Here is a 129,069-nt window from a genome sequence, read left to right on the forward strand (position 1 = left end):
AAAGAGATGTGCATAAACATTCAAATAGTAGATGTGTAATAATACACATAGGAAAGTGAATAGGCATTCAAAGTTACTATTTTAAAAAATTGTTAAAGTGAAAAATATGTATATAGAGAATATAGATATTGAGAAGTGATTACTAAAAAAATTGTATAATTGTTATATAAATACAAGAAAGCAAATAGGCATTCAAAGACACTCTTGAAGAATTTGTATAATTGTTGTGTTTTATAATATGACAATTTAAGCGACAAAAAATAATAAAAATTATTTTGTTTTATATATGAAAAGATTTTTGCTTAAATATAATAAATGACATTAATTTACATTGAAACATCTAAATATAATAATTCACTTTCAAAGCTTTTTTTTTCCTTCACATCATCTCTTTTATGGTTTTTTTGGGTTTAACAAAAATCCTTCAAATAGGAGACAATCTCCTTTTAAGAGTTTGACACATCAAATATGTAGATATATCCTCTTAACTTGAGTTTTCTACATTCGTAAGAGTTAGAATTCAAATTCTGATTACTTGGTTAAGTAACACAAATCTCTCAACACTCATGCTAATCCAAGTTGGTATCTCTTTCATAATTTTAAAAATATGTTTTTAGAATCCAATTTATTATTATAAAAAATTAAGTTATTTTCTTTTATTAACACTCTAATTAAGTTATGTTTATTTATTTTAGTTCAAATTTATTTATATGGTTTGAAGTTACACCAATTAAAATAAATTCTTTTATGGATAATTGATAATATAGAATGAAATGATAATATAGAAGATATTATAAGATAAGTTGTTTTAAAACATGTCATTCATAGAATAAATGAATAAGGTTTTAAGACAAGAATATATTATTTAAATAAAATATTTTAGAGCAAATATTTTAATCAAAGACAAGAATATATTATTTAAATAAATATTTTAAACACACATTAAATATGAATGACTAATTTATAAGATAACATTTTTAAAAGTTTTTTCTTTGATAAAAATATTTTTAGACATTTTTTAAAAAAGGATTTTAGGATTTTTTTTAAACTTATTATTTAGTTTATTTATAAAATAAATTTTAATATTTTAAATAAATGATTAATAATTAAATATAATATAAATTATTCACATAAATTTTAAATATATAACTATATAATTTATATATATATATATATATTTAAATATAAGATTTATTTATTATTATCAATTTGAATTATATATAATAAATTTAACATGTTTAATATATAATTTAGTTATTAATTATAATTATCAAATTTATATATTAGATTTGAGCTGTGTAATATATAATTTAAAGTACAATTTAACATAAAAATAAAAGTGATAAGTTAAAATTGATAAGAGATGAGAACTATTCTTAAAAATATTTTAAAAATAATTATAAAAAAGTATTATTTATTTTTGATAATGGGAGATAAAATCTAAAAGTATTATGATTTATTCTATTTCTAATTTACAGGATAGATAATAGATAGTATATATTTTGTTGCCCGAGAATAATTTTAAAATATCATCGAACAAAAACAGTGAGGGCTGTGAGGCTTTTTAGTTTTAGCTGGAATGCCGGAGGTGCTTCTCTCATCGTCAGTCATCGTTAGGTTGGTCGACCGAGTGCTATGCTAATGCTATGCAGGGGACTCTGCAAACATCACTAGAGAAGAGATAAGGCTCAAATCGAAGAGTATATAAGCTCTATCCTTTTTTACAATGAAATTATGGAATCAATTACTATTATGTTTTATATCCGTTCTCTCATTTATTCTGTGTAATATAGCAATCTATGATTTTGATTCATCTTTTCCGTCGCGCTTCTGCTTTTTTTGTTGGTCTATACATTGACCGATAGGTTTTGTACTGAGTTTATTAGGGTTTGTATTTAGTTTGTGCATATGCTGTCAGGTATAAGAGTTACCAAACCATAACCAACCCAATTCTTACTTTTATTTTTGAATTTAATTTTGTGATTACCTATCGCGGTCATTTATATAACCTTCGTGTATCTCTCTTCTTTTCGTCAATACTTTTGAGTTGAGCTGTTTCACTCTGGTTTTTTAATAGTCCCTTTGGCTTCTTTCCCTTTCAGGGGAATTTTGTTAGGATGATTTAATATTGACAAGAAGAATAATAACGGCAAACAACACACATGGATACCGGCGGCAATTCTTTACCATCTGCACCTGACGGGGTGAAGAGAAAGGTGTGCTATTTCTATGATCCAGAGGTTGGGAATTACTATTATGGGCAAGGTCACCCAATGAAGCCACATCGTATACGGATGACACATGCTCTTCTAGCCCATTATGGACTGCTTCAGCACATGCAAGTCCATAAGCCATTTCCTGCTAGAGACAGGGACCTTTGTCGTTTTCACGCTGATGATTATGTTGCATTCCTTCGGAGCATAACTCCTGAAACACAGCAGGATCATCTGAGGCAACTCAAACGCTTTAATGTTGGTGAAGATTGTCCTGTTTTTGATGGCCTCTACTCTTTCTGCCAAACTTATGCTGGGGGTTCAGTTGGGGGTGCTGTCAAGTTAAATCATGACCAATGTGATATTGCTGTCAACTGGGCTGGTGGGTTGCATCATGCCAAGAAGTGTGAGGCTTCTGGATTTTGCTATGTTAATGATATAGTCCTCGCAATCTTAGAACTTCTTAAACAGCATGAGGTTTGTGTAATGTATTTTCTTTTGATTTCCTTTTTTTGTCCTGCTTTAGATGTATATTGATTTTATGGAAATGTCTGCATTTTTTATACTTGATACATCCTTTAGGATTTTTGTAGGGAATAGCTCAAATTTGTAGGCTATAAGAATCTTTTATATCATTATATGAGATTCACTTCTTGTAGATCCTCCTGGAATTGTTTCAACATCAATGCTAAATATAATTCGACACGAACCCCTTATAAGTTCTCAAAAAAAGCTACTGCTCACTTGGGAAGCTTTGGTTTTAAACTTCCAACATCAGGGGTGCTGTGCCTAGTATTAGAAAATGGGTTTGGGCCTAACTAAACCTTATAAAACCAACTTGTACTGATGGAAATTGATTAGAGGAGGGACTGCCACTTGCCCATGGTGGTTGGTGGAACCCTAGTAAGCGAAATTAGGTTTAGGTTTTTCGGTCCATTGTTGGGGGTGCGAGGGTGAGTGTTAAACCCTAGTATGAGAGAGAAACGATGCTGGGATTGATGGGGAACTTGAGGAAGATTGTGGAAATTTTTTTAGAAAGGACCATAGGAAAGGGTTCTCCTCTTGTGTGTTGTTGGTGCTGTGGATAAATAATGTGTGGCTCTTTTTAATGATCTAGGATAAGTAAGGCTTGGATTTTTTCCAATACACCTCCTTACACCTAGCATTAATGGGCTTGGTGCGTGTATCAATGGTGGGTGACTTTTTTAAAATGGATCTAGATAGCCCTGATACCATCTTAAGAAGGTGAATTAAGAGCCTAATCCAACCTTACAAAACTTGTTCTTTGAGCAATAAGGGAATATTGCATAGCATGGTATTAGTGTATAAAATCAAAACAAAAAGGGGATATTTGTTTGATAGCCTTTTTTACTTTTTGCATTCTGTTACATCTTCAGAATATTCCGGGGACACCTGTCCAAACACCTGTCCTTTATTTTCTCTTTGTTGTTGCTTTTACAGCTGCTACTTTTACAGCTATATTACTTTTTTATTTTCTCTCTGCTGTTGCTTTTACTGCTGTAGTACTGAGGGGTTTCCTATATATATTTTGAACCCGTGTATTCATTTGTAGTGTAATGAAATGAAGTTCCTCTTTACATTTTTATCTCTTTCTACTTTTATCTAATATGGTATCAAGAGCCTTTGATCCTCCAGAACCCTAATTTTTCTTCTTCATCTCCTCTATGGCAACGTCAAATAATCTTTCTTCTTTTTCACAATTTTTCTCCAACTCCATAGCTGAAAAACTTGATGATTCAAACTATCTTCACTGGAGGTAGTAGATTGAATCGGTCATCAAGTCCCACAAACTTCAATGGTTTGTGGTTAATCCCCAAATTCCACCTAGGTATTTGACAAATGCTGACTGATTCAGATACAGTTAATCCAACATGTGAAACCTGGGAAGTCCAGGACCAAATGCTCCTCACATGGCTGCAATCGACGCTCTCGAAGACCATCCTTTCACGTGTCATTGGCTCAGTTCATTCTTATCAGGTGTGGGACAAAGTTCATGAGTATTTTAACACTCAAACTAAAGCACGAGCACATCAGCTCCGCATTGATTTGCGTTCTACCACTCTTGATGGTAAATCCATCCGTGAATTTTTTACTCAAATAAAAAACATTGCTGATGAACTTGCTGGAGTTGGAAGTCCTGTGTCACTTGAAGAATATGTTGATGCTGTTCTTGAAGGTCTGCCACAAGAATATGCACCTGTGGTCTCTGTTATTGAAAGTAAGTTCATCACCCCTCCTATTGCTGAAGTGGAAGCTCTTCTCCTTGCCCATGAGTCAAGAGCTAATAGGTTCCGTAAGCAATCTTTCTCTCCTTCTATTAATTACACTCGAGGTTATTCTCGTGGGGGTGTTAGTAGTGGATCTTTTAGAGATCGAGGTGGTGGTAACAGTGGACGTCGCGGTGGTAGAGGTTCTGGAAGAGGCCGTGGTAGTCAATTTGCAAATTTTCAGTGTCAGATTTGCTTCAAGTATGGACATACCGTCAATATTTGCTTCTATAGAGCTGATGTCAATTATCAACCTGGAGACTCCCTTGTCCCTTATGATCCTACCACACTGCAACCTGTGCTGGTCACCTCTTCATCAAACATTAAAGCCTCCAATACTTGGGTGAATCCTAATCAGAAACAACTCAGCCAAGATGCTAATGCCAATGCCACACCAAGTGCTATGATTGCTAATACCTCTTCTCAAGGAGCTACTAATTCTACATGGATCCCTGATTCTGGTGCTTTGTTCCATGTTACTGGTGAGCCTCAGAACATCCATCAGCTAGAGCATTTTGATGGTCTAGACCAAATCTTCATAGGAAATGGTCAAGGTTTGCAAATCAATGGTTCTAGTTCTTCCTCCTTTTTATCTCCTATTAACTCCCAATTTAGTTTTCAGCTGAATAATCTTCTTCATGTTCCCCTTATCACCAAAAATCTGTTGAGCGTAAGTAAATTTGCTAAAGACAATAGTGTCTTCTTTGAGTTTCATGTTGATCATTGTTTTGTCAAATCTCAGGAAACCAATGAGGTTCTTCTTCAAGGTATTGTTGGTGCTGATGGGCTTTATTCTTTTCCAAATTTAAAGCTCCAAAGTCCCTTAGTGTTGGTCTCTCCTTAGGTTGAAATGTCCTCCCAGTTTGCTGTCTCCCCTACTATTACTGCAGTTTTAGATAATACCAATGTAAATAAAAATTCTGATGTATCTAGTTCTTCCACTATGTGGCATACTAGGCTAGGTCATCCTAATTTTCATGTTCTTAAGCTTGTTCTTACTCAGTGTAACCTTCTTCCATCAAATACATATGTTGCTGAATTTTGCTCATCTTGTTGTGTAGGAAAGTCTCATAGACTTCCTTCTTCTGCCTCTAAAGCTGTATATTCTGCCCCCTTGGATTTAATTTTCATTGATTTGTGGGGACCATCACATATTAAATCCTTTTCTGGATATATTTACTATGTTTCCTTCATTGATGCTTTCTCTAAATACACTTGGATATATTCCTTAAAGTCAAAATGTGAAACTTTCTCTGTTTTTCAACAATTTAAGGCTATGGCTGAACTTCAATTCAACACCAAAATTAAAAGTGTTCAATCTGATTGGGGAGGGGAATACAGAACTTTTACTACATTTCTTGCCACAAATGGAATAGAACATAGATTGATTTGTCCCCACGCACATCATCAAAATGGTGTGGTTGAAAGGAAACATAGGCATATTGTTGAAATTGGCTTTACTCTTCTTCATCATGCCTCCTTACCTCTGCAATTTTGGGATTTTGCTTTTACCAATGCAGTTTATCTTATCAATAGATTGCCAACTGCAACATTAAATTTTAATGTTCCTTTCACTGTTTTATTCAATAAATCACCTGATTACAAATTCTTAAGAACATTTGGTTGTGCTTGTTTTCCCTTCTTAAGACCATATGACTTCATTTCAGATCCCAGGAGTGTGTTTTTCTGGGATACTCAAACTCTCACAAAGGTTATAAATGCCTACCCTCTTCTGCAGAATTTACTTTTCAAAAGATGTTATTTTTAATGAACATAGGTTTCCTTACTTAGATCTGTTTCAGCCAAGTCCTACTCAAAATGTCTCTCCATGTCAATACTTCACTCTCAATCCGGATTTGTCTCCTCCTTGCACTAATTCTCCCGTTTTCTCACAGCAGCCTCCTCTGTCTTCTCAAGACAGTGATCCAGGTGTCTCAAACAGTCCCACAGTGTCCTCTTCACATAATGTGTCTCCTTCATCTAATGAGTCTTCCTCACATAATGTATCTTCTCCTGCCTCTTCCACTGACACAGATAATGTTCCTAGAACCATTAATAATCATCCCATAAAAACCCGTTCTAAATTTGGATTTCATAATCCTCGGCTACATCCATCCTTATTCTTGGCTCATAGTGAACCTAAAAATGTTAAGCAAGCTCTAGCTGATCCTAATTGGTTCTCTGCTATGCAGCAATAATACACTGCCTTAATACACAATCATACTTGGGATTTAGTTTCCCTGCCATCTGACAGAAAAGCAGTGGGATGTAAATGGGTTTTCAGAGTCAAGGAACATGCTGATGGCTCTATAGATAAGCTTAAAGCTCGGCTGGTTGCAAAAGGTTTTCATCAAGTGCATGGCTTTGATTTTCATGAGACATTTTCTCTTGTTATTAAACCCATAACTATTCGAATCATTATCACTCTTGCTCTTACCTATAACTGGGAATTATTTCAGTTGGATGTGAATAATGCCTTTCTTAATGGCACTTTAGAAGAAACTATTTACATGGTTCAGCCCCCTGGTTTTGAAGCTGAAAATAAAAATCTGGTCTGCAAGCTCAACAAGGCACTATATGGCTTGAAAGAAGCCCCTAGACAGTGGTTTGACAAACTAAAATTGACTCTTACTCAATTTGGTTTTCAAGCTAGTAAATGTGATCCATCTCTGTTTTAGTACAAACATCAAGCTCATACCATCTTTATTCTGGTTTATGTGGATGACATCATTATTACTGGCAGCTCTTCTTCCCTTATCCAACAGATTACCAATCAACTTGACTCCATATTTTCTTTGAAGCAATTGGGAAGCTTGGATTACTTTCTAGGTATTGAGGTTAAATACTTGCCCGACAAATCTATGGGTTTGACTCAGAGCAAGTATATTCGGGACCTTCTATTTAAAACCAATATGGCTGAAGCTCATTGTGTATAAAATCAAAACAAAAAGGGAATATTTGTTTGATAGCCTTTTTTACTTTTTGCATTCTGTTACATCTCCAGAATATTCCAGGGACACCTGTACAGACACCTGTCCTTTATTTTCTCTCTCTGTTGCTGCTTTTACAGCTGTATTACTTTTTTATTTTCTCTCTCTGCTGTTGCTTTTACTGCTGTAGTACTGAGGGGTTTCCTATATATATTTTGAACCCGTGTATTCATTTGTAGTGTAATGAAATGAAGTTCCTCTTTACATTTTTATCTCTTTCTACTTTTATCTAATACATGGTTAACATATGTGTTGCTAATTGTCTATAAGCCAAAAGGCATTTGTGAGGCTTCTTTTGGATCAAAGATTTATTTTATTTATATATTTATTATTTTTTTTATGCGGATATATTAGGTTTTACAATCAATTTTATTATTCCTATCGTAAAATTCTACAATTCTGTATTACATTTTATTTTACCCTACACTATCAAATTTGATAACATGAATTGTGATTTGTCTTATAAAATATTCAGAAAGAAAAGAGTTGAAGTTCTGTGCATAAAATGTATAGAGAAGTACAATACAAGCTCCTGTGAATTCTGGTTGTAAACAGTAGAAACAAAAACATTGGATAACGGCCAGTTAGGGGGTGATTTTTAGTTGTAAGTTTAAAAAATTTTAAAAAACTACATATAGTTTTTTTTTTCCCTTCTAATTTTTAGTTTCAAAATAAACTCACTAATAGTTTCTAATTTTGTTAAAATTAGTTTAGGAGTGTGTTTGTGGAGTAGTAACAATGATGGTAGTGGCAAGATGAAGGGCTATTGTCAAATGTAGTGAGCATGTTCCTTTAAAACTAAACACCAAATGTAGTGAGCCTTCTTTCTTGGTTTTGAAAATAGATTTATTGAGAAATTGAATTAGGAACCATTTGACTTTTTGGCAAGTGAAATTGTTAGGATACTGGTTTGGGCCTACAGCCCAATAGCTGGGCTGAACAGGAAATTAGTTACCATTGCTGATGTGGATGGTTGTTTAGGAGAGGCAACCTAGTTATAGGGAGTGGGGACTGCAAGGATTAAGGCATAAGGAATCTTTTCTCTTAGGACCTTGAGAGGTTGGTAGGGAGAGAGTCATCTCTTCTCTGAGGAGCATAGCTCTGGGATTACAGTGGTTATCTTCTGTGATAGTTTTTTTCATTTCAAATCAATAATATTGTTTTTGTGTTTCTATTGAATCTGGTTTCTAACAATTGGTCCAACTTGCTGGATTCCTTGGGGTAAAGCCAATGTTACCAGAGATGGAGAACATGTGGGCCAAGAAGGTGGAGTTACCGGACTTTATAGGAATAGATCCTGTTGGGTGGATTGTTAGAGCTGAAAGATTATTTTTGGAACAAGAAATTCATCCATGTGATAAGCTGCAATGGGAATTCATTAGTATGGAGGGTGAAGCAATGATTTGGTTTCAGTCCTGGTGCCTAGAGGAGATTGATGCTGATTGGGAGTCATTTTCCACAGCTATGGTAAGAAGATTAGGGAACAACCTTGACAACAAGATTTTTGATAGTCTGACTATCTTGAAAGAAAATCAAAGAGAGGTAGGACCAAATTATGGTACAGGAAAGAAAATGAAGTCAGCTGGGGAAAAGGAAGAACAAGTTATTCCTTGCATACCAGGAACAAGTTGTACTATGGAGAGGACAAGGGAGAAAAGATAAGAACCATCATTGAAGCATGGGTTTTGGGCATGCTATTTCCTACACTGAGTCCTGTTACCCTTCCTACACAGAGTCATGTTACCCCAACACCACTGCCAGAACCGGCAGACACTAGTCCACTTGCGCTGTTACCCTAGGATGCTGGTTTGGGGCTTTGGGCCTAAAGTCCAATAGTTGGGCTGATCACAAAATTAGTTACAATTGCTGAGGTGGCTGGTTGGTTAGGAGAGGAAACCTAGTTATAGGGAGTGGGGACTGCAAGGACTAAGGCATAACGAATCTTTTCTGTTAGAACATTGAGAGTTTGGCAGGGAGAGAGTCATCTCTTCTTTGAGGAGCATAGCTCTAGGATTACAGGGTTTCTCTTCTGTGATAGTTTTCTTTATTTCAAATCAATAATATGTTTGTTTCTATTAAATCTGGTTCCTAACAAAAATTATTTCAGGATTGGGACTATCTTTCTTCTAAAATATTCAATCAAGATTGTAGATACAAGAAAAATACCACTTTGTTTGGAAGGATGAATTTGGGGAGAGAAATATAGATGAGAGTTAGAAGAGAGATGCATAGTTAGTGATTTGGATGGAGGTGGGTTATAGGAGGGAGAGAGAAATTTTTGGGTGTCAGGTCCACCCAAAAAAATTGTCCTCACTTTAGTAGAGATTTTAGGGGGAGAAGGAGGAAACACATGTGTTTTCCCTAAGTACCCCCACATTGGTTTAAGAATCATGTTTTTTGGAACATTTGCTTATGGTAAAATCTAAATGGGTAATTTATATACTTTTCCCTTTCATTTTAATCTTCTACTCATCAAAACAAGCTGAGAGATTTTCTCTTCTATTCATTCAAAAATATATCTTTTGTACTATATTTATATTTTTATTTCTCTTTCTTTCCTTTCCGCTTCCAAACACAATACAAGCTCTTATGCATTCTGGTCATAAACAGTAGAAAATAATATATTCAAAAAGGCTACATACTGTGATAGTGAATTTTGGGGAGTGAAATTATATCGGGGGCATGACACATTTTAATTGTCATTTTCAATGCAATTGTTGATGATTCTGTCATTTTATTAATTTTTCGACAAGTTACAAAAATGGAGTAAAGTATATGTTGAGGGGTTAACATATATGATTTTAAACTTAGAATTTTAAATTTGATTTGGATTAAAATTTCTTGGGGGTGGGTGAACTCTGGTGAAATACTGAACATCTCTAATTTCTCTTCTCAAACTTTTGTGTCTGTTCCTGTTTTGTAATACTTTTGTTACATTTGTTGCAGCGTGTTCTATATGTGGACATTGATATTCACCATGGAGACGGTGTGGAGGAAGCTTTCTACACTACTGACCGAGTCATGACTGTTTCTTTCCATAAATTTGGGGACTATTTTCCTGGTACGGGGGACGTACGTGATATTGGATATGGAAAAGGAAAATACTACTCTCTTAATGTTCCACTTGATGATGGCATTGATGATGAGAGTTATCATTTCTTGTTCAAACCAATAATTGGCAAAGTAATGGAAGTGTTCAGGCCTGGTGCAGTGGTTCTCCAGTGTGGTGCTGATTCTTTATCTGGAGACCGATTGGGATGCTTTAATCTTTCAATCAGGGGTCATGCAGAGTGTGTCAGATACATGAGATCATTCAATGTGCCTCTCTTGCTACTAGGTGGTGGTGGCTACACCATTCGGAATGTTGCTCGATGTTGGTGCTATGAGGTAGGATGTTTTAATTAATAAAATTTCTGCCATTTATTTAATGTAACATCATTAAATTAAATATAAGGTAGCATGGTTCATACTTCATAGGACTACCATATCTAAGGCAGGGTGCTACAGCCCACAAGTGGGGTTATTGTCATGAAATTCCAATACTATCTCCATCTAAAATGATGATTATAGAAAATGCAGAATACTAAACATGAAGTAACTTGTTCAGTGGAAGTAATGATGTTGAAGGGGTCAAAGTGGTTGATTTATCGTTTTGTTTTGCTTAAATATACATTAAGATTTTCTAAAGCATAGTATTCAATGGGACTTATCATTAGTTGTTATTTCTCACTTGTCAGCTTGTTCAACATGTTTTAATAGTTATGTATTACTTGAGTCATTTTTTTTTGTAGACTTTCTTCCTAATACATAAAATTATGCCTGTTATATGTCAAGGCAGACAGGAGTTGCTCTTGGAATAGAAGTTGATGACAAAATGCCACAGCACGAGTATTATGAATATTTTGGTCCGGATTATACCCTTCATGTTGCCCCAAGTAACATGGAAAACAAGAATTCCCATCATTTACTTGAAGAAATTCGATCTAAGCTACTTGAGAATCTTTCCAAGCTGCAGCATGCTCCAAGTGTCCAATTTCAGGAAAGGCCTCCTGATTCTGATCTTGGAGAGGTAAGCCTCTACTGCCATTTCTTTTACTGCATTTTCCCCTGTTATCTTTCTTACAAATATGCTTGTTTTCATTAAAAGATACAGATTTCTTTTAACAGCAATGCTATTAATGATGGAAGCATGGTGGCTATAAATAAGTAAATAAATACACTAGTATTTTAGAATGTGCATTGCATATGATATAATTCTTAACAAATACTACCTCCTTCAGTCCTTCCCATATTTTTAAATGTGCAAGGTTAATGCACATGGATTAAGAAATATTTAATGGATGTAAATTTGGACTAAAAATTCATAGTAAATAAATATCTTTGAATATATAAATTATATTTTGGATTCACAATGAACAATTTCAATTGTTATATAAGGATATTTTTAACTATTTATAATTTAAAAACAAAAACTACTGAAATTAAATGTAGAACAATAAAAGGGGGTAGATTGAAAGGGATAGAAGATTAAGAAGGTCAAATATACATGAAAAGATAAAAGGCTAGTTTGAGAGAAATTTTTTGGCTAGTTGCAGGATAGTGTGAAATGCACATCAAAAGGAGAGGAGAGTAACTATTGAGAGTGTCTATTGAAAGCCTCAATCTCTAAGTTGTGTTCTAATTTATCATACAAGAGTAGATAAATGCGAAATATAATAAATAAAAGATAACTAATAAAATAGACGAAGAACAAAAACATATAAAATTCACCAAAAATATCCCAATTCACTATTTTATGGTATAATATTAAAGTATCATAAAGATTAATTTCACTCAATAAAACTGAATAAGTGTTGTCCTCAATTTGTGTTTGTTATGGGTGATTTAACCATGGCTCTGATCAGCCCCAGAATTCTGACAGTATAGGAAGCAGAGAATAAGAGTTGAGTTTTTTTTTTTAAATTTTTTTATTACTGTTTTATTAGGGAAAAGTGCATCAATGAATGGGAAGGGGATACAGAGGATATATCTATACAAATATCTCAACTCCTCCAAAACCTAAGAAAACAAAGATAACTTAATATAAGCGATCAAATCTTATCTGAATCCTTATCCTAACTAGATTTTCACTTTTGTCTTCTTATTCAAGCTCATTTCCTAATACTCACAATTTTTCAGGCAGATGAAGATCATGATGATGGAGATGAGGCATGGGATCCAGATTCGGACATGGACATTGATGCTGAACGGTATTTTGCTTTATACTAAATTTATTTATTGTGATTTAATATCACATGATTGTGTTCTCAGTTTGTTGCATCGTTTATCAGTGAGCTTGTCTCTAGCAAAGTAAAGAAAGAAATTGCTGAACCTCAGCTGAATGATCTGGTATGTTTATCTCATTTTTTGAAGAATTTAAATAAATTATAGTAATTCATTAACGTTGAGACTGATAGTGGTAAATCATATGTTATATAATTTCGGGAATTGTATATATATATCTACTTATATTGGCCATGTTTTCAGAAACAATCTAAAATTTTATCTAGCACATTTTTTCAGCTATATAAATGTTACAATCACAATATTTACATATGAAGAAATCAACTGAAGCTCCGCATTTCTTAATGCACTGTTCAACAAAATGATTAACCTTTACTCCTGAAGGAAATTTGTCTAACCACACGATTGAAATAGAAAATATGGTACAAATGAAGACAAAGTATTTAGTTTTCTAGGAATTTGAAGTTAGGAATGCTAGTTTCTCATGTTTTGGTTTATTATTTTAAAAAATAACATTGTTAGGAAACATTGTTTCCCTTGAATGTGTTTTTACATAGGTTTCCTAATTCCGACAAAATTTTTCCCATGGGGGAGGAGGGAATCTAATTTTTCTTAAGTGAAAATAAAAGTTTTACTGTAGTAAAAAACTAAAAATATCACTATCTTTATTTGTTAATTTAATGCAGTAAAAATATTTGATTTTTAAGTAACATATAAATATTCTCAATAATATTATGACCAACCAGACAAATTTTAGTCATTCCTAAGAATCATTCTTGGGATTTATGATTTTTGAATATGAAAAAATTTTCCTTTTACCAAAGGCACCCTTTAAGAGTTTTTTTCAAATTACTATGATTTTCCATTTAATTTATTCTTTTTTCAAGTTCAATTTTTTTTTTGGTTTGATAAGGAAGTGTAATACCTTCCTATCGGAATGGTCCCTTTAGGGATAAAGTGGTACTTCAGGTCACAACTTTGTGCCTAAGTCAGGAAGTGAATCCTAATCTTTGGTTAATGAGTAAAAGTGTTGAATCACTGGTGCTAACAACCTATGGTCAACTTGTTCCATTTGATGTGTATAACCTCTCTTGGCATCCATCATTGTCTCAAAAGAATTGCAGTTGAGAGAGAACATGGCAACATCTCACAGAAAATTAAAGTTCAAACAACATTTTATTTTTTTTATTTTTTATTTTTTTTTGCGGGGGGTAGAGGAGATTGAATTCTGCTTATTTACTCAATATCTTACCTCTTTTGGCATCAATCATTGTCTCATGTGTCCCTGCACAAGTTTCTTCGAGAGAAAACATGGCCAAATTGTTGAAATGGGTCTCACTCTTCCATCTCATGCCTCCCTTTGCATATCTTTTTGGAATCATGCCTGTCAGCACCAACAAGTAACAGTTTCACTCTATGGTATTTGCCTTCCTTGATTACTCTCCTTGTCATAAAGGTTACAAATCTCTAGATTCCCGCGGTCAAATCTTCATTTCTAAGGATGTCAATTTTTGAAGAATCCAAATTCCTCTTTGTTGTAAACATCCCTCCTCCACCAGCCCGTCACTACAACCTATGTCCTACCCCTTGGGGTTGTACCCTCCATCATCTCTCCTTTAATATGAGCATTTGTGGATTGAATGCGAAAATTGTTATGGATTAAATTATAATTCTTTTTTATAATATAACACGTGCATATGGCACATATATAATATATAATATAAATATGACACTTGAGGGTTTGGAAAAAATAGTGTGTGTTACACACTTCTTTCCTTTTTCATTATTTATATAACATTGAGTACATAAAGTATGTAAAACCCTAGGAGTCTAAGACACACATCAGACATATATCAAAAGAAGAAATAACAGAATACAAAGGCTACTCTAATAAGCTATTCTAACACTCCCCCTCAAGCTGGAGCATATAGATTGTATGCACCAAGCTTGGAACATAAAAACTGAATGCGAGGCCCCCTCAATGACTTAGTCATAACATCTGCAAGTTGTTCATTGGATGTGACAAATTCAGTGACAATTTCCTTAGACAGCAACTTTTCTCTAACAAAATGACAGTCAACTTCTATATGTTTGGTTCTCTCATGAAATACTGGATTGGAAGCAATGTGGAGCGCAGCCTGATTATCACAATACAATTTCATTGGATGGCCTTCACAAAAATTTAAATCTTGAAGAAGTTGCTTAATCCACAGAAGCTCACAAGTAATTAAGGCCATAGCACGATATTCAGCCTCAGCACTAGATCGGGCAACAACATTTTGCTTTTTACTCTTCCAGGATATGAGATTTCCACCTAGGAATACACAGTAACCAGTAGTGGAACGTCGGTCTATGGGACATCCTGCCCAATCAGCATCACAGTATCCAGAAATCCTACTGTCTCCTTTATCCTCATACAGTAATCCTTGTCCTGGAGCCTTTTTGATATATCTAAGAATACGCAAAACAGCATTCCAATGATCGATATGAGGAGCCTGCATAAACTGACTAACAATCCCCACTGCAAAAGAGAGATCAGGTCTTGTAATTGTAAGGTAAATGAGTTTTCCAACCAATCTCCTATACCTTTCTGGATCTGCAAACGGTTCACCTTGATTATTCATTAGTTTTTGGTTAGGATCCAAAGGACTATCAATGGGTCTGCAATCAGTCATGCCTGTTTCCTCTAAAATGTCCAAAGCATACTTCCTTTGAGAGATCACAATGCCTTCCTTTGATTGGGCAACCTCGATACCAAGAAAATATTTTAGAGGTCCCAAATCTTTGGTCTGAAAATGGTTAAACAAATGTTTCTTCAATTGAGAGATTGTAGATACATCGTTTCCTGTAATCACTATGTCATCGACATAAACAATCAAATAAACACATCTCCCAGGTGAAGTATGACAGTAGAAACTGAGTGGTCTGCTTCACTTCTTTTAAGCCCAAAGTCTTGTACAACATGACTAAATTTTCCAAACCAAGCTCGAGGAGATTGTTTGAGGCCATAAAGAGATCTTCGCAATTTACAAACTAAACCAGACTCCCCCTGAGCAACAAATCCAGGAGGTTGCTCCATGTAAATTTCCTCCTCCAACTCACCATGAAGGAAGACATTTTTAATGTCTAATTGGTGGAGAGGCCAATGACGAATAGCTGCCATAGCCAGAAAGAGACGAACAGTAGGAAGCTTGGCCACAGGAGAGAAAGTGTCACTATAGTCGAGGCCGTAAACCTGAGTATATCCCTTTGCCACCAATCGGGCTTTGAGCCGATCAACTGTACCATCAGGGCCAACCTTAATAGCATAGACCCATCTGCATCCAACTGGTTGTTTCCCAGGAGGAAGTGGAACTAGCTCCCATGTACCACTATGCTCAAGAGCTTGCATTTCATCAATCATGGCTTGTCTCCATCCAGGATGACCAAGAGCCTCATGAACATTTTTAGGAATGGTAAGAGGAGATATAGAAGAGACAAAGGAGAAATACAAGGGGGATAAGCGATGATAACTCAGAAAATTATAAATAGGATGAGGGTTTCGAGTAGACCGAATACCTTTTCGAAGAGCAATGGGCCATCCCGAGTTATCCTCACTAGGATCCGTAGCAGGGACATCTGATGGTGAAGGACATGAAACAGGTGACTCTTCAGGTAATGTTGGATCAATTTGTCGTGCTCGACGTTGATATGTGACAAGAGGAGGTGGAGTAGCTTGAATAGGAGTAGTTTCGGGAATAATAGACTGAGTAACCTCTTGGTTATGAAGTGAAACTTGAGGTGGAATGGGAACATGAGAACAAACTGGTAGCACCTGTTGTACTGAAAGAGAATCACGAGTGGTGCGTGAGAAAAATGGAGTTTGTTCAAAGAAGGTGACATCTGCAGACATGTAGTATTTTCTGGTCTCTGGAGAGTAACACTTATACCCTTTCTGAAGACGGGAATAGCCTAAGAAAACACACTTAATGGCTCTAGCAGATAGTTTATCCAAACCAGGAGAGACATTATGGACAAAACAAGTACACCCAAAGACCCGAGGTGAGACATGAAACAAGGGTTCTTTAGGATAGATAATGGAGTAAGGGATTTTATTTTCAAGGGAAGAAGAAGGCATTCTGTTTATTAAAAAACAAGAAGTGAGGATTGCTTCACCCCAATGATGTACCGGAACATTTGCATTGAGCATTAGGGTGCGTGCAGTCTCCACAAGGTGCCTATTTTTCCTTTCTGCTATTCCATTTTGCTGGGGTGTATGTGGACATGTAGACTGATGTAAGATACCCTGTGAGGATAGGAAAGAAGACAATTCAGAAGAGAAATATTCTTTAGCATTGTCACTTCTAAAGATTTTAATTGTTCTCCCAAATTGGTTTTTGATCTCATTGAAGAAAGACATGAAAATAGACAACAGTTCAGAACGATCTTTCATTAGATATACCCAAGTACATCGAGAAAATTCATCAATAAATGTTATGAAATATCTGAAACCAAAAGATGTTACACGACTTGGACCCCAAATATCAGAATGAATGGTAGTGAAAATTGAGTTACATCTTTTATCGGCGCTTGGGAAAAGATGATCTAACATGTTTGCCTAATTGACATGATTCACAACCTAACTCTTCTAAATTTTTAAGATTAGGAACCAAAAGTTTCAGCTTGGATAGACTTGGGTGACCCAAACGGTCATGCAGGAGCTTGGGTGACAAAGCAGCAACACAAGACACAAGAGGTTGTGTTTCAAAATAATAGAGACCACTAGATTCATGTCCTTCACCAATCTTCCGACCCGTACCACGTTCCTGAATAACAAAAGATTCAGCATTAAAGGTTACCGAACAATTTAAAGACTTGGTTAACTGACTTAAGAGATTAAGTTGAAAGAACAATTAGGGACAAATAACATAGAGTTTAAATTTAATGAGGGAGACAGAGAGACTTGACCAATTCCTTTGGGAGCAATTTTGGATCCATCTGCTAAGGTAATTAGTTGAGGGGATTTAAGTGGAGACATGGTAGAAAACATAGACCTATTACCAATCATGTGATCAGAGGCTCCTGAATCAATGATCCATGGACTTTGATTTGCAGTTGAATGAGAAATACAAGCTGTAGAAACAGTAGTGGTTGAGAAAGATTGTGCTTGATTCATAGATTTCTATTGAAGAAATTTCTGATAGTCATCTTTAGGGACCATTCTATCAGTTTTTCTCAATTTCTTAGACTTGGACATATTTGGAAAACCATGAAGAGAATAACAATTCTCTTGGATATGACCTATCCTCTTGCAGTATGAGCTTTGAGGACGAACGTTTCTCCCTTGACTAGAAACCATTGCAGAAGCTTCAACCTGACCTGGAGATGCCATACGAAGAAGAAGGAACAACTGGAGAAGATGAACAATAACCGCAACTCAAAGAGAAGATGAACAGTGACCAAGACCCAAACGACCAACTGGAACACTAAACTGAGGTCTGAAACAGACCCAGAAAGCTCAGGCGAGCACAACGGTGGCGGCGTGGCAGACTTCTGGCGACCAGGAGCCGGTGCATGAGACACACGCGCTTGACGGACAGACACTTGGGGCGGCGCGTGGGAGCGCGTGGAGGCTTGGATGATCTTGAAACCAGCAGGGTTGGGTTGCGCTCAACGAGGCGCACAAAACCCTAAGTTCGCCGAAGAATTTGGTCGTCGGAGGCGGCGGCGGACGGTGGCCGGCGGCGGCGGACAGCGGCGGCAGACGAACGACAGAGCGGGATTGGACCCGCTCTGATACCAACTTGAATATTAGGGTTTGAGAAAAATAGTGTGTGTTACACACTTCTTTCCTTTTTCATTATTTATATAACATTGAGTACATAAAGTATGTAAAACCCTAGGAGTCTAAGACACACATCAGACATATATCAAAAGAAGAAATAACAGAATACAAAGGCTACTCTAATAAGCTATTCTAACAATGACAAAAAAATTATATATCAATATGACAATAACTTACTAAGTTTTAAAAACAAATTGTTAAGAGGTATCATAGTCCACAACAATTTTTTTTTTTAAATCTTGAATCCTCCCTCCCTTTTTTTTATTAAGATTTTTTTACAGTTAAGTAAGGAGAGGCGAGAATAATTCTCTTCCTTGTTTATGCTTTTTTCAAGATTTTTTTTTAAAATCTCATTCTCCTTTCTTTGTTTCTATTTTTATCTAGATTTATTATTTTTTTTCAAAAAATATCTAATTCTCCGTTCTTTATTTATATTTTTATCAAGATTTTATTCTTTAAAAAAAAAAACTCAAATCTTCCCTTCTTTTTTTTTTTTAAATCTTGAATCCTCCCTCCCATTTTTTTATTAAGATTTTTTTTCAGTTAAGTAAGGAGAGGCGAGAATAATTCTCTTCCTTGTTTATGCTTTTTTCAAGATTTTTTTTTAAATCTCATTCTCCTTTCTTTGTTTCTATTTTTATCTAGATTTATTATTTTTTTTCAAAAAATATCAAATTCTCCGTTCTTTATTTATATTTTTATCAAGATTTTATTCTTTAAAAAAAAAAACTCAAATCTTCCCTTCTTTATTTATGTTTTTATCGAGATATATTCTTTAAAAAGAAATCTCGAATTCGCATGTCGGACAGTTGGACCACGAGATTTGTTCATTTCCAAGTGTCTATGATGGAGACACGTTAATTTTGTTGGTGTTCGTGATGGAAACGCGTCCAATTTATATGGACACGGTCTGTCAAAGCTTCCATGGTGTGTCCACTCTGAAAGAGTGTTAGACCTTTTCATGGAGAACGCTTCAAGTATCTTAAGGTTCTATAGACTACCTCAAGATGTTTTCATGAACTGACTTACAAGACTTACTGCAAAAGCAATATCAGGTCTTGTATGAGATAAGTAAATTAGCTTCTGCACAAGCCTTAGATAGTGGCTAGTATCCACAGGATCAACTTCCTTGCCATCTCCAAGTTTCTTATTAGGATCATTCATCAATGGGTGTGCCAGCTGGTCTACATCCCCTCATGCCAGTCTCTTTGAGAAGATCAAAGATGTCCTTCCTTTGGGAAAGTACAATTCCTATTTTTGACCTAGCCACTTCCATTTCAAGAAAATATCTTAATGAAATGATTGCATGGACCCACAATTTGGAGGTTCTTCCACACTGATTGAGACTTAGATGAAACATGATAAAGAAGGAAATGCCTCCCAAACCACCTTTGAAGATACCAAAGTGTCCACATCTACAACTATGGCAAATCCTTTCGCAAAGGAACAATTGGAGTGTATGTAAAAATCTGTCGTCTTTGAATTGTAGTTGTTGAAAGTATTGACACTTGTCAATGCTAGTTTCACCATTGGAGAAAGCAAGGTTCAAAGTCAAAGCTCTTAATACCATATTAGAAGAGGAAGGAAATATTTTTATTTCATTTATTTTATTTGAATGATACAGCCACTAATATATAGATATGGAAAAAAATTCAAGCCCTACGTCAACTAGAGATAGGCCAACAAAGAATATATTAGTGGGGAACAATTCTCAACTTACAAGTTGACATATTTTTAAAAATTAGTCTCAAAGATAAATTTTTAAGAATAGACAGAATTAGTCTCAGGAAATTAAACTGCCCTAATCAGGGAAAAACCAGAAAGCAATAAAATAGCCTATCATCTATTATTTGATCTGATCATAATTTAGATTTTATTTAAATCTGATTCTGACCAGATTTATTACAAAATTAAATCAGAGAATAAATTAAGAAATTAAATCAGAATAAATTAAGAAATAATCAGTACAAAAATTAATGACAAGCTTGCAACATATAATTATGCTATTTACTTCCTTCATAACAGGAGGCCTGCCTGTAAATCATGCATTATATATAGAATTCATGTGGCGCTGTGGCATTAGTGCCAGTAGATTGAAAATGTTTGTATTAAATAATAAATACCGTACTGGATGTACCAAAAATTGCGTGTAGTCATTTAGTGTTCTGTGTCTGCTTATCAAGGAATGGTGCGAAACCTCAACTATCGGCTGATCTTCCCATTTATTCCATGTTATAAACAGTTTCGTTTAATAATAATTGACAACCTGCTGAATTAGAGTTTGGAGACAATTCTAGTTTCATTTTTTCTTGTGCAGTCCTCGGACTGCTACTATACATTCTGCTTCAGTTGAAAACCATTAAATAAATTTGCACATGAATTTATATGAAACTTAGTACAATGTGTAATACTGGCTTAACATTACAGGAGGACCAGAGAAGTGGAGAGCATTTGAGAGGCTCTGATACTGCAATTGCTGAAACTTGCATGAAGGTGAATTTCACAACATAAAGCGCAAATACATAACGCTTGAGCGTGTATGCAGATTAGTATCACTGCATTTTTGTTGAAAGCGTGTGGTTTACAGAATTGACTGACTGAATTTGCTTCTTGCAGGCTCTAGATATTTCCTCTCAACAAGCTGATGAAGATAATGTGAAAATTGAACATACTGTGAATGATTTGGCCAGAGAGAAGGACCTGAAGTGTTAAGCAACATAGGTTTTAACTGATTGATGAACAGCTAAATTAATTTTTCATTATGCTGTCGCATTTCCAAATTTATTGAGATGTGGCTGCTGCTTGGTTCCATCATAGTTATCAATGTATACACGCAGTCGCATTTTCCTAATTTTAGGGGCAAGCTTGCAAATTTAAATTGGTTTCATCACATTACAACTGATTTATTATTATTATTATTATTATTTTTTTACTGTCTTACGTTACTTATTGTTACAAAATAGTAATTAGGTTATTACGTGCTATTATTGAGCTATTTTTTTTCTTATGAAGTTATTATGATCTTTATTTATCAGTGTATAAAGAGAATGACCAAAAATGTTAAAAGTACAAATTAATTTTGGTAAGGACAATTAGAAATTCAAAGTAATGAAGTCTGAAATAGAAAAAAAGAAAAGAAAAAAAAGAGAGCTTAAATATGCTCTTTTTTAATTTCCATATATAACTAATGTTTTTAATGTATTTCTTTTATAATGAAAAACATATCCATTCTTAAAAAAACCTATTAATTACAAATTGTAATATAATGTTTTTTTTATTCAAATTATGTATATTTTTAAGTTATATGCATATATTATAAAAATAATAACTTTTTAAACACATTTATATAAATTAAAAAGATATAAGATATATAAAAATATAAGGCTTAATATAAATTTTCTTGTAATTTAATGTTTTTTTTTTAATTTTTCGTTCTTTGAAGGTTTACTTTTTTTTGTTGTTAATTATCTATGAAAAATTCGAATGTTTTATTTTAAATCCTTGTTGTCATGTTACAAAAATGTTAACTTAATGATATCATTACATGTCACATCAATAAAAAAATGATGTAATAATATATTAATATAATATAATATCATATAATTAGTATCATTTTATTATGATATCATGTCTTCATGATATCATATTAGTATGATGTTATATTATCACATGTTATGTCAATATTATATGATAAATTAATAATAATGTCACATCAATATAGTGGAGAAATTAAAATTAAAAAAAATGAATTTATAGAGATGAAAGTAAAAAAATTACATAGACTAAAAGAAAATAAGGTGCCATATTAAAATTGATGTATAAGTTTAATTTAAATTAGTATAAATTAGAAATATATTTTTTAATAATTACATTTTTTTTTCATTTTTTTCTTCTTCAACACTAAAAGATTAACTTACATATTGGAAAAATACTCAAAATTCTCTCATTCATTAAATACTATTTCTTCCTTTTTTAACATGAACATTCATCATATGAAAAAAAATATACACTTCATGCACATACATCTCTTACATCGACAAGAAATATGATAACATTAAAATAAGTTCATCAACAACAGTAAAATAAGTACATAATACAACCATAAATAAATAATAATTAGCACTCGATTGTAAGAAAATAATATAAGTTAATAGGTCAAAGTCAAGAAAAAATATAAGTGACTCAATAGGTCAATTTGAAATGTTAATCTAACTTGTCATGTATTTTGTTGGGATGGTGGTGTAACGACCCACCCTAGGTCGTCACATTAATAACCAGCCAAAATAAAATAATATAAAATAAAGAAAATAGAGCAAAAGCCAGCTACGATAGAGTGAAAAAATTATTTCATAATATCAAACATAATTATATCAGAGTCATTCTTGGTAAAATTATACAGTAATCCAATAGTAACATCATGAAATATAAGTTAGACACCCTAGGTGCTGGTCAAGCTCTACGTCTAGCCACTTCTCAAAGCAGCTACCCCAAAAGACTCCTTGCTATCCCAAGGCCTCACACCTGATCTGCTCCCCCACATAGTGAGATCATCACAGTCCAAACCACATGGAAACACAAGGGTTAGCACATATAAAACCAACCATAGTATATCATAATAAAATATCATTAAACAAATATTTATCCACAGTATTTATCCAGACCAACAAGTCATTTTCCATTCTAAATATAGACCAACCCAAAATATAATGTATACACGTCCATGCCAATATATACATATTTTATGATAATAAAATAATCCATAACCAATGTATACAATCCATACCATATGTATACAGATTCCATATCCAAAACAAAGTCACACCACTGTATAATCCATGATGTAACCAACACATCCAAACCAAATGTTGGCCTCAACACCATCCAAACCAAGTGTTGATACGGTGAAACATGTCAGCAACCCATGTCCCACACCTAACCTCTCATGGAAAATATACAGTTGGATTACGTCGTCACGTAACCCTGGTGATCATGGCCACTTCATCCATCGGTATGACTCGGCCTTGCCCCCATACCGGTAGCAAATAGAATACTTAGAGGAGTACTTCAGAATCCACCTAACATCTGAAGTGGTTTATCATATAACCTTTGGAAAAGTTCCACATTGGAATCCTCACCATGGGATTCCCAAATTTCATATTTTTCCAAAGATTATATCCTGATCTCCCCAAGAGATCTAATCCATACCATAACCTTACTCCTTTAAGTCCTATTTACTTTTCCAAACCACATACATAGCATATTCCATAATTAAACATAACCATAACCATGCCAATTTGTCAATATAATAATAATATAAATATCCAAAACAACCATCAATTGATCCAAATTATACTATATGAAATGAAAATCTCCACATAAAATAGCATATTAAAATTATACTATTCCTATCATGCTCATATATACTAGATTAATTTTATAAGCACTACCCTTACTTGGATAAACCTGAACTGAAACTCGGGCAGAATCTCCTCCTCTCTCCTTAAACAAGAACCGAAACTCGGGCAGAACCTCCACCTCTCTCCTTAAGCAAGGGCCGAAACTCGGGCAGAATCTCCTCTTCTCTCCTCTTTTCTCTCCCCTAGCAGAACCTCCTCTACTGGATTCCTCTTTCTCTCTCCTCTTTTCTTTTCTCCTCCCTTCTTTTTCTTTCTCTCTCTCTCCTCTTTCTCTCTCTAGGATTCTCTTTTCTCAGTATATTTTTTTTCACCCCCCCTGGCCCCTATTTATAGGCAACCAGAGTCACCCGGAACGGCCCGTATTGAATTCGGAACGGCCCGTTCCGAATCTTTCAAATGTACGCAAATTTTTAAACTGGAACGGCCCGTTCCAAAATCGGAACGGCCGTTCCCAAAAAGCAGAACGGCCCGTTCTAAAATCAGAACGGCCCGTTCCGAGACTCATCCAGAACGGCCCGTTCTCCTTCCGGAACGACCCGTTCTCCCTCCAGAATGGCCCGTTCCAAAGTCAGAACGGTCCGTTCTCCTAGTTGGAACGGCCCGTTCTGGGCCCGTTCTCACTAAAAAAATTTAGTATAATTTTTAAGCTTGGAACGACCCATTTTGCTTTTGGAACGGCCCGTTCCAAGTTACCAAAACACCCCTTAAATTTTTTTAAAATTGCGAAAATGCCATCAGTAATAAAATTACAAGAATACCCCTATACCTTTATAAAATTTACGAAAATGCCATTGATAATTAATAATAATAAAAAAAATGGGTATTACAATTCTCTCCAACAACAAAAATTTTCGTCCTCGAAAATTCACTTACTCTAAAAGAGATATGGGTATTGATCCTTCATCCTTTCCTCCAACTCCCAAGTAGCTTCATTAGTAATCTCATCCCAAATAACTTTCACTAAATTGATAAATTTACCTCGCAACTGTTTAACTTTCTTATCTGCCACTGAAACTGGCTGTTTCTCAAAAGTTAAATTCTCCTTAACTTGTACTGCCTCTGATTCCAATACATGATTTGGATCGTGAATATATTTCCTCAGTTGTGAAACATGGAACACATCATGCAGATTAGAAAGGAATGGAGGTAATGCAATCTGATATGCCACTGGTCCAATCCTCTTGAGAATTTGATACGGCCCAATAAACTTAGGATTCAACTTCTTAGCTTTGATAGCTCTTCCCACACCTGTGGTAGGAGTTACTTTCAAAAACACATGTTCTCCTTCTGAAAACTCCAAAAGTTTCCTCCTTTTGTCTGCATAAGACTTTTGCCGACTCTGAGCAGCTCTCATTCTTTCCTGAATTTGTTTCACCTTTTCAGTAGTCTGTAAGATGATCTCTGGCCCCACCATCACTAATTCTCCCTCTTTAAACCAACACAAAGGTGTTCGACATTTCCTCCCATACAGAGCCTCAAATGGTGCCATTCCTATACTTGCATGAAAACTGTTATTATAAGTGAACTCGACCAAAGGCAACATCTCTTCCCAATTCCCTAGATGATCCAAAATACAAGCTCTCAACAAGTCCTCCAAAGATTGGATAGTCCTCTCAGACTGCCCATCAGTTTGTGGGTGATAAGCAGAACTGAGCCTCAACTTAGTCCCTAACGCTTGATGCAAACTTTGCCAAAATCGGGATGTAAAATGAGGATCCCTATCAGAGATGATACTGGAGGGTACACCATGTAATCTAACAATCTCCTTAATATACAATTGAGTTAACTTTTCCAAGGACCACTTTATATTCATTGGAAGGAAATGAGCACACTTAGTTAATCTATCCACGATCACCCAAATAGAATCACAATTCTTAGCAGATCTTGGTAATCCAACAACAAAATCCATGGTTATACTATCCCATTTCCATTCTGGCACTTCCATCATTTGTAACAAACCTCCTGGTTTTTGATGTTCTACTTTAGCTTTTTGACACACAATGCAAGATGCAACATACTCAGCTATCTCCCTCTTCATACCATTCCACCAGAACATTTTCTTCAAATCTTGATACATTTTTGTCATACCCGGATGTACACTCAACTTACTTTTATGACCTTCCTCAAGTATCAACTTCTTCAACTCTTTATCTTGTGGAATACAAATTCTACCCTTGTACCTCAAGATTCCATCCATATCTTGTTCAAATCCTTCAGCTTTCTCAGAACCCAACAACTCTCTAACCTTATTCAATCTCATATCCTGAACTTGTTTTTGTTTCACCATCTCCAAGAAATCACTAGTAATGGTAGTCATACCACAACTAATAAAATCTGAGGCAATCACAACATTAAGATTCATATCCCTGAATTTCTCTACTAACTCCATCTCTTTAACCATCAGGTAAGACATATGAAGAGATTTTCTACTCAAAGCATCTGCCACCACATTTGCTTTACCTGGATGGTACATTAACTGAAAGTCATAATCTTTCAAAAACTCAATCCACCTCCTTTGCCTCATATTTAACTCTTTCTGATCAAACAAATATTTCAAACTCTTATGATCACTAAACACATCAAACTTTGCTCCATAGAGATAATGTCTCCAAATCTTCAAAGCAAAAACCACCGCAGCCAACTCTAGATCATGCGTAGGATAATTTTGTTCATGAGTCTTTAACTGCCTAGATGCATAAGCCACAACCTGTCTATCTTGCATAAGAACACATCCTAAACCTTGATGACATGCATCACAATAAACCTCAAAAGATTTATTAGGATCTGGCAGAATCAACACTGGAGACGAAGTCAACTTTTCCTTTAACTCTTGAAAACTCCTTTCACACTCCTCCGTCCATATAAAAGGATGATCCTTCCTGGTCAGCTGTGTCAAAGGCATAACTATTTTAGAAAATCCTTCTATGAATCTTCTATAATAGCCGGCCAATCCCACAAAACCTCTAATTTCAGTAACTGATTTTGGACGCTCCCACCTCAAAATCGCTTCCACCTTAGTAGGATCAACTGCAATTCCTTGTGCAGAAATCACATGACCCAAGAACTTAACTTCAGATAACCAAAACTCACATTTTGACAACTTTGCAAATAATTGTTTCTCCTTCAATACCTGCAAAACTATCCTCAGATGTTCTCTATGTTCTTCCATAGATTTAGAATAAACCAGAATATCATCAATGAACACCACCACAAACTTATCCAGAAAGGGTCTGAAAATCCTGTTCATATAATCCATGAAAATAGCTGGAGCATTCGTCACTCCAAAAGGCATGACAACATACTCATAATGGCCATACCGAGTCCTGAAAGCAGTCTTTGGTATGTCCTCTTCCTTTACCCGAATTTGGTGATATCCAGATCTCAAATCAATCTTGGAGAAAATAGTAGCTCCCCTTAACTGATCCATCAAATCATCTATTCTTGGCAATGGATATTTATTCTTGATTGTCAATTTATTTAACTGCCTGTAATCCACACATAACCTCACACCACCATCCTTCTTCTTTACCAATAACACTGGTGCTCCCCACGGAGATACACTAGGTCTGATCATCTGCTTCTCCAAAAGTTCTTCAACCTGCTTCTTCAATTCAGATAACTCCGCTGGTGCCATTCTATAAGGAGAAATGGACACTGGTCCCGCCCCTGGTATAAGATCAATACTAAACTCTAACTCTCGCTTTGGTGGTAATCCCGGAACATCATCCGGAAAAACCTCTGGAAATTCTCTAACAACATCAATACTATTCAACAACTTTTCATTCTCTACACTAATAAAAGATAAGATCATAAACCCAAGAGCTCCATCCTTCAACAATCCATCTACCTGTCTATTAGAAATAAATCTCTCCTGTTCATCAGTAGGAAAGATTAATTTCTTCTCTGAACAATCTATCAAAATCCTATTGGCAGAAAGCCAATCTATCCCTAAAATCACATCCAAATCGGATAGAGGTAAACAAAATAAATTCACTTTATAACAACGCCCTTCCACCTCCACTGGACATCTCAAACAAACCTCAGAAGTCAAAACAGACCCTGAAGCTGGGGTAGAAACAACTAGATCCACACACAAAGAACTCACAACTAAATTTAACCTTGCCACGCATTCATAAGAAATAAAAGAATGTGAAGCACCAGAATCAAATAAAATAGAAATATCATTACCATCAGCTTTGCCCTTTCCTTTTACCAGCTCAGATGTCGTTTCAGCTTCAGCACCTGTTAAAGCAAAGACACGACCTGCTGCAGTAGGCCGATCCACTTTCTGGTTCTCTCTAGCTGGAATATTTTTGACAATGCAATCTTTAGCCATGTGACCCACCTTGCCACATTTAAAACACGTATAGTTCTTTGTAGAACAGTCCTTCATCATATGTGGGCCTCCACAGATATAACATCTAATACTCTGAACATCTCTTGTGGTAGTAGTCCCCATCGGTTTCTTATTAGCATTTCCAATTTGAAACTGAGATGGTCTCTTTTGAGGATGTTTCCCCCTCCCAAATCCAGATGATCCCTCTAGACCCTTTGCCACTCTATTTCCTCCTTCAAATCTCTCAACTGTTTTTGCCTTTTCAACTAGAACTGGGAATTCCACAATCCCCATAGGGACAATAGTCTTTTTCAGCTCAAATCTTAGACCCTCACTAAACTTCCTGCATCTCCAGGCTTCAGTGATAGCTTGAGAATAATACCTAGCCAAGTGTTCAAACTTGACCACATACTCTTGTACTGACATATTTCCTTGTTGCAATCTCAAAAATTCAGCTTCCTTAGCATATCTGGCGCTATCTGGAAAATATTTCTCTAGGAATACCTTTTTGAAATTTTCCCAATTTATCACCTCCCCTCTAGCTTCCATCATAGCTTGAGCACCTTTCCACCAGAAACTAGCCTCACCCACCAACATATAAACAGCATAAACTAGCTTCCTTTCCTCAGGACAATGCATCACCATAAAGATTTTCTCCATCTCTTCAATCCATTGATCAGCAATTTCAGGTCCATTAACACCTGTAAATTGAGGAGGATTCCCTTTTCTGAACTCTGACAAGCCCCTATATTCATCAGATACTTCAGTCCTAGCTGCTTCAGCTGCAGCCCGGTTGGTCTCCATCTGAGCCAACAAAGTATTCTGTTGTCCAATAGCAGCAGCAATTAGCTCCATAGCCTGAGCAATCTGCCGCTCATCTACACCTGAAGAAGGATGAGAATGGTTTCCCCTACCAACCATCCTAATAAAGATAAAAGATCAAGGAACCCATGAGTTTACACTAAAACACATAAGAAATTCCTTTCAAAAAAAAAATCTATTTCCACTCAACAGAAACATAATAAGACCATTTCCCACAAACCCTAAAGAGACTCGACCAGCTCTGATACCAAAATTGTAACGACCCACCCTAGGTCGTCACATTAATAACCAGCCAAAATAAAATAATATAAAATAAAGAAAATAGAGCAAAAGCCAGCTACGATAGAGTGAAAAAAATTATTTCATAATATCAAACATAATTATATCAGAGTCATTCTTGGTAAAATTATACAGTAATCCAATAGTAACATCATGAAATATAAGTTAGACACCCTAGGTGCTGGTCAAGCTCTACGTCTAGCCACTTCTCAAAGCAGCTACCCCAAAAGACTCCTTGCTATCCCAAGGCCTCACACCTGATCTGCTCCCCCACATAGTGAGATCATCACAGTCCAAACCACATGGAAACACAAGGGTTAGCACATATAAAACCAACCATAGTATATCATAATAAAATATCATTAAACAAATATTTATCCACAGTATTTATCCAGACCAACAAGTCATTTTCCATTCTAAATATAGACCAACCCAAAATATAATGTATACACGTCCATGCCAATATATACATATTTTATGATAATAAAATAATCCATAACCAATGTATACAATCCATACCATATGTATACAGATTCCATATCCAAAACAAAGTCACACCACTGTATAATCCATGATGTAACCAACACATCCAAACCAAATGTTGGCCTCAACACCATCCAAACCAAGTGTTGATACGGTGAAACATGTCAGCAACCCATGTCCCACACCTAACCTCTCATGGAAAATATACAGTTGGATTACGTCGTCACGTAACCCTGGTGATCATGGCCACTTCATCCATCGGTATGACTCGGCCTTGCCCCCATACCGGTAGCAAATAGAATACTTAGAGGAGTACTTCAGAATCCACCTAACATCTGAAGTGGTTTATCATATAACCTTTGGAAAAGTTCCACATTGGAATCCTCACCATGGGATTCCCAAATTTCATATTTTTCCAAAGATTATATCCTGATCTCACCAAGAGATCTAATCCATACCATAACCTTACTCCTTTAAGTCCTATTTACTTTTCCAAACCACATACATAGCATATTCCATAATTAAACATAACCATAACCATGCCAATTTGTCAATATAATAATAATATAAATATCCAAAACAACCATCAATTGATCCAAATTATACTATATGAAATGAAAATCTCCACATAAAATAGCATATTAAAATTATACTATTCCTATCATGCTCATATATACTAGATTAATTTTATAAGCACTACCCTTACTTGGATAAACCTGAACTGAAACTCGGGCAGAATCTCCTCCTCTCTCCTTAAACAAGAACCGAAACTCGGGCAGAACCTCCACCTCTCTCCTTAAGCAAGGGCCGAAACTCGGGCAGAATCTCCTCTTCTCTCCTCTTTTCTCTCCCCTAGCAGAACCTCCTCTACTGGATTCCTCTTTCTCTCTCCTCTTTTCTTTTCTCCTCCCCTCTTTTTCTTTCTCTCTCTCTCCTCTTTCTCTCTCTAGGATTCTCTTTTCTCAGTATATTTTTTTTCACCCCCCCTGGCCCCTATTTATAGGCAACCAGAGTCACCCGGAACGGCCCGTATTGAATTCAGAACGGCCCGTTCCGAATCTTTCAAATGTACGCAAATTTTTAAACTGGAACGGCCCGTTCCAAAATCGGAACGGCCGTTCCCAAAAAGCAGAACGGCCCGTTCTAAAATCAGAACGGCCCGTTCCGAGACTCATCCAGAACGGCCCGTTCTCCTTCCGGAACGACCCGTTCTCCCTCCAGAATGGCCCGTTCCAAAGTCAGAACGGCCCGTTCTCCTAGTTGGAACGGCCCGTTCTGGGCCCGTTCTCACTAAAAAAATTTAGTATAATTTTTAAGCTTGGAACGGCCCGTTTTGCTTTTGGAACGGCCCGTTCCAAGTTACCAAAACACCCCTTAAATTTTTTTAAAATTGCGAAAATGCCATCAGTAATAAAATTACAAGAATACCCCTATACCTTTATAAAATTTACGAAAATGCCATTGATAATTAATAATAATAAAAAAAATGGGTATTACAGGTGGAATGTAGGAGAGTGATTGTATGAGTTGGACTTGAAGGGTTGCAAAGTACAACCCAATTAAATCTAACTTGGTTTGGCAAGTTTAATCCATTATGACACCCTTTTTCGACTGCAAGTGAGACAGGTCATGAGTGACTACTATTAAGATATATTGTGTATTTTTTGTGTGATTATGTTTATGTTAAAAATGAAGGAATGATGTGTGATTAATAATAGAGTTTTGAGTATTTATTGAATATGTAAGTGATCATATAATGTTAAAGAAAAATTAAGAAAAGAAGGAAAATGTAATTATTAAAAATATAATTTTTATGTTATTTTTTTAATTTATATTAATTTAAAAAATATATATGTATATATATTATATTTAATATGATATTTTTTCTCTTATTCCATGTATTTTTTTTATCCATGTAAGTTCATTTTTATTTTCATTTTTTGTTCTTTTACTATGCTAATGACATGACAATATTAATAACGTGCCATATAATATTTGTGTGACATATGATAATATGACATCATGATGACATGACACTAATGATGTGACATTATGTTGACTTGATACATGATGATGTTATCATGATGTCATTTTTTGTTATTGACGTGATATGAGATTATATCATCGGTTAACGTTTTTGTAATGTATTTTATTGGCAGGAAAAAAAATAAAAAAATTAATTATATGGACAAAAATTATATTTAAGTCAAAATATAAAATTATATAAATATTGGTTCAATAGTGATACATTGTAAATGTAATTGGATGACAATGTAAACTTGTTTTTTACTATTATTGTATCATCATTAAATCCTATATATATAATTATTTAAAAAAAATTATGTACAATGATAGTAATGAAAATAAATCTTAGGATACAATCTACCCAAAAATCTCATTGTTAGACCCATCTAAGTGATTCATATATTTTTACACACACGTGTATATATGCACTAAAATATATTTGTATAAAGTTCAAAATTGGATCTCTCATTAAATTGATTTAGGTATTAATTCAAGGTTCAATAGTTCAACTATAGTTGAATCGTGATTAAATTAATATTAATAAATAAAAATTATAATTAATATAAAAATAATGTTAAATAAATATAATATCTTAATTTTTAATACTAAAAATTAAAACAAAACATTATTTACAATTTTATAAAATTTAATTGATGCATAAAATTATAAACTAAATATGATATACAATATTTAACTTTATATTTTAATAAAAAATCAAATTATATAATATAAATTATAAAAATAAAGATATTAAAATGATAAATTAACATAAATAATTAAATTATATTTTTAAGACAAGTATTATAAATAATTTATTTTAATTTATAGTTTATATTAAATATGTATTTTTATTCAAAATATTTCAAATTAAATTTTAAGAAACATATTTTTTATTGAACCAATTTAAACCAGTTTATTGATTCTATTGATTTTTCACATGTTCATTGTAAAATGATATTATGGACTAATTAAACCAACAAATAACTGATTTTTGGTTTAGCTGAAGAGACCAATTAGTTTGGTTCGGTTTTGATAACCATGATAAATACAAAAAAAAAAACATAATAATAATAATAATAATAATAATAATAATAATAATAATAATAATAATAAATTTGACATATTGGTTTCATTATTTTTGTCGATTTGTAATTTCGATACCTATATTTTAAAATAAAGATATTTAGTCTTTCTATTTTTAATAATATAGAATTTTGATCATTTTGTCAATTGATATTTATTAATCGTTAAATTTTGACGTTGTTAAGTGACTTATCACTATTTAAGTGACATGATATTTATTGACATGACATATAAAGATAAAAATTAAAAATAACAAAAAAAATTGATTTATATATATTTTAAAGATTGCTTAGTATTTATTTTATTAATAAACTTTATTATTTTATTAAATGTCAACAACTTAAGTATGAATAAATATTAAAACTCTACAATTAATGAATGTCAAATTGGCATAAGGACCAAAATTTCATAATTTTAAAACTAAAATGACTAAATGTCTTTGTAACAAATAGGTTATAGGGCCGAGAAGTACTCGACCTGACCGAATACTACAATCATGGTCGAAGGTAATGTTCGGTCATTACAAGATAATAAAGTGTTTTAAATGTACTTAAATTATCAAATCATCAACGATAATATTATTTTATCTATGAATATACCTGCATTTTGTTGAGATGATGAGACATCTTGAAGACTCATGAAAAAGGATAATGTATTGATTATAATAAATAAAGGCATGTGTGTGTTTGTTAATAATTGATGATGATGAATGCTTAATTCAAGAACTAATGAAGCTTTTAAGAAACCAAAAACTTGATTACTTAGTATTTCTATGTATAAATATAAAGTAATATATTATCATGAAAAAGTAATTTATTATCAAGTGTTTAAACATAAAAGTATGACTTGATTCAAATAAGATTTTTAAAGGTAACATTGTTAATCAATTATCATCCAAAATTATCAAGTCTATTACTGTTAGAATATAAAGAACGAAGAAATATAAAATGCTAAAATACTTCACTGAATATTCATTAACCAATGTAATGCTCTTATAGAGTTACAAGTGAGGCCCAAACAACTAACCAACATTAAACCAAAATTGGAAAACAGATTACAGTAACTAACACAACAGAAAATATGCTAACATTTCCTCCCTTAAACTATTGCTTAGACAGAACACAAGCAATTAGTTTATCTTAGGAATTTCACATACTCCCATCTGCTCTCGAAGCTTAAGGAAGCAATCTAACTTCAGAGGTTTGGTTAGTAAATCTGTTCCTTAGTTCCACACTGAACCAACTCTATACATCCATCTCTTGAGAGATTTCTCAGAAAATGGAAACGCACATCGATATGCTTGCTTCTTCCATGCATAACAGGATTCTTAGAAAGTTTAATAGTTGAGCTATTATCACACATCAAAGTGGTGCAACCTTCCTGATTATGTCGCAGCTCCTTCAAAATTCTCCTCATCTACACGGCTTGACAGGCACAAGCTCTAACTACCACAAATTCAGCCTCTGTGGTGGACAATGTCACAATCGGCTATTTTTTGGATGACCAAGCTACTGCTCCATTACTTAGTAAAAACACATAACCAGAGGTGCTTTTTCTGTCTACCAACTCACCTGCATAGTCACTGTTAGTGTAAGCTAACAATTCTTCATCTCCTCCCTTCTTATAGAAAATACCAAAATCCACAGTTCCTTGTAAGTATCTAAGAACTCTCTTTGCAACTTGCATATGTATTTGAGTGGGTTGGCTCATAAAACGACTGATCAAACTAACAGAGAACATCAAGTTAAGTCTGGTTGCTGTAATATACATGAGACTTCCTACCAGTTGCTTGTATCGAGTCTCGTCTACTTTCATTCCTGTTTCATCTTTGGACAGTTTACAACCAGGTACAATAGGAACTTTGAAAAAATTGCTATCAGACATCCCAAACCTCCTCAACACTTCTAAGGCATACTTTCTCTGATAAATGTAGATCCCATCATCCTCCTGTAGAACTTCAATTCCAAGAAAAAACCTCATTCTGCCAAGATCTGTCATATCAAACTCTTTCTTCATTGAATTCTTGAAAGCACTCATCAATGACTCATCGTTACTAGTGTATATGAGGTCGTCGACATACAAGCTAACAATTAAAACCCTTTCGTCTAAAGTGTGCTTCAAGAATAAAGTTTGCTCATGATTGCTTTTCCTGAATCCTGCACTCATAAAGTATGATTCGATTCGATTGAACCATGCTCTCGGGGCTTGTTTTAGCCCATATAAAGCCTTGTAAAGTTTGTAGACCTTATTCTCACACCCCTTTTGCACATAACCTTTTGGCTGTTCCACATATACATCCTCATTTAGAGTGCCATACAAAAAGGCTGATTTCACATCAAGTTGATACAATTTCCACCCTCTACTTGCTGCAATAGCTATTATCATTCTCACAATGTCCATTTTGCTTACAGGAGCAAACACCTCTATATAGTCCACCCCCTGTTCTTGAGAGTAGCCTTTAGCCACTAACCTGGCCTTGTACTTGTCCACTTGACCAATCTCATTCAACTTAGTCTTGTAGATCCATTTAACTCCTATCTTCTTTGCTCCAGCTGGTAAATCAGTGAGTTCCCATATCCCGTTTTTCACAATGGAGTTAATTTCAGCATCCATAGCCTGTCTCCACTTGGAGCTTTTTACAGCAACTTCAAAACTTTCAGGATCTGTACAATCTATTAAGGCCATATTTATTGCATCTTTAGATTCTGAGAATTCTTCTCCGTCTACATAATCTCTCATCCAACCAGGTGGGTGTCTATTTCTGCCCCTTTCATCATTGATCACTTTATTTTCTTCATGTTGTGACTGATTCCCTTCTTCGTCATTAGATTCACTATCTATTGTATTCTCTTCTTTAACTTCAGCGGTGTTTTTAGTATCTCCATATTCTAAATCTGCAATTTGTTCTTCTCTGTGACTGACATTCCAGTTCCATTGAGTGTCTTCCTCAAAGACCACGTCTTTACTTATCACGATCTTCCTTGTAATTGGATTATAGAGCCTGTATCCTTTAGATTCCTCACTCATTCCCAACAGAACAATTTACAACTCTTGTTTTCCAATTTGGTTCTCCTTGCATCTGGAACGTGTACATGAGTTACACAACCAAACACCCTAAAATGCTCAACTGAAGGCTTGACACCACTCCAAGCCTCCTCTGGCGTTTGATTCTTGACAGCCAATGTTGGAGATCTATTTAGTACATACGCTACCCAGTTTACTGCTTCAGGCCAAAAGGATTTTGGAAGTTTCTTCTCTGATAATAAAGTTGTCACCAAGTTCATGATGGTTCTGTTCTTCCTCTCAGCTACCCCATTCTGTTGAGGGGTGTAAGCTATTGTTAACTGTCTTTTAATTCCTGTTTTCTGACAGAATTCATTGAACTCCAATGATGTGAACTCTCCTCCCCTATCAGTTATGAGGCACTTAATCATCAAACCAGATTCCTTTTCAACAAGATTCTTAAAACATTGAAAGTAGTGAAATGCCTCTGATTTTTTTGTTAAGAAATAAATCCATGTCTTTCTAGAGTAATCATCAATAAAACACAAAAAATACCTCTTTTGGCTATTGGAAGATGGAGTGATCGGGCCACAAATATCTGCATGAATTAATTCTAATTTTTGTTTTGCTCTCCATTGACTTTTCTTTGGGATGGGATCTCGATGTTGTTTTCCTTTCGTACAATCTTCACACACATTTTCTGTTGTAGATAATGAAGAGGGAAGGCCTCTAACCATTCCTTTGCTTTGTAAAATTCTTAGTCCTTTGTGACTAAGATGTGCATATCTATGATGCCATAAAGATGAGAGATCCTGAGTAGAGATGTGAAAGCATGAATCCTTCTTGGTTGCAGATTGAGCAAATAGAATGAACATTATATTTGTTGTCATATTAGTCTCTAGGATCAAACCCTTATCAGGATGGTACAACTTGCAGGTTCCTGACTGAAACATTACCGTTAAGCCTTTTTCTTGCAGCTGCCCTATACTCAACAAATTGTTCTTGAGTTCTGGTACTAAAAACACATCAGTAATTACGTGAGTGACTCCTTTAATGTTCAACCTAACACTTCCTTTTCCAGTCACCTCCATTCTTGTGTTATTACCAAGCTTTACATGTTGCTTGAAGGTGTCATCTACTTCTTTGAACCAAGCTCTATTTCCACACATGTGGTTTGAGCAACCAGAATCCAAGAACCATGCATTTGTTGTCTGCACATCATGTAAATCCTCATAAGCCATTAGTAAGAGCTCTTCTTCTTCATTGAATGCAACATAATAGGCTTCTTTTGTTAGAAAAGAATGGCACAATCCAAGAGGGGGGGTGAATTGGATTCAATGACCCTTTTAAAAATTTATCAGAGTATTTTGGATCTTAATTTCAATTAAAACTTTTCTATGACAGAATTTCCAAATGAAGCTCTTCTAAAGACTTGTTACAAAAATATGAATGCAATATGCTCACTTGATTACAACATAATGAGGTTCAACAATAATGTTCAATTACAGATTTAAACCATCAAGATTCACATACACTTGTTAATCAAGTTTTATCTTCTTTAAAGTTTAACCAAGAAATTACACAAAGTAAAAGATAAGGTAGAAGAAGATTGCACAAGTCTTTTATACTGGTTCAGCCACTCCACATGTGACCTACATCCAGTCCTTAATCAACACCTGATTAAGATTTGTTCCACTATCTTTAAGCAAGAAGGTTTACAAGCACACACACATGCATATACTTCAATACTAAAGATAACCAGTTTCTTGATCCCAAGAAAGCACCCCTTGTAGAACCCACTACAAGAAACCTTACCACTTGAGAAACCCTTCTCAAGATTTTCCACAAAGATTCACAAAGAATAAAAGGAACGAATTCACCTGGAATTCTTGAACAAATCTTTATCTTCCCCTTTCAAGAATATGATGATGATGATCTTCTTACAAAGCTTTTCACAAACGTTTTCACTCTTGGATTTCACAAAGAAAACTCTCCAAGATGTCACAAAGACTCACAAAAACGTTTTTCACAAATTGATTATCAGTTCTAACTCATGTCTGAAGTTTCTCAAAGTTCAAACTATTTATAAAAGTTTCAGACACAGATAATCGATTATTTTAAAGAATAATCGATTATTTTGTTCTTCAGATTTTCTGGAAATCAACCAAGAACAATATAATCGATTATTTAGCTGGATAATCGATTATTCCAGAGAGTTGTTCCTGGGATAATCGATTATTTTGGCGAATAATCAATTATTACAACAAGGCATTCCACTTTGCCTATTAGCTGGAATAATCGATTATTTTTAATGATAATCGATTATTTTGAGTTAGTTTTTAAAACTTCATTTTATACCTCAAAATAAGTTTCCAATCTTTTTAATTCATCATCATATACTCTCTACTTAGTTTAGATATAGATTTGCTTATGTACAAAGCATACAAAGCACACAAAATATACAAACATATTCAAAACAATTTATTTCCTAAGCTCTATTACATAGCTCCATTTCATAGCATTTTCTTGACTCTTCCTTGACTTTGTTTTTGTGCTCCAAGTTGTTGTTGTATACTTGTTGTGATCATCAAAACTCCTTTAAGATTCAAGCTCTCCTAAGCTCAACATCTTTATCCCAATCTGGACATTCATACTTATAATGCCCGAGTTTATGACATTTAAAACATTCAATTGTGGCTCGATTTTGCCTCCCTCTTCCTCTTCCTCTTCCTCTTCCTCTTCCTCTATAGCTGCCTCTGCCCCTACCTCCATTGTCATTTCTTTCTTCAGAACTTACTTTGAGTGCCTGCTCCTCTTCATGTTTTTTGTGAAATTTTTGCTCATGAACTATCAAAGAACTTTGAAGTTCATCAATGGAAAGAGAGTCAATATCTTTAGACTCCTCAATTGAGCAAACTATGTAATTAAATCTGTCAGTTAAGGATCTTAGAATCTTTTCAACAATTATTACATCCTGCATCTGCTCTCCATATGTTCTCATCTTGCTAGCCACACTCATGACCCGAGAAAAGTAGTTAGTTATGCTCTCACCTGATTTCATTTCAAGAATCTCAAATTCTTTCCTTAAACCTTGAAGAATCAACCTTTTCACTCTTGCATTGCCTTCATATTTTCTTTTTATCGAATCCCATATTTCCTTTGATGTATTCTTTTTTAAGATTGTTTCCAAGATTGTCCTATCTATGGCTTGAATCAAGTAATTCTTGACCTGAAAATCTTTCAGTTTCATCTCATCACGTTTCTTTTTCTGATCTTCAGTAGCTGCACTTCCCTTTTCTGAATCTTCAAATCCGATTTCCACCAAGCTCCAATACTCCTTGGATCTTAAGAAGTTTTCCATCAGCATACTCCAATGGTCATAGTGACCATCGAAGCGCGGAATTGCTAGTTGTACAAAACTGCTATCGTTTGCATTTGTCATTCTCTCTATCACGAATGCAACTCACTTTCTTCACAAGCCCCAATAGGAGCTCTGATGCCAAAATGTTAGAATATAAAGAACGAAGAAGTATAAAATGCTGAAATACTTCACTGAATATTCATTAACCAATGTAATGCTCTTATAGAGTTACAAGTGAGACCCAAACAACTAACTAGCATTAAACCAAAATTGGCAAACCAATTACAGTAACTAACACAATAGAAAATATGCTAACAATTACTGGAAATGATATTCAAATGTCCTCTGTGTTAATAAATTACCAAAGCTGGTAATAGATTAATAGAGATAATATTTTATGAAAATAATTTTACAAAAAATCTATGTAAAAAATATTGAGATACAATATTTCTTAAAAATATTATTATTTTTATTTTTAAATAACACACTAAACATTTTTAACTTCAAATTTTTGAGAAAATTAAGTCATGAAATATTATTATTTTTATTTTTAAAATTTTGATTGAAAGTATCCCAAAATTCTATAAAATTTTGAAAGTCATAAAAATATTGTAAAATCTTTTAAAATTCACATAATTTTTTTCAACTAAAAAATTCTTTCAAAATCCTATTTCAATAAATCCCCGAAAAAGAAATTCTATGTAGCAAACATTTTCTATATGTATCATATACAGAAAATTTATTTTGCCATAAAAATTAGTATAAAAATGTTTTAGTATTAGATATATTTGGTGGGCTATTGTTATTGGTTCACGCAAGCCAGCAAGTAATTTACTTTTGATGGGAGAAAAAGAAATGAGTTATTTTGTGTTACTATACTATTTTCCTTTTATGAAAGCGATATTGAAGCATAAAGTGTGTAGTCCGAATGATGATTGTTTGACGCATAACTGATTCCGATCGACGTGCAGAGCAGTGAGAGAGCGAAAAGGGCAGGTGTCAACTAGCGAGCCTCTGTTGCAAAAAAAAAAGGATTCATTTCATTACCAGCTTTACTTTTCGACCCGACGAATAGGATCGCTACTTGTGTTGTTTTCTATACGCCTTTCGTTGTCTTACTACGGCACCTGCACTCACTCACTCGACTATTACTTTTTTTAAGAATAAAAAAACAAAAAAGGAAAGAAAGAAAAAAGAAGCCCTCGCAGTGAGTGACCTATGTCCCTTTCCGCATCTCAGACACCCACCCTCAAAGCCTAGGTACGGGAATGGAAAATAGGGTTTGCGTTCTGGATCTCATCAATTTATGTTGGATCTATCTATTAAAGATTGATTATTATTATCTGCTTTTCCAGGCTGAAAGTAATTAAAACGATGAGTGGAGCTGTTCTTGTTGCTGTTGCAGCTGCCATCGGCAACTTACTGCAAGGATGGGATAATGCGACTATAGCAGGTCTGGTGTGTTTCTGTTAATTGATTTGATTTTGTTTCTTTCATCTAACCAATGGCAAGTTTGTATGCAGGATCCATCTTGTACATAAAAAAGGAGTTTCAATTAGAAAGTGAACCCACAGTTGAAGGTCTAATTGTGGCTATGTCACTTATTGGAGCCACCGTAGTTACTACATGCTCTGGAGCCCTATCAGACTTGCTAGGCCGACGTCCAATGTTGATCATCTCCTCTCTTCTTTATTTTGTTAGTTCTCTTGTCATGCTATGGTCTCCAAATGTTTATATCCTCCTCATTGCAAGACTTTTAGATGGTTTGGGAATTGGTTTGGCAGTTACCTTGGTACCTCTTTACATATCTGAGACAGCTCCTCCTGAAATTAGGGGATTACTTAATACACTTCCACAGTTCACTGGTTCTGCCGGAATGTTTTTCTCCTACTGTATGGTTTTTGGGATGTCACTCATGAAGGCTCCAAGCTGGAGAATCATGTTGGGTGTTCTTTCAATTCCTTCTCTTATTTATTTTGCACTCACACTCTTGTTCTTGCCCGAGTCTCCGAGATGGCTTGTCAGTAAAGGCCGAATGCTTGAGGCCAAGAAGGTTTTGCAGAGCCTTCGTGGAAGGGAAGATGTTTCTGGTTAGTTATGTGTGTAGTCTTCACCATTTACTTGCATTTTTTCATGCTTTACTACTTTTGACAGTCAAATTAGATCCTAGCTGCGCTGGACATTCAGCTGTTCACTTTTGGGCGATTATATATGTACTCTATGAGCCTGATCTGTTCCAGTTAGCAAAGTTGTTGTCGCAGTTCATTTGTGAATTGTGATGGGTAACAAGAATTGATGCTGAACCATATATTGTTAAGACAGTGTGGTCTGTCGGTGATTGACTAGTTCATGTAAATATGATTATAAACATTTAATGTATTCTTAAAAGGGGGGGCTATAAACATTCAAATATATATATATATATATATATATATATATATGCGCCATCAGTGTAAAACATTTTGTATAGACATCTTATAGAAATTCACCCTATCCCCTCATCATATCAAGGAATGAATTCCTATTGAATGTGTATAACAATGTTTTACATTAATAGTGCATATAAATTAAAATACATACTTAAATCATTTTAGAAGCTTCGGTTTACATAACTGTTAATTATCTTTTTATTTTTTCCATTCTCTCAGTATAGATGCATTAGTTGATTTTGATCCTTTGTGGCTTTGGGCTTTTGATATTCCTGGTAAATTCAAATTGTTTACTTTCTTTTGATTCTACTGTAGTAATTAATTTGTATATATTCATGCTTGGATAATAATTGCCATTGGGCATGGACAGGTGAAATGGCTTTATTGGTTGAGGGTCTTGGAGTTGGGGTTGATACAGCCATAGAAGAGTATATAGTTGGTCCAGCCAATGAACTTGCTGGTGAAGAGGATCCATCCAGAGAAAAAGATCATATTAAGTTGTATGGACCAGATCAAGGTCAGTCCTGGGTTGCTAGACCCGTTGCTGGACAAAGTTCTGTTGGCCTTGTATCTCGAAAAGGAAGCATGGCTAATCCGAGTGGTCTAGTGGATCCTCTAGTAACCCTCTTTGGTAGTATTCATGAGAAGCTTCCAGAAACAGGAAGCATGCGAAGTGCCCTTTTCCCTCACTTTGGAAGTATGTTTAGTGTTGGGGGAAATCAACCCAGGAATGAAGATTGGGATGAAGAAAGCCTTGCCAGAGAGGGTGATGATTATGCCTCTGATGCTGCTGCCGGTGATTCTGATGATAATTTGCAGAGTCCATTGATCTCTCGTCAAACAACAAGTCTGGATAAGGACATACCTCGTGGCCATAGTAATCTTTCAAGCATGAGGCAAGGTAGTCTTTTACATGGAAATGCAGGAGAACCCACTGGTAGTACCGGGATTGGTGGTGGTTGGCAGCTAGCATGGAAATGGTCTGAAAGAGAGGGCCCAGATGGAAAGGAAGGTGGCTTTAAGAGAATATATTTACGCCAAGATGGTGGTCCTGGTTCTACACGTGGGTCTGTGGTTTCACTACCTGGTGGTGATTTACCAACTGATGGTGAGATTGTACAGGCTGCTGCTCTGGTGAGTCAGCCAGCCCTTTATAACAAGGAGCTTATGCAACAAGGGCCAGTTGGACCAGCTATGATTCATCCGTCTGAAACTGCTGCAAAAGGGCCAAGTTGGAGTGATCTTTTTGAACCTGGGGTGAAGCATGCTTTGATGGTGGGGGTGGGACTTCAAATTCTTCAGCAGGTAATGACATATTTTCAATATCTGCTTTTTTGCCATTCCCATCTGTTGTAATGTTGCTCTTAAGTACTTTGTTTTCCTGGCCTTTTGATGAAACATTCATTGTGTTGTATCCAAGTGGTGGTTACTGGTGCTTTTTTATTTTATTTTTATTTTTTTTCCATCTTGTTTGCTTTCTTGAAAATGCTGACAGGCTAGGAGGTTGCAATTTTTCATATAGCTTAATAAGATGTCCTCTCTATTGTGTTCGTCAGTATGTAACGACTATTAAGGGTTTAAGGAGCTTTCTGATGTTAACAGTCAATTGGACTAGGAATAACTCATGAAACTCATTTCAAATAGTCTCTTTTCCATTTTCAACAGTGCCCATACAGTTCATTTGAGCTTCAACAAATGAGTTTGTTTGGACTTTTGCTGTGGCTGGGATTTTTAATTTTTTAAGAGAATTACTTTGGCAATTATTGGTTTATAGAAGAGTGCATTTTGAAAAAAAAAAAAGTTTAAATTTGAGATATTATTTGAAAAGAGTTGTTGGAGTGAAATTGTTTTAGTTGGTGTTAAATATAAAATCAGTAGGCACTTTCACCCAACAGCTTAAGCAAATATTTTTCAAATGTAAAATTAGGAAATAGTATGGAAATGATTATAGCCAAATTTCTTTGGATTTGAAAAATAATTTTTGAGATCTGTTTTGGTAAAACAAATAAAATTACTTGATTATTTTTGTGAATTATGCACATCAATGTGCATAAATGACATTGTGAACCACAATTTAATTGAAACACATTTTTGGTTCATTATGACTAGTGGGTTCGGGGTTCCTTCTTAATGGTATATGATATTAAATTTAATTGAATCATAACTATTCCAATTACCTTTAGTGGATAACATATTTTAGGAATTTGAGACTAAAAAGAAAATTCCTTCTTAATATAGTAAAAATAAATTACATCATATCTATGAATTCATGCTATAATTAAATCCAACTTTGATGGGATTGTGTCAATTGTTTTTAGACATACTAGATTATTATTGAATCATTATTGAATTTCCTATCTTTTATGGCCTAAAAAGGAAAAAAACAAAGGGATTGAAGCTCTTTGTACATTACCGCAAAAAACTTTATATTATTCTATGTAATCAAATAGCATTTTCATTTTTAAAGATTTTACACTAATCATTTGTATCAATGTCATTGAATACCTTTTACTTTATGGGTTGAGTTGTGACTGATTTTATTTAACTGCACAAAATAAACGGTGTTAATCCCAAAGCTGAGGCAATTTGTAAATCAAGCTAAACCTTTACCTAAAATGATGTGCTTTTTGGTTTGAAAGTTGCCGAGCAGGTGGTGTTACTAGAGTCACATGCTTGTGGTGTTCTATTATAAAAAAAAAATGCAAAAATGGGAACAATTAATTCTCTCAAGTGGCTAATTAAGTCAATTATTATTCATTGACTAATCTTTGACATCTTTATGTCAACCAATAATGCCTGGTTCTGCCACCGGTGAAAAGTTATGCTGGACTCATTTAAATCCTTTCTGGATGCAGTTCTCTGGTATAAATGGGGTCCTCTACTATACACCTCAAATTCTTGAGCAGGCAGGTGTTGGTTATCTTCTTTCTAACCTAGGCCTTGGTTCTACTTCTTCGTCCTTTCTTATTAGTGCAGTGACAACCTTGTTGATGCTTCCTTGTATAGCTGTTGCCATGAGGCTCATGGATATTTCTGGCAGAAGGTATTCATCTCCCCATTACCACTTTCTATTGAATTCTTTATCAAATAATATGAAATATGTTTAAGGGGTGGATGTAGTTGGTGGGGCGTTTTCTTATGAAATACTATTTCTATTGCATTTTCCCCTTTCATGTGCTTTTCTAAAATCTTTTAGTTTATAGTAGATATCTATAACAGGTGGATTTGACTTTTTCACTCTGCTTTATCAAGCCTGATTAAGATGTTTAGGAGATTTTTGCTGGTTCCGATGCCCCCTTTTTTCTTTTTCTTTTATTTTTCCTCCTGTATAAGGTGCATTTTTTCTTCTTATTTTACTTTTCTCTAGTTGTTTGCTGAAATATCTTTTTTATGGCTAGGCTATATCAGTAAATGTTCATAGCTGAAGTTATATTGGTGTTGGTTTGTTTTAGTTTAGTAATTCTTGCAGGTGTGTAGAATTATTTGGGGTTTTTATAAGCTGATCACACACACACACATATTTTAAAATTTTTTTCTTTATAATTTGAAAGGTGTCTGAAGATACAGAATTAGATAAATGCTTGTAAGCTGTAAGTACTTGATGTTTGCTGAATTATTTGCTCTTTGCACCTTTGGTACCCCTGCAATGTGATTCCTTGTGTCTTTCCCCAGTACTTGTTTGTACACTTTCCGTTGACGCATCTTAGTGATACCCTCTGCCTTTTTTTTTGCAGGACTTTGCTGCTCAGTACAATCCCCATCCTGATAGCAGCTCTTCTCATATTAGTCCTGGGCAGTCTTGTGGATTTGGGCACCACTGCTAATGCATCAATCTCAACCATTAGTGTTATTGTCTATTTCTGTTTCTTTGTCATGGGATTTGGGCCAATTCCTAATATACTTTGTGCAGAGATCTTCCCGACTCGAGTTCGTGGTCTCTGCATTGCCATTTGTGCTCTTACATTTTGGATCTGTGATATTATTGTCACCTACACACTCCCAGTTATGCTCAATTCTGTAGGCCTTGCTGGTGTTTTTGGTATTTATGCTGTCGTGTGCTTCATAGCTTGGGTATTTGTCTTTTTGAAAGTTCCAGAAACCAAGGGCATGCCACTGGAAGTGATCATTGAGTTCTTCTCTGTCGGAGCAAAACAGGTTGACGATACCAAGCACAACTGACCTAAGGATGTGATAAATTGAAAGTTTTGACGGTACCTTCTAATTATTTTCAATCTACGGCTTTGTTTGAAATTTCTTCCTCTTTTAAAATTTTCTTTTTCTATTATTCTCTCTTTTCCGTGGGTTGAGATTGAGAAACAAGAAACTTTGTTTTTGTAAAAAAGAAAGAAAAGTTCATTTGTCTGGTTAATTTATGGAATTTTATGTGCTTTAGTTACCCTGCCGCTAGTAGTCGAAATTGTTAAATGATCTGATTTATTTGTCGAATATATGACAAAAGATGGCTAGTGTACGATGACTTGAAGATGTTGGGATGGCTACAACAGTTATAGCGACTCGAACCATGTATGATAATCGTTGTCACTATTTCTTGTGTGGTAAGAGGCTTAGAGCTCATATCATGTTTGATGATTTAGATTATGTATATAGGGTGTATCAAGTCACTGTGAAGATAACATGAGTTATCATTCTATCATACATGATACATGATACATGATACATGAACAATTAAAATTAATTTTCCAATGAATAATTGAAGGATTTATTTAGATATATTTTTTATAACCATGATATTGGAACAAAGTATTAACTATTGAAAGCAGTAATTCATATCTATTAGAGATCGTAAATAATTCAATATGGATATTTTTCTTATAACATAACACCCCGTATTGTTTTATACCCAATATCCAATATTAGGATTCAAATTTCGGACAATTTGATTAAAGAAAACAAGTCACTATTACTTATGTTAATCAGTTTTGATATTTAAATTAGTTTTATGCTCGTAATTGTCACTTGGGGTGTGCGTGTCTATATATTACATTTAACTAAGATGCAAATGGTGTGATTGAGGATATATATATATATACTCTAAGAATAAGTTTATTTCTACTTACTTTATTTTATAATTCAAGTTTTATGTTAAATTTTAATTATTCAATCGTTAATTTAAAAGTTTTTAATACAAAGATTAAGTTTGTAATTTTTTTTAAATTTAAAAATCATTTGATGTTATTTCATTAATTCAAATTGAGGGATAATCAAAAAAATATTTTATACGTTGATTTGAATTAATGAAAGAAAGTATCAAAATAATTTTCAAGTTTTTTAAAAATTTGTATATCTAATCAAAACATTAAGGAATTTTAAATTAACAGTTGGATCATTAAAATTTAATATAGAAGATAAGTTATTGAATGAAGTAAGTGGGTCTCTCCTTATATATATATATATATATATATATATATATATATATATATATATATAAAGAGAGAATTGTGTAATTTTTACTGACTATTACACTACTTAATAATTTTTAATTAAATGTGGATTTTTTAAAAAAATACTATGAGATTGAAAGTTTCTTAGTCCTATATCATATATATAAGATTTTATATTATTCAAGATAATATGATATTTCGTTCTTATAGAATAAAATTAATATAATATATATATTTCAAAATATATTAAAATATGAATTTTGATTATCTTTAAATTGTTATTTAATTTTAACATATATATATATATATATATATATATATATATATATATATATATGTATATATGAGGGATTCGTTTACTCTAGGAGTAAGTTTACCTATACTTATTCAGTTCGATAACTCATGTTTTACATCAAATTTCAACGATCCAACCGTTGAATTTAAATTTCTTTATGCACAGATCAAGTTTGTAAATTTTTAATTTTTTTTAAAATTATTTAATACTTTGTTTCATTAATTCAAATCAATGTATAAAATGATTTTATGATTATCTGTCAATTTGAATCAATAAAATGAAGTATTAAATGATTTTCAAATTTTTTTAAGAATTTGCAAACTTAATTTATGCATTAAGAACTTTAATTTCAACGGTTGGATCATTAAAATTTGACATAGAAGATGAATTATTGAACAGAGTAAGTGTACCTAAACTTACTCCATAGATCAAATTTGCAAATTTTTAAAAAATTAAAAATTATTTGATACTTCATTTCATTAATTCAAATAGGTATATAAAATCATTTTATGATTCTATCAATTTGAATTAATAAGACGAAGTATCAAATAATTTTCAAATTTTTTAAAAATTTGCATACTTGATCTATGTATTAAGAATTTTAATTTTAACGGTTGAATTGTTAAAATTTGATGTAAAACATGAATTATTGAACGAAGTAAGTTTAAATAGACTTACTACTAAAATAAACGGATCTTTTCTCATATATATATATATATATATATGATAGAAGATTGAACCCTAAAATTAAATAAAGATATAAGTTCAAGGTAAAATCTTTTAAAAAGTTATTAAAGAGGCGAATATTATCGTAATGCACTCATTGCTATTCTTATACCACCACCATTTACTAGCTCCAACAATGCCAAACTCCTATAGTCATATATTGGCATTCAGCCCTAAAATATACCTGCCAAAGGTTTTTGAGATAACAAATTGATGCCAAAAAATTTCAAGAATAAAAAAAAACTCACCTTTAATTTTGATGACTAACTAGACCGCGGACTGTACGAGTGATGCACGGGTAAATTCTAGAGGATGTTATAGTATATTGACATCTTTATAGTGTTTAATTTTTTTTTTAAAAAAAGAAGATTTCGTAGTATTCACAATCTTATTGCAATGAAAATGAACTGATTTTGCTGTTGTAGAAAAACAAAAAGATTTCATTGGTAAAATTTCTATAATAAGGAATCTAATTTAGTACATTACTATGGAAGACTAACGCATGAAATGCATTTGATTAAATATATTTGTTGGTAAGAAAATTTGATGAGGATGTTGGATATCTACATTTTATAAACAAAATATGTACTCATCGTAATATATAACATAACAAAACTGCAGTTAATTAAATATGTATAAAAAAATAAAAATGACTATCTAAAAAGGAAGTCTTTTAATTAGTTATCTAAAATATAATGCTGTTTGGATAATTTCTATCAAAGCGTCTAACACACGTTTTAGTTTTGGATCATTTCTAAGATGAATAATATATATTTTTTCTATCAAGTCTATAGCATTACTAAAATCCCTATGTCTACTTGTTAAGTGGCACTTATTCTTTGTCTTATGCTACCATTTAAGGTCGCAAACCTACCTTCTGTTGTTTTCATCTTCCAACACACATGTTTTACATTTTGTAGGAATGTCACAATAGTAAAATTAACTGCAAAATCACTCCAATAATTATATCATAGTTAATTCATAATGTTCTTTACACATCAATCAGAATTCAAATACCTAATCACATACTTAAAAAAAATAAGGTTATCTATATTGATCATGTCATATCTCATTGGTCATCTTAAGTTTGCTTACCAAGATAGGTCATTTTTGTTAAAGTGTATTTATTTAACCACGCTAGGCTTCAAGACATCCAAAATGACTTAAACCTAATATGCTAACTTATTTAAGTCAATAATAATTTATTATTAAGCTTAAATATATTTTATCTCTATAAAATTAACTAATTTTGATTTTGATCTTTATAAAATTTTTTCTTTTATTTTTCATCCTTCTAAATTTTATAAACATTGTTTTCGATCTTTATAAAATAAATAAATTTTGATTTTAATTTTGATAAATTACTTCTTTTATTTTCATCCCTTTAAAATTTAAAGTCCCTAAGTTTGCTCCTCAAATGTTACTTTAAAGTAAATAAATAAAAATTATTTTAAAAATTTAGACAAAATTTTAAAGGTATCAAACATTGATATATTACTAACATTAGTGGATAACATCTAAAATGATCACTTAACCTTTTAATAAATAATAAATTGTTAAAAATGATAACAAAAAACAAGGACTAAAAATAATATTTTCAATTTTAAAGAGATGAAAAACAAAAATTTATACACAGACCAAAATCAAAACTAACCAATTTTATAGGATTAAAAACATATTTGAACGTTAATATTATTACATTTTGAAATTAAATATTTATTAGTTTATTAAAGACTTACGCTTAATGCCTTGCATATTAATTTACACCTATTAGCCTATGTAGATGCTTTTTAATCTATTTAAAATTAAAATGTCTTGATACAAAATAAACTTTCAAATTATGCCATTGCCATACCAAGCTTTTTAAATGGTCGAATCTAGGTAGTCACATGCCCACTCTTTTAATAATAAATCCCGGGGGAATAGAATCCTGATCAGGAATGGTTTTGAAGTGCACTTGGAATAATGAACAAGTGCAAATCTACAATGCCTTTAAAAGTAGACCTTTCTATCACATGAAAGGATCATAGGGATATATGAGATTCCCATGGCCACGCTAGGACCTCACGACATTATAAGACAAAATTTCACTCTCCAAGACACTCGGGGATGGTGGCCATAATTTTGTTCCAGCACATTCTCGTATGCATTTTTTAGCGCTTACAGCGCAGACCATAGCCTCTTTTAGGCAGTGGATTCGACAATGAGAAGTATCCCTATTGATGTCTCTTTAAGCTCAATATCAATTACTCCGCAACACTTCCGTTGATATCTGAAAACAAATACTCTCTTACATTGTGAATATTTTTCTTCCACATCAAGCACTAAGACTCTTCAATCTGAAGTAGCTTCAAAGATTCTGGACCAACAAGGAATATACGTCGTGAGGTTTGATATCTGAAAACAACTACTCCTTTGTAGGCTGTCCTGGGCACGCCATCCTGGAAATAGTCGAATACAGCGAAAAAATGAAGGGCAAAATTAGATCTATCCACAAGAAGAAAAAGGCCGGGGGTGGGGGGGGGGGGGGGGTCTGTACGCACAACTACACTACATATAATCTTACGAGCATGTGCAGATGTAACCAATGAGTTCAAATGTAAGTTCAACCTTGTATACAAAATAACTGCATTTATTATTCACCATCCTACCCAACCAACAAACCAAACGAATGTAGAAGAACTTCTGAGGAATCCTTAACTTTATTGATCCACTTGGGAAAATTAACTACCATAGCATGCCTGACTTCTGATGCAGATCTCACAACCTTCTAACATGTCTAGACACAGGAGATTTTAACCTAACTTTTTGTTTCAAATTTCACCCCGGACTCAGACTAGGGTGGTTGCATTCTAAAACTAGTCCAATGTATAATCTGCCACACAGCAGATTAAAATCAGGCATAATTCAGACTAGAGCGGTTGCATTCTAAAACTAAACCGTTGCATATTACGATGCATTGCCTTTTTGAAGTTAAGAACAAAAATAGTTGAAATTAAAATACCTTCCATTCTTGAAATATACCAAATTGGCGAGCAATGTTTTCAAAGTCTAACTGATCTTTATATTTGATGCGCACATCACCATCTATATTATATGCCTTTAGAACCATGTCAGCTCCATAGATAGGTGTAGCTTTCTTAACAATGTTGGCAAAGTGCATAGTGTATTTATCCTGGAAAGAGCAAAACAAAACTCACATACCATTACAGCATTTCTTTACACATATTCAAACAAAAACACAATGCAGCATCTCACCTCCAGTAAATAGCTCAAATCCATTTTTTTCCAATCAACCTTCCAACAATCGAAAGCAAAATAACATCATTCTAATAATAAGAGACATATTTAAGACTTTTTTTTTATAAAGCGTGTGTACCTTGACATCATTCAGCTTGATTGGCTCAAGATATTGCTTAAAAAACTGTCCCAAACTAGAACCCTGTAAAAATTACAGGACTTCTACAGTTCCATGAACAAAACTCACATACAAGGAATTGGTAGTAAATGGGAAGTAAAAACAGTAAAATATAGAAGCTATGATATCTGTTTCAACTTTTTATAGCTCTCTTTATCATTTTAATGAATGGAAGGATTAACTACACCGAGGACAGTGCAATATTTTTCTAGAAAAACATAACAAAAACAAAAATACAAAAAATGATGTGAAGGAGAATGAACAAAGCCACCTTATTGAAGAAACCACAGACTGAATAAGATAAAGAAGCTAAAAAGACACAGATGTCTCTGATTTTTCTTGTTCAAAGTTCGACAAACATCCAATCCAACACAACAAAATCTTATCATGTAAGAAACATCATGATCTATAGTCAATGAATATGCAAAAGAAAATATAAACATTTAACATGAAAAAAAAATTTCCTGCTCCAAATTACCCATGAATGCATGCCATCTGTAACTAAATAAAGAAATAAATTATAAGACAAGATTCCTATTCACCCGGAATAGGCAACTTTGCAAGTAAATATGGAGCATATCACCAAGTTTATTTTAGTTTTTCCTACACTGATAAAAAGTCTGAGTTTCATAGGATACATGTCTGCAAATGGTTCTACAGAATACATTTTTTTTGCATAAAAGGTCAATCTTCTAAGTACAATTAGCATACTTACATGCTCACCAAAATTATATGTTCTGCATACTTCAGGTCGGATAAATTGCCGTCCTTTGTGATTCTCTTTCAGTCTCAACCAGTCGTCCCAATAAGTGAATTTTTGTCAAAGAAAAAATTATGTACATAAATATATTTTACTGAAATTGAGCAGGTGAATCCTAAATAAGGAAATCTGATAAGAATCTAGGGAGAGCCACACCACAAAAACTAGTTGTTGTAGTTGGTGACCCCAAAAGACAGTTTAAAACCCTATCTTAGATGTATTATTGGGCCACCCATATTCTAAATATATTTTGTGGGAAGAGTTTAGCTCTAAAGTCCAAATTCTACGACAGTTTAAAACCCTATCTTAGATGTATTATTGGGCCGCCCATATTTGTCCATACTCTAGATGTCAATTCCTAATAGGGTGTTGTTATTGCGTCATCTGCATTTGTTCATACTCTAAATGTCTAGTCTTGGGTGTGAAGGGGTTTGTTGAGATCTCACATTGATTAGAGATATTGACCAATATAATATTTATAGGGTTTTGGCAATTCCCACCTTACAAGCCTATTTTGTAGAATTAAGTTAGGCTGTAAGTCCAAATTTTAAAATGATATAAGAGTTTATCCTATATTTGTTATTAGGTCACCTTTATTTGTCTATGTTCTTGATTTATATTCCTAAGCATGAAGTAGTGTTGTTATTGGGTCACCCACATTTGTCACTTGAAATTTAGAATATGGCACAATTAGTTGAGTATCCTCAGCTGATGTATTTCATATATTTCATATATATATATATATGAACAGTGACGAACAATTACAACCTTAGAAAAAGGCCACTGCCTAACCCATTGGCAAAATTCAGCTTTATACATATGTACTATTACATATAATAAACTATTATTTCAACTCCCCCTCAAGCTGGAGCATATAGATTGTATGCACCAAGCTTGGAACATATAAATTGAATTCTAGGTCCTCTTAAGAACTTAGTTAGAATGTCTGCAAGCTGATCATTAGTGTTGATAGACTTAGTACTAAGCTACCTTGGACAACATCTTCTGATTTGGGTCCATAGGACTATCAATAGGCTTGCAATTTTCCAAACCTATCTCCTTTAGAATATCAAGAGCATATTTTCTTTGTGAAATTACACACCTTCATTTGACGGGGGAGATTTTAGCAACATCATTCCCTATAATCACTATATCATTGACAAAGACAATTAAATAAACACATCCCCAGGAGAAGGATGGCAATAGACACATCATTCCTTGTGATCACCATTTCAACCCAAAGCCTTGCATAACATGGCTGAATTTCCCAACCAAGCTCAAGGAGATTGTTTGAGATCATAAAGAAACTGACGCAATTCCTAGACCAAACTCCCCCTGAGCAACAATTCAGAAGGTTGCTCCACGTAGATCTCCTCCTGAAGGTCACCGTGAAGGAAAACATTTTTAATGTCAAGTTGGTGGAGACCAATGACAAATAGAAGCCATAGCAAGGAAGAGCAAAATTGTGGTGATTTTGGCCACTAGAGAGGCATTATGAACAAAACAAATACAACAAATACCTAGGGAGAGACATGAAATAATGAGTCTTTTTAAAAAATTAATTGAGTGAGAAATTTGATTTTCCAGCGAGGAAGAGGGCATTCTTCCAAAATGAACATGTCTTGAATGATCTGAGTATCTCTAAAATTTTAGAGTCTACTGTCATAGAACGACACAAAGCTAAAAAACAAGTTTCTCCCCTAAGATAGATTTTCGATAGGAGCGCTAGAAAATTGGAAGAACAGACCTACAAAGGCCATTTCAGGGACAAGGACGAAGACGATTTATTTTTTTTCTAAAAGAAAAAATTTGAACACCAAGACCAACAACTCCAAGTAAGTCGAAACAAAGAACCAAGGGAAAGAATGGGACAAGAAGGAGGTGACAAAGTTGTTTGGGGTGTTCTGACGAGATTCCAACAAATAGAGGATAGCAAATGAACTGCATGTGCTAGACAAGGCACTAAAGAGGATTGGCACGTGAGAGAGCGTGCTAAAAGGGCACCAGAGATGATTGGCATGTGAGAAAGCATGCTTGAGTTTTAGGCCACCTAATTTCTTGGATTGGATTACGCTCCTTGAGGTGCACCTAACCCTGAGTTTGTTGAAGAAAAAGGTGGTGGCCGATGACAACATGAACGAATGGACTCAAAAGATAACTGAGGGTGGCCAATTCTAGATTGTAGAGCCATATTCCAAAGATGGAAAATAAGATACCAAGGAAACAAGGAAAATAGTCCAACAACTCAAAGAAGAATCCTTGGGGGACCAATTGTCAAATTCTAGAGTCTGGAAGGTGTCTAGTGTCTAGGAAGTGCCGACGAGTAGAACAATGGTGGTGCTTGTAGAATCTGACAACTAGATGGAGGCGTGAGAACTACACACACTTGACAGAGCTCCTTGTAGAGGTGGTGTGTGTAGGTGTGTGAGACTTTTGACATTGCGCAACCACCTAATAAGATGGACTTATAAGACACTTGCGAGGGCAATGGAGGTGGCATGATGAAGTTCTAGTGATTGGAGACTTGCACATCAATGGTGCGTGCATGTGAACCATGTGCATGGACAATATGTGAAACAGTACGCATGAATAGTCACGTGAAATATAGTGACAACAGTTGATTGGTGATGCTGACAGATAGCGACTAGCAAAGATGATAGTGGCCGACGAATGGTAAACAGAGGATAGCAGCGACAGACAGGAGCCAGAGGAAAACTAATAGACACCAATAGGATCTTACCCTTCCTGATACCAACTTGAGATTTAGAATATGGAAAAATCAGGTTAGTATCCTCAGTTGATGTATTTCATATATATAGAGATGAATAGTTGCAACTTAGAAAAAGATGAACAATGACGAACAATTACAACCTTAGATAAAGGTTATTGCCTAACCCATTGGCAAAATTCAGCAAAATACAACTTTATATAGTTGTACTATTACATATAATAAACTATTATTTCAACAGTCCACACTTAGATGTCTAGTCATGGGCATGAAGGAGGGTGTTGAAATCCCACGTTGATTAGAGATATGACCAATGTAACCCTTATAAGGCTTGGGCAACTCTCACATCACAAGTCGGGTTTAGCAAGATTGAATTAGGCCTTAATCCCAAATTTTAAGAATTGCTATTCCTATATGATAAATAGCTTTACCAATATTTCCTTTTTTGGAATCCTACCAAAAAAACAAAAATTGCAAACACAAACAAGAATAATTACTGAAATATTAAGGATATGCTTTTGGCCATTTCGGTGATAGCTCATCCCATGTAGATCTGGCTAGCATCCATCCTAGTCCAGGAAAGAAGTCTGAGCGATAAAGTTCATCTGCATATTAGACCAAAATAATTCATCAAAATAGAAGTGATCTTCTAAGACATCATAATATTTTCATGAACATGATTTCCTTTGTGAATGCATCATACCCTGTAAAAGAAGTTAATATAGGAAGTAAAAGATCTCATGTTTAGAAACTCATATCTATGCATGTAAGATTACTTGGCATGTGTTGATAAAACCAAATAAATATGCATTGAAATCCAATATTTTTTCTTCTTAAGTGTTTAAGTAAATTTTAGAAAATATTATGACCAAGGAAGACAAGGCTAAAGGCAACTATAGGTCAACAGTGGAACAAGGAGGGTCAAGAAATACCATTGCTGATGAAAAACGCATGAGCCCTTCAAATTGAAGTTTATGTGACCTGTTGTAAATAAAAATATCTTAGGTGATTTAATATTATTTTAGGAGATTTGCTATAATATTTTCTTATTTCTTTTATATTTGTTTATTTTCATACTTACTTGTTTTAGGTACAAATGTATCTCTATAATAGGGTAAGAGAAGAATGTAATTAGTATGATTCAAATTAATAATATTCTCTCTTTCAACTTGGTATCAGAGCTCCCAATCTTGGGAGCTCAATTTCTGTTGCCCTAAACATAATAAAAATCTAAGACACTACCACTTTCGTAGCTGCCGCTGCCCTCGCCGCCACCATCGTTTAAGTCATTTGTGAGCCAGAAGGGAGCGTTGCACCGCCACAATCTGCCCCTTTTCCTGGCGTGTGTAGGCCATGTGCACATCTCTGACAAGACCCACTTGTCGACGACCACCTAGAAAGGCTCGCCAGCAACCCCCCAACCCATTCCAAGGGGTGGTGTCATCCAAATCCTTCCAGTTTATTGCAGATTCGAGTTCTTTGTCTCTCTCCCGTTGTTCATTTTCGAGTTCATCCATGGGTGATGCACATTCCCATCTCTTTCGATTGGAATGAGATATTACAACATGTAAGGTAGAGATTCATCGTCTAAAAATGATGATCAAATCTATGAGTAAGCCTTTTGACTCATGTACTCTGTCTATGAAGAGTAAGAGTACTTTCAATACTTTTGGCTTCGTTTCTCAGGGAGTTTGCATTCTTGATTTTGGAGCAACAGATCATATGATTCCCTTTTTTTCACTCTTTGCATCATATTCCAAAACAAACACCAAACAGTTCATTACAGTTGCTAATGGAAATAATGTGTCCATTATTGGCTCTAACAGCATTCAACTTGAACACTCTATTTTCTTACATAATGTCTTACATGTCACAAAATTGGCTAACAATCTTATCTCTATACAAAAACTCACTATGAACTTGAATTGTTTAGTAACATTCTTTCATTCTTATTGTTCCTTTCAGGAACTTGCCACGGGAAAGACGATTTTAATTGCTAAAAAGCAAGGTGGATTATACTTCCTAAAGCAAAAAGGGGATGGTGATAAGAACATGGAATCAACCTTAAGTCACCATGCAAAGACTGATACATAGGCCACCTCTCAAATATGGCTTCAACATAAGAGGCTTGGACATCCTCCTTTAAGTCTTATTAAATCTTTGTTTCCACATTTGTTCACAAAAGTTTTTGTTGAATCCTTTAGTTGTGATGTTTGTCAGTTGTCTAAATACCATCGTTCTTCTTTTCCAATTAGTGGTAATAAGAGTTCTTTCCCATTTGATTTAATACATTTTGATGTGTGGGGTCTTGTTGTGGAATCTATCTCTGGAGCTAAATGGTTTATGACATTTATTGATGGTTGTACATGGGTAACATGAACATACCTAATGAAAAAGAGGTTGGTCAAATATTTATCAACTTCTTCCATCTTGTTAAAAATCACTTTGGTAAGTCCATAAAAAGAATAAGAATTGATAATGGTATAGAATATGTGAATCATGAGATGCCTAAATTTATCACTGATAATGATATTGTACATGAACTTACGTGTATTAATACCCCTCAACCAAACGAGGTTGTAGAAAGGAAAATTCGTCATCTCCTAGAAGTTACTAGAGCCTTACTCTTCCAAATGTCTGTTCCTAACACTTTCTGGGGAGAAGTTGTCTTAACCTCCACCTATCTCATTAACAGGTTACCCACTCAAGTCCTTAATGGTGTTAGCCCTATTGAATTGTTTCAATCATTGGTTCCTTCTTCCCCATTGATATCAAGTTTACTTTGTCATGTTTTTGGTTGTGTTGCTTTTGTCCATTCACATTGTCCTCATAGAGGTAAATTAGATCTGAGGGCAATCAAATGTGTCTTTGTTGGTTACCTTTCAAATAAAAAGGGGTACAAATGTTATCATCCTCGGAGTTGTAAATTCTGTCTCCATGGATGTTACCTTCAATGAAAATGAGTCCTTCTTTGTCTATCCTCGGCTTTAGGGGGAGAAAAATTTAGAACCCGAAGACGAGTCTTTCTTAGAGTTATTGCCATTTTTGTCTCTATAAAATGTCCAAAATGAAGAAGAGGAAGAGGAAGACAAGTTTTTTAGCATAAAACATAAAATAAGAAAAAATCCACCTTAGTTCCACAATAAAAGGAATCGTCTAACTCATAGGTAAATGATACTAAAGGTAATTTGGGAGAAGTGTTAATGATGATACTCATATCCCTATTGCTTTGAGGAAAGGAAAAAGATCTTGTGTTAAATATCCTATTTCACAGTATGTCTAACCACTTGTCTGCTCAACATCAAAGTTTTATAGCTATCATTGATTCAGTAGATATCCCAACTTTAATCCAAGAGGCTATGAGAAAAGAACACTAGATTCTAGTCATGAAAGAAGAAATGAAGACATTGGAAAAGAACTCAACATGGGAGATTGTAGACAGGCCTAAAGACAAGAAAATTATAAATGCAGATGGATATTCACAGTAAAGCATAGAGTTGATGGGATAGTAGAAAGATACAAAGCAAGATTGGTAGCAAAAGGGTACACACAGACTTATGGGATAGACTATGAGGAGACATTTGCACCAATGGCAAAGATGAATACAGTACGAGTTATACTTTCCCTTGCAACTCATTTTGGTTGGGACTTACAACAAATTGATGCAAAGATTGCTTTTCTTTATGGAGATTTAGAAGAAGTTTACATGGAAATTCCACCAAAATTTGAAGCTTCAGCTAAAGAAAATAAAGTATGTAGATTAAAAAAGGTCTTGTATGGGCTCAAACAATCTCCACGAGCATTGTTTGGGAGATTTATCCAGACAATGATTTCTTTGGGATTCAAACAAACTCAAGGGAATCATACTTTGTTCATAAAACATTCCCCAAATGGTAAACTTACAATACTTCTAGTCTATGTAAACGACATGATCCTTGCAGGTGATGATGAAGAAGAAAAATTGACCTTGAAGAAGAAATTAGCAACAAAGTTTGAAATGAAAGACTTAAGAAGATTAAAGTATTTCTTGGGAATTGAAATTGCTTATTCCAAGAAGGGAATATTTATCTCTCAAAGAAAGTATGTCCTTGATTTTCTTAAAGAAACGGGAAAGTTGAGATGCAAGACCTTAGGAGTTCCAATTGAACAAAATCACAAAATTAGAAGTGAAGAAAGTCCACAAGTGGAAAATACCAATATAAAAAATTGGTAGGGTAACTAATTTACCTATCACACACTATACTAGACATTGCTTATGTTGTGAGTGTAGTTAGTCAGTTCATGCATGAATATGGCAGTTGACAAGATCCTTCAGAACTTGAAGTTAAGTCTAGGAAATGGATTACTATTCAAAAGAGGAGACACAATGTCTATGGAAATATATACTGATGCAAAACTATGCAAGGTCAGTCACAGATAGGAGATCTACTTCTGGATATTGCATGTTCTTTTGGGGGGGGGGGGGGAATTTGGTGACTTGAAGGAGTAAGAAACAAAATGTAGTTACTCGGTCTAGTGCAAAAGCTGAATTTCAAGCCTTGGCACATGGCATATGTGAAGGGCTATGGATGAAGATTATTCTTGATGACCTTAGAATTCAAATTGAGCTATCTATGAAGTTGTTTTGTGACAACAAGTCATCCATCAACATTGCTTATAACCTAATTCAACATGACAAGACCAAGCATATTGAGATACACAAACACTTCATCAAAGAGAAGTTGGACAATGGTCTTATTGTTACAACTCATGTCCCTACAAGACTTCAAGTGACAGATGTATACTCACTAAGGGACTATCTACTAACAAATTTCAAGAGTTGATAAGCAAGTTGGGAATGATTGATATTCATCTATTTACTTGAGGGAAAGTGTTGTATCTTAGAATAGTGGATTTAAGCCTAACTCAACCCTTCAAAACCGACTTGTAAGGTGAAGGTTGCTTTTCACTTATATACTATTTAATTGCCTAATCTCTAGTCGATGTGGGACTTGAGTTTCTCTTAATACACCCCCCTCACGTCTAGCACTATTGGGCTTGGTACGTGGATAAATGGTAGGTGACCCTTTTTAATGATCTAGGATTGGCGAGACTTTAATACACCCCTCATGCCCATGGTGCATGTATCAATGAATGGTAGGTGACCCTTTTTTTAATGGCGGGACTTGAATACACCCCCTCATGCCCATGGTGCATGTATCAATGAATGGTGGATGACCCATTTTTAAGAATCTAGGATAGCTCTGATACCATCTCAGAATAGTGGATTTAAGCCTAACTCAACCCTATAAAACCGGCTTGTAAGGTGAGGGTTGCTTTCCACTTATATACTATTTAATTGTCTAATCTCTAGTCGATGTGGGACTTGGGTTTCTCCCAATATTGTAAATAAAAATATCTTAGGAGATTTGATATAATCTTTTCATATTTCTTTTATATTTGTTTATTTTCATTGTTATCTGTTTTAAGGACAAATGTATCTCTATAATATGATAAGAGAAAAATGTAATTGGAAATTGACCCTTTCAACTTGATCCTCGGCCTTTTATTATTTTGAAAAAAAAATGGTTGGAAATTGGACTTTCTCTATTGTTCCTCCCTCCCTTCATCAAGCCTTTCCTTTGGTGGTTGGAAATTAGGGTAGCATAAATAAAAAAACAAAAAATCATTTCAAAAAGTATATTAGAGAAAAGTGTTGTAAATTGTAATTTAAATGAGTCTATAGAGAAATTATTGTAATTTTATTAACAGTTTGCATTTTTTTGACAGAAAAAGAAGTTCGTAAAGAAGGAATAGAATTGCAAAGACAAGTTGTCCACCAGAAAACAACTAAAAAAGGAAGTCACAAAGAAAAAGTAAAAAAAATTAAAAAATAAGTCCATGCATAACGGCAGCCAAATGGAAATATTAGAATTGTGAGTCTTAAAGATTGGAGAAGGAGAGAGTGAGAGAAAGAGAGAAGGATTAACAAAGAAAGGGAATTGTATTTTCAATAATGAATCTGTAATACAATTGTCCTATTTATATGTTTCAAAAGCTTTAAAGGAAGCTATAGAAACATTGACCTGTTGAACAGGTAATCAAGCTAAAACAGAAAACAACTAACTGAAAAATAACCCTATACATTGATAAATCTAGTACAATATTAAGGAGTAAAGATATACTCCAATATCCCCCCGCAAGATCAAGTGGGGTGAGACGAAGAGTCAACCAACTTGAGCTTGGTCCGAAGTTCACAAAACCGAGATGGAGACAAAGCTTTGGTAAGAATGTCAGCATATTGGTCAATGGCTGGAACATGAACCACGTGAAGGAGATTGGCAGCAACTTTTTCACGAACAAAGAAGAGATCCAGCTCCATATGCTTGGTCCGAGCATGAAGAACAGGATTATGGGCTAGTGCAACGGTGCTCATGTTGTCACAATAAACGACAGGAGTATGATGAGAAACATGTAATTCAGAGAGTAAGGTTTGAATCCACATGACTTCAGCAGTGGCAAGTGCAAGACTTCTGTATTCGGCTTCAGTGCTGGAGCGAGCAACAACTGTTTGCTTCTTGGACCACCAAGAGATAAGATTGGGTCCAACGAAGATGGAGGCACCAGAGGTAGATCTACGATCATCAGGATCAGAAGCCCAATCAGCGTCACAGTAGGCACGAATAGACAAAGGAGAGTCAGATGGAGCTGGGTGCAGATGTAATCCCAGGAACATGGTGCCTTTTAAGTATCGAAGAATGCGTTTGATAGCAGACCAGTGTTGTTCCAGTGGATTGGACATGAACTGACAGACTTTGTTGACCGAGAAGCTAATTTCAGGTCGAGTGATTGTGGCATATTGTAAGGTACCAACACAGATCTGTATAAGGACACATCTAGGAATTTCTCTGAACCTGTTTTAGATAATTTGCATCCATTGACCATGGGGGAAGAGATAGAATTAGAGTTTTCCATGTTGGTGCGATTGAGGAGATCACGAATATATTTGCTTTGGGTTAGGGTAAGGGAGCCATCAGAGTTAGATTTAACCTCAATGCCAAGAAAATAATCTAAGCAGCCAAGATCCTTGAGGGAGAAGGCTGAGTTGAGTTGGGAAATAATACTCTATAGGACAGAAGAATTATTTCCGGTGATAATAATGTCATCTACCTAGACAAGAACATTATTGCCATGGTAATAAACAAATAGGGAAGGATCACACTTGTTGATCTGAAAGTTGAGTTGAAACAATGTAGCTTTAAGTTTATCAAACCAAGCACGTGGTGCTTGTTTAAGACCATAAATTGCCTTATGAAGTTTGCAGACCAGTGTTTTATCCGATGATTCAAAACCTGGAGGTTGAGACATATATACCTCTTCTTCAAGATTTCCATTTGGGAAAGCATTGTTGACATCCAACTGTTGAATTGACCAATGATGGGTGAGGGCTAGGGTGAGAATGAGACGGATGGTCACAGGCTTAACAACTAGTGAAAAAGGTTTCATTATAATCAAAACCAAATTGTTGATGAAAGCCCTTTGCAACTAGGCGGGCCTTATATTTGTGAACAGTACCATCAGGATTTTCTTTGACACGAAAAACCCACTTACAACCAATGGCTGTTCTATTTGAGGGAAGAGAGACTAGAGTCCAGGTTCCATTGTCCATTAAAGCATTGTATACCAACTTCATGGCAGCGAGCCAGGTATCATTAGCCAAGGCTTGTTTGGTACTTTTGGGTTCAGTATGTGTGAGTAAAAGAGTGGGTTGAAGACGGGGTTTGACAATGCCAGCTTTGGCCCTGGTAGTCATGGGATGAATGTTGGCAATTGGAGCAGTTGCATGAGTGGGTAAAGAGGTGGATGAAGGTGGGAGAAGGGTAGAAGATGAACTAGGTGAAGTAGTAGCAGGGCTGGATGGAGAAATAGAGACAGAAGGTGCAGGAGATGTGTTTTGAGAGATGATAGGAGGAGAATTAGTGGGCATAGGAAGCTGTGGACTGCAATAACAAGGGGAACAAAAATTGAGGAAGTGGGTGGATGGTTGGCTTTGGCAGGGAATAAACTTGGGTAAGGAAAACAATTTTCACAAAAAATGACATCTTTGGAGATAAAAATTCTGCCAGTAGGGGCCAGACACTTGTAACCTTTATGAGAGGTGGAGTAACCCAAGAACACACACTATTGAGAATGAAGTTGAAGTTTGTTCTTGTTGTAGGGTTGAAGGTGAGGAAAACAACAACAAAAAATTCTGAGGAAGTTGTAGTTTGGTAGCTGACGAAATAATTTTCTGAATGGAACATCATGCTGAATGGAAGATGAAGGCAGTCTATTAATGAGATAGACACTGGTTAGGAAGGCATAATCCCAAAAATGCATAGGGAGGTGAGCTTGGGCCAGCATAGTAAGACCTAATTCAACAATATGGCGGTGTTTGCATTCCACAACGCCATTTTGATGATGAGTGTATGGACAGATAAGGCGATGTTGAATACCATTTTGAGGCAGGTAGGAGGTGAAAGAACGAAATTCTCCTCCCCAATCAGTTTGAATAGCTTTAATAGGTAATTGAAATTGATTTTGAACCATAGCATGAAATTTTCTTAAAGATATCAAGCGTTTGAGCTTTGCTTTTGAGAAGAAAAATCCAAGTGAACCGAGTATTCTCATCAACAAAAGTAACATAGTATTGGTAACCATTATCAGACATAAATGGCGCAGGGCCCCATAAATCACTGTATATTAATTCAAAAGGTGTATTATATACTGTTTTAGATAATGTAGAAGGTAATTTGTGAGATTTGCCAAGACAACAAGGAGTACAAAAATCAGAAACGGTTTTATTGATGATAGGAAAATTGCAAAGTCTGAATACAGATTTTAGTACATCATTGTGAGGATGGCCCAGTCTAGAATGCCAAGTGACATAAGAAACAGAATTACAAGAAGCTGTAAGAGCAGAGGGTGTAATGGCTGATTGCTGTCTTGGTTGAAGCAGAGACGGAAATTGATACAGGCCATCAGGGCCAACAACTCCCATGAGGAGAGTCTCTTTAGTGTCCTGTGATTTAACCAAACAGAAGGTTGAGTGAAATTCAAAGTAGACAGAATTATCTTTGCAGAATTGACTCACACTAATCAGATTTTTGGTAATATTTGGAACATAAAAAAGGTTATTGAGAGTAAGAGAAATGTGAGGTTTGAGAGGGGAAGAAAATTCAGTTACACCTGAAGAATTTATGGGAAGACCTTGGCCATTGCCAATAATGATTTGATCTGACCCTTCAAAAGGAGTGAATTGCTGTATATTTTGAGACATGTTGGTGACATGATTGGATGCTCCTGAGTCTAGATACCACAGATTGGAACTAGGCGAAAAGGAAGTCATTGCCAAGGTCGAAGGTTGAGCTTGAAGGCTGCCAGTAGAGACAAGGTATGCTTGAGATGAGGTGGGGTTGGGTGGTCAAGAACCCAAAATACCATTAGAAAACCCAGGGGGACGCATTGCAGGTTGTGAGTGAAAGGGAGAGTTAGTGTACCCAAGGGCTGGGTTGGCAGATAAGGAGTTGTCAAAGGGTAGGGTTGGGACAAAATTGCTATCAAACCTATAATAGCAAGAGGATGCAATGTGGCCATAGCGATGATAGACTTGGCATTGAGTGCCAGAAAATCTGCCACGCCCACGTCCATAGCGATTGTTGGGTCGTCCACCACGACCATGCCATGCACCAGGTCTGCCACCACGGAAGGAAGCAAATTGAGTCTTGATGGGCAAGATTGGCTTGGGGTTGCAAGGTGGGGGAATTAGAACCCGAGGAGTTTTCAAGAAGATTGACAGAGATGAAGTTCTTTTTCTTGAATTTCTCAAGGTGTTAGATAAAATCAAGAGAGGTAAAATGTAATAGTGAAGCTTTATTATCATTGTTTTTGTAGAAAGAATACAAGGAGTGCTGAATATATAGAGAACTGTTTCTAAATACAGCAGCTAGAGAAAAGAGAGAAAACAGTTGTAAAAGCAACCAGCGGAGAGAGAAAAACAAGAGAGGTGGCAGGACAGCTGTCCACTAAAAGATTCTGAAGATATCCTAAAGATATCACAGAATGCAAAAAGCAAAAAGGACTAACAAACAAATATTCCCTTTTTGTTGTAACCCATATACACTAACAGCCCCCCTCAAACTCAAGGTGAAGTTTTGACACAAAAACTTTGCACTTTGAGTTTGTCCCTAAGAACTTCAAACCGAGCAGCAGACAAAGGCTTAGTAAGAAGATCAGCCCATTGATCAAGAGCTGGTATGTGATAAACCAGAAGTTGCTTGGAGAGGACTTTGTCACGAACAAAGAACACATCAATCTCCATGTGCTTTGTTTTGCCATGGAAAACAGGATTGTGAGCAATGGCCACCGCGCTTTGATTGTCACAGAGCAAAGTAGGTGTAGAAAAGGGAACCTTAAGTTCCTGCAGAAGAGCTTGAATCCAAGTTAATTCAGCAGAGGCTTGGGCTATACTGCGATATTCAGCTTCTGTGCTGGACCGAGCAATAACACGCTGTTTCCTGGACCACCAAGATATCAAATTGGGTCCAAAAAAGATAGCAGAACCAGAAGTGGACCTCCTGTCATCAATATCAGAGGCCCAATCAGCATCACAAAAGGCAGTGAGGGAGATGGGTCCATTTACAGCAGCAGGTTGCATATGAAGACCATAAGAGAGTGTGCCTTTTAAATACTTGAGGATTCGTTTGACAGCCACCCAATGGGAGTCAAGAGGAGTAGCCATAAATTCACAAACTTTGTTAACAGCAAAACTGATTTCAGGTCTTGTAAGTGTAGCATACTGTAAGGCACCAACAACAGATCGAAAAAGAGTGGGATCATGAAAGAAGTCATTCCCAGACCTGGACAATTTGCAGTTAGAGAACATAGGAGAAGGAGCACCATGAGCTTCAACCAAATTAGTTTTAAAAAGAAGGTCTCGAATGTACTTGCTTTGAGTCAGAACCAAAGACTTGTCAGGCAAGTATTTAACCTCAATACCTAGAAAGTAATCCAAGCTTCCCAATTGCTTTAAAGAGAAAATTGAGTCAAGTTGGTTGGTGATTTGTTGAATGAGCAAAGAAGAGCTGCCAGTGATAAGGATGTCATCCACATAAACTAGAATAAAAATGGTATGAGTTTGATGTTGGTACTGAAACAGAGATGGATCACATTTGCTAGCTTGAAAACCAAACCGAGTTAGAGTCAATTTTAATTTGTCAAACCACTGACGAGGAGCTTGTTTCAAGCCATAGAGAGCCTTGTTTAGCTTGCAAACCATACTCTTATCCCCAGCTTCAAATCCAGGAGGCTGCACCATGTAAATAGTTTCTTCCAAAGTGCCATTCAGAAAGGCATTATTTACATCAAGCTGAAATAGATTCCAATTATTGGTGAGAGCAAGAGTGAGAATAATACGAATAGTTATAGGTTTAATAACAGGGGAGAAAGTCTCATGAAAATCAAAACCATGCACTTGATGAAAACCCTTTGCAACCAGCCGAGCTTTGAGCTTATCTATAGAGCCATCAGCATTTTCCTTGACTCTGAAAACCCATTTACATCCAACTGCTTTGCGATCAGATGGCAGAGAAACTAAGTCCCAAGTATGGTTGAGCATTAAGGCATTGTACTCTTGTTGCATAGCAGAGAACCAGTTAGGATCAGCAAGAGCTTGTTTAACAGTTTTAGGTTCACTGTGAGCTAAGAACAGGGATGGATGTATCCGAGGATTATGAAAGCCAGATTTAGACCTGGTTTGCATAGGATGGTTATTAATGGTTCTTGGTATACTGGCAGTGGCAGTGGAAGAGGTAGGAGAAGAGACATTTTGTGAGGAAGACTCAGGAGATGAATGAGACACATTTTGGGAAGAAGATACTGAAGGAATGAATGATACACTTGAATCACCAATTTGAGAAGGCAAAGGAGGCTGCTGGGAGAGAACAGTTGAAGTGGTGCAAGGAGGAGACAAATCTGGATTGAGATTGAAGTATTGACATGGAGAGACATTTTGTGTAAGGCTTGGCTGAAACAAATCTGTGTAAGGAAATCTATGTTCATTAAAGATGACATCCTTTGAAATGTAAATTCGGCCAGAAGAAGAGAGACATTTGTACCCTTTGTGAGAATTTGAGTATCCCAGAAAAACACACTCCTGGGATCTGAAATTAAGTTTATGACTGGCATATGGTCTCAAGAAAGGAAAACAAGCACAACCAAAGGTTCTTAAGAATTTGTAATCTGGTGATTTGTTGAATAAAGTAGTGAAAGGAACATTAAAGTTTAATGCAGCAGAAGGCAATCTATTGATAAGATAAACAGCAGTGGTAAAAACAAAATCCCAAAATTTTAGAGGTAAGGAGGCATGATGAAGAAGGGTGAGGCCAATTTCAACAATATGTCTATGTTTCCTTTCAACCACACCATTTTGATGATGTGTGTGGGGACAAATCACTCTATGTTGGATTCCATTTGTGGCAAGAAACGAAGTAAAGGCGCGGTATTCCCCTCCCCAATCAGATTGAACACTTTTAATTTTGGTGTTGAATTGTAATTCAGCCATAGCCTTAAATTGTTGAAAAACAGATAGAGTTTCAGCCTTTGATTTTAAGGGATATATCCAAGTGTATTTAGAGAATGCATCAATAAAGGCAACATAGTAAAGATAACCAGAAAAAGATGTAATGTGAGATGGTCCCCATAAATCAGTGAAAATTAAATCCAAGGGGGCAAAATATATAGTTTGAGATGCAGAAGAAGGAAGTCTACGAGACTTTCCAACACAACAAGAGGAACAAAATTCAGTAACATGTGTATTTGATGAGAGAAGGTTACATTGTGTAAGAACAAGCTTAAGAACATGAGAATTAGGATGACCAAGTCTAGTATGCCACATAGTGGAAGAACTAGATACATCAGAATTTTTATTGAAATTGAAATTATCTAAGACAGCAGAAGTTGAGACAGCTGACTGAGAGGGTATTTGAGCCGAAGAAGTGACCAATGCCGAGGGACTTTGGAGCTTTAGATTTGGAAAAGAATAAAGCCCATCAGCATCAACAACACCTTGAAGAAGAACCTCATTGGTTTCCTGAGATTTGACAAGACAATGATTAGCATGAAACTCAAAGAAAACACAATTGTCTTTAGCAAACTGACTGACACTCAACAAATTTTTGGTGATAAGAGGAACATGGAGAAGATTATTCAGGTGAAACTTATATTGAGAGTTGATAGGAGAAACAAAAATGGAAGAACCAGAACCATTGATGTGCAAACCTTGACCATTTCCTATGAAAATCTGGTCTGGACCATCAAAATGCTCAAGCTGATGAATGTTTTGAGGCTCACCAGTAACATGAAATGAAGCACCAGAATCAGGAATCCATGAAGAGTTAGCACCTGGTTGAGAAGTATTAGCAACCATAGCACTTGGTGTGACATTAACATGAGCCTGCTGGCTGGGCTGTTTCGGATTAGGATTCACCCAAGTGTTGGAGCCTTTAAGATTTGAAGAAGAAGTGACCTGCACAGGCTGCAGTGTGGTAGGATCATATAGAACAAGGGATTCTACAGGTTGATAATTAACATCAGCTCTATAGAAACAAACATTGGCAGTATGGCCATACTTGAAGCAAATCTGGCACTGGAAATTGGCAAATCGACCACCACGGCCTCTGCCCGAACCTCGACCACCACGACGCCCACTGTGACCACCACTAACACTGCCATGAGAATAACCCTGAGTGTAATTAATTGAAGGAGAAAAGGATTGCTTACGAAACCGATTAGCTCTGGACTCATGAGCAAGAAGAAGAGCTTCCACTTCAGCAATAGGAAGAGTGACAAACTTGCTTTCAATAACAGAGACCATAGGTGCATACTCCTGAGGCAGTCCTTCAAGAACAGCATCAACATATTCTTCAAGAGACACAGGACTCCCAACTCCAGCAAGTTCATCAGCAATAGTCTTGATTTGAGTCAGAAAATCACGCATAGACTGACCATCAAGAGTGGTGGAACGCAGGTCAGTGCGGAGCTGTCGAGCACGAGCTTTAGTTTGAGTATGAAAATACTCGTGAACCTTGTCCCACACTTGATAAGAGTGAACGGAGCCAATGACACGTGAAAGGATAGACTTCGAGAGCGTCGATTGCAGCCATGTGAGAAGCATTTGATCCTGGACCTCCTAGGTTTCATATTCTGGATTAACAATATCAGAATCACGATTAGCATCGGTTAGATACCGGGGTGGAATTTGCGGATTAACCACAAACCGTTGAAGTTTGTGGGATTTGATGACGAGTTCGATCTGCTGCCTCCAGTGAAGATAATTCGAATCAAGTTTTTCAGCTATGGAGTTGGAGAAAAATTGTGAAAAGGGGGAGGATTATTTGATGTTGCCATAGAAGAGATGAGGAAGAAAAATTAAGATCTGGGTACAGGATCAGAAGGCTCTTGATACCATGTTAGATAAAATCAAGAGAGGTAAAATGTAATAGTGAAGCTTTATTATCATTGTTTCTGTAGAAAGAATACAAGGAGTGCTGAATATATAGAGAACCGTTTCTAAATACAGCAGCTAGAGAAAAGAGAGAAAACAGTTGTAAAAGCAACCAGCGGAGAGAGAAAAACAAGAGAGGTGGCAGGACAGTTGTCCACTAAAAGATTCTGAAGATATCCTAAAGATATCACAGAATGCAAAAAGCAAAAAAGACTAACAAACAAATATTCCCTTTTTGTTGTAACCCATATACACTAACACAAGGCGCGATTCATGAGCAAGAAGAAGGGTTTCGACATCCTCTATTGACAGTTTATCAAAACGGCTGCTAATTAGAGAAACAATGGACTCATATTCCTCCGGAAGGCCTTCAAGAACAATATCAAGATGTTCTTTGGGGGAGACAGAATCACCAATAGCTGTGAGGGCATCAACCAGGGATTGGATTCGAAGAAAGTAATTGGAGACTGAACGATTGTCAATAGTTGTGCTGCGAAGATCACTTCGGAGTTGACGGGCCTTGGCGTTAGTGTGCGCATGAAAATACGCATGGATCTTGTCCCAAATTTGGAAGGAGGATTTGCATCCTATGACTCGAGTGAGCATGTCCTTGGACATTGATGATTGTAACCAGGAAAGAAGTAACTGATCTTGCTATTCCCAAGCAAGATATTCTTCAGAGATTTGGTTGGCATCTCTGTCAGAAACCGTAAGAAATTTCTAGGGAATTTGGGATTGACCAGAAAGTGATGAAGACGGTGGCCTTTGATAACTGGTTCAACTTGTTGACACCAAAGAAGATAGTTCTTGGTGTCTAGTTTCTCGGAAATAGTGTGCGAGAAGGTGAGGGAAGGGGATGAGGAGGGTTTTACCGGTGCAGCATGAAAGTGGGGTGGTGATGAGGGCAGTATTGTTGAGGAAGACGATGGTGGTTCTTTAGCCATGAGTGGAGACAGATAGTGTAGTCAGGCAGAAAGAAAAGAAAGGTGGTAAGGATCGACAACTCTATGATACCATATTAGAATTGTGAGAGTCTTAAAGATTGGAGAAGGAGAGAGTGAGAGAAAGCGAGAAGGATTAACAAAGAAAGGGAATTGTATTTTCAGTAATGAATCTGTAATACAATTGTCCTATTTATATGTTTCAATAGCTTCAAAGGAAGCTATAGAAACATTGACCTGTTGAACAGGTAATCAAGCTAAAACAAAAAATAACTAACTGAAAAATAACCCTATACATTGATAAATCTAATACAATATTAAGGAGTAAAGATATACTCCAATAGGCAACCTCATTTAAAAATAACCATGATGCCTACAAGTTTGATTCTGGGAACCTGGCTTCAGTTGCAAATTTGTAATATCACCCTAATAGTTTTGAAATGGATGCAAATTAAGTCCCTTGTTGACAAGATGGCCTAATCGTCTTGTTGATATTGCACTGCATTTGCTAACATGGAGAAGACGTGCCAGTAGCACCCATTTCCTATCAACTTGATATCTACTAGACTAGGATTGGTGCAATTGGAACTCAGGAGATCAAAACCTTTTCAAAATTAGGAGGATCTAAAAGTGCAATTCAGTCAAATAAAATTATATTATAGGAATTTAGGAAAAAGTCTCTGCTATAAGTATAATGACAACTTGTGCTAGAAGTGTTGAAAAGTCACCTTAAGTAGTTCTCATCTTAGAAGCCAATTTTGTGAGTATGAGATAGAGCCTAAGTCCAAATTCTAAGACTATCCTTGAGAAACAAAAGCCAGTACCAATAGAAAAATCTTGTTTCTAGGAGCAGAATCAAACAACAAACAGGATGGGGAGAGCCAGAGAAGCAAATAATAGTCATAAAACAAACAGCCGGACAGGCTGTTCATATGTCCTACAGATGTGAAAACCACAAGGCCCGAATTTTAAAATCTTGTTGTTTTCCTCATGGGCATTATAAATGAAACCTAAAGACAAATAAACTTACATGGATCATGTACAAACTGCTTTTGTCCATTGTCATTCCAAGAGGAAACAGCCATAATGGACCTAGAATCAAATTATGAACAGAGATCCCAAAATCTTAAAAAGAAATACTGTAGTTAATTAGCAGAAAATAAATTCAGTATTCTGCTCTTATTGAACACATACTTATCCTTGTCAAGGAGATCTGCTGCAGCTTCAAAATAATCAAAGAAATCAGGTGCTATTTCCATGTCATCTGATGGATAAAGTTATTGTATTAGCTTCAATATGTTTTTACCAATGATAAAAAGATAAAGATACATAATGCTGGAAAGATATAGCCCATTTCACCTTCAAGAATGATTACTCGGCTGAAGTTATGCTTGTAGAACAGTTGATCTAGAGCCCACTTGTAATGACCTGATAAAGGAATCAATAAAATATTCTTTTTAAATAGAGAGCATAATATAGGAAATGAGGAAAACCACGAAGAAAACTCTTACTTGCAATTTTGTAGTAAGCAATTAACTCCCCTGGCCGTTCAGTTTGAACTGGTTCAAAATCCAAGTGCTGCATCAAACTATTATCATTAGTAAAGAGAACCCGATTTTTTTGTTATCAAACTATTAGATCTCTCAATAACCACAAATCAGAAATTATTGAGACCAAATGATTTTACTGAGAGCACAATATTGGTTTTATGTCTCTAGCATATCACTATGCCAATAAATTTGAAAATGAATAAGAGGGAAGAACTCTCCAATTCAAACACATTTACATTCCTAAATACAATTTTACTCAATTTACAACAAGCTGAAATTCCTAAATACAAATTTAAATTTGTAAATAATAACTGGTGGACAACCCAATCTATCCACAACACATATTTTAGGAAATAAATTTCCATGGGGTTCAAGTAGCAATGTCATCAAGTTGGTAATGAATCCATTATGGTGGCCTAAACCATACATTCTTTAAATTATCTACCAATCAAATATCTAGGGACACTAAATAATCATGAGCCATAACAACTCCCTCTACATTTGGCTTGCAATAAACCTTTGATGTGTTGTGCTTTGCATCATATTTAGCATGTTGTAATCTTGTTTATTATTTTTCATAGATTTCATAGATTTAGGCATAATCTTGTAGTTAATTGATTGACCAATTTTAATATATTTACTATGACTTTGTACTTGACTTTATTGGATGTTTATTGTGCCTAATATTGGTGGGGTTCTAGTTTAGTTTTGTATATTTGGATTTAATTGGATTATTATGCATATCTTGGTTAATTTTCAGAATATAATGTGTTTTGACCTTTTGTCCTCGTTTAGGTCATAACTTGGGCTCTAGAGATGCGTTTGAAGTGATCTGTGTCTATGAAAAGATTAAAGAAAAACATAAATCTTATGAAGAAGTCGTGAACTAATTCGGCTTATCATGGACAAATCTGGACTTAAAATTGAAGGCATTTTTGTCCTAACAGTCTGACATAGGTACAGTATTTTGAGTGTATATTGAGTTGTAGCAGTCAAAAAGGGAAACAAAATCCACAACAAATCGAATGAAGCCTGGTGAAAAAGAAGTGAACACTTTGCTGCTGAGGAATTTATCATACTCGAAAGAGAAACGAAGCTTTGTGTTTGTTTTTCTTCAAACCCCAATCCACTATCACTTGCCTCTACTAACGGGGTCTCAATTGATTTCCCTTCCTTTAGCTACCAAGATGTTTCAGTTCGCTAAATTTTAAAAGTCCAAAGAGTGCAGACTAGCTGCAGAGCTTGGATTTGAAAGTGTCCTTCCTTCTCAATAACCGGGCATCCAACCAATGCATTATTTTCAATCTTGTACCCAGCAAGAAAACAAACGAGTGCCCAAATTTCAAGGACAGAGTTATCTACAACTTTGATTAAGATACTGAAAGCCAATTCAGCCATCTGGAGGATCAAATAAATCAAAGACAGTAGCAAACGTGATATGAACTACAACTCAGCTACCTCTTGAATTAATTTGTAGTTGGGCAAATTAACATCTAATGAGCCCAAATTTCAGTCTTGGGTCTTATCTGCAAATCAGCCTTTGATTTACAAGGCATATGTACATGAAACTTGGAAGGTTTAGTTAGTTTTTCAATAACAGAATATTTCAGAGAATACAATTCTCACATTCTCTGTCAATGTATTTTTTTCACGTTCTAGCATTTTCTCTTGTTTTCTCTGATTCTTGTTTCCTTATAAAAAAAACCATAAATTTGTGAAATGGAACCCCATCTATTTTTATATTATCCAATTCAGGCTGGAGACATAAAGTTCCTGAGAATTATATACCTTGGCTTGCACACAAATATCTTATTAGTGAGGAGGCATCCCTCACCTCATGAGTTAGCTTTTGGAGTTAAGCTAGGCTCGAACCCAAATTGTAAGATGATATCAGAGTTTATCCTATGATTCTTGTTAGACCTATCAAGCCACCTATTACCAAGTTGCTATTAGACCACCCACAATTGTTCGGGCTTAAGCTTGAGAGAGAATATTGAAGATCCCACGTGGACTATTGATATGACCAAAATAGTGTATACAAGTGACGGAGCGACTCTCATCTCACTTTTGCATTGAGTTGACCCAAATCCAAATTGTAAGAATTATAAACAATTGAGAAGCTAATAAATAACTAATTTACAGCAAACATCATAGTCATAGCTGTCTGTCAGTTTACACATGTTATTAATATGCACAACATGTAATTGACCTTTGAAAATAAGAGGATACAAATATAATGAGCTGATTTTAAGTACACCTCATTTATGTAAATGTATACCTGCATATAAGATAACTGATCATAGCTCAAAGCCTTACTTTTAACATCTGGATTTGATCCATCCTGAATAGATAAAGCAACAGAATCAGCTGTTTATGTTGTATTTGCATTTACAAAATATTTACCATGTCTCGGGGGTTTCTGGGAAACAAAACAAACTCCTTTAAAGTGCAAACCAAAAAGCTTAACATAAAATACCTGAGATACAAATAAAGGATATCTTGAAGAAATGAGCCTTTGGTATCTGTAAAAATATGTAGATCATGACTCATGAATAAATAAATAGTTGTATTATAAAGTATAAGAGATTAGTAAAAAAAAGTATGTTGTAATATGAAGCCTACTTCAATACAGAATTAATAGTCCTCTCCAGGTAATCAGCGCGATTACATGCCATGATCACAACAGCAGCCACCGGAACCTAAAACGTTCAGCACAGAGAATCACACAATAAACTCAAGAAAGAGGAATAGAAGGCTGAGCAAACTGCCAAACATTCAGCTCAACCTGCACTTTATCAATCAGCCTCTGTAGGTCTTTTCCTGAAAGGTACATTTACAGAATAAAATGATAAGTTTCTTGGATATCTAATATGCGACTATATGTATAACTCCATTAGATTGTTTGTAAAATTTCAGACATGATGGACTACTAATACGTTTGTGTGTATATGAAACTAACAATGCACAGTGCATATGATGTAAGATGCATAACTTAAAATAAAATATTTGATTGACAGTTTTATATTCATGAAGAATTTTCTGATCATAAACTGACAGAGCTTAATTATGAGAATTTACAACTGCAAATGGTCACATATATTGTATCATAATGAAGAATGATATTGTTGAACAGTTGCTTATTCTACAGTTGCAGACTAACTCACTAAGTCAACCCTACTGAATAAGTCCAAGAAAACTTATTGCAAACCTTAGGTTATCAGCCCCATCTAGGGTTCATTTTAAGCTCCAACCAGGTTTCAAGCAATAGGACCCTAGTGGAATTTTCTTAAGCCATTACAATACTTCCCGACCATTTGCCATGAGAACAAGGTGAAACACCACCTATGGTCTCATAGCTGATCCAAGCCCAAGTAAAGGAGGAAGGCAGTATTAGGCCCTCGTCAATAAACCATAAAACTTGTCAAACCCCAAATATGGATCACTCACAATGGGATTATATGTGCTAATTCTAGAATGTACCTAGAAATAACACACTATGGCTCAAGTACAATGTTAATTGAACCAGAGTCATTGCACCAGTGCCTGATTGTAGTGTTAAATAAGCAAGGGTCCTCACACTATATGGCTCAAGAACAATGTTAATTTATGCTTGACCCTATCAATTGACAAATGGTGGTCTGAGTATTATACATTGATATGCACACCTCTTGAAGTTAAACTGCCTCCAAAGTAGATATCAAACCGTTCGGAGAAGGATTCAAACCTTTGTTCTGGGCATACATTAATTGGAGACTTCTTTATGCTATTTGTAGTGTTTGAGGGTTTTTTTTTTAATAATTTCAAAAGGATTGAATAACTTTTAGTCCATATAATATAGGCTTATTTTCATTCTAGTCCTCTTAATTTTTCAAATTATTTTCATCCCTATAAAAATAATAAAATTACCCTTCTTATTTTGGTTCTTATAACTTTTTTTTTTCATTTTAGATTTTGTCCCTATTTGCTGACCTAGAAAAAAATTACACATGTCATTAAACATGGCAATGCTGAGTTGGAACTTTGTTAGCCGCATTAGCATTTAACTCTTACAACCAAACAACGAGGACCAAATGCAATATATATATTAATATATTAATATTAATATATTAATATATTATAGGGGCGAGAATCAACAAAAGAATTTAATAAAAAACCAAAAGCAAAAGACCTTTAAATTATAGGAACTAAAAAGTTAATTAAACAAGGGCTTACTCATAAGCTTGAATCTATTATTGAATAAGCTAAAAAGAGTTAATAGGAAGATAATGGGTCTGTTTGTTTAAACTTAAAAACAAATGTTTCTAAACAAATATCTTTTGAAAAACAAACAATTCTTTGAGAAGTAGATAGAAGTTGTTTCTTAAAAAAATCAGAAAACTGCTTATTTTAAAAAAAGAAATTTAGACAAACACATCAAAAAATAACAAAGTGCTTATTTTACAAAAAAAGAAGCACTTTTAGTGCAAAAAAAAGTTTAAACAAAGTAACAAACAAACCCAATAAGTCATTTTCATGATCTTAGAATGTGGGTTATGGGCCTAACTTAACCTTACAAAACCAACTTGTAAGGTGAGGGTTGCTCTCTACTTATATATTTTTTTATTGTCTATCTCTACTCGATGTGAGATTTAGGTTTTTCTTAATACACTCCTTCACGTCCAAAACTATTGGGTTTGATACGTGAATAAATGGTGAGTGACCATTTTAATGATCTAGGATAGGTGAGACTTGAGTTTTTCCCAATACAACCCTTCATATCTAGTACTATTGGATTTGGTGTGTGTATCAAATGGTGGGTGACCCTTTTAAAGTAGATTTAGATAGTTATGATACCATCTTAGAATGTGGGTTATAGGCCTAACTCAATCTTACAAAACCAGCTTGAAAGATGAGAGTTGTCCTCCACTTACATTATTTTTAATTGCTTTATCTGTAGTCGACGTGAGACTTGAATTTTTTCCAATACATAAGAACAACCATAAAAATTCTTCCAAATGCCCCCATAATCACATGCTAAATAGAAAAGAGAGAGAGAGAGAGAGAGAGAGAGATGCACCACCACTATCCAAGAAAAGAGAGACCTTATTACAAATCATAACATACTTTCAAGATCTTGTAAAAGAGACTTCATTTGTCCACATTGTTGGTCTTGGCGTTTCCTCTCTTCTGAAAGAATCCAAGACAACAACCAATTTAATTTGGCAAAAATATTATATGCAAAGGAGGAAAAAAATTAATTAAACAAATAAAACAAAATAACAATTGCTAATGACCATAGGCTCATCTATCCAACTATTAAACATTATTAATGAAGGAGAACCATCTTTTTTACGAAAAGGGGCTTGGGACCCAAAACAAGAAACAAAAATAACAACGAACAAACCCCAAGAGTAGTAACTCCCATAACATCCCTCAAAAGCATCCCCTAAAAGTCTCAAGGGGTTGACTCCTAAATTTTAAGACCAGGCAGCTGAATTCACACAATGATTACCTTCTGTGAAGGTATGTATGATCTACATTGTCCATTTCCAACAATCATGCTCTTTATGCCCCTCACTATCTGCCTATAATGCCCATCCCTGTGACTTTTCTGCTGCAAATTTAACTCCAAATTGATCTGCTGAAACCTCTTTTAAGGTTTTCAGTAAAATCATTGATCCAATAGCCCAAAGGTATGTATGATCTACATTGTTCATTTCCAACAATCATGCTCTTTATGCCCCTCAATATCTGCCTATAATGCCCATCCCTGTACTTTTCTGCTGCAAATTTAACTCCAAAGCGACCTGCTGAAACCCCTTTTAAGGTTTTCAGTATAACCATTGATCCAATAGCCCAAATTATCCCTTATTACCCTACCATAACCAACTACCCTACTGGAATTTTTAGATGCTCCATACATATTGACCTTGACTCAATTCAGCATTGTCCAGAACCATCTAATGAGTTTCATGACGCCTCCTCCCAGATGATACATAAGGCTGGTAGCCTTCCCACAAAATAAGTCCACCCATTCTAACTAGAGCAGTAGGGACCACAAGCCTGACAAAACGACCATAAAAAATTCTCTGTTCATCCCACTCCACATTGCATGTTGTTGCCTATGTAAAAGGCCATACTGTATCTTTTATTTTCTTGTTTCTACTGTTATGCTGAATCTATTCTCTCAACCCTCCTTGATAAAAACTAACATCTTTCATGGGGCTCAACCAACCTATTCCAAACATCAATAACCATAGGGCAGTTCCTTAAAACATGCGAAAATAGCCTCAGCTTTACAGGAATACATGAGACAGTTTGGGTCCACTATTGCCCACCTTCTCCTTCTCTCATTAGTATTCAAGCCATTATGTGGCACCAAAAACATGATGTCTAAGTTCATGATTAATCTACTCATCTGGTCAACCCCCCACATCCTTGCTCTACTTCTGTTCCCCGTATCACATCATATTCTATTTGACATTTTACTCCACACAAGGGTCATACCTTTACAATTTCCAAGTCATGGAATATGTTTGTTTGACTGTAAAAGAAGTTAGGAGATCTAAGGCCCTTCCACAGTTCCCTTTCATAACTTCCACCAGTCAATCATTGCACACCAAGAGTCCGAGCCATAACACTTTGTCAAATCTTCACTAGAAAAAACTGGTTAATGAGGGACAGACTTTTAATCCTAAGTTGATATGAATCTATCAAGGTCCAATAATATCAATCCTTTGCAATGGATTGATGGCCATTGATTACAACAAGAGCTAAAAGAATTAAAGAGGTTTTTTAAAGCATGGTCATGGAGGTGCAAGTTAAAGAAGATTCATGTATCATAAAGTCCAATCCAAGAAATGTCACGTTTGTACGCCTTGAAGATAATCTCAACCAACTTAAAGACAATAATTTGGAAAGGTCAACACCCAATATTAAAGATGCATCTGTGGGCTAGACTTTATTTACGTGGATTACTTAGTTTTTGGGCTGAACAATTAATTATGCTCATTTTCTTAATTTAGATGTAATTCTTGTATTTAATTTAATTGAATAAGTCCATCCCGAACCTCCTCCCTCTGACTATGAACAAGACTAGCAAAGGTTTAATTTGATTAACATCAACGCAGAGCCTAGCAAATTGACATATGGTTTGCTCCACTGATCGTCCTCCCCACCCTATTCTCAATACCAGAGTAATTTTGGGTAATACTACTAGACCAGCAGGTCCAGGAATCGCAACCAAGCAACTACACAGTAAATGTCACCACAGGCCACCCATCAGTTCATGAGCTTGAATATTCAGGATTGTTAACGTACCAGAGATAATTAATGCCCCAGATAACAGAGTTTCTATAGCCTAAGCAGAGAGATACATCATACATCCATTAGTCATTTTTTCTTTTGTTGAATACTTGAATCATTATTAGGTATTAGAAAACTTTCATCCAGCATTATAGAGTAGACTAAAGGAGAACATTTCAGTGCGGTCAAGCTAGTCATGCAATCAGATATAAATGTAAGACGAATATTCCACAATTAATTAATAAAAAGCAAACCTTCTAGGGCAACAATTCGTCCTTGTTGCAAGCTAATCTGATCAATCAGTGATCGCATTTGACTGGTACAATGGTTTTCAGCTTCAATCTGTGAAACAATTATTAGCAACGATATAGATGACCTACGAAATAGTAGCTACGGAAATACAGAATATATAGATTAATATGAGAAGCGGAGTTGAGTTACGGCTGCAGCCAGGCGATCAGCATATTCAGATTGTGTTGCGAAAAGCCTCATCTGAACATGTATAAACGACATGTTAAAATAAGAGTACCGTGGGAAAGACATAGTTAGGGTTAGAGAGACAGACAACACCTGGATATAGATGAAGACGCCAGCTGCAACCAAGAGAAGAAACCGAAAATCACAGAAAACTTTCGCCATTTGCTTTTGCACAAATTATGAATTGCTACGCTACTCTACAGCAGGTTGCTGAGATTCATTATGTAAGAACAATTTTTGTGTTCAGCTACCTGTAATGTAATGCAACTCCGGTCAACTTAATTGTCAAACCAGAAAGGACTGGCCAATAGCCTAATTTAATTTGTGTGGTGTGACGTAGTTTATAGGTTTTTTTTATTTTTTTTATTTTTTAAAGTTTAACTATGTTTTTAATTTGCGATATTTATAATTTCAAAAGATATTAATTTAGTCACTAATATTATAAATTAGAATGACAAATGGAGAGGGACTTCACCTTCATGACGTGCAAGTATCTTTTATATAATAGTTTATTATTTATTATTTAATCAAAATAAGGATATGAACTTTGTCTAAATTATATGACATCTACACAATTTGTGTAACATGTTATTAAATTTAGAAAAATTAATGCGATAAATTAAGAAAAGAATCAACTTGATTTAATACAAATATTTAAGAAATTAAACTAAAATTTAAAATAAAAATAAAATTAAATTAGATTTTAATCTAAATAATATTATATGTAATTAAATAATGTTAGATATCATTAACTCTTAGAATTTAGTTTTCACTTATCTTACAAATAATATCTACGTATTTTATTTAAATGAAAAGTAAAAAATAAAAAATTACAAATAAGCAAAGTGGTGAGTTATATAAATATTATAATAATCAATTCTTGTGTATTAAAAATAAATTTTTATTTTAAGCTAGAGTAATTTTAAAAAATTTTCTTTAATGAACAGGTTTGTAAGAATGCTTTTAATTTATTTATTTTATTTTTTATTTTTTTTATAATTACTTACGAGTTAAATATTAATATTTTAAAATATATTATTAATAAATAATTTTTTTTTATTATGATATAACTAATCTATCATAAATCTAAAATATAATTTATTTGTTAAAAATATTTATGTATATTAATTTTAAATATAATTTATATAACATAATATTTATTTATATATATAACTTATTATAAATTTTAATTATATATATATAATATATATATATATATATATATATATATATATTACGTGTTAAAATACTAGTTATAATAAAAAGAAAATATAATATGTAGTACTAAAAGAGAATTTTTGGTTATAATCACAAATAAAAGTAAAATAATAATTTTTTAAATGAATATAGATGAAGGAGTGTGTTTGGAGCATATATATTTTAATAGAGTAATTTAATTTTTTTTAAAAAATTAAATATTTTGATGTAAAACATTTTGTTTAGATAGAAAATTTATAAAAATTTGAAACTCAAATATTTGTGAAATTCTTTAAAATTGTAAAATTTCAAATTGTTTTAAAAACTAAAAATTTGAAATTATTCTTTTTATTTTTCTACTACCTCCCTCTTCTTTCTTTCAAAGTTGACATAAAAGTATCATTTTTTTAATTATTGAATATTTAAATTTATTTTTTAATTATTAAATATTATCTAATATTATTTATAAAAAAATATTAAATGTTTTAAAATTGACTAATAATTGGTTTAGTTAAATTTAAAAGTTTTCAATATATTTTTTAACCTCAAATTTTATCTATAAAAGAAATTAAATTGTCTTATCCAAACTAAAATTTTAAAATTTTAAAAAATTTAAATTGACTTATCAAAATAAGACATTTAATGAATAATAAAAGTTAAAATAAAAGTAATTCACATCTTTAGAATTTTAAATTTCTGAAATTTCTAAAATTCTCATTTAAACATATAAACTAGATTTAAGAAAAGTGAAAATAAAATATTCTTTTATATATATAGCATAAATTACATAACTTCAAATAATATGAATTATTTTGAATATAGGCACTAAAGTATTTTTTAAAAATTATAGAAATAAAAGATTTATTTTAAAATTTGAGAGAATTAAAAAAAATACTTTATTTTTGGAGAACTGGAAATATATTTAAGCTTTATTTTTAAATAACTAAATTATATTTTTATCATTTATCCTATTTTTCTAGATTTATTTATTTAAGTCTTGTAAAATAAATAAATTTTAATTTTAGTTCCTATAAAATATTTTTCTTTAATTTTCATCTCTATAAAATATAAATCATTATTTTCAATTCATAACGATGATATTAAAGTAGACAAATAATATTTATTTATAAATATTTCATACTAATATGATATCACTAATTGTGGTAGGTTGAGATCTTACTTAATTGTTTTAATAAATAAATAAATAATTAAAAATAATTACATAAAAATGGACTAAAACAATAATTTCAAATTTTAGAAAAATAAAAAAATAACTTTTTATAGAGAATAAAATCAAATTTTGTTTATTTTGTAGAGACTAAAATTATATTTAATTTTTTAATAATTTATTTTTATTAATTCAAGATGTGAAAATTGTATGATTAGAGTCATTAATGAATCCAATTATCAAATTTTTTTTTGTATTACTAGTAGAATTTATTTTTCATATAATTTTAATTATTTTTATACTCTATAACTTTTTTTTAAAGTCCCAATATGAGTTGGATTTAATAAATTTTATGATGAATTCAATCAGAAAAATCTTGTGTATTGGATTAGTAAAAAATAATTGAAATTATGTGACAAATTTAAAAATAATTATTATTTTAAAAAGAGAAATAATTCATGTTAAAGATTGTTAAGTAAAAACTCATATTAAATATAAATTAACAAAATATTTGTTTAAAAGTTAACGAACTAAAATAAATCTAAAAAGAAATTAAAGAACGAAAGTATAATTTAACTTTAAAATTATATATTTAGTTATTTGGTTATGGGGCGGGGAAGAATAGAGGTAGAAGTCTTAAAAAAAAAAGTGTAGAGCAGAAAGGAAGTATCAAGCATGAAGAAAAATAATCAAATAAAAAAAAGGGGTAATTTGAATGAGGAAGGAGGATACGTTTGCAATCTGATCGGAGACTCCTAGACTGGGCAGCCCAATTTGCTTTTGCGAGGTAACAAAGTAAGTAACTAGTTATTATCATCACAAGGTTGAAGATCCAAGATTCAATCCCAATTGGCATGGAGACTCATCCCGGAATATCTCCACCTCCACTTCTACTTGTTTTTGTCTTTTCGGTATGGATCTTTAGGGTTTATGCTCTCCTTCTCTCAATTTTGTCAATCCTTAATAATTAACTCTTTCTATTACGTTCACAGGTTTTGTTTTTGTTTTGTGCTGTACATTCTTCTGACCTTTCAACAACAAAGTAACAACTCCATTCTTTTCGTCTTTGCTTTTCTCCTCCCTTCCTCCCAAACCTGATTTCTTCTTTTCTACAGAGCTTCTCTGGCCCTCCATGATTGCGAGCAATGTCATCGCAACAAGGTCTGTTCATCATATCAATATGTACTTCACCATTCAAACTTACCCCATTTATGACCTTGTTGCTATTGCTGTGCAAGCAGGAACAAGATATTTCTACAGCTAGAAACCCCGATGAAAAGGTTTTACCGGACATCATTATTTAAATCCACAGGCGTGGACCTACCAATATGCTTATATTGTTAGTAATTATTTTATGCAGGATATTGATATAATTGCAACATACAGCGATGCTTCTGGCCATGTTCGACTCGCAAGGTTGAAAATGAGGGATTTATCTGATTCCTGGATTTGGGAAAACCCTACTAATGGAAACAATGAATTTCAAAAGAGCTCCCAGGTACTTTAGTTTGATTTCATACTTTTCTTCAGTTCAGGTTAATGCTGTAATATGGAAGGACCTTAATATCTACCCAAAAACATAAATAAACTTGTGGGGGAATTTCAGTTACAAAGTTACCGAACATTGATTCGAGTGAACATTTTAATATGTAATAAATTGACCAGGGAATGGTGAATACTATTGATATGCCTGTGAGGACATTTCAACGGTCACTCTTGAAAATGTAAGAAGCATTTAATCTTGTGCTTATTCAAGGAGTCTTGAGAAGCCATTCACCACACTATTATAAAAGGAGGTTCTTGTGAAGAGAAAAGACACCATCCCAAGTTGAAGGGGATCGTGTGAAGGGAGGAGAATCCCAAACAGAAGAGCTATGAGCCAAAGAGATGTGAGAGAGTTTCTTGTGAGTGAGAGTATAATCATTCCTTGTAACTCTCGAGTGAGAGACTTAGGATTGTATGGTGATACACTACTTGTGGAGGGTTTTTCAAGTTTGTCTAGAAAACTTGCTATCTTTATTTTGAGATAGTAAATATCTATTGAAGCATTTCCATGGATGTAGGTAAGTTGTGTCAAACCTTGTTAAATTTGTGTTTTTGTTGTTTTTCTCTTTGGTGCTTTTTGTGATAACACTTTACAATGTGTGGCCTTACAAAAGGATAGGACACCAAGGGAGCATTTGGTATGTGACAAATTTTTTCATATTTGGAATCATAAATCTTGGGAATCATGATTCCTAGGAATGATAAAAATTTGTTTGGTTGGTTAGAAATATTTCTGAAAATATTTACAAATGTGACATGGAATCATAGATTTTTAATGCATTAAATAAGAAAATAAAAGTAACATGACGTTTTTACCACATTAAAATTATTTTTTAACTCTGGAACGTTAGTTTCCTACCTCCCATTTGAACAATTTTTTGGGAAACTTATGTAAAAACCATTATCGAAAACAATGTTACCTAGGAATGTTATTTTTTAAATGACAAAAATATGAGAAACTAACATTCTCAACTTTAGATTCTCAGAAAAGTAAAAACTTTCCATGTACCAAATGCCCCTTGAATGGTTATATACAAGAAAAGATTGGTGTAAGACCAACTAATAAAAAGATGACAAAAGATCGGTTAAGGTGATTTGGCCATGTACAAAGAAGAGCACAAGAGGCACCATTAAGAAGACCAAAGATATCATGGTTTTTAATTATGTAAAAAAGAGGAGAGATACCAAAAAGGAGTTTGGCAGTGTTAAGAAAGAGAAAGAAAGAAATTGAATATAGTTTCTGTAATTGATTTTATTACAAATGAATATCACACAATGATAATGGAGCAGAACCACTATATAATGCACAAGCTGTCATGATGACAGTTCTAATTGATCAAAACTAACTAACTAACACATCTGAGTCAGATTAGTAATTGCTCTTTTACAATACATTCACCCCCCCCCCCAAACCTAAGTTGGTTGAGTAGCAGAAGAAAACTCAACAACTTTGAGTTTGTCTCTCAAAATTAAAAATCTACAATGGTTTAGGGAGAGCATCAACCCATTGCTCTTGTGCAGGGATGTGTTGAACAGTGAGTTGTTTGACAAGAACTTTTACTCTAACAAAGAAAAAGATTAATTTCCATATGCTTGGTTCTCGCATGTAGAATAGGATTGTGAGCAAGATATTATCATAGTAAATAGTAGGAGTGGAAAATGGGACTCTCATTTCATGAACTGGAGTTTCAATCCATAAGCAGTAGCCTGAACTAGACTTTTCTACTCAACTTTAGTACTAGACCTGGCCACAACTGATTGTTTTCTAGATCACCAAGATATCAGATTAGGCCCAAGGAAAATCGCTGCACTAGATGTTGAACTTTTGTCACCAGGATCAAGTACTTAGTCAGCATCATTAAAGGCATGGATTGAAAAAGGCTGATGAATACTTGCTAGTTGAAGATGTAGACCATAGGACAACATACCCTTGAGATATCTTAAAATTCTCTTGACTACATTCCAGTGACTTTCAAGAGGATTAGCCTTAAATTGGCGGACCTTATTCACAACAAAACTGAGTTCAGGTTTGGTTATGGTTGCATATTGAAGTGCTCCAACTGTAAGAGAACAATCAAAGAAGAGAAAGGATTGAATCTGGAATATGAATCTATTATCTTATGAAACACAAATCAAGAGTATTTATATATAAGCAAAGAAGGCAATTAAACTAACTTAGAGAATAACAACTATATTGCCAACTCATTGACATTGAGATAACAAACTATAACAGTTACAACATAATGTTGACTTGATATCTTTTTTATCAACAACTAACTTTTAGAAGATAGAATCAGTTAGAGTGTTAGAACCATGCTTAGATAACTTGCATGATGACACCATAGGTGATGAAATAACTTTAGGTTCAAGCATATTTGTCCTTTCTAGAAGATCTCGATATATTTGCTTTGTGGGAAAAGAATAGAACTTTAGTTTCAACCTCCTGGATTTGTTGCTCAGGGAGAGTTTGGTTTAGTTTGTAAATTGCGAAGGTCTCTTTATGGCCTCAAAAATCTCCTCGGGCTTGGTTTGGAAAATTTAATCATGTTGTACTGCAGGACTTTGGGCATAAAAGAAGTGAAGCAGGCCACTCAGTTTTCTATGTCATACTTCTCCTAGAAGGTGTGTTTATCTGATTGTTTGTGGATGACATAGTGATTATAGGGAACAATGTAGCTACAATCTTTGAATTGAAGAAACATTTGTTTAGCCATTTTCAGACCAAAAATCTGGGACGTCTAATATATTTTCTTGGTATCGAGGTCGTCCAATGAAAGGAAGGCATTGTGATCTCACAAAGGAAGTATGCTTTAGACATCTTGGAGGAAACAGGCATGACTTGTTGCAAGCCCATTGATAGTCCTATAGATGCTAACTATAAGTTAATGGCTGATCAAGGTGAACCGTTCTCAGATCCGGAGAGATATAGAAGATTGGTTGGGAAACTCATTTGTCTTACAATCACAAGACTTGATCTCTCTTTTGCAGTAGGGATTGTTAGTCAGTTCATGCAGACAAAGGCTCCGAGACAATGATTATTGTATGAGGACAAAGGAGATAGATGAATTTCTGGATACTGTGATGTTGATTCAGCAGGTTGTCCTATAGATAGGCGTTCTACTACTAGATATTGTGTATTCCTTGGTGGAAATCTCATTTCTTGAAAGAGTAAGAAACAAAATGTTGTTGTTCGATCTAGTGCTGAAGCTGGATATCGAGCTATGGCCTTGATTACTTGTGAATTTGTATGGATTAAGCAACTTATTCAAGAGTTAAGATTTTGTGAGGATCATCCAACAAAATTGTATTGTGATAATGAAGCCGCACTTCACATTGCTTCCAATTTAGTATTTCACGAGAGAACCAAGCACATAGAATTTTGTGAGAGAGTTGTTGTCCAAGGAAATCATTATTGAATTTGTCAATTCCAGTGAACAAGTTGCAGATGTTATGACTAGGTCATTAAGGGGGCCTCGAATTCAATTTTTATGTTCCAAGCTTGGTGCATATAATTTGTGTGCACCAACTTGAGGGGGAGCATTAGAATACCTTGTTTAGAAAGCTTCTTAATATTTAAATGTTTTGTTGTACTTTTTTATTGTATTTTTCTTGATGTGATAGCTTAGGCTTTTTAGCCTCTTCAACTTTTTGTATTTTCTAAACATCATCACTCTATATATATAATAGAAATATACAGATCAATGTAAGGGAGACACTTTTTTACCAATCTCCTTCAATATTCAAGTATCCCAATGATTTGAGATAGCTAGAGTGAGAATCATTTTGATATTAATTGGTTTAATGACTAGTGAAAAGGTTTCATTAAAGTCAAAATCAGGTTGTTAATGAAACCCTCAGCCACTAATCTAGCTTTAGTTCACAGACCCTTCAAGATTCTCTTTAACTCTGGATACCCGTTTGCAGCCTATGGCTTTCCTGTTAGGAGGCAAATGAACAAGAGTCCATGTATTATTTCGAAGAAGAGCATAATATTCTTGTTTAATGGCCTCAAGTCACTTAGGATCCTTCAAGGCTTGTTTAACATTCTTTGGTTCACACTGAGTTAGAAAAATAGAGGAATGTAACCTGGACCGATAAAAACTAGATTTGGACCTGGTTTGCATGGGATGAATATTGTGATTGGACAAGAGGGGAAGACTGAGTAGGAGTTGTGGACAGAGATGAATCTGAGTTAACAAGTGAAGGACTAGGACTGGAATTGACTGGGACAATGGAAGGACTAGAATTGTGTACAATGATTTGTGGAGACAAATGTTGAGTGATTGGAATGAAAGTTGATACCACAAGTTGAGAGTGGTTTGATATTTCTAATGATTGATTTATAGATGAGGGAAATAACAGTAAGGAAACTGATACTCATTAAACACTACATCCTTGGAAACAAAAACTTTGCCAGTAGGAGAAAGGCATTTATATCTTTGTGAGAAGTGGAGTACCCTAGAAACATACACTTATGTGATCTGAAATTTAGTTTGTGATTACTATATGGTCTGAGAAGAGGAAAACATGCACAACCAAAAGTTTTTAGAAATTTATAGTCTGGGTTCTGTTTGAATAGAACAGTATATGGAACAACAAACTTGAGTGAAGCAATTGGAAGCCTATTGATGAGATAAACAATAGGAGTGAAAGTCGAATCCCAGAACTTTAGTGCAAGAGAAGCATGGCTAAGAAGAGTTAAGCCAAGCTCTATTATATGTCTATATTTCCTCTCAATTACCCCATTTTGATGATGAGTGTGAGGGCATATGACCTTATGATTAACACCTAGATCTTTTAGGTATTTGGATAAAGGCCTGAATTCACCATCCCAATTAGCTTGTAAACTTTTTAGAGAAGTATTAAATTGTAACTCAGCCATCGTTTTAAACTATTTAAAAATGGTGAAGGTGTCATATTTGTTTTGAAGTAAATAGATCCATGTAAAGCGTGAGTAAGCATCAACAAAACTTGGGTAGTATTTATAGTTATTTGAGGACTGTATAGGGGCTGGTCCCCACAAGTGTACACTAATTCTAAGGGATTATTGTACATCGATTCAGATAAAGAAGAAGGCAAACGATATGCTTTGCCTATGCAACAAGCAAAACAAAAGAAAGCATCAATTTTATTCAAAACATGAATATTACATTGTTGTAAACAATCTTTTGAACTTGAGAATTTGGATGACCTAACCGAGCATGCCATAAGACATAAGATCTAGTCTTGACATTATTCAATTCATCAACAAATTATTCAATTCATCAACATCAAAATTTACAGTATTGGAATTATTAGAGACTAAGTATGTTGAAGAGTTGCTTGGAGTAGCTTGAAGCTGTAGATTAGGAAAGCACTACAGACCAAGCTTGAAGCTGTAGATTAGGCAAGCACTACAGACAATTAGATCCCATATTGCCTTGCACTAGCACTTCATTGATGACCTGAGATTTAACCAAGCAATGAGTATAGTGAAATTCAAAAGTTATAGAATTATCTTTGGCAAATTTGTTAACACATATTAGATTTTTTGTAATATGAGGAACATGCAAAAGATTATGTAGGGCTAAGGTTACTTTAGGATTATTTTGAGAGATAAAGAAAGATGAACTAGAAGAATGAATAGGCAAACCTTGACCATTAACAATGAATATCTGATTTGGTCCTTCAAAAGGATTCATCTGCTGAATATTTTGTTGTTCTCCTGTCACATGAAATGAAGCACTAGAATTTGGGAACCAGTTTGTAATGTTGGTAGTGGAACTTGTATTGGTCACCATGGCACTTGGATGCTGAGGAGCAATAGGCTTGGTGTTCCAATTCCATTGATTGCTGAAGCTAGGGACCATGGACCATGGAGGTCTGTTGTTGTTGACCAAACTGATTTTGTAATCCTGCATTAGTGTTGAATGAATAGCTAGGATTCTGAGAGTAGTTTCCTTGAAAATTATAGGACATCGAATGTTGATAACTTTGATCAAACTGATGATAACAATATGCAGCAATATGACCAATTTCATAGTAGACTTGACATTGAAAGCTTGAGTATCTTCCATCGCCACCATGTCCGAGCAACCTCCACGGCTATTATAGGTGTTTCTCCCCACATTCATTTGTGTATCAATTTCTTGTGAGAAGTAATTTGGCTAATTTGTAGGTTTGGTTTAAAGATGAGAATTAGGGCCAGGGTTCAACTTGTTGACGCCATATGAGGAAATTCATCTTGTGTGTGCAAACGTGATTGGTGCAGAGGAAGAGTGTAGTAGAGATGATTCGGCCACTGTAGATAGATACCATGTTAAAAAAGAGAGAAACAAAAGAGAGAGAAAGAAACTGAATATAGTTTCTGTAACTGATTTTATTACAACTGAATATCACACAATGATAGTGGAGCAGAACCACAATATATAGCATAAGCTGTCATGATGACAGTTCTAACTAACTGATCAAAACTAATTAACTAACTAATTAACACACCCAAGTCAGTTTAGTAACTGCTCTTTTTCAATACATTCACATACAGTTGTCAAGAGAGATTTTATATTCCTGAAGCTTTGGTTTTGACGGAGCTGAATATCATTATGCAATCCATATAGTCAACCTCACTTAGTGGGATGAAACTTTGTTGTTGTTATGTACTTTGTGTTTTGCTCCCCTCTTCGATCCTTCTTGCATATGATTTACCCCTCAACAAACTATTACAATACATTTAATTTTATGATCACTCACTGCATGTCAATATTCATTATCCAGGAATTGATGGAATCATTTCAAACTGACTCAAGATTTGAAGACAATGGCAAGCACTCCACAGATGAACATTATCCTGAAGAAAACAAAATTGACATTCCCCGTTCCTCATCAATGACGCCAATGAAGATCAAGCGTCAGGTAATTATCTAAATTTGTCTTTCACTACTTAACCAAACAAAAATAATAGGGACTGGGATGGCACTTCTCATACTAATAATATATAAATTGTTATATTGTTTTATAGTCAAATTTTATAATTTTACTTGTAGTGTCTCTTTAAAATTTGATCACATTTTTTTTTAACACTTTTTCTTCATGTTTGGTTCCTTGAATATTGTGTCATTGTGATTGGTCCCCTCAGAAAAATAATGGCTAACCTCACCAGGGATAGAGATAAGCTGAAGAGTGTTTGTTTCATTTTCTGTGCTCCCTGTTCATTTGTTTTTCTTTTTAATATCTTAGATAATGCGGCAAGAAAGACGGAAAGCTCGTGCATCGGAACTTATTCAAGAAGACAAAGAAACCGACAATCACATTGTATCAGCAGCAATTGAACGCTCTGAAGGATTTGATACCACTATCAAGGGAAAGTATAGTATATGGAGGAGAGAATATGAAAACCCAAATTCTGATTCAACTCTGAAACTCATGCGAGATCAAATAATAATGGCCAAAGCATATGCCAACATTGCAAAGTCCAAGAACAAAACTGTTCTATACGAAGCTCTTGTCAAACACTCCAGAGATAGTCAACAAGCTATAGGAGAAGCCAGTTCTGATATCGAGCTTCACCTTGGGTATTTTTGTATTTCTTTGGTCTTGTTTCTCTGGCTTATCAGGTTTTTTCAGTTTTCATGCAAGGTTTCTATTTATTGCATTTGCTAGAGCACTTGATCGAGCAAAATCTATGGGTCATGTTCTTTCCATAGCAAAGGACCAACTTTATGACTGCCTTTTGGTGGCAAGGAAGTTCAGGGTGATGCTTCAATCAACCGAAGATAGAGTGAATATACAGAAGAAAAGAAGTGCATTCTTGATTCAGCTGGCTGCAAAAACTGTGCCTAGACCATTGCATTGCCTTCCCCTACAACTTGCAGCGGATTATTACCTGCAGGGCTATCATAAGAAAGGAAATCTTGACAAAGAAAAGGCTGAAGATCCATCTCTTTACCACTATGCTATCTTTTCTGATAATGTATTGGCTACATCTGTGGTTGTTAATTCTACTGTGCAGAATGCAAAGGAACCTGAGAAGCATGTTTTCCATATAGTGACGGATAAACTGAATTTTGCATCAATGAGAATGTGGTTTCTCGTCAACCCTCCTTCTAAAGCAACCATTGAAGTTCAGAATATTGATGATTTCAAGTGGCTGAATTCCTCATATTGTTCAGTTCTACGTCAACTTGAATCGGCAAGAATAAAGGAATATTACTTTAAAGCTAATCATCCTTCCTCCCTCTCTGTTGGTTCTGACAATCTAAAATATAGAAATCCTAAATATTTGTCAATGCTAAATCACCTAAGGTTCTACCTTCCTGAAGTTTATCCAAAATTAAACAGAATTCTATTCTTGGATGATGACATTGTAGTGCAGAAAGATTTGACACCTCTTTGGTCAATTGATTTGAAAGGTATGGTGAATGGTGCTGTAGAGACATGCAAGGAGAGCTTCCATAGGTTTGATAAATACCTAAACTTTAGTAATCCACTGATTTCCAATAACTTCAGTCCTGAGGCGTGTGGCTGGGCATTTGGTATGAATATTTTTGACTTGAAGGAGTGGAAGAAACGAAACATCACTGGTATCTATCATCGGTGGCAAGATATGGTAAAATTTACTAATCTTATTCCTTATTTGGTAGTTACCCAAAGATATCTTAATATTTTCAACTTCTATATTCATCTGAATATCATTTTATGAAATTGGTTACCTGAAGATTACTATGTGTGTATCATCCCAAATTCCAAATACCGTAAAGCCATGTTTAGTGTTTTGTGCATGTAGATAGTAGTGTCTTATCTGATGTAGAAATAATCGGTTGCAGAATGAGGATAGAACCCTCTGGAAGCTTGGGACCTTACCCCCGGGATTAATCACCTTTTATAATCTGACCTATCCGTTAGATCGAGGCTGGCATGTTTTGGGACTTGGCTATGACCCAGCTCTGAACCTAACAGAGATAGAAAATGCCGCTGTCATTCACTACAATGGAAACTACAAGCCGTGGTTGAATCTTGCTGTTTCCAAATATAAATCGTACTGGTCCAGATATGTTATGTTCGATAATCCGTATCTTCGAGTTTGCAACCTTAGCGAATAGTGAATTTTGTGCCCTTCACTAGTAGATTGTACTTGTTGAGAATGGTACAATGCGATATATTTGTCTGGTTAAAGAGAAACTGAAATGCGATTCAGTAATATTTTGATCGATTAAAACGTCAATTTCGTCCTGAAATCGGCTTTCCTTTATTAGTTTAATCCATGACATTATATAAAAGCAAATTTGGTTCTTGATATTGATAATTGTAATCAATTGGATTCCTGAAATTTGCACTAGTCAAATTAATTTCTTACATTATAAATCAGTCAATTTAGTCTTTTTTGAAATTTAACTACTTTTAGTTAATTTGATCTTTAAGGCGAGGGACTAAATTAATTGGTACATTTGAATTCTTTTTATGTAAATTAGAATAACTGTCTTACCTGAAAGTGTTTTAGGGATTATTTTTTAATGAGTGTTTTTTGTATGTGTGTCTTTAGGATATTTTTTTTACCAATTTCATTTTTTTTTATTATTTTATTTTATTTTAAATTAAATTTCAACATTTAAATTTACAAGATCTTAACAAAAGTTAATTACAAATAATCTTGAATCTAAATATAAATTATTTATTATAAATTTAAAACATAATTATATAATGAAAACATTTTTTATTATAAAATTTAATTATCATATAAATTATATATTTAAAAAAGTTATTAATTATAAATTTATATTATATAAATTAAAAATCATTTGTATATTGCACAAATACTAATTATGAATTAAATTAATTGGTCATCTAAAAAAAGAATAAAATTAATTAATTGTTAACGTTAAAAATGATCTTTTCTCGATGTCAAAGGAGAAGTTAGTTACACAAAACTAATCAAGACTAATTACTTTATTTTAATATCATAAACCAATTTTATGAGTATGATGATTAATTGATATAGAATTGTTTCAGTTTTGTTAATAATTTTGAGTTTGAATTTTAAGTATATAATTGTGTTAAATATTTGAAAGGAAATTTTTGTCATCGATAATAATTTTATATGACTAAAACAAAATATGGTTTGTATAAAAAATATTATGAACTAACATCATTCATAGTGCCTATATTAGGATATGAAATTATGATTAATTCCATTTTAGAAAATGTCACTAGGTAAAATTTGTGTAGAATGTCAAGGATTTATAAATAATAATAATTATCATGTTTGGTTTGACAATTATGGTTGTAACCTAAGTCTTACTTATGTATGTCTCTTATACTATCCAGGGACGTAACACTCAAGGTTGCCACTTTTCAATGTAATGGCAACAATTGCTGCCTACATTACTACATTACATAGGATCACAACCAATTCCCAAAAAGGTTCAAGAGTATATATCAACGTTGGCAAGGTTGGTTAACGAGGAGTCCGAGAAGGATTTTATAGTATTTGTTTGGTTTGTTTATGTTTAAAAATAATGTTTGTTTAGTTTTATATTGTATGATTAATAAGGTTAATATTTATATTATTGATATAAAATATTTATTGGTTTCGTTGATTATTAATTTTTGTTGAAGAATTTAATTAATCACTTTTAGTTGAGTTTTATCTTCTAACAATTTTTTTTTATATACAAAATTTAAATTTGAAATCTTATTTAAGAAGATCGAGTCCAATACTATTTGGGCCAACGATATGTTGATAGGGCTGACAGTAAAGATTGGAAAGAGGGACAATTTTCCTAGGCTTATCATTAGCAAGGACCCAAAAATAAAAATACATCTCTAATTTTTCAAAACAAAAATCACTTTCAATGTTATTTTTTTCTCTTGTTCAATTTTTAATTAATTAACCACAATTTATAAATTTTTAATAAATTAAACCTTTAGGTTTTTTCTAAAACATTAAAGAAAATTTCATCATTTTCTAAATTTGTGATAGCAAATACAATATTTTTTTTTATATAAAAGACATAAAACTTAAAAAAGGATTACACTTTTCATGTACCAAATTATAAGATATCTTTATGATAAATTGTGTGTTTTATTTTGTAAGAGATGGACACTGTTGAAATTTGAGAGAATGTATTTTGTTGATGATAAAAAATAATATAGGTATTTATTAAAAAAATAATACATATTTTTAAAGATTTGTTAAAATCTTGTTTACATCGTGTAAAAAAAATTTATTTATTAAAATTACATGTTTATTTTTTTTATATATATAATACATATTTAAATTTGAAAATATTTATATATAAGGAGATCTTATCTACTATACCACTTTAAGTACACAAATGTCAAGACCGACCCTACTTATTAGTCTACAACCCACAATTTATTTATACAAGGTTAATGTTAATAAACCAATAAAAAAATAATTAACACAATTATTACAATTATATTAACAATTCATTCTTAAATAATTTAAACATAATCTTAAAAACAAACACAAAATATAAAAACAAGCAAATAAAACATTGGTGTTTTCAAACTCAAGTAATAACAGTATAAAAAATAAAAAAAAGAAGAAGAAGAAGCTCAAGTAATAAATAAACATGCATTACAAAGACAAATATCCAACATAACAATTATTAAAATTAATATTTGAAACTTTAACAAAAGCTCTTAATAAACTTAAGCTTACTCTTATTTTCTCCAACACTTGTCAAAACATAAATATTGAATTCGATTAATTTATAATTATATATTATAAATTTTAAAAAGTACAAAATAGATAAAATGTTTCACTTCATCATCAAAATCATTATGAAGTGTCAAAGTGAGTCAACTCAACTTATACAAGTTGATTCACCATGATTAGTGTTTTAAACAAATCAATCCAACTCGTGTCATTTTTAGAGAGATAGGAAAATCTCAACTTAGCTCAACCTACCATTTATTGATGGATTAGGTGGGGCGACTCACCAAATTTATTAAAATAAAAAAAAATTATTAATCACAAGTACCTTTTTTTTTATAATAAATAAGATAAAGAGTTGTAATTTTTCTATCAAGAAATCAAGTTTATTATTGATTCAAATATAAATAAAAAATAGAATATTAATAATAAAAAATTTAAATGACAATCACATAAAAACATAAACATAATTTTTTTTTATTTTAGTCGGTTAAATCGACCAACTTGACTCACCTCAACTGGAACCCATTTAACTGACGGGTTCAATGATTTGAGTTGAAATTTAGTCCAAATCAATACATTTTTTTTCTAACCCGACTTAGTCCAAACTCGTGGTGAGTTAGGTTGACCCACTGAATTAGACTCACTTTGACACTTATAAGATTATCCATATTTTTGCAAATGCTTATCTCCCAAATCTATATAATGTTTTAGTCCATTAATACAAAAAAAAAAACTAGAACATGACTAGACCAAAGATTAGATAATCTAAAACAATAATTAGACCTAGAAATTAACCCCTATATATTAAACATGAACTTCTATCTTGTATGTGAGTGTTTTTGTGAATTTTTCTTCATTGAGAGGGTTTGTAAAGATTTTTTTAACTTCTTATCTAATTCGATTTTTAGTTATCATACTTATTTACGGATTAAATATTAATATTTTAGAATAAATTATCAGTAACTATAAACAGTGACGGATCCACGTTGAGACCAGTGGGGCCCTTGCCCCCACTACTATTTCACACATACATAATTTTTATTTTTAAAAAATATTTTAAAAATAAAAATTATATTTCAATAAAATAAATTTATATGTTTAAATTATTATATGTATAAAATATAGATTCGTAGAAGAGATTTATTTATTTGATGTCTGTCAAATTTTTGAAGAAGATTAATTCTCTTATGTGATAAAAAATACTCTTTAATAACAAATCAATTTTCTTAAAAGATTTAATTATAATATATATATATATATATATATATATATATATATATATTAATACTCACATATATAATGTAATATATTAAAAAAAATTAATTTTTGATAAAATAAAATTTGCAGTATGCATGTTTACCTTTTGTGTTTTCTATTTATTGCATATATTGATTAAAAAAAATCAAAATAAGAAAAATCGAAAGATTTATGTTCCATTTAGAATTTTTATTATAAAATATATATTAAAATAAATTATCATCTAAAAATACGTATTAGATATTAAAAATATGTTTATATCATAAATAAATTAAACTTGATTTTATAAAATTTAACATATTTATTTTATATTTTTAATAGTGTTGAATTATTATAAAGTAGGTCTTTAGGATTGTAGTTCTAACTAAAAATTTAAAAAAAATGTATATGATAGATAAATAAGTCATACTTATGATATATATTTTTAGAAAAAGTTAGTTTCAAACTTATTAAATTATAATAAAATTTAGTCTAACCTAATTTATTTTCATATTTACTTGTAATCGTAAATATAAAAACTTGTAAAAAATTATTATGATAATATATTTATGCTTTTAAAAGTTATATATGTAAAAATTTTAATACTACAAATATATAAATAAGTATTGCCCCCACTATCTAAAATTTATGGATCCGTCATTGACTATAAATACACATTTTTGTTACAATACAAATTATTTATAATAAATCTAAAATATAATTTATATTTAAAAGTATTTATGTATGCTAATTTCAAATATATATATATATATATATATATATATTTAAATATAATATTTATTTATATATATTTTATTATAAATTTTAATTATATTATATATAATAAACATGAATTTGCATTGCATTGATTAAAATACTATTACAAGATAAAATTTTAATTCATAAATAAAATATTACAATGTTCATTACCTTTTTGTTTATGTTTTAGTCAACTTTATGAACATATAAGTTCTCCAATATAAACTCAGAAAATCTAAAACGATGAAGATTCACAACCTACCTATCATTCTAAAAGCGTATATATTCTAAAACAACAATTGAAATTGAGATTTGGGGTTCTCAAAACATTCTTAGCGCACAATTTTTTGAAAAATTGAATACTTGATATCATTTATTTTCTACTATCCAAGCATGTCAAAATTAGCAATTGGCAAATTTTATCTTCTAAGTAGAGATCAATTTCAGACTTTGTTTGTGTCTCAATTATATCATTCACAAATGAGTCATAATAATCAGGAAAACTAGCATTTAGATTGTCGAAGTTTGAATCAATATCATTTGTGTGTGAAGTTGAACTTTCCACTATTCCCTTAGCCTTAGCTTGATACTCTTTAAACAATGAGTAGCACAATTCCTTAATACTATTAATCTAAATTGAAGATGCAAATACTCCAATAATATCAATTTATATATCTTTAACCTAAAATAATAACAATCCCCATAATTTCATGAACAACATACCTGTGGAAGAACGTATGTAAAAGATTTTGATGATGCCAAAGAAATTGTAGAAAACAAAGAGGTCAAGATAAAGCAAGGTGATCAAGAAACAAAAATCTCAAAGTAATTTCTAGATAAGTCTTGTCAACCTAGCTTTATATGTAAAAAGAATTCTTTAAAAATATTGCATAAGATTCTTGGCCATTTAAAATAAAGAATTTCAAGAAAACCCAAATATAATTTTTTTATATAAATAAGGTTTTGAAAATAGAAGTTTTCTATATCTTAAGTTTTAATAAGCTAATTTTTGTTTTAAGAGTCTGGTAATCGATTACCAGTACATGTAATCGATTACCAGATGATGAAACTTATATATTCAAAATTTACTTATTAAAACGTGCTCTGGTAATTGATTACCCATTCCTATAATCGATTATCAGAAGATAAAATTTCAAATTTTGAATTTAAATTATACAACGTTCCAAACATTTTAAAATCAAACCGTTGTAATCGATTACCAAGTCTTGTAATCGATTACCAGAGGCTATTTTCTGAAAAAATTTAGAAAGTCACAACTCTTCATGAAAAGTCATAACCTAAGAAACAATTATCTATAAATACCAATAATTTTTCAGAGAAAGGTTACGAAATCTATTGTGAAAATTATCTTTACAAATCACTTGGCCAAAATCATTTTGCAAACATTTTCTAAAGAGTTCTACTAAATCAACAAAGTGTAAAATCCACTCTTCAAAAGAGAGTTGTTCTACTTTATTCAAATCATCTATTGATCTGTAAAGGAGAAAGTGTTGTTCTTCTTGTTGGTTTGTGATTCTCAACACGAGGAAAGAGAATTCCTAGGTGTTGGAGAATTTGAATCTTGTAAAAGTTACAAGCATAGTGAAAATCTCAAGTGGGAGACTTGAGGACTGGATGTAGCAAGGTTGGCCGAACCAGTATAAAATCAAGTTTGCAATTCTCTTTCCCTATACTTTTAATTTTGTTGTGAAGTTTTTGCATCATTACATACAATTTGTTTATGATATTGAATTTATAAGAAAGAAGTTAGAAAAACTTATAAAGAGAAGAAAAATTAGATAACTTAATTCACCCCTCTCTTAAATTATACGAGGCTACTTGACTAACAATACCAATATTTATCTCGCAACCATTTTTAAAGTCATAATTCTAATAGTCTCAATTATTGGACAATTTTTCCATTGCTGCAAAGGGAGCTTTATTTTACACATCAAAAAGAAGAAAACATTGATTGTTGTGTCTCAGAAAATAATTCAATTACACAATTAAAAACTTCCAAGAATTTCTCCTTCAAGTTCTCACTCCTTTAATGAAGGCAAACATATGTTTTCAAAAATCATGAAGGTGATAAGATTAAATTAATAGTTTTTTTTTATATTATTTCTTTATATTGTTAGAAACTTGTAATATTAGTCTTAAAATTAAAATCTATAATTAGTTTTCATATATATATATATATTATTTATATAATTACATTAATATATAACATATGTGGGGTGAGATTGGGTATTATAGTACCTACACTCATATCTGCATAATTTTTGCAAGTATATGTATCACCCTATTTTTCTTATTGAAAATATATGCTTTATTATTAATTATTATATTTTGTTATAAATAATTATGTTGGTTTTAACGAGTATTTTAATTATTTTTATATAAATATGTATATATTATAAGGTTTTATAATTAAGTGTTTCATTATTTATTTATTTATTAATTGATTGAGGGAAGGATTTTTGGTAACTATAATTAATTATTTTAACTAATGGATTAAGGGAGAGTTATGTTTTTTTTAAAAAAGATTTTCTGATCAATTTCTTTTTATGCTCTTTTGTATGCTTACACGTTTAGGGTTTAGGGTTTAGGGTTTCAGAGTTTAGAAAACCCGAAAGAGAAGGAAACCACATTAGAGTTGCAAGATCGTCATCTAATGCTTATCAAGGTAAGGGAAAGTGAGAAACCTCATTCTGAGTATGAGATTGTATGTTGGGTAGTGGTATTAACCCCCAATCCTATCTCTATTATATGTCTAAGTATGAGGAGTTTTCCCAAATGTGTCCTTATCTTTTTTGTTTCTCCTTGTATATTTTATTTGATCTAAATTTTATGTATGTGTCGGTAATTTTTGAAGTTGGTTTGAAATTCTATGTTTTGGTGTTTCTGGCAACCCTAAAGGAATGCATTGAAGGTTGTATGAGGAGATTTCTTGAGTATGTAATTGTATGCATGAATAATGTTTTTTTAAAATGTTTATTACATGACTTGGAAAGCTTTTACCAATTGGATGGTCTCTTTTGATGAATTATGGTGATGGGATGAGTTTTAGAGTCCTAAGAGTCAAAAATTGCACTATCAAATTCTGTTACAGGTGTGATTGATGAGTCACGACTGTGATCCTTGAGTCATGGTCGTGATCCGTGAGTCATGGTCATGATCCTTGACTCAATCACGATCGTGATTTGTGATTCATAACCATCATCCTTGAGTCACGATCGTGATTCGCGAGTTACGGTAGTGACTCATGCTGATACTTCTTTTTCTCATTATTTTCTTATCTTTTCTTCTTTTTATCACCCCTATTACTTGAGATGAGTCATATTTATCAATTTGAGATACAATGTATGATACTTATGTATGAATCATGTATATGGATCGAATGATGTGTTACCTAGGATCTTGATATAATGAGAAGTTTGAACAAGGCTTAGCCATGGTGTGGTTATGAAAAGAAATGAATTTAGATACAATCATGAGAATGTATTGTTGTAATATGATGGGTTAAGTCTGTTCGACATGCGTCATATGCATAAAAGTATTTTTAAGGGGTATGATATGGAATACATTGCTCGGGAAGGCTAAGCAAGGCTTAGCCATGATGTGGTTCTGAAATGAAATGAATTAAAATATAATCATGAGAATGTAATGTTGTAATATGATAAGGTATTGAGTTTGCTTGACATATGATAAGTGTCTAACTAGTCTGATGAAATATAAATTTGAGACACTTATCTAGCACAATTTTTGTACATATTGATATAATTTTGGTCAATATATACTTAGAATCAAATAGGGACTCTTAATTTACATTATTACAGGGAGTGATGAGTTTTTTTATCAGATTTTGTGTTTATTTTGTAGGTTTTGAAGTCTAGAGGCAAACGGCTCAGCCCTTCAAAAGGTCTGAGCGCTTTCAAGCCAGAGAGCTCAACAAGTGCACCAAAGGAGAGGCGCTCAGCCACTCCCAAGCGCTGAGCGGTTTTGGCCCTGGAAGAATGAGTGCTCTCTGCCTCCTAGGTGCTCAATGGATCTAAAGTGCCTAGCCCTTTTGCTTGCTTAATGGTGAAGAATCATCACAGGTGCTTAGCAGATTTGAGGGCTCAACCCTTCAGATTACTTCATGTTGAAGAATTCTCCAAACCGCTCAGCCCTTTCAAGGCATTGAACGGTTCCTTCTCTTTCCTGCCTACTCTATTTTAATTCCAACACCTATAAAAGGGCAGAGGAGAGAGAAAACTGGGGATCACGAGTTGCATGAAGAGAAGAACAGAGAGGAAAAGGGAAACAGAGTACTTTGGAGCTCGTGGGAACCCGATTCTTCAGAGGATCTCTTTCTTCTACCTTTCTTCTTGTTATTTTGTGATTTCTTGTACCATGGAGAGCTAAAGCTCTAGGGTTGGGATTGATGTAATCATCGAACTCCTTTGTATTCCTCTTTGATTCATATATTTATATCTCATCTATTACTCAATGTCAGTGATTTATTTTCTGTTCTTAATGCTTTGATAAATTGATCATTTATCTTTGATCTCAGATTTAGAATTTGGTTGGAAAACATTTTCTGAATCTAGACTTGGAACAAATCACCTATTAGTTTCGAAAGTCAAGAATGATTTTGGAATTAATAGTTGTAATAAGTTCTGACTCTTAATGCGAGATATTTAACTGAATGAAGTGAGGAATCATTCATTGAGTTAAATATCTTAGAATTTCTTATGCCAAGGAATTGGGTCTGAATGGATATAGAGAACTCAGTGGCCATGAGTAATGGAATCATTTGAAATAATCAATAGGAATGCATAGGAGCGAGATTGATGAAATCTAATCCCAACTGTTTCTCATATCTATTTTTCTTAAATCTAATCTGACTTTTGGTTACTTAAATTTAAATCACTACTCATCTCAATTAATTAACATGTGTGAATACTCATATTTTGAAATTACAAGTAACAATTAGTGTAATAGAAATCAAAATCTACTTCACAAGTCCTTGAGGATCGCCAACCTTTTGACTATACTACAGAGGCTTGGGTGCGCTTGCTCGGAAAACCAACAACATGCATCATATGCATAAAAGTATTTTTAAGGATACGATATGGAATACATCAATAGGGAAGACCCTCTTGTGTAAATACTTGGGAATTAATCTTTGGGGATAACTTGGTTTGAAAAGTCTCAATCTCACCCTTTATGTGCATAGGAAGTATCTTGCGCGACCCAATTATCCTAACCATACCCTAGTAGTATATCCTTATAATGATCCATCATGGTCGTCACCCTAAATAAAATCACTACCACTAGAAGCAAAAGTTAAATTTTTAAGACATACAGGATTAAAGAAGAAAATGCACCATACATATATACATATAACATGAGTATAAAAGTAAAACATCTGAACTAATATAAACAAGTCATATATGTATGTGTACAGTAATCCTAAATAATCATATACCTTAGTGTCAGTTAAGCACGATTATACTAGCTACATGCAGTAACACCGCCATCCACAAAAATATCATGCCCCTACCAACAACTCCTCATCCCTAGCCCTGATTTGCTCTCATACAACGTATGATCATCACAGTCCAAACCATCATGGAAATAGAAAATGGTAAGCTAGAGTTTGAAAACATGTATATATATATAGAAAACAATCATATAATATACAACATCACTCCATAATCATACATGAAAGTTACAACACCCCCAAGCAAACATCTCATCTAAATTATGTCTTATAAGACATCATTAATGCATATGAATACACCTCAACACACATCATATGCAACATGCCAACCAATGCATCATCAGATATTCACCTATGGAGATCTCCTAACAACATGAGTAGTCTAAATAATTTCCACCCTACTGAATCAACCCGATCATTTTCACGCCTGAAGTGTCAGCTCGATCACAACAAAATGGGATACCAATCCCTCCTCTGGTTTTTCGACTCTCATCACTTACACTAGGAAAGACTGATTCCACCATCAGAAATAATACAGTTGGGTATATAGGCTTACCACGACCTTGGCATGTATTACAAAGTCACATATGAAATTCGTCCACTAATTATCCTCAAAGAACACGCAACATTTCCAGGTACTTAGTTAAGGGTTGTAGTCCTCGATCTCCCAATTTACTCAACCATTAACTAAGGATTTGGAGGAGACTCAACACATCTCAAAACCTACTCTAATTAAGAAACACACATACTCAAGGAGGGTTTTCCAAATAATGGTCTACCCAAGCACCACTTCAAGATACCCCATATGGGATCTTTAGTTTTCAAAATATTTTCCTCTCCTCAAGTCCTAAGTTAGCTACTATGCTTTAATGTCACACCGCATTCTCAACATCTATACCTCATCATGCATCTACTATATACATCACATCCAGTCAATGCATATAGAGATCAACATCATCAATCATGTATAGCATACCAATGCTTAATACCTCAACCAAGAATAGCATAATGCTTAACAATTCATTCAATAATAACATATCAATGCTCCACAATTCATTCAACTATAGCATATCAATCATACATACATATCAATGTTCATCACCATTTTAACTACACAAATATAGCATACCAATGCTTATTATCATTTCAACTATACAAAGATAGCATACCAGTGCTTATTATCATTATCCTACATCATACAACATACAATAGACAGAAGTATTCTATTCATGCTCACCAAATTCATCCATCATACAATATGTATCAACATACAACTTATCAAAATCACTTATCATACAATGACAACCTTCACATAAACAACGCATAGGATGTTTTACTACTCCTATCATACTCACCCTTATAGCATGAAATATAAGAATATTTTCTACAACTTTCATGAAAAACCTAGGTTCTAATTCCATCATCTACCATGTTGAAAATTGTAAAAATTGCAACAGTTTGCCTAAATGCTGATAGTTTGACCTTTACTCACTAAAAAGGTTATAACTAGAGTTCTAGACCTCTTTTTTAGATGATTCCAAAGTCATTGGAAAGTTAACATCTAAGGTTACAAATTTCATGAAGACCTTAAGACCAAATTTAGTCATTTACCCTCGCTGCTACAATGCTCAATATTGGGTTTTGGCCAACCTAGTTTTCCCCACGGTTGCAGTGCTCAACCACGACTACGAAGTTGAGTCTCAGTCATCCCAATTTCTCCCATAATTTTTTGTGTTCAACCACGGCTGTGGCACTAGATCTTGGCCATCCTATTTTCTCCCATGGTTGTAGTGCTCAACCACGACTATGGTGTTGAGTGCATAGTTTTTTTTTTGCATTTTCATGGCTTCCCCTTTGTTTCCCACTTACACTTCACCAATTTTCCTCCTAAACACTATCTACAACTCATTATCTATACTAGATTCATTCATGTAACCCAAAAATCACAAGAAAAGCAACATGCATGAACCAAAACTCAAAGAAATCATAAACATTTTCACCTTTCATCAAGAACATCAAAACCTCAGTTTCAACATGCAACCAACTCTGAATCCATCCTCATAGCTACATATTTAAAAAATTCTAACAACTTTAAGTTCTTAATTCATTCAACAACCTAGCATTTCAACCAAAATCTAAGATTTCAGCTTCCCTTACCTCAGAACGGAGTGAAATTGAGGAAGAACTCTAAGCTACTCTGAAGTAGAATAAGAGAAGGAGAAGGAATTGGGCTCCGAGCCCCAAGTCACTTTAAATCACTACTAGCTACAAAGTCTCTGAGAAGAAAAAAACAAAGTCTCTAAGCATGAATCTTTCTTTAATAATCTGAGAAGAAGAAAGAGAAATGTTTAGGTTCTCAAAGTTTCTCTCCCCTCTAAGTCATATCTTACAATCCTCCTAGTGAGAGTGCATTGAGGGTATGACTTGTCATGTACTCTTAAGCTACTCTATATGTGTTACTAGCGGTGGTATACGTACCATGTGATGTTTTTACTAACATCACATGTATAATAATATGTGGTTTGTGTCCATTGCATATGCATCCTACTGTTATGAGGTATTTAATTATGATGTATGAATGAATGAAATATGTTATTATTATTAATGTGCTATGTTGCTTATATGCTTTATTTGTATTTGGGTATCCGGTTGCATTCCTACACTATGTGTTAAAGTGAAATATTTCTCACTTCTTTTTATTTTGTGTTTTTTTTCTTCTTTTGTTATGTAGGTGATCATCAACATGAGGCTAAGGATGTGGTGATGATACTTAGGCTTTAGTGTTGGGTTTTGCTCTAATAGGACATGTGACATTAGGGTGTAGTTAGGACTAGATTAGGATATTTTTTCCGTTGATTTATTTGGAAACATTACTTTTATTCCTTTTGTAATTTTGTTGACTATGTTACTTTGTTTAAGGTATGAAGGTGATGTTCTCTATTTGAAAAAATTTAGTTTTTAATTATAAAGAATTATGTTATTCAATTTTTATTATTTGTGTTATGCATGCGGGACAGAGAATGTCACAACTTGACTCGTACCTAGACCTAAAATTGCAGATATTTTGTGGGTGTCCGTAAAGTCTAGGTACACTTTTTCATCCTTAAGATTGATTAAAAATATCACTAAATAATGTAACCTCCCAGACACACTGTAATGAAAGGAATTCAGAGATTTGTACAGGTGTAAGTTTGTACAGTTGATGATAACTTAAAGAAATTAATTAGTAATACATATACATGCATCTACTTTTTGGTAACTCATCACTTAAAAACTCTAAAATCAAGTGTGCTTGACTTAAAGTGATTTAGGTATAGAAAACTTTCTAGGAAGTTTCCCAGAAAGTGTGCGAACAATGATAAAACATGCTAAAAAGTTTTTTTGTTGGTTTGTCGGAATAATTGTTGATCCTAAAGGTAGTTAGGCATCTTAGAAAGGGTTACTTACGAAAGATTCTAATCAACAAGGAGTTGTGTGAAGTGTGATCCTATAAAGTATTGTGGACTAGAGTCCCTAAGACGTCAAATCTGAAAGGTTTTACAAATTGTATCAAGCACATCCTCTCTTCCAATACAATGTGATTTGGGGACAAACCAGGTGGAAGCTAGTTGGCTTGTAACAACCTGATATATCAAAATCAGAGGGATGCAAAGATTTGTATAAGTCAAGATTGTATGATTAAAGATGACTTAAATAAATTAATTAGTATTACTTATACCAACAAGATGCATCTACTTTTCGATAACTCATTACTTAAGAACTCCACAATTATAAGTTTCCTTGACTTAGAACAATTTATGGATGAGTGACCTTCTAGAAAGTTTTCCAAAAAGTGTTCAAGTGAAGACAAAGCATGCTGAAAATTTATGTGTTGATTTGTGCGAATAGTTGTTGATCTTAAAGGTAGTCAACATTTTAGAAAAGGCTACCAACAAAAGATTTTGACCAATGAAGCATTATGACCGACGAGGAGTTGTATGAAGTGTCACTATGTGAAGTGTTGTGAAGTGGAGTCGCTAAAACGTTAAATTTAAAGGATGTTACACAATTTTGTATTTTTATACTTGACTCAAATCCAATCCTAAAATTACAGATATTTTATTGGGTGTCCTAAGGGTCCAGGTACATGTTGTCATCTTTAAGATTCATTGAAAACTATCACTAAATAATTCGTATAAATTATCTAAAATTAATTTGTAGAAGCTCTCTTATATTAGTTTCTCTAAAATATTTATTTTAACTTTTACATAAATTAATAATTTATAAAAAAATCTAAGAGGGCTCATTAAAAGTTTATCCAAAAGTATTGATTTATTGTATATATTAATACCATTACCATCGTAGCACAGGAAATATGACGCGAGCAAATGCAATAGGACAAATATGTGCAATGGAGAGAGCGTGGCATGTGTATAGATATGAGAAATTATCAAGTGATCTCAAACTACTAAGTGTTCATGATCTCAACCAATCAATATGAAATGTAGTTAAAATTTTCAACTTAAGTGAAAAAAATTAAGTGCATATTTGAATACAAACTGAAAATATTTTTGAAATCTTTTTATTTAAAATAAAAAATATTTTCTAGCAGAAAAACTATAAAAAAATGTTTTTAAGCATATATCTAAACAGACTGTAAATATACTTGATAACATGTAGAGACTTAGAACTATGTAGTGAAGAAGTATCTAATAATATCTCATATGGATAAAGCATAGATTCTTAGCATTTGAAAGCTGATTATTTGGGACTAATATCGTTGTATCTATTGAATGAGAGAAGTAATAGAAAAATGGTTTTGAGTTACTCTAACAAGTAAAAGCGGTGTTAGGAATAGGAGGGGCTGCCGCTGCCAAATGCATTCGCATGATTTAGAGGCGAAGCCTGAAAGAGGAAGAGTCTAATTGTGCGGTTGTGAGATGATCTATTTATGTCTTTGCACTCCTCAAGATCCGCATCACATGTTAAAAGAACCCACTCTCGAGCATCGTCCAAATACTTGAGCTGAATGTTGTTAATATTCTCGTTTAGATTGAAACGTCTTGCAATCTCCATCTGCAAATCTCTGAATACCCAATTTGGTTGCAAGCTAAAACGGATTTTTTCATCCCCAAAAGTAGCTTTGACTCTAAAAGTAGTCGTGTTCCAGACACTAGTTTGGGGCAAAGGAGGTACCTCAAGGCATTGAATAGGATGGGGGGCTTGGAGTTGGATGGATGCATTGCAAGATGACGTTGGGGATTTGAAAGTAGTAGCTCCAAGTTGTCCTTGGTTATTTTCAGAAGTATCGTTATTGTTATTGACATTCTTGGATGATTGAGAAACAGCACTAGCAGTGGCAGTGGTAGAGCTCAACTCTGGAAAACTGGTATAGAAGGAGCCAATTTGAATGGCACCTTGAGCACCCTGGACGGAGTCGATGACAACTTGAAGCTTCCTTAAAGTGTGGCCTACCTTCTTAATTTTCCTTGAAGGCCACCTTGTAATTCCATGTTGTCTGCATATCCTTTTTAGAGTGGTAGGACAAACTGCAATAATGAGAAGAGAATTATGAAGGAAAAGGAAATGCAAAAGAGAATGGTATTACTATTAGTATTGGTACCATACCGCCAATACTCTTGGCAGCGTCTTTGAGGCTTCCCGCAAAGTACTGTCGAAGAAGCGGCAAGCTGATAGTCTTCTCTGCCTTGGTTCGTCTCTTGTCGCCTGATTTCCTGCCACCCCGGCGCCCACCATAGGATTCTTCATTTTCATTGCAGTTGCCGTTGGTTGTCACTTTGAACTCTTGTTTTGGCTCTTGCAGGTATTCCAAGGACACTGACACACCTTTCCCATTCTGTTGGGTCTGGGCCTCCATCATATGTGCAATCCATGATGATGATTCCATTTCATGAGCAACAGGCAACAGAAATTCCTCCTCCACAGTCACAACATGCAAACTCCGGCAAGCTTGCTGCACTAGCATGGACAATGAATTGAGAATGTGCTTGTAGTCTTGGCAGTCCCTTGGGAGGAAAAACTCTAACACGAAATCAGCGGAGACACTCCGGAGTGGAATGGCGACAGCAGCGTGCAAGCCAAACATGTTAGCATGGTGTGCCAGAGGCAGAGCCTTACTCATGTCGTTTGCAAAACAAGGTTTGGTGGTTGTGAAAGCTGTCCCGACTACTCCTTGCCCTTGTCCTTGTCCCAAAAGGTGACACTGAGAGCACGCTTCCTGGAATCCCAATAGTTCTACATCCGCCACAAAACTAGCCCCATCCACCAGAGACACATAATTCTCATCCTTTGAATGCCCGCATCCACTCTTTCCTTGTTGGATGCACGGAGCCCATGTCAGACCCAAAGGCAACTTATGCGCCTTGCACACACACGTCAAAACTTGTACTATCTCATTTAATGCACCTTCGTATAACTCGTCAAAACCCTGACAAACATATATATATAGAGAGAGAGAGTTAGTTTGTTAGTTTAGTTATTAATACATACATGAATGGATCCTACCCTGGCCTCATGCACGTACCTTCACGGTGACGCCCGGTGGAACATTCAAGTTTTGATTTATAAAATCAACACCCTGCTCGATCATCAATCATAATTAGCTAGCATGTAATGTAATGTATAGCATAGCATAGCGTAGTTTCACTAACCTGAAGGGCATGACAAACATTGTGGAGGTTGGGGTTGTTGGGCATCAGAATCTGGAGAAAACCAAGACATATGGCAGTGCCTCTCTCAAAGACAGGAAGGGCGAGAGATCCAGCACGTACATCGTATTGCTCGTCACTTCTGAAGAACCGAATGTTGGGATTGGGACTCCACTCATCCTCAAACTCAAAACCTCTTGTTGCGTCCCCATAATCAAGGCCAAGGGCGTATGGAGGCTGAGCACGTGTAGTCCGTGCGGGCACCCATACCTGAATGGAATTCATGGCGTATTCTTTTAAGTACCCAACGGCAACCACTAATCTCTCTTGCACAGACGTAGATGGCCCTGGATTCGCCCTTGGTCCAATCCACCATCTCTTCCCCACTTCTGATTCTTCTATTTGCGCTTCCATGCTCCACTCTGACTTTGAATTAACCCTTGTTTCCACCCAGCATCCTTCTACAAACAGCTCATCAATCAAATCCGTTTCTGGGGCAAAAAACTCTGACAAGCTCCCATATGCACCATTCTGCACCAACCCCTCGTATTCCATCTTCCTTAACTCACCGCGCGCTGATTCTATAATTAAGACTACCCATTACTTACGTACTATTGTATGTACAGAACAGATGCCAAAATTAATATTCAATGTCAAGGATTGATTATTGTCTTTGTCTCAATAACAGAAGCAACTTCATCCTATGCTTTCTCTATCTTGATTAAAGAAACAAAATAATTTTGAACTCTGTCACCCTGTGTTGTGGTAATCCGAAGGTATGGACAAGAAACTTTTCTTTATTAATTTATCCATATCCCGGCCATTAAACTAGTTTGTGTGAAAAAGGGTTTGTTGAAAGCTTTCAACCAGAGGAAAATGAAGTTTATTGCGAAATTTATACAGCTTGAAATATGTTAAGAAAGGTAAAAATGAATAATCAATTGAACGCCTAAAGCTGCAACACTATCATAACATGCAGACACACATACGTACAGGGGGAATGGAGATTATGTTCAAGACTCCTTCAACTTACTTAATTTGAAGATTCAGGCTAGCTTATGAGATAACTAACTCCTGGAATATATATATGCGTAATTAATTAAGATTATGAACAAAGGAAAAGTTTAACCCTTACCCTAGCTTATAGAACGAGCAAGAGAGGAATGTTATTGTGTATTATCTGATCGATCTCAACTCTAAGTAGTTGGGCGCTGCTTTGCTTATTACTATACAGTTACACTTACCAGGCAGCATGAAGCCTTCTATTTAATGACCCAGTTTGCTAGAACTCCAAATTTTCTAGAATACTGTCAGTAGGACCCACAAGTTAGAAAAACCTAGGATGGGCGTCGCTCTCATCGTGTATACTATATCATTCCTCAATACCATAATTTTGATGTTTTAAAAAAAACCAAAATATTCGTTGTTTTACGAATTTCAAGTAATATTAATTAACATTTTTATCATATATCCTTACTTAACAATTGTTTATTTCTACTCATAATTTATGTTGTTGTTAAAGATATTAAATAAAGATTGTTTAGACATACAATAGTGTGCATGATATTTTAATGATAGGTTAAAAATATCTTTTTATCTTAATTTTAGATTTATCATAAATCTTGGATTCTTGACGATGTAAAAAGTATTAATTTTTTATGTTGTTTATAAAAATAGACAACATAAAATGATGACTTTTTTTGTCACTTATAAAAATAATTGTCATAAAAAAATTTCTTATGTTATATTCGTAATGTTCTATTTTTTCTCTCTTGTTGTATTTTTGTTGTTTTGATACTATGTTTTTTTTCATTCATTGTATTTTGTCGTCATACTCTTTCTTTCTTGTCATATTTTTTTGTGCTTTGTTGTTGCACTCTTTTACTCTCGTTGTATCTCTTCACATTTCATTGTTTTCGCTCTCTCCCTTTCGTTCTTCAATCTTTGCATTTTGCTACTTCCACCACTATGTTCAACACTTTTACCACCATATATATTTGCTTTCAAACCACAACATTATCAAAGCAAAAGAAAAGGGAAATGTAATGAAACCTGAAACAGAAAACACAAAAAAGAAAAGGAAAAAAATAATTTACCTGAATATGCAAGGAGGAGGAGAACGAAGAAAAAAGAAAGGCAATAAAACCAAAAATGAGTCTGAAAGTTAAAAAATACAAATTGTGTTTTCTAAAATTTTAAACTTCTTTTTATGTTGATTATTGTTTCACCCGTCATGAAAAGTTTTTTCTATATTGAGTGTTATTATATTTGTCATATATATAAAGGTTGAGGTCAACTACAAAGTTGACTCTTTCCCAAAATATTTTATGATGAATGTTTATTCATCTAACATAGAAAGAAATTTTTTTATAACAAGTGAATCAACAGTCATCATAAAAAGTTTTATCATATTTACAACTTTGTCGGTGCATCACTTTATATATTATGTGGATTACACTTCACATAAAATTTGTCATATAAAAAATCTTTTTATACTCATGATAATATACTCACATTTAATATTTTTTAAGACAAGACAAATAGACGCAAAGTGACTCAAGAAAAATAAAAATTAAATTGGATAAAAATTAAAAAAAATTTCTAAAAGTTCTCGTTGAAGAAAAGCTCAAAAAATACTATGGTGCAAAATAGTTGTTTGTGTTATATATATATATATATATATATATATATATCGGATATTGAATAGAGGTGCCAAAGTGAGCTTCAACTTGGTGGGTCAATCCAACTCATAACAGATCTAGGCCAGGTCGAGTTAGAAAATAAAAATGTGTACAAATTTTTGCTAAATTTCAACCTAACTCACTTAACCTGTGAGTTAAATAGATTTGAGTTTAAGTGAGTCAAGTCAATTCTTTTAACTCATTATAATTAAAAAAATTTAAAATATTATATTTTTATTTTTTTAGTTATTATTTAAAATTTTGATTGATATTTTTCTTTGTATTTACATTTGAATTAATGATTGAATTGATTTCTTAATAGAAAAAATTGTAACTCTTTATTAAAAATAGAAACATGTAATTATTATTATTTTTATTTTCAAAAATCTAGTGAAATAACTCACTAACTCGTAATGTATCTAGTTGAATTGGAATTTTTTTTACTTACTAAAAAAATGAGAAATTGAATTAACATATTTAAAACACTAGCTCATAGTGACTAGTGAGCAATTTGGATCCTCTCCTGCAATATTTTCTCTCCAGCCTCTCTCCTGCAATATTAATAGTCATTAGATATATCTAATAGTTTAAATTTAATCATTTAAGAAGTTACATTAATTATAAGATTAAATTTGATCCATTAGATATATCCAATGACTATTAATGTTGCAGGAGAGAGGCTAGAGAAAGAATATTGCAGGAGAAGATCTAACTAGTGAGTCAACTCAATTGACACCTCACTATTTTTTGGTTTACACTTATTTACATCCTTGATAGGAAAAATTGGAAATTCATGAAGATATGATAGCGTAGGAAAGAGAAGATAAAAATTGGAGAATTTTTTATATGAAAATAAAAATGTCAACAAGACACTTATGAAAAATATTTTTAATAGTTTTTAAGGATGAATTATAAAGAAATAATAGAGGAAAAAATATATAAATGTGATGAATAACCTAATAAAAAATGTATAAAATAAATATAAGAATCAAAGAGTATAAATACATATAATAGTGTGAGATCAACGAAGAAGCTAGCTAATAATACGGGAAGTTGGAAGAAAGGGCGCAGCTCTTTGCAGATTTCCTCTCCATATTCCACGTGGCAATCCTATAAATTTTGTGCAAAAAAGTAGAACAAATTAAACTAGCTAGCTTGTGTTGTGTATTTAGTATTTAGAATAATAGTTTTATATTGTACCCCGTCATCCTAATTCCAAGTTGATTCCATGAAAAGAAAATTCATCTCCTTCATTGACGCCCGAAAACTAAACAATTAATTACCACTGTTGTTAAACCTTGGGCATGGTTAGATGGGTGGTTTTTGATTTCTTTGAAAATGAAAGGGAATAATTCTTATTGCTGAGATTTGTTGAAATAAGATTCCGAGACAACTCATAGAGATCGCTTTCACTTGAGCTAATCCTTGTCTCTCTTATAGAATAATAGCAGCAGTAAGGATCAACATCTAACAACTTGTAAGCAGAGATTCTATTACGTTAATTAATATTAGCTTCTCTTTTTTTATTTTTTTTTAGTAAAGGGATATGGGATTGGGAGGGAACTCATCAACTAGACATGTAATCCTAATGGTGGGAAAACGAGCAAGATGGAAAATATGGCAAAACATATATTACTCCCTCTTATCCAACTGATTATTTATTTTATCAACTTATAATTTTGTCTTCATAGTTCTTTCATCATATAGTATTTTTTTGTTAATATTTATTTTATTGTATTCGTTAAACGATATTTTATTTTATTTTTATTCCTTTAAAAGTAGTATTATTAGTTCAATTTTTTTAAAATATCATATCAGTATGTGTATATATATATATATATATATATATATATATAAATGAAAATAATTATTTTGCATAATAATATTTTTAAGAATTTTTCTTTAAAAATAACATTTAGACAACATTTTTAAGAGAGATTTTAAGAAATTTTTTAATTTCTTATTTATTTTAATTTTTATATATTATTTTTATTTTTAAATCAAATTTTAATATTTTTTAAATAAATTATTAATAATCATCATTATATTATATAATCTATAACAATATATAGAGATAGTGTGATATTTTTATATACAATTTGTTAGATTATTTTATTTTTTTAATGATTACTTCAAAATCATTTCCTTTCACTATTTTTTTTTACTTTCCCTTAAATCTTCAATTAGTTACCCATTTCATTATTATCTTTTGAAAAATAATGGAGACACCGACTAAGTATATCTAAAGACTTTTTCTTTAAAAAAGTGTTTTATGCATTTTTCTTGAATAGGAGAGGATTTAGGAAATTTTTAATTTCTTATTTATTTCATATTTATCATATTACTCTCTCTGTATATAAGGGTTTGTTTGGTTTAAAAATGAAGAAAAAGATAAGAGTTTTTTTAATGAAAAAAGGGAAAGGAGGTGGAGGGAAGAGATTATAATTAAATTATGTTTGGTTGAGAGGAGGGATGGGAGAGATTTTAACGGAAAAGATAATTTTTTTTTGTTTGGTTCATAAAGGAAGGAAAAAAATAAAAATTAATTTGTCTTTGTACTTTTATAATTTTAAATTTAAATATACAAGTAAAGATATTTTAGACATTATACTAAAAATATTTTAAAATTTCTCTACTCCTTTCCAAATCCTTCCAATATTAGAGGGGAGCTAAAATTAGATTAGAAGAGATTTTGCTCTCCTAATAAAATCCGAACCAAACAAGAAAAGTTTATAAAAAAATTCCCCTCCTCTCTTTTAACCAAATACTATGTAAATGAAAATAATGTTATTTTATGCAATAAGAATTTTAGAAATCTCTCTTTAATTAGAATAACAGGGATTTTATAATTTTTTTAACCTTTTTTTTATCTATTTAACTTTGTATTATCATATTTATTTTTATATTAAATTTTAATATTTTAAAATAAATTATTAATAACTAAAAAATTGTATCACAATATAAATTATTTACTATAAATTTAAAATATAATTTATATATTCAAAATCATTGATTTATATAAATTTTGAATATAATTCAATTTATATATTCAAATGTAGTATATACATATAATTTATTGTTGCAATAAAAAATTATTATAAATTTTAGTTATATATAGTAAATATTTTAAAATGTTAGTTTTTATTTATTTATTATTAATAGATTCTAGTTCAATTGGTAGACTCATTGGAAACATGTTATAATTACATAAGTTTCTTTGTTTCCTATTAGTTAAAACTTGCGATCGAATTTGACTTTTCTCGTGATTTATATCTTTTCATATGAATTTATGTTAAGAATGAGATAGACTACTTGTAATTGTACTAAAATTCCTCATACAGGTTTGTGGTTGATTGTATTTGTCTTTACATAAGATCGTACCTTATCTTAATTAAAACTTTCTTGTAAAAAAAAATTAAAAATTTGGACAAATAAAAACTTATATAAAAAGTAACAATAGATAATACAAACAAAAATTAGAGAAATTTGATTCTGCAATTTTTATTTCAATGTTGTGGGCTGGTTGTGAGGGTCTAGCTTAGGTTTCTTGTTGTGGAACGGTATTTTTAGTTCACATGTGGTATTTTGTAATGGGTTAGTGTATCCCTTGTACTTCCTTTATTTTCAATTATTTGGATTATCAAAAAAAAAAATAATACAAACAAAAATTTGATGAAATAATTTTATGGATTTTATTTTGTGAAAAAAATTATACTTTTTAAAAATAAAAGATAAAATTCAAAAATATATATTTAAGTTAAAAAATTAATCTAAAAGGAACTCTTGCCACTTCAGTTGCGTCCTAGTAGTTAATTAACTAATAGTCTTTATCAGATTTATAATGTATATTAGTGGAGATTTGAAAGGAAATGTAATATAATAATTATAAAAGATTATGGAAAAAAAAGTAATTATAAAGTGAGGGAGAAAAGTTTAATAGTTAATTAAGTTCAGAAGTGGACTGGGTAATTTTAAAAATATAAATTCCTTTTGCTTGTAATGACCAATATGTTTGTGACACGTCCTTAAATTATAGCTTTTAATGGGTCACTTTCCTGATTGCGGTGAGGAATTAATGTCGCCTTTTAGGTTTATTATGTGCCTTTCATTGCTCCGGGAAGCCAAGTTTGGGAAAGCTAGCCTACAGAATTACTATTATTCTAATCACCATACTCTTTCTTTTGTTGTTATTTTTATTACTTTCTTAGGGTAAAGTGTATCCTCATTTTTCAATTCTACATTTGGAATCCTTGTGAATCATGAGTGGTGACTTTAGATTCCTATAGAAGAAGAATATTTCGGTGACGGTACCACACCACTTTATATCTTCCTCTCTCTTTTTTCTTTTTGTGAGACACATCTTGGTTGCTTAACTATGATCCCAAACTCCCCATAAGCCAAAAATGTTTAATCATGCATATAATTTACTCCTCATATCTCTTAATTATATTAAAATAATAAATAGAATTGAAGTATACATGATGTAAATATATTTTGGTAGAGAATTATTTCTTATATATATATATACTCTTACGGTAATTCTTTTAAAGTTACTTCTCATTTCAATTATTTATTTATTTTTAATTTTATGGTGCAAGATCAATTTTAAATATATTTTATGTGCCTAATTTTATTAACCTTATTTTCATTTACAGTCTTGATTCACAAAAATTATTCCTGATAATCAATTTATCCTTTTTCATACATGTTTCTCCTTCCGTTCACGTTACAGTGTCTATTGAAAAGGAAGACAAATAATTGTGCAATTCTTTTACCTTTGTAATTCCTTCCGTGATCATTTCATTGTGCACTTTGACAATCGCAAAGCCACTCATATTATCTCTTACATATAACAACTGTACATGTTTCTTTCTCGCTTCCGTTTAGCAAAGAATGAGCATTCGTGAAAGATAAATATATTTTTCCAACACTACTAACAAAGCTAAAAAAACTATCTCTTATTTTTAATATATCAATTGTTTTCCTTCTTCCTCTCTTTAACGTCAGTTATGAAAAGCCTGCAAAATATCCCTACAAGTTGTCATGTGCATACTTCACAAATGTCTTCTCCAGGAAAAATCTATTTCTTATTTTTAATTTATTTTATTGTTGTTAAATGTTGTTGCAGTGATATCATCCTTGGTAGCACTTTGTCAGTACTGAAAACAGCGATAAAGAAACAAGATTTTGAGAGATCACCATGGCTTTGTTTTAGCATCGGCCCGTCAATATACACTGGAATTTGAAGAAAGGAGAAGCGTGACAAAAAGGATAAAGCAATCACGAAAATAATTTATGTTGATCGAGAAGAATTATAACCCTCCTCTATATATATACATATATGTGGAGAGTTATAATAATACCGGTATAATTTTAACTAAGTATTATACTGTTAAATAATTTTATAATAAATGCGAATTTTACAAATCTAATCATTAGATTAAAAGTTCATATCACTTTATATGTTTATATCAAATTTTGTTAAAATTAAACAACAACTTGAAGGTAATCAAAGGGTTCATATTTTAGTATATTAATTTTGAAATAAATATATTACGTCAATTTTATTTTATAAAAATGAAGTATCAAATCATCTTGGATTAATATAAAATTTTGTATATATGATCTAAGAGATATGAATTTTTAATCTAACGGTTAGATTTATAAAATTTACATTTAATATAAATTTATTGAACGATAGTATAATACTTAGTAAAAATTACACGGTATAATTATAACTATATATATATATATCATTATTACAAATACTACTAACAATTTTGAAACCAGCACAATTATTTGTTTAAAAAATCACAAATCAATTTTTTAAAAAAAATTGATTGAATCGTTGATTTTGCATATGTCTTGCTGTGATAATTAAAAAATTGAATAACTTTAATTTATTTATTTTATGTTTCTCTTAAATTAAGTAATAAATTTTCACTTTTATTTCTTATTTGTATTATATAGACTTTGCTATTAAATATTTATAATAAATAACTGACATTTATAATAAAATTATATAAAAATAAATAGTATACTTAAATATATAAATTATATTTAAAATTTGTATAAATAAGTATTTTAAAACATATAAATTATATATTTAATTTTTTTACTCTTTATTTCTCATCTATTTGTTTTCTATACGTATATCAAACGTACCTCTATCTTATTTTTTTACGATGCGTGTGTTTTGCAATATTTTGTTTTAAGAAAAGTCTTTGGTAACTTTCAAAAACTTTGTGATTGATTCATAATATTTTTCATCAATTTCAAGAAATAATATTACTATAATACTAGTATTTTCTTAATTACTAAACCCATTTTAAAAATATTTTATTTGATTAGTTAACATATATTTATTTGGCCGGCAAGCTTAACTGCCTAAGTACATGGAGTCAGGAGATAATAATTAAGTCAACGTAACTATAGGATTCAAAAATACAATCTGATATAAATTAGTCATAAAAAAACTCAGTCCATCTCTAATCAGTTAAAGCTTTCGATTCCCGACAGCAGAGGAAAAGGTGAAGACGAGGTTGATCAAAGAGAAAATATGAAAATGGTGGGGTTGGTTGGAGGTCTTGGCCCTTGGGTGTGAAACATCACTACCACTAACAACAATTACTATCACCAATCCTTGCCATAATTGTTAGAGAAGAAAATCATGGAGTCTAGTTGTCATTCTTGTTCATAGAAAGAAGTTGGAAATCAAGCTAACAATGTCGTGAGTGATAGAAAAGCCTCTTTTCAATAGAAGAAGTGATGAAACTAAAGTTATATATAAATTAAAAAATTGTTAATAAATTAAGAATTGAAAACCCTGAGAAAGAAACTTTTTAATTCTCTGAACGAAGAAATAATTAGTCTTATAAAACGTAAAATTTAAAATAAATGTCAATTATATTCAAATAAAGTAAAATATTGTCGGGTGCGTGTTCTGTCGAAAATCTGCATCTGTCCTATAATAACCGTAAAAAAATAATTATTTTGTTTTATTTTTAATTCAACAAGCGACACTAAATAGAATGAATTTGAAGTGCCATTTTACCGAATTGTGATCGGATTGGTAACTTTTAACAAACAATGAACAACATTTAATAAAACGCAAATAATCAAATATTAGGGTTCTATTTCAATAAGTTGAGGAATTTATTATAAAAATTAATGTAAAAATCATATTTATAACTAATTAAAATAAATAATCATAATAAACTTAATATTTTATAATTTATTATATATATTTGATCACGATAATAGATATTGATTTTAATTAAATTTTAAATATTTATTTGAGGATGGTTCAAACGATACCAGTATAATTTTATTAAGTATTATATCGTTCAATAATTTTATATTAAATATGAATTTTATAAATTTAAACGTTAGATTAAAAGTTCTTTACTCTTAAATCATATATATATATATATATATATATATATATATATATATTAATCTAAGATGATTTGATACTTTATTATTATAAAATAAAATTGACGTAATATATACATTTCAAAATATATTTAAAATCCTTTTCAAAAAATATATTTAAAATATAAATACTTTGATTTATTTCAAGTTATTGTTCAATTTTAATAAAATTTGATATAAACATATAAAGTGATATAAAGTTATAATTCGACGGTTGAATTTATAAAATTCAAATTTAATATAAAGTTATTGAGCAGTATAATACTTAGTAAAAATTACACGAGTGTCATCTGAATCCTCATTTTTTTATTATATAAAATGAATTTTGTTCAAAAAAAAATAAAACCATAAATAACATACTAGATTAATAGGCACAATAATAAAGTGTTAGAATAGTTTACATGATCTCTTATATTTAATATTTTTACTGCTGTTATAAAAATAAAAATAAAAAAATAAAAAGGGTAAAAGTTACTTTTAGTTTTTCTAACAAAAAAATTAAATTTATTTTTATCCTCTAATTATTTATTAAATTAATTATTCTGAAAATAAAACATTAAAACCGATCTTTATTTATATTTTAAAGATGCCAACTTTACACATATTTCAGTAAATAAGGTTTCTCTTTAGCCAGTGTTATTTTTGAAGGGATTAATTTAATACAAACGAAATTGGGAGAATCGAAAAAGAATTTGAACATTTTTAGAGGAATTAAAACTAATTTTTATCCTAAAATAAAATCATAAATAATACTTTATTATTCATTCAATCGAAATGGAGACTATCTCATGAGTTGTGTCGCAGTCTATCAATTTCGATGATTTCTTAATTAAGAAAACATGTTAATGTTAGTAGAGAGAAAGTGATATATTATTGTATTTGGGGTTAGTCATTGAAAAGGAAAGGAATTGTTTAAATATTAGGAAGGTAGCACGAAAAATAAAAGATAGATGCAGAATCGAAGAAATAAGAGAGAGAACAGTGTTTGTATAGCGACGTTTTTATGGTGGTCGATTGAAGTCCTTCTCCCAATGAAACATGTCTCTATCATTTGATGTAGAAATTATAAGCGGCGAATTGTTAATTAACATCATTGAAATAAAGTATATGGAATATGGATTCGAGGATCAATAGGATGATGGAGTTATAGCTACGTGTTTTCGCACAAAGTTTTTGTAATAAAGCACTAATCATAGTCTGCTATTGTATTAATTAATGATGATATCCTTTCTGATATCGACCCCTCAACTTGCATTTTGCATTGCATCTTTCAAAGATTTGATACTCAGCCAATCATTTATGTTGAGTGACGTTAGAACCAAGTCAGATGCGGTGGTGGATTTACAATGCGAGGCCCTATCTTTGTTATTGCCAACATCTTCTTTGCTTTAAGCTATTAATATTAGGATTTTCACTCACCTCCATATATATATGTTGCACTTTTCTCCTCTTGTCTGATATACCACACGCGGACCAGTGAATTCAGTGAGAATTTTAGAGATAAAAATAGTTAATTTTTGTGAAACAATAATTTTTAAATTATCCGGAATATTTTATTAAATTTAATTTTAAATCATAATTAATATTAATCTTTAAATTAAAATTAAAATAATAGATCATCATAGTGACAATAGATATGATAATAGATAGAAGTGATGATAATAATAACAGTTGTGACAACGACAAAAATTAATAGTAATAATAGTGATTATAATAACAACGATAACAATAAAAACAATCACAATAATAATAGTGTATGACATGTAATTTTATTTACAATATTTTAATTTAAGTCGTTTGTTTTGTTGAACTAAAAACATTTTTCATAACATCTAGCTTTCCATGGTTTTGATGATTACAAAAGCAATATGAATTTAGATAAGACTATTGGTTGCTCTAACATGTGTAAGAAATATGCATCCAAAAGAAATTTAGCGAGAAGTTTAAGAAAAGGAAAAGTTATTTGTCTCTCGTGAGATCTTTTTAAATGACACACCTAACCTTTAATTTTTAAGTGAATACCAATTTTTATTATTTATTTATTTAAATGACACATACAACCTCTTATATAAAATAATATTATTTATATATTATTTAGAAAGAACAAATTATTAATGCAAGTGTTAATAATGGATGAAACTTGATCTCTTACTCAATTTTAACTCTCAAATTATTTCTTAAATATCATGCATGTTATGATTTAAAAAAATATACCAATTTCAAAAAATGAGTTGAGAAATTATTTGAAAAATTGAAGAATAATAAAAATTTTCATAAAGAAAACAAAGCATTGTACATAATTTAGAAACAAAGGATAGGTGTGTATATATGATTGACAAAATATGAATTGACTTTTTTTATTTTTTTGGCTTTTATTTTTTCTCCTCTCATTTTAAGTAATGACGTTATTTTAAGGGAAGTGAGTGATTTTTAAAAAATTATAGGGAATGTGTGTGTCATTTAAACAAATCTCATGGGAAGTGAGTGCAATTTTTCTTTAAGAAAATAAATAAAAGAATCGCCCCAAAGGTAATACAAATAAATACACTTTTTATAAAAGGATCATCCAATGTTCAACACACTTGGACCTTGAAATAATGTCCAAGTTTATGAGTAAGCACGACAACTAAACCTACACTCGTGGATATTCGTCCAACCCTGACCTGATTTTAACATAGAAAACCCACTTTGATTGAGTAGGAATTTTCCCTGACTCGAGAAATCGAGTACACGTTTGTAATTCTCGCCCTTGTACTTGCCCCGTTCTATTTTTTTACGATAAGGAAATATATATATATATATATATATATATATATATATATTAAAGTTAAGTTTGTAATTTGTATAAATATTAAAAATATAAATTAATTATTTTAATAATTAAATAATTTAAATAATAATAATAATTAATTATTAACTTAAAAGTATATGTTTAATTAAAATGTAATTTAATTCATAAATTTTCTATTTATAAGTTTTTCTTATTTATTTTTTATATTATTTATATTATAATATCATTATTAACTTATAATTTAATTTATTTATAATGTATAAGTAAATTTAAATTCTAGAAAAAATGTGATGAATTCTTGTAGATTTACTCAAATCCAACAAAACTAATGAAAATTAGGATGAATTTTAAAAATATAAACTTGTCTATTTAAGACCTAAATCTAAACCTGTTCATATTTTACAACGATGAAGATAAGAAGAGCAAAACTTGACTCCACCAGTCTCATTGCCATCCCTAATTACAAGTCCAACACTTGAAAAAATAGGCTTCATGCCTTTAACATATTAATAAGTCACTTGAAACATTGAATGTATTCATTGTATGATAGTCTGCTATGTTTATAATGCATTTATTTTATTATTTCTCTTTTGTGTATAAGTGTTTAGTGCATTGTCCCAAAGGCACTATATAAAGTAATATGCACATAAAAGGAATGTTTAAGTTTGTAGAACAAGGTTTACAGAAGGTCAACCTCTTTTCGAGTATATTTTGTCTTGATGACCAAACTAGTCTTGTTCAGAAGATTCAAATTACATGCATTTTTTTACATGTAAAACCTCATATGCATTAAAGATGAATTCTGAACGAACTCTTGAAAGTCTCTCTCTTATATTATTACAAAAAACCTATAAATTGAACACCTTTTAAAGAACTGAAGATAATCCTACATACTTTATTGTGTCAAAACTAGATCAATTTAAATTCTTTGTAATCTTGTATTATGTTATAAGTTATCATCCACTAAATGAATAATGCATAAGTCACCAAACTTATCCTTGTTTTAGAAAATTACTATACTATGAGCTCAAACTTTCATTCTTTGTGAGAGTTTAACTTGCAAACACCAACCTTTCTTTCACAGGTTGAACTTGAAGAGATTTCTTGTAAAGAATACTTGTAAATTTTTTAAGGTTATGGTCAACAACTACATTAAGTGTACTATGTAAGTTAGAAGTGAAAAATAAAATACTATTGTATAATCCTTGTTATTAATGAAACGCTTCTAGTTTGAAGGTAACTTAACGTAATTCAATAGAGTAAACCATTATAAAATTCTAAACATTGTATCCATGATCAACAAAGAAGACAAACGAAGCAACTTGTGAAGAAAATTGAAAGTTCAACTCAAAGTTGTTGTAACGATCATCTTCTATAAAGCTAATATAAAAGGATCAAACCTTCAAACAACAAAGTGAGAAGAAGTGTTGTAGATATAGAGCAAGACAAAAAGAACAAAAGTGATACACATCAAGAAGTTTATATAGAAAAACATACAAAATACACAGAGCTGAGAAACTACAAAAAAGCTTTTCATTGTAAATCTTGTACATAGTTCTTTGTAAATTACTTGTGCTTTCATTATTGATTACATCATGTCTAGAAGAAACAAATTAATCTTGTAATCATTCTTTACCTTTATTGTAAGGATTGAACTTAGAGAGGCTTGGTTGAAAGGATACTTAGTGTTGAGCTTGGAGAGGTTTGTGTGAAAGAATACTTGTTGTTGAGTCTAGAGAGACTTGTAGAAAGAATACATGGGTAGTTACTTGAAGAGACAAGTAAAAAACTACTTAGAATTGAGTTGGAAGTGGCTTGGTAAAAGAATGCTTGTAACTTTGTAAACGTTAGTGGAACTCAATCTGAATGAATTGAGAATTGGACCTAGTCTTAGTGGTTGAGATGAACCAGTGTAAAAATATCTAATGCTTCATCTGACTCTTCTCCAACACTTCATCTGATAAGTTATTTTCTTCTTACTACACAAACATGTGAGTTTTTTATATACACTATTTAACCCCCTTTCTAATGTGTGTCTTTTCTCCACAGAATGTTGAAACATTGGTGAATGATGAGATGCGAGATGATGATAATGTGTAACATGATAATGAAACGATGTTGATATGTATGCATGAGATTTACACAATGATAATATGTATGCATGAGATTTATCATATGATGATGATGATGTGTATGCACAAGATTGACATTAAGACAATGTATTAAGTGAATGAGATCAGCATGAGCTAAGTTCATGAGATAAAACATTGCATATAATCTTGTATATGAAGCATACATGATGAAAGTCTTTGTGCTATGATTGTTAATTTAATGTGGTGTGTAGCGTAGAGTGTGATAAGAAAGGTGAATGGACTGATATTACGACATATGTAATGGGATGTCACGATTGATTGAGAATTTATATGATATGAGATATGTGTAACTATTAAGTATGATATAAGTGTTATGAGTATGAAACATGTGTAACAATTGAGTATGATGTAAGTGTTATGAGTATGAGATATGTGTTGAGTATGAGACATGTGCAACAATTGAGTATGATATAAGCATTATGAGTATGAGATATGTGTCATGAACATGGGTATTTGCCTTCGAGCCATGAGACTATGCCAATGGGCCATGAGTAATTACCTTTGTGTCACAAGTAATTACTTTGGGGCCATGAGTAAATGCCTTAGAGTCATGAGTATATGTCATTAAACCTTGAGTAGAGTTGTTGGAAATTTGAGTTATTTACTACTTATGTATTTGTATTAGAGGAGTGGAACTTAATAGGTTGAGAATAAGGAGTACAAGAGTATTAAAGTGAAGGGGAGGATTTTTAAAGTTGTGAGAATTTTGTTATTTAATATTAATTATGAAATATTAACTTATTTTCACATATTTATATGTTGAATATGTTAGAGTGAGTTATTTCTTACTCCTTCTATTTTTTTTTCATTATTTCATGTTGAGTGTTTTGCAAGTAATGCTCATGATGATGATGTGGGAGATGAGGCTTGAGTGAATCTTATGGGATGGTGCATTGTGCTCTAATAGGACATGATATTAGTAGATGTAGTATAGGGTTCCATTAATTTGAGTTATGATTATTTTAGTGTTGGGGGTGCTCGAAAAATCCGTGGATACTCAAAAAAATTTGTGGGCATGAGACGGGCTATTAAAGACATGAGAATTACTCGAAACCAAGTAGAGGCCGAGTTACACTTTAATGGAAGCCTCGAAAATTGTAGAGTTCGAGAGAATTCTCATTGACATACTCAAGGGTCGAAAAAATGATAAGAGGTGACTAGCGATTAAAGTTGGTTCAGGAAGGTTACTCACTTGCACGTATAGATTAACTGTTACCGAAGAGAATATGCGAAGGTTGACTAGTAAAAGTTGGTTATCGGAGGTTAAGAGCAGTTGAGAAGTTACGTGAGTAATGTCGTGGGGAGCGGTTATGCGTACCACATTAAACCTATGCAGAATTAACCGTTCCCATAGAAATTCTATAAATAGACGAAGTAAACTCTTTCCAAAGGGTAGAAACATTATACTTGCAAAATCTCAACGCTCTGCCCACGCATATGGCTCTTGTGTACGAGGCTACCGAGTACGGTTTCTTGACCACTTTCTCTTCTTTATAGATTAAGTTTAGTTTTAATTTCTTTTTTTTAGCATCACGTAGTGTAGTTCAGTCAAGCATCATAATCCTTATGTATTGTAATTCTGATCTTGTTGATAATAAAGGATATGATTTATGTAATTAGTATATGTGCGGTTCATTCAATTCATCTTAAGATCTATATGCATGAAACTTATTTCGTAATCCATATCAATGAGCATGTGGAAATCTCTGCATTCTAAATCGTATTCAATTTGTTAATTTGTAACTGAAAACTTATCAGACATACCTAAATTGAAGTATTGCTAGTTTAGGTAAAAAGGACCTATAAACAAATTTTACCACAAACATTTAGACATTTGGATGTTATATCCTGAGAACACTTTGATACTTCCATTTTTATATGATATTAAATTGTGAACCTTGTGAACGATACTTTGAAACTTCCAGACTATTGTGATTAATTACATTTGAATATCTTATTGGTATTATGTGAGTAACGGGTATCACAGTTGATTTACTATATTCAATAACTTATAGTATATATTGAAATAAAATCTATAGATTTATACAAAGTTTAAAATTATTTAATACTTTATTTCATAAATTAAAATTAAATAATAGAAAGAAGGTCGGAAGGTTCCTTTGCGTCTCTTCCTTGAGTTGTTTTTCTTCATTCACATTCTTGATTTGAATTTTACACAATGTAGAGCAAGGGATACGAGGATCCACAAATTATAGATTTGACATAAGGAAATGAAATTTGTTAACACATTTAAGTAATGATAAATGTACCTTTCAATAGGATGGCAGTATGTCCGACTAAGAGGAAACCAAATAAAAACTAAAGTTGGAGCATGCCGGCAATTGATATGCTCGTGTAATGTAAAGCATGGCTACAAGATTCTCATATCCAATTTAATCATAGATACACTTGCGCTTTGCTTTGGATTTTCATATCTTTTAACATCCCGCAATTTCCTTTCCCCTCCCGGACTATTAACACTTATATTATATATATATATATATATATATATATATATATGCCATTATTATTCATTATATATATATATATATATATATATATATATATATATGTATGTATGTATGTATGTATATATCTACTTAAGACTAGGTTTACTTAGACTTATTCCAATCAATAAATTATGTTTTATATCAAATTTCAATTATTCAAGTGTTGAATTAATATTTCTTATATGAGAATGAAAATATTCAATCTCAACCAAAATTATTACATATATTGTCTCTATTATTGTCATCATCATTATTGTCATTACAATTATCATCACTACCATTATTACTATCATTATTATTGTCGTTGCCATTATTATCACCACTATTAACAACGATGGTGGAGTGGTGGCAACAATGACATCAACAATAATATTGGCAGTAGTGGTGATGATAATGACAATAACAATGACAATAATAGAGACAATTATGTATGATAGTGACTATACATGATAACTTTATGTGTAATTTTTTTAATCTAAACAATTTATTTTAATTTAAGGGTGAAGATTGAACATTCTAATTCTCACATAAAAATGACATTATTATAGTATATTCTCCCTATATAAGGAGAGAGAAATTTTTATTGAAAAAATGATAATTATTAATATAAATACTATAGTATATTTAAAAGATCAATTAAGATTAAAATAAAATAAAATGCATATAAGTAGTCATATGACTACTAGTTTACTTTTAATCCTATTATTCATATATGATTGCATAACTAAAATTTATAATTTTTATTTCATCTTAAATATGTTTTTAGTATCTTAAATTTGGAGTAATTTTATTTTTGGTCTATAAATTTAAAATTATTACTTTTAGTTCATATAATTTCAAAAACATATTGTTTCCCTCTAGTGAGTACCTATAACATCATTGAGAGAGATAAATTAAATTAGTTGTGTAATACCAATTAGGTTTGATATGATGCTTTAACTATTATGAACAATAGTAAATGTATGTTATAGATTCATTGTTGAAGTTTGGACAAAGAGATCAAAATAAGTGATTTTGTTCAAATTACAGAAAATAAAAAGATTGATTTAAAATTTGAGGAATAAAAAATAAACTTGTCTCGTATTTAAAAGATTAAAAACATATTTAAATCTTTCGATTGTTACAATAATATCTTTATATCACATTAAATCTAACCAATATTACATAACTAATTCCATCTTACATGAGATATATTTAAATATGTAATAACTAAAGCCTATACAAATTTAATCGTAACTCACCACAAAACCTCCTTTCCTAAATTGGCACGCGCGAGTAAATATTTTTTTATTTCTTAAAAACAATTTTTATCACATTATTAAAAATATAATAAATAATTTTGTTCTGAAAATGGTAAAATTGAAAGAAAGAAAAAATTAGTATAAAAATATTTTTCATACAATTTATTTATTTTCCACTCTATTTCTCACTCATCCAAATAAATTGAGAGAATTTGTTAGCTCCCTTCTTTTTATTTTTATCTATTTAAATAATAAATTTTAAATACTTTTTATAGTTTATACTTAGTTTTATCTATTTCAACCCTAATGAAGCCTTATAGTGTGTTTAGATGAAGAATTTGACAAATTCAAGGAATTTTTAATTCTTGGTATTTGAATTACTTTGATTTTAATTTCTATTATTTTAAAAATATTTTATTTGGATAAGTCAATTCAAATTTTTTAAATTTTAAATTGTTAGATTGAATATGATAAGTAAAATTAATTTTAAAAATATATTTATATGTTGAGATTTTTAAATTAAATTTTATAAAAATAATTATTAATCAATTTTTAAATATTTAATAATTTTAAAATTAATATCAGATAATATTTAATAATTTTAAAATATTTTTAAATATTCAAT

General features: G+C 32.8%; 6 protein-coding genes across 10 annotated transcripts; 3 read left to right on the forward strand and 3 right to left on the reverse strand.

The window, feature by feature from the left end:
• The first annotated feature begins 1,519 nt into the window (after positions 1-1,519).
• Positions 1,520-21,530, forward strand: LOC109816932 (histone deacetylase 19). 2 transcript variants are annotated; one of them, XM_020382108.3, is made up of 8 exons: positions 1,520-1,700; positions 2,103-2,690; positions 10,438-10,878; positions 11,330-11,560; positions 12,670-12,740; positions 12,822-12,879; positions 21,026-21,135; positions 21,215-21,530. In XM_020382108.3, exons 2-7 carry the CDS (start codon positions 2,163-2,165, stop codon positions 21,107-21,109), a joined length of 1,413 nt encoding a protein of 470 aa, XP_020237697.1. In that variant the 5' UTR covers positions 1,520-1,700; positions 2,103-2,162; the 3' UTR covers positions 21,110-21,135; positions 21,215-21,530. The 2 variants fall into 2 exon arrangements, with proteins under 2 accessions (XP_020237697.1, XP_020237696.1); XM_020382107.3 differs by having other exon boundaries at positions 1,521-1,700; positions 21,026-21,091.
• A 17,121-nt stretch (positions 21,531-38,651) lies between these two features.
• LOC145956996 (uncharacterized) lies at positions 38,652-39,488 on the reverse strand. Its single transcript, XM_083073224.1, has one exon. It carries the CDS (start codon positions 39,486-39,488, stop codon positions 38,652-38,654), a length of 837 nt encoding a protein of 278 aa, XP_082929350.1.
• An 837-nt stretch (positions 39,489-40,325) lies between these two features.
• TMT2 (tonoplast monosaccharide transporter2) lies at positions 40,326-46,232 on the forward strand. The gene is made up of 6 exons (XM_020382106.3): positions 40,326-40,667; positions 40,763-40,860; positions 40,931-41,497; positions 42,207-43,141; positions 44,692-44,879; positions 45,571-46,232. The coding sequence occupies exons 2-6, from the start codon at positions 40,782-40,784 to the stop codon at positions 46,013-46,015; spliced, it is 2,214 nt and encodes a 737-aa protein (XP_020237695.1). The 5' UTR covers positions 40,326-40,667; positions 40,763-40,781; the 3' UTR covers positions 46,016-46,232.
• A 3,842-nt stretch (positions 46,233-50,074) lies between these two features.
• On the reverse strand, positions 50,075-80,239 carry CGL1 (alpha-1,3-mannosyl-glycoprotein beta-1,2-N-acetylglucosaminyltransferase). Of its 4 annotated transcripts, XM_083073835.1 has the most exons (18): positions 80,032-80,238; positions 79,903-79,953; positions 79,716-79,803; positions 77,281-77,343; positions 74,963-74,997; positions 74,800-74,876; positions 74,654-74,699; positions 74,456-74,518; positions 72,139-72,205; positions 71,987-72,055; positions 71,822-71,891; positions 71,658-71,719; positions 55,680-55,770; positions 52,393-52,486; positions 51,639-51,701; positions 51,518-51,556; positions 51,264-51,434; positions 50,075-50,700 (listed from the first exon to the last, which is right to left on the reverse strand). In XM_083073835.1, the coding sequence occupies exons 1-18, from the start codon at positions 80,098-80,100 to the stop codon at positions 50,584-50,586; spliced, it is 1,335 nt and encodes a 444-aa protein (XP_082929961.1). In that variant the 5' UTR covers positions 80,101-80,238; the 3' UTR covers positions 50,075-50,583. The 4 variants fall into 4 exon arrangements, with proteins under 4 accessions (XP_082929961.1, XP_082929962.1, XP_082929963.1 ...); XM_083073836.1 differs by lacking the exon at positions 79,903-79,953 and having other exon boundaries at positions 80,032-80,239; XM_083073837.1 differs by lacking the exon at positions 77,281-77,343 and having other exon boundaries at positions 80,032-80,239.
• Positions 80,240-82,914: 2,675 nt separating this feature from the next.
• GAUT3 (galacturonosyltransferase 3) lies at positions 82,915-93,047 on the forward strand. The gene is made up of 9 exons (XM_020382121.3): positions 82,915-83,214; positions 83,296-83,345; positions 83,419-83,464; positions 83,545-83,583; positions 83,664-83,801; positions 90,602-90,739; positions 91,064-91,398; positions 91,487-92,432; positions 92,650-93,047. The coding sequence occupies exons 1-9, from the start codon at positions 83,158-83,160 to the stop codon at positions 92,923-92,925; spliced, it is 2,025 nt and encodes a 674-aa protein (XP_020237710.1). The 5' UTR covers positions 82,915-83,157; the 3' UTR covers positions 92,926-93,047.
• A 14,614-nt stretch (positions 93,048-107,661) lies between these two features.
• On the reverse strand, positions 107,662-110,924 carry LOC109816936 (protein NLP2). The gene is made up of 5 exons (XM_029275134.2): positions 110,770-110,924; positions 109,638-110,215; positions 109,511-109,564; positions 108,595-109,414; positions 107,662-108,515 (listed from the first exon to the last, which is right to left on the reverse strand). The coding sequence occupies exons 2-5, from the start codon at positions 110,187-110,189 to the stop codon at positions 107,815-107,817; spliced, it is 2,127 nt and encodes a 708-aa protein (XP_029130967.1). The 5' UTR covers positions 110,190-110,215; positions 110,770-110,924; the 3' UTR covers positions 107,662-107,814.
• Between the last annotated feature and the right edge of the window lie 18,145 nt (positions 110,925-129,069).

The sequence above is a fragment of the Cajanus cajan genome, chromosome 4 (assembly GCF_000230855.2).
Source record: "Cajanus cajan strain Asha chromosome 4, NIPB_CcT2T_4, whole genome shotgun sequence".
Taxonomy (NCBI): Eukaryota; Viridiplantae; Streptophyta; class Magnoliopsida; order Fabales; family Fabaceae; genus Cajanus; species Cajanus cajan.

Coding starts and splice junctions, on each gene's coding strand:
- CGL1 (XM_083073835.1), bottom strand. CDS start 80,100: ATGGCGAAAGTTTTCTGTGATTTTCGGTTTCTTCTCTTGGTTGCAGCT. Junction 74,998..77,280: donor TCTTTTACAAGATCTTGAAA/GTATGTTATGAT, acceptor TGTACCTTTCAG/GAAAAGACCTACAGAGGCTG. Junction 74,877..74,962: donor GGCTGATTGATAAAGTGCAG/GTTGAGCTGAAT, acceptor TGAACGTTTTAG/GTTCCGGTGGCTGCTGTTGT.
- TMT2 (XM_020382106.3), top strand. CDS start 40,782: ATGAGTGGAGCTGTTCTTGTTGCTGTTGCAGCTGCCATCGGCAACTTA. Junction 41,498..42,206: donor TGGAAGGGAAGATGTTTCTG/GTTAGTTATGTG, acceptor GGGCATGGACAG/GTGAAATGGCTTTATTGGTT. Junction 43,142..44,691: donor GACTTCAAATTCTTCAGCAG/GTAATGACATAT, acceptor TTCTGGATGCAG/TTCTCTGGTATAAATGGGGT.
- LOC109816932 (XM_020382107.3), top strand. CDS start 2,163: ATGGATACCGGCGGCAATTCTTTACCATCTGCACCTGACGGGGTGAAG. Junction 2,691..10,437: donor AACTTCTTAAACAGCATGAG/GTTTGTGTAATG, acceptor CATTTGTTGCAG/CGTGTTCTATATGTGGACAT. Junction 21,092..21,214: donor TTGCTGAAACTTGCATGAAG/GTGAATTTCACA, acceptor TGCTTCTTGCAG/GCTCTAGATATTTCCTCTCA.
- LOC145956996 (XM_083073224.1), bottom strand. CDS start 39,488: ATGACAAATGCAAACGATAGCAGTTTTGTACAACTAGCAATTCCGCGC.
- GAUT3 (XM_020382121.3), top strand. CDS start 83,158: ATGGAGACTCATCCCGGAATATCTCCACCTCCACTTCTACTTGTTTTT. Junction 83,802..90,601: donor AATTTCAAAAGAGCTCCCAG/GTACTTTAGTTT, acceptor TTCATTATCCAG/GAATTGATGGAATCATTTCA. Junction 91,399..91,486: donor GATATCGAGCTTCACCTTGG/GTATTTTTGTAT, acceptor TGCATTTGCTAG/AGCACTTGATCGAGCAAAAT.
- LOC109816936 (XM_029275134.2), bottom strand. CDS start 110,189: ATGGAATACGAGGGGTTGGTGCAGAATGGTGCATATGGGAGCTTGTCA. Junction 109,415..109,510: donor CACCGGGCGTCACCGTGAAG/GTACGTGCATGA, acceptor TATGTTTGTCAG/GGTTTTGACGAGTTATACGA. Junction 108,516..108,594: donor CGCTGCCAAGAGTATTGGCG/GTATGGTACCAA, acceptor TCATTATTGCAG/TTTGTCCTACCACTCTAAAA.